Source organism: Ylistrum balloti, unplaced genomic scaffold (genome assembly GCF_031769215.1).
Source record: "Ylistrum balloti isolate Yb309-2 unplaced genomic scaffold, AGI_CSIRO_Ybal_v1 Utg369816, whole genome shotgun sequence".
Classification (NCBI taxonomy): Eukaryota; Metazoa; Mollusca; class Bivalvia; order Pectinida; family Pectinidae; genus Ylistrum; species Ylistrum balloti.
Genome location: NW_026781986.1, coordinates 372859 through 480652, shown reverse-complemented (window position 1 = coordinate 480652; position 107794 = coordinate 372859). Strand labels below are relative to the sequence as shown.

Below are 107794 nucleotides of genomic sequence, written 5' to 3'. Positions count from 1 at the left end.
ATCACCACCCTGGGCCATATCGTTATTGAGAAAAAGCCATATGACGGTTTATTCTGGGCGGCGCATATTTCCGCGGTTGCTTCCAAAATAAACCAAAGTTTGGGATTAATCGGACACGTTCGACACTTTTTACCAATACCGCTTGAAATTTTACAATGCTTGTTTTTTTCCACATTTCATGTTCTGTTATACAGACTGGTCTGGAAGTACAGAAGCTTCTCTAAACATGTCATATGCTCAAAAGTGTGCTGCCAGATTGATTTTAGAGAAATCATATGATGCTCCTTCAGCAGAAATGTTTAAAATTTTGAAATGGATGCCAATTCAAAAACATTTTAAGTTCAAAAATTCAATTATGACATATGAATATATATAAATGGTATGGTACTACAATATCTTTCGAATGATATTAATTGGACTGGAAACAAGACACGTATCTAGTAAAAATGCATTGGTTCCAAAACGCAGGACAACTTATTTTTTTAAACGTTTTTATATATCAGGTTAACAAGAATGGAACAAACTTCTAAATGAAATCAAAACTAAAACATCTTCTTCTTTGTTCAAACAAAACTAGTTTATAATTATTTGAACTTTGAACAAACTACTTGTTAGATTCCCCCCCTACACACACACAGAGAAATACTAAATATTTTATAAATTTTATGTAATATTTTAGTGTTGAACTACGAAATATCATTAATATCATCATCAATATTGTTCTTTTATCTACTTTCATCGTATTTGTTCTGTTACATTTAGTACCGGTGTAGTATGGTAAAGTGAACCGCGGTTTATTAATGAACCCCCTACCCCTACAGGGTGGGGAATTTAGGGTGGGGTGGGGGCAAAGGGGTGGATTCACTTCACCATATCCATTGCTATTTTCTTACTAATTAGCTTTTTTCACCAATTGTTTTACGTCCTGATTCAATCATATAAACACATAAATAACAAAAGATAGGTCTGGGCAGGGGAAATTTAGTGGGGGCGGGGTTCACTTCACAATGGCCTTGGTAAAGTGAAGCATTACACTATTTTCTTACTAATTAGCTAAATTTTATTTTGACCCCGATTCATTTCCCCATGCTTCACAATACCATGCTACACCGGGGACCTATAATACTGTATACAGCCCTGATTAGTTTAATTCAATATTGTTCTTTTAGTGTCTGGCCTATTCGGCCCGTACAACGTTGTTTATTTCACAACATAGGCTATATCAAATTTTCATTTTTGGATGACACGAACACATGCCGTGTTATTTCACCATTTATGTTCCTGTCACTATCGAATTATTAGTATTAGTTCTTTCCGTATCAATATGCAACAATCTATTTCGTAAAATAACTTTTGCGGAATATTCGAGAGTTAAATATAGATTGACCTAGGTCATGACCATATTTTAACCAATCAAATTATGTGTACAAACGGATGATTGTAATATCCTCTCCATGAAGTCGTCACTGGGACAAACCCTCTTGATTCAAAATGTCGAATTATAAAATTGGTGTGAACTTGAGGGTGACAGAAAATAGCAACCAAGGAGGACGAAAATATATGGAAGATAACCATGCCATAAGATTTGTGAAAAACGACGAAGGAGGGTTTGAATTCGCTTATTTTGGAATTTTTGACGGTCATGGCGGATCTGAAGCGTCAATGTTTGCTCGCGATAATCTCCTTGATGAAATTACAAAGTATGAAAGTTTTTGGAGCGATAAGGACGCTGATATACTGGAGGCAATTAAAACAGGATTTATTGATGTTCATCATGGGATGTGGAGAGTTGTCGGTAAGTTGTTTGAAGGCTTTATCTGTTCAAACAGTAACCTGCGTAACACAAAATCAACCATGTCAATGTTTCTTAGTGTGTAATTTTTTCTGGGAAAGTCTCTCATTTTGTGCTAAAAGTGCAAGTTTTAATGTAGTTACCACGATTTTCAGATGCTAAAGAATACCGTGTTGGTAAATAAGCCATAACTACCGCAGATTTAAACAAGTAAACGGTAGAAAATGGCATGGACTTTCGAATCTAATCGCGCGCGTTTTTCAAGCTTTACGAAGATCGAGGCACCAGTGGGGTCTTCAGTTTACGTTTGTTGTTCATTTCTTGTATAAATCAGAATAGTTAACGCAATACGTTTACTTGCATACATCTAGCTATTAAGCTGGTGTAAATATATAACTGTTTTCGGCGTAGATATTGCTAATCAATGAAAATAACTGAAGCAGGAAGATTGCAGTGTACGTATGTACAAACGGGACAAACATGTTCAAAGGGACGTAATTAAGTTTTCACCAAATGAATTTGTTTTTACAGAAAGGTCATGAATGTTAAGGTTACTTTCAGTTTCATATTGTAAAGGCATATTTTAATACCGTGTACTCGTGAAATCTCAGTATTTGACATAAGGTAAATTTTAAAACAGACGATAATTTGCATTTAATTTTATAATGTTTTTTTTTTCTAAAATAGATAGTATTTTTCTTTGTTTAATAGGAAGGTGTAATTATTTTTATGAAGACAAGAAAAAGAAACAAAAATCCTTAAAACATACAATGAAATTTGAAAAAAAGATATGGTAAAGAAAGAAGAAATATCTTGTGAAAATTTAAGAAAGGTTATAAATTAAGTTTGGTTAATTGAGGTGCATGTAAAAGTAAAACATAAACAACAGAGTACATACATTTGTAGCTTCATGCCTATCAGATGAATTAGTTAAAAAAAAAAAAAAGAAATTTAGCTATCAAATTAGGTCAGTTAGAATGTCAGTTTTACCCCAACACAGTCATAGTCCAATCCCTGACTCCTGTCAGTACAATTTGTCTAACTTTTAAGTATTATATTGTCAATGACAATGCAATGGATATTTCAATGATATGTAAAGGTTTTGTTAGTAAATGGAATCAATATAAGTTGCATAATTGGTAATTATAACCTATTGATTATCAATTACATATACCCAGTATGTATAAGGCATTTCTCCTACTGTTTTGAAAGTTTTTTATACAAACTCTATCCGGTCCAGTACAATCTGCTAATTAACATATATATAGAAGATCTAGCATAGATGTATAACAGTTTATAATATCAACTTATGGAAAGTAACTGTATTTCACTATATATATTTTTTTTGATATTTTAGATTTATGAAATTGAAACGATGCATCGTCAGGTGAAAATGAAGTATCTGTGGGAATTTAAACCCTGGAAATCTTACCGTCCGATGTTTGATTTTTAAAAGAATAGTTTACTTGATATCTTCACTTACTTATTAAGTGACATACATAATTATTAAAGCATTCTTCATTAATGTGATTTTATATACTTCTTCATTAAATTTAAACATTTCTATTGACCTAGCTGAGTATATCCTTATCACCAAGTGGTTGATACAGCTTTTATAGGTCTTTATAGATGTATCGGTCCATCAGCAGGTTGTGCTGGACCAACTGTGTGTCAATCATGTGTGATCACCTAATACAAATAACCATGCCAAGCATATTATAATACAGATACCATATATACAGTGTTGAAAACCTATATCTATGCTAAAATATAATATTCTAAACAGATAGTTCGCACCACATGTACACTACCACATACAACTGTAGTAATTCTAGCATAAGCAAAAAGTTATTTTGGTAGATTATGAAAATGTTATAAATACACAGAAGAAATTGTACAAATTAGATTTTCTTTCCTGTTTGATCCCTAATACAAGTCCAGACATGTCCAGTGAGGCATGTGATAGACAACAATATCACTAGTGTCTATAAATAGCCTGCTCAGCCAATCAGAAAATACCCCTGTATTATACACAAGTGACTGTGATATATTGAATATTTCACCAACACAGTGAAATCAATTTATTGATGAATTTGATTTGAATGATTGCTGAAAAATTAAATACTACTTTTACTGACAATCATTCTGTGAGTAGTATTGTAGATCTCAATATTTAGGCTAGTGATTAAAACAAAATTATGAACTGCCAGCTAGTTGTCCATAATGTCAATGACTCATTAAAAGTATACAAGCTGATCAAATTTGATATCATCAGAATGTTATAATTTTGAATAATACTTTCAGTGTCTCAGTATCACCATGATCAGTCAATATATGTACAGTGATAACAGTGCACATAATTGCATCAGGCCTATGTATAGTTCTGATCTGCCCAGTCATGGTTGGTGACAGAAGATCTTAGAAATGTCATTTTAGACCCAGAATTGTAAATTGTATTATGTGGTACATGACACATCATATGTACAATGTATACAACTTCTTTTCACTCTGACACTGTGACTATCCATGATTTTCCATTAGGTTAAAAAGTCCAGATATTTAACAAGTCTCACAAACTTTATCAGGGCCAGTAATATATATTGTGAATCTAACTCTTAAAAGATCTGTAATATTTATTTATGATTAACTGCCAAAATTTGTCAGTTGCTTTAAAAAAAAATCATTATAAGTGGCCAGCACTTATATTCCACCCACAAATATGATGGAAAGATTCACAGAAGATGAGAGTTGCTGTGTAAGAATGAAATATAATTCCTAGAAGTGGGAAGTTTTACTTTGTGAATTTAAACAATATCTTTATAAATTAAAAATGGATTTTATAAACTGAAACAAGATCTTAATAAAAAAAGAAGTCTTCATAAATTTTCAAAAATCTTAATAAATTAAAACAAGATTATAATTGATTCAAAAGGCCACTAAAATTTGACTTTGATTGCAGATGAATTAGCAAGTGTATGCCTTTATCAATAAAGGTATGTAAGTTGAAAAAGCTTGTATGGCAGACTCTTGATTAAAAAGAAAAATAGTCTTTTCGTTTTATTCAATCAGTGCAGAATGGTTATTCTTTTCAAAATATATGTATTGATGTGGCATTATAACATTGGAAAATTTTGTTTTGAAAAAAAAACCTCTTTTATGTTAATTATAAATGTTATTCCAAGTTTTAAAAAGTAGATAATTAAATTAGGTGACATCAGTGCTGAAAACAGATCCCAAGATCGTTATTTTTTTCAGTTTCATTGATTTTAATTTTTGATCTGATGTAATCAAGCACTTAAGTTTACACTATTGCATTTCATATGCTTTTCTTCATGTTTATGGTTCCCAAAATGAATGATATCCTGAACATTTCAATATTTCATATATTCACAAAGTACCAGGTACTTTAGTGACTGATCATGACCTGTATAGGCCAGGGGATCAACCTGTTTGAAGTTCGCAGTGGTACGCTGTGATTATACTTTTGCAAATTGAGTTTACTGCAGACACATAGCGGAGGCAATATACAGATATTTATGACAGTGTATATATGATAACACTATACTGCTGCAAATTTCAAGTTTGTATAAACACAACAATTTAGAGACGTTTTGTGCATGATTTTAGAAATCTGAGTGTCTTATAGAGTTTATATGTCAAGTATATGTAATGTTCAAAATCTGGCGACCTTTCAATGTGATACTATAGTATCTGTCACTGTCAGGTCAATTGTAGTCATCATTGATGTCATTTCGACAATAGCAATTGTCATCGGGGCTAAATATACAAGTGAGAAATTCATGAATACTAATGTATCATGGTTAAACTGTCGAAAAAATATTTTCATTTGCCAATCAAATTAAATTGTGTTATGTCTTGAATGAATTAGAATTTTTAATGATTTTAAATTTGTTTTGTCAACAGATAAATGGCCTAAAACAATGAGTGGCCTTCCCAGCACTGCCGGTACAACATGTACAATAGGCATCATAAAGAACTCCAAGTTGTATGTTGGCCATGTTGGCGACTCCGGCATTGCGCTCGGCTTCGATGACAGCAAGTGTGAGAAGTTCATCAGACCAAGGGGAACTATGCTGACCATTGTAGGATATTATTGAAATTACATGTAGATTAAGTCTAGATTTCTATCCTACATATCCCCCCGATTTTACCCGTCAAAAAGCTAATGTGTAGTAATTATAAAGCCCACCCATTTCTATTGCAGCTGGATAAGATCTTGAAACAAATTCAGTTTTGTTGTCCTGCAGTAAGCTTGACTCCTATGTAAGGAGTCCAAATTTATATCTTGGCCCCTTAGCTTATTACTGGATAAATATGATAATTGTTGGTCATATAACTTGATATTTAAACAGGGCTTGCCATGTCTCTTGAGACTTAGCCTTTTTTTTTTTGAAAGATCTGGATATTACCATAGAAAACTGATCATCACAGCCTGTACACAACATTTCTATTTTGAAAAAAAAAGTGCTTAGAAAATAATCAAAGTAGAAGATTAAGATGATTTAAAATTCAATTCAGCAACTTACAAATTTAAGTAAATTATTTTTCAACAGTGAATAGAATCAAAAGTAATGGTTTAGATTTCATTACATTTAATTACACTTTCTTTGTATTTTAACTGTAGGGATTTTTTAAATCTGAAAATAACACTATTGAAATTACGACAAGTCATGTACAGATGTTTATATATAATGTAATTTGATACAGTTCTTAGACAAGGAATGATATCTTCTTATACAGGACCACAAGCCAGACAGTCCAATAGAAAAGAAAAGAATAGAGGAATGCGGAGGTCAGGTGGTGGCCAAGTCAGGAGTCCAGCGAGTCGTCTGGAATAGGCCAAAGGTCAACCACAAGGGACCCATCAGGCGCAGCACACCAATTGACAGGATTCCTTTTCTGGCCGTCGCTCGAAGTCTAGGTATGAATACAAAAGGATCCAAAGGCTTTGGTTTCTGAGAGCTTTTCTAATAACTGTGCTATTCTATCTAATTATAAAAAAGAGGGTGCTTTAGGCTTTTAGAATTTTCTTTGGTATGTATATATATCCATCCATTTCAAAATCTCCGATTCCTTTGTGATGACAATTCTAGTACTATCAATGTTCAAACTATTGTGAATGACGATGAGTAGAAGAACTTGTACCAATACTGATGTTAAAACTCTACAGTTTCGAATTAGGAATGAGCAAATACATATTTTGTTTACTCGTGTGTTCTGGTAAAGTTGCATGTTGCTTTTTGTTTCATAATAAAAACATTTACTTTTTGACTTGTACAATTCATGCATAAAACATGTTTTGAAAGAAATGAGAAGATTTTTATGAACCCATCATATTATGGATGGACAGATAGTGCTTCCCATGTCTGTCTGTCCTTCCGTTATGTATCGTTTTGAATCAATGTCATATCTTGAAAAGTCTACCAAGGTTACAGGGACAAAAGTCACAATAAATTTGACAGCTTTATAAGCATTGATACATATACATGTGAGCTTTACTATCATACTTTACAGATATTTTCTAAAAAAAAATGTCTTTAGATTAGAGATCTGAAATTCTGCTTGATGTTACAGGGGATTTATGGAGCTATAATTACCTGAATGAGGAGTTTGTTGTGTCACCAGAGCCAGACGTGTCAGTTCATCCCCTTGACCCGACACGCGACAAGTGCCTTGTGATTGGCTCTGATGGGTTGTGGAACATGATCTCTGCTGAGGAAGCAGTCTCCGTGGTTGTGGATCTTGAGTACCAGTTCGAGTACAAAGTTATTCATGATCCAGTAAGTCATGCCAATCTATGTCTGATTCTTGTTTGTTTATTTCTAAATCATTATCTCCGTAACTGTGTTACTGCACGGTTTCTTTGTGCAATACTCTATTTATTTGATAATAAAGCTATACCTGGCAATAAGCCCCCACCCTGAGTACGGATCCTAGTTGTGTATACAACCCACACATGATTATGATACTAGTAATATCCTTATAAAATGAGGACTGTTTTGGCAAGGAAACAAAAAAGATCGTGTAACACCTTCTAAATACAGCCATTGAATAACCTGGATTTTATGTACAGAGATAACAACACAGAAATTAACTCTTGGCTTGGAGGTTTTTGTAATAGACGTAAATAAAGTATGAAATGTTTGATAGCTCTTTCTTGTTGGTTGAAACCGAGTTCTTGAGGTTTGCCATAACCTCCATATTGCATTTTGATTCAATGGTTTGGCTCAGAATAAATATGTGTACTTCATGTTCTTGTGAAATTATCAGGTATATGAAAATTACAAAAGTTAATTGAATAATGGGGCTTGTGCACTTCCCTATCTAGATTTGACATTTCTTTCAATCATTTTGATTCATGTTAAATGATACTATTCACTTGTGTCTTTTGTATGATCTTGCATGATATTGACAGAAAATGATTTTAGGAAAATATTCTTAATGACTCTATAATTTAAGGTTTAGAATAACTGTATACAGGATGATTGTTCTCTGATTTCACTCCCAATTACACTTACATCTACATAGGTGAACAATTTATATAGTTAAATAGAACATTTCTGGTTTGGTAGAATTTCTTATTGCTTTTTTCCTGATTTGAGAATCTCTTCATCTTTACAGCAAGCATCTGTTTCCTACTGGATCAATCCAGCAGAAAAACTGGTAAATCGGGCTCTCAGTAAGTGGCGAGCACGTTCAATGAAGGCTGATAACACAAGCTGTGTAGTTGTACTCATCGATCCCCTAGGTCCTCGCAAGCTGTCTATTCTCAAAAAGAAACGTGAAGAACACTTCAAGAAAGTTCGAGAAATGAACGCTAGGAACACTGAACTAGGGAAAAAATTGACGGAAGACAGCAAGACTGGTATGCGAACATCGCCCAGAAAATCTGGGGAGAAAGAGGAGGCTGCAAGTACCATTCCACTTCCTGCAAGTCAAAAAGTTCTTGCAAAGGGAGATAAAAGTCAGGAGGATTCTGGGGAAAAATCATGGAAGGACATGGCCGAGGGTGTTGGTGTAGCAGTCAAGTCAATGTTATCAGGTGATCGGGCTCGGCAAAGTTTATCAGGAAGTGCTTCCCCCAGTCTTGATGACAGTGTTCAGGCTGGTAGTGCCCACCACAGGGCAGCTTTTGATCCTAGTCCTGCAGGACCCATCGACCAAGAAATTGAAGACAGAATGAACATGTCAACCATCTCGCACAACATGCCAACAGTGGATGTTTCACCTACAAAGGCTGCTGTGGTGAACACCTCGAACACAAAAAGTTTTGAAAACCAATCGCTTGTCCTGAAAAAGACACTGCCCGCGAAATTTTTACCTTGCACACGGACACGACAAAGACATTCTTCGTCCGGCAATTCAGGCACATCCCATGCCAGAATGCCTGATACGACAAATGTAATTCAGTCAGTTCAAAAAATGCAGAATACATGTGATGTCATGGCTAGAGACAAAAAATCTGCTAGTACTGTTCTGACAAAAGAAAAGCGAGCAATGTCGATGCCAGTGTTAATTGACAGTCAGCTTCAGTCAAGTAACAGAATAGTGTCTGCACGTGAATGTATTAAGGAAGGACTTCGTGGTGCAATGAAGGGTATCTTTAATGCTGGCTCTTCAAATTTGAAGGTAAAAACAAGTTCAGATCTTAATAAGGCACATGTTCGTCGTCATTCTCATCACCAAGTGCAATCCACCAAAGGCCAGACGCTTCGATCGAGTGGCAAATCTGACACAAACAATTCCTCTCATGCCCGTCCCCTACCTCACTCTACAAACAGCACCATGCTGCGGATGGCTACAAGGCTTCGCAGTGGTCTGAGATTGAAGTCGGGAGGTGTTAGTAAAATTCTGCGAAGTACGGGACAAGTAGAAAACAAAAAGTTTGTGAAACGGACTCGACTAGCCGGTACAAAGCGTAAGGCTGATTCTCCTGTTGACATAGCAACAGTGAAGAGGTTGTGTCGACACTGACAGTGCTATAGAACTTCCTGTATATAGGCTTACACTTAATTTATTGATCAAGTGCAGCTCATAATTAATTGGTCAGCGTTTTTTCTAGCTCAAAAACTCTGCCTGACAGAAAATGTTGCCCCTTCCATTCCAAAATCTTGAGGCAGGAGGCTGTATCAAAGAAGCAAAAAACAATTGTAGATTGATTGTCTTTGTTCAAAATGTTATATATATGAATAGAGTACTGTGGGGGAAAAAACACCATTTTATTCTTTTTCATGACCTGAATGTTCCTAGTCTGTGATTTTTGGTTTTCATATTTTTTACTAATCATTAAAGCACTTTTTAAAAATGATTTTTTTGCAATGGATTTAAAAGTTTTAACATCTGTGAAACCATTCAATGAGTTTTTATCAGTTCTGGAGTATCAATATTATTTGAATCTTTTAACATGACATCAAATTTTATCTAATATTTGTGGTCCTGAATGAAAGTTAAAAGTTGCCTTCTTTCCTATGCAATAATATCGTAATGATATTCTAAACAAACACAATTATGAACTGTATATGCAGTGAGAATCTTTGAATACTTATATTTCACTATATTTGTTCTTCAGCAAATTAATCATGAATGATTGTTTCATATGTATATCTGTTTGATAAAAACCAATTAACTTGATCATGGTCATTCATTCTCATACCAGACTGTAAATTGAATGTGATTTGTGGCCCGTATACACTAGTGTCAGAGAGTTTTACTAGAGTCATCACTGATTCTTTGTGCTGTTTTAGAGTAAAGTTTTGATTAAAGGTGTCTTTTTATTTTATCTGCTATCTTGGTGGACTGTTTTACTCAGTGTGATTCCTTCTATAGTGATCTAGAAAGTCATGTATACTCGTTTTGTTGTTGACAATCCACAGGGGACATCACTATTGCATAGTGATGGTAGTTGTTGTCATGATAGTCTAAAAGCTTTGAAGTTGAAAGTGAAAGTGCCTATCACAGAATTATTTGCCAGTGTTCTCCAAAAAGTTCAAACTGAAGCTCGGTTATAATTATATGTATGTATATATAAATTCTTTTTATCATTTGTTCTTCAATATTTTTTGTTCTATTCAGATTATTATTAAAGAGCAAGTTCAATGTAGTGAATGCCTTTTTCAAAATTTACTGTGAAATCAGATATTTTCATTTGGTTCAAATTGAGTCAGCACTGAATTTCTTGAATAAAGAGTACTCATCAATCCACATGTACTGGTATGTAAAATAATTTTTTGATGATTGTTTGTCAATTCATGTTCAGAGGAATCTATGGATTAAGATCAGTAAAAAAAAAACTTCCTGGATTTTTCAGTATATCAATCTCTTGTTCCTCTCCAGATCACTTGAAAACAATGCATAACTATCTCTGTGATAAATAGAGTTTTATTAAGGTTGTTTTTATTGACACGGTTATTTTCAGAGTTTCTGTCCATATATTGAGAGTTTAATCTTTACTTTTCCTCATGTGATGATTGTTACAAATTTCCTATGATGTTTGCGGTTTAAAAAATCACAGAATGGCTGTAGGGTAATTATAAGCAATTATGTTTCCTGGTTAGAATTTTGTATTTGTAGTAAATCTGTGGTAAATGATGTTTCTTATAAAAAACCAATTTGTTGGCAACCATGGATTTTCAATTTCTGGAATTCATACAGGTTTCCAAATTACAGAACATTTGGATGGCAAAAGTTGCAAAAAATTTGATAAATGTAAATAAAACATAACAGCCACAAGATCTTTTGGAATGCAGAGAAATCTATATACATTTATACATAGATAAGTTATTCCAGATATTGACCAAAAATTTGTAAAAAAAATTAATCACTACCCTCCCTCTTTGTTACTACATTAAAATTCAAGACCCTACAGTCCATAAATAAGAGCCACTTTCCTCTTATCACTTATCATATATAACCATTATATATGTTGAATGACACGGAAATTGAACCATATCCTATATAGGATGAGAAAGGGGAGTCAACTGATGAAGACAGATGACATTTGATAAAAAAGTTTTTCTTAGTTTTTTTCAACAAAACGTAAACTGTAATGTTGCTGTTAAAAATAAATAAGTTCAGATGAATCAAAATCGTTATTTAAAGAATGCTTTGTATTAAATATCACAAAGAATCCAAAGAGAAATATTCTTTGATTATACTGCTAGTGTTGCTAAAACAATGCAAAGTATTAAAGTAAACCTCTCATCTTGATGTTTCATCAATTGGCATAGAAATTCTCTCTCATATATAAAGTTTGATATCAAGAAAGTGCTGCTTCATGAGCTGTAAAAACCTGTTACACCGAGTATAATTACTATTACCTTTGAATGTTAGTTTGTATTGTGTATAAATATATTGTATAATCAATCTATAGGTGTTTTAATGGGAATTCTGTGGTGAAAATTAATTGTAAATATTGATGAGTGTAGAGGGAACTATGATTCTCAGGGATATTCTTAAAACATTTCTGTCAAGTAAACATTGTTCTCAGTGAGGTTTGTGATTTGTTGAATATTTTCATTTGTACACGTATATGTTTTAATATTAAACCTAAAATTTCTATCTGTGAATCTATATGTAAATATTTGTAAGATGGGAAATGTATTTGAAGTTTTGTCACCTAATTTTGAATTTATTTTAATGTGTTTTGAAATATATTTTAGAGGGTCAGAAAAAAAGCAAACTCTGTATTATTTTTTGTTTATCCCAAATGCTTGAATTGCAGTTATGATTAGAATTTATTTTATACTAAATATTGTATTATCAACATAAATATGATACAGTTATCAAATTTCTATTCCATAAAATAGATTTCATTATCATATTGATCCTGAAATCAGCCAATGGAGCTTACAGACTTACTAAAGATGGAAAAGTGGACTTGCCACGAGATCAGTAAATAGCAAGTTACTGACTTTACTGTAGAAGTTAAAGAGGTGTATACATGTTTGAAAACAAAACATTAACCTATTGCTGAATAAGTATACAGTCAGCAATAATCTGTGCCTGTGTAAGACTTGTAGAAATTGTAGCGCTGAGTCTCTGTCTGATGTGAGAATTCCTTGAATTGTCCAAATTTGAGAACAGTCTAAACACTGTCTGACATTACTGCATTTACTCCAACATGGCCAACATTTTATATAAAATAATGTACAAAAACAATTCCCTCACACACCCTCCCATCCCTCAGCTCCTTTTAAACACATATTAGTTATCTCAACTTTTAAATAGATATTTTTAAATCTCCAAAGTCTCACCTATGGTTACTAGATATCTTTTCCACTTAAATTAAAATTCCATAATCTCCCACCACATCTGTCATTTATAAATGTTTAATATCTTGAGTTACATTTACATTCATCCTTCTGGAGACACAAGGTTTCTTCAACCAGATTTCATTTTGACATTGTTGAAATGTTTCTCAAAAAAGATTTCACTGAGAAATTTTTGGAGATTCATTGAAAAAAATCGATATATTTTCGTGCTCATGAGCATTTTACCAGATCAGTGTGTTGTAATCCATCGATGATCTACTTGCACCGTTGACATATACTGTTTAAGGCTCTGTATAAGAGACCTGTGCCTTGGTTGATGTTGCACACTTTGTGTAGCCATACTTGTGCATCATGCTCTGTGTAGCATGTTTTGTATTCTCCTTACTTGTTCTGTGATCTCTCTGTTTTCTGTGAATAAAAATCTTACTGTCTTTCATTTATCTCCCATGTTAAATGGTAAACCGTCTTCTATGTGTTGACAAATCTGTCCAGTAGTTAAGTAACCTGAAGTGAGGGACATGCTTGAAACAACCACACAATTTTAACATTTCGTTATAGAATATACTGTAATAAAAGTGACATCATCACACATGGGTTTTCAATATTTCTAGCAAGATATTTCAGGAGTGAACTCTTCACAGATTTTCATCACATTTATTGTCATTTTGTTTGATACCAGTTAAGTGTTGTGAATATTTTGGTCCAATACATTTTACGCCATCAATGTTATCATGTTAAAAATTTTGTGATGAAGCATTGAACACTTTTGTATGTTAAGAATCACTGACAAGTCTACAGAGGATTTAATTTGTTGGAAGTTTTAATAGTTGGAGTTTTCTTAATGTTTGAATTTCTATTTAAAGTTGAAGTTGCATAGTTTTGAATATTTTTATTGTTGCTTTTATGTGGATTTATTAGCAACATTTCCAATGGGCAGATTAATTCTCCAGTTTTGACAGGAACAACAGAGTTGAAGTACTTGGGGTTACTCCATTTTTCCCCTCGCTGATCTATCAATGGAGATTGTTGAAGTGGTAACCAGATTTTTTAGAATTTACTCTTAAGTGTACAGTACCAGTGCCCTAGTTTGTTACATATAAGAATTTTGTATAGTTGTATATACATACAAGGTAACATTCACAGAGAGGTACAATATATTTTTGTGATATTGTTGAAAAATTTGTTAGAAAAAAACCATTATGCATGTGTATATAAAAAAAAAATTGAGGTTTTACCACACATTTGAACATTTTAATGTATATATACAAATGTAAATACAATAAATTCAATAGTTTTATATCTAAATGTAGTTTGTTTGTATATCAATGCACAAAGAAATTAACAAAATGAGAGGAAAATGGTTTCTCTTATTTTGGGACACGAGTATCCATGCATTACCCTGTCATAACAATTATTGATATCATAGCAATAATTGGGTGACATAACCATTCCCGGCATTATCAATTATATTTATCTTAATTCAGATTAAATTAAAATACAATGTAGTATTATTGTAAGTTAGTTACAACAAAGAGTCTTCTTCCATCATATATACCAGCAGTTGCTTACTGTGATGTTGTGTGAGATGAATTGAGAAAAGGAATCGGGTATTCTCAGTAAAACTTATTCTTTTTGTAGACTCAGGCAGTTCCTAGCTATTTTCAGTATTTCACTGCTGGAAATTTCATTATTTCACTGCTGGAAATACATCTACAGTTAGTAGCATTTGTTTAATTAATACTGTAGATGTAAATATTTTAGCCTTATTATTACACGATTAGTCTTATTCAAGCACGCTAAGTAATGTGCTAAAAATTTAATTTAACTAATTATCGCTACTAGATATTGTTTATATCTAGCTATTTCCTACTGATGGACAGATTCATTATTGCTCTAATTTACGAAGTGAAAATGCACAAAGATTGCACTAAGTTAAGTATATTTATAATACTGTGACATTTGGTGAGTTTATTTCCCTGTGAACAGCCAGGGTCATTTTGAGGGTCTGGGGTCTCCTTATCCAAAAACTACCTCATAGCAACCTACAGGAGGCATGTTACATCCATAGCAATAACAGTAAAGTGTGTTGCCCGAGAGCACAACAATGCCAGCACAGACAGGTTTGTTTCTTGGCTTTCCTAGAAACACAAAACGCCAGGAGTTGGAATGGCCTAACCACATATATAGAGAATACATGGCCAGTGTCTTAAAATATAAGTTGTGTTTTGGCGATGGTGAAGATAGACAAAATTAGTGAGCCACTTTTGTCTTTTAGTCCCGAGCCAAAATACAACTGATGTTTTTAAGACACTGACCATGTATTCTATTTATCTTGCAACATTGATTGAAAAAAATACTACTGAAACTTAAACAGTTTTGTTGTTCAATCTGTGTTTACCTGACATTGATGTTATGTTGACTTTTGCCTGATGACTGACGCCAAAATAAAAAAAAAATAGTTCCAAACTTCATCAGATATAACAGTGATTTAATGAATTTTCATAAATCAGCTTGTTCATTACAACATGTTAAATTGCTTGTTTCAACAACAATTCTGCCAAATTACCTTGGGTGCTAAAATACAGCTGTTTTCCATTACTGCAGAAAAAAGCAAAAATACATTTTGACAGGTATCGCAGAATGGGGAGGATATTTTCATCAAGCTTTTTTAAACTGGTTGTTAGTTTTCAGGTTATTCTGTAAACTGCTTAAGTTTAAACATGAAATAAGATTATCTGTTGCAATGAGAATCATGAATGAATCCAATAGTAACACGGAAGTACCTCTTGAAATTCTCTTTTCATCCCCCAGGAAACATGTTTGCGAGGGATATTAATTTGGGCTTTGTGCGTCCGCCCAAGGGCTTTTCCAGGCTATAACTTTTCCATTCATCTCAACTTCAAAAACTTGCTGTATATATCATATTAGTGTCGTAGTTGTGCCTTTTGCTATTGACATTTCATTATTGATATTGTTTTACCATGGAAACAGCCAAAAACACAAAAAATTAGTGTTTACTTTCCTTTCCAGGCTATAACTTCAAAAGTGTTCAACTCAACTTAACAAAACTTGCTGTATATATAAGGTTAGTGTCCGATTTGTGCCTTTTACTATTATTTTATTTTTGTCCGTTACCATGGAAACCAAGGGCTGTCAGGGATGGTTTATGCTCCCCAAATGTGACAATATTTAAGTATGAAAAATAATAAAGGGTAATAAAAGACTTTTAATTCTTGTGCACTACCCTCCTTCTTGTTGAGATCTATCTGACAATGAAGTTTCAAGATGATGCCTCATAGTTTTAGTGTAATGCTCCATACAAAATTTTCACCTAAGAAAAATAACAAAGGGCAATAACTCCTAAATTATTCAAAATTCAAAGTTTCATGTTGATACCTCATAGTTTTAGTGTAATGCCTGGACAAAATTTGAAAATGAAAAAAAAACACAATAACTCCTAAATTATGCAAAAAGGGTGATGATTCTGGTGCACTGCACTTCTTGTTGGGATCTAAGTTTTATATTGATATCTCCTAGTTTTTCACGTTTTATGCTCCAGAAAAAATTATCGTGGAAGGACAAATGTACAGACAAAGGGATAACTATGCTCTCCCTTTAGTGAACATAAAAACACAAAACTAGTGAATCTTTCCTTTCCAGGCTACAACTTCGGAACCATTCCACTCAATTCCACATAACTTTCTGTATATGTTAGGTTAGTGCCCTAGTTGTCCCTTCTCTTATTGAGGACATTTTATTATCTTTTTTCTATTAAAATCAAATACTCCAATAGCCTACCAAGTGTTGTATAATTTTCTTCATGGACAATACCAAGCTCAATTCAAATATCAAGTCAAACACACAGAATCTAAGATATACACTCTTTCCATAAGGTTGATATATAATATATATATCTAAAACATTGACATTTAGGAGATGCAAGGAAATTTAATTGATAATCGACAAAATAAAACATTACATTTTGCACTAGCACTTTCGCTTGACTTTATTGGATCTTTAGGTGATATTAGTGGTAAATAATTGAGTGACATCACAAATTGTTAAACCGATATATAGATATATATATCACATTTGGATTTTACACCAACAGTTGGGCGAGTGTGATAATACTTCATTTTGCAGCTCCTTGTTGTTTTAAAACATGATAATGTTGATCACAACATCATTTCGATAAAGATCATGTGCCAAAAAACTTTGAAAATTGGTTCTTCTATTCAAATGTAACAGAATAACTTTTTCACACACATATGACAACACATTACAATAACAGGTACCTGGGTTCATTCATATAGCCAACCATGGTGACATCTACATATGACAACACATTACAGTAACAGTTACCTGGGTTCATTCATATAGCCAACCATGGTGGCCTTTGGTCATTATGTCAAATTTACCTTGTTACCTGGATACTAAATATGTAATCCTTATTCAGTACTCCAATCTTATATCAGTATATCTAACATGTTGGCGTGGTGCATGTAATTTCTTATATGATGTAACATTGATTTTCCTTGTCCATCTCTATAAAAGCTGGTAAGAAATTGTATTAAACAGTCGATCTCTAGGACGTACATCCCTACGTCCACACACCAATAAACTTCTTAAACAGACAGTCCTGGGCTCAGTCATATTTACAACCGACACACAAAGAAAGAGGACTAAAACATCATACCCATACCAAGAAATATAATAATAACTAGGCATATTGATCACTTATTACAACTTTACAAGATTTTATGTATATAATTGTATAAACTAAAAAAAAGGAATGGAAAAATATGAAAATTGAGATTAATCTCTGTTAGCCAAAAGACTTCAAAAAAGTCAATTCTATGGAGTTCTTGTACTAGAGTACAATTATTTTTTTGCAATATGTGTATTTACATCAACAATCCTAAAAAATTTATTCAATCTCTTGCAAACACAATAGAACTTGTTAAGTTCATTTGTTAGTTTTATCGCCCTGGGAAAAATCAGGGTCAATTTGAGGCAGGGTTTCTTTGTAGTAAGTAGCTGGTGGCTACCTCACTGAACAACATACAGGAGGCCCATTACATGCCATCTTGAGTAATTAAGATAAAGAGTTTTGCCCTTGCACAAAACCAAATCAGCGCAAACCATTCTGTTCCTTAGCTTCCTGCAATACACAAACTGTCAGAGATATGAATCAAGCCACACACCACAAATCTTCACACAAGATTACACAGACCATAGTACTGATCGACTGAGCTATTGCTGGCTCACAGCCATTCTTCTAGTAAACTTTTGGCCTTAAAAAAATGTCGAAAAACTGACTATTACATCTTTAATACAATTAATAATGTTTTTTAAATGTATTAAAAAGTTCTAACTTATTTCGTGTTTGATCCAGGAATGATGACAATGATGACACTGATCAATTCCTTCTAATACTACACTGTAAACTCATTATATCTGATGAGTGATTAATGTTCATTTATTTCATGGGTTGGTTGACTTAATTCCCAAATTCATATGTCCACAAATTCTTGAAATAAGTAAAAAAAAATTTTTCAGCTATGTTTATCCATGAAACCAAGAGACTCTAAGCATTTTTTTTGAAAAACCACGAAAATTGAGCCTCACAAAACATAAGATTTTACAGTATATATTAACCATCAATTTGCTTATAAATTGGTATCGATTAGGGTGTATAACACAATAATTGCACACCAAGATAATTAGAAAATCATTCATATATAAAAGATAAGATAATTATTATCTTACAAAAAAATTACATTTATTACAATCTTTGTGTATACATTGTTGTTCTCATCTCACTTTTATACATGTCCATCAGTTAACTAGATCATGTACTATTTCGAGGTGTAAACGTAATCTGTCAAAGTCAGCTATAACCATAACTATCTACTGATGTGGCTGTGGTCAATCTATGCTGGTGATGACCTCAACATGCTCTCTTGTAGCTGTGGTCAATCAATCTATGCTGGTGATGACCTTAACATGCACTGTTGTGGCTGTGGTCAATCAATGCTGGTGATGACCTTGACATGCACTGTTGTGGCTGTGGTCAATCAATGCTGGTGACGACCTTAACATGCACTGTTGTGGCTGTGGTCAATCAATGCTGATGATCACCTTAACATGCTCTCTTGTGGCTGTGGTCAATCTATGCTAGTTATGACCTCGACATGCTCTCTTGTGGCTGTGGTCAATCTATGCTGGTGATGTCCTTGACATGCACTGTTGTGGCTGTGGTCAATCAATGCTGGTGATGTCCTTGACATGCACTGTTGTGGCTGTGGTCAATCTATGCTGGTGATGTCCTTGACATGCACTGTTGTGGCTGTGGTCAATCAATGCTGGTGATGACCTTTACATGCACTGTTGTGGCTGAAGTCAATCAATGCTGGTGATGACCTTGACATGCTCTCTTGTGGCTGTGGTCAATCAATGCTGGTGATGACCTTGACATGCTCTCTTGTGGCTGTGGTCAATCTATGCTGGTGATGACCTTGACATGCTCTCTTGTGCCTGTGGTCAATCAATGTTGCTAATGAACTTGACCATTTCCTGTGTTGTATGTGGTCAATCAATGTTAGTGATGACCTTGACCAATTCCTGATTAGAGACTTGTAACTCCTTACACAGATCCATAGCAATTGCCAATCTGATGGCTAAAGTGTGTTTACACTGCAACATATAAACAAAATTGAAATCAAGTTTCATGTTTAGTCTTAGCGACTGACTGAAATACAGCAATGAAAATGAGCACCTGGATCTGTTATCCAAAAGTCATTCACAGTTTTATTGACAGAGTGTGATATCTGATTTCTAAGAATAAAAAATGTGTTAGTATCTTTTTCATCCAAGAAGTTTTCAGTGTGAAATGCATTACCTTCAACTGAAAGTCAGCTGAGGGCCTGGGAAGCTTAATTACTAAAGAATGAAATATGCTAGAAACTTGTTCCCATAAAATAGTACCTCAAGAGAGTATCCATGGTGAATTACACAATGCAGTATTTTAACTTAAACTAAGACAACATAAAATAAGGATACATACTCAGTAAGGACTTGTCTTAACAGTTTGAAAGGGCTATCAGTATTATGTTGACAGGAATTGATACATACCATTTACCAAAAAATAAGAACACTAACTCAGTAAAGACTTGTCTTAACAGTTTGACAGGGGTATCAGTACTATGTTAACAGGAATTGATACATACCATGATGTGAAAAATAAGGACACTAACTCAGTAAAGACTTGTCTTAACAGTTTGACAGGGGTATCAGTATAATGTTAACAGGAATTGATACATACCATGATGTGATCCTGCTTCAGCAGTACTGAAAATAGATGTGATACAAGATCATTCACAAACATATAAACTTTCTTTAAATGTATATGGTATTAATATACTGACAAACAGAAGCAATTTGACAGCAATTATTTCTTATATTTCAGTTGGCAGATAAACACGGTGTAGTAAATCTTTGATTTGATCCATTAATACAAAGTGTCAAATCACCCTTTACTCCTAATGTAGAGAATCAATACTAATGTCATATGGACGGATCTTTGGAAAGTCAGGAATCAAAAATAACAACAATGTCTCAGGGATCAAATCTTTGACAAAGAATGGATTAACTTTGTATTTCTAAACAAATCTGACATCAAAGTTGTCGTCGATATGATGTGACGGCAGAGTGTCATCCTTCCTTATCAAGATAAGACAATCTTTGACTCTGAAAACTATCTTTGCAATTAAGTCGTTCCTACATGTAATTATAGTCAATATAACTACAGGTGACATACTGGTGAATCTTTTATAACTTTTCCAGATGGCAGACATACAAATGTATGGATTATAATTTTATTTAGAAAAGACATTTTATTATTTACTTGTATATCAGCGACAAATTTCTGGACAATGTTAATTAGCTGTCTGGTTATACTTTGCAAAATCATCATCTCAAACAATGGAGTTAATTCAGTGATGGGCAAAGTCATATTGTAGAATGACCAGCAGGAGCATTTGGACATCATTAATACACTGGGACCAGTTGTATTTATAACGTCATAATAACAATGGCTCTCGTGTACTGTTGTAATGGTATGTTGGCAGGAAAATATAAATATACATTAGCTGTTGGGCAATTGAAAAACACAAACAAATCGGCACCTGAGTATCTGTAAGCTGGACACGAACAGTAGGTACTGGTGGTCAGACATGTGTACGGTGTCCCTGAACTTCCTACCACCTGTAAACATCAACAATTCAAACTGATTATTAAGTAAAGGAACAGTAGATACTGGTTGTCAGACATGTGTATGATGCCCTCAAGCTTCCTACCACCTGTAAACATCAACAATTCAAACTGATTATTACATACAGGAACAGTAGATACTGGTGGTCAGACATGTGTATGGTGTCCCTGAGCTTGCTACCACCTGTAAACATCAACAATTCAAACTGATTATTACATACAGGAACAGTAGATACTGGTGGTCAGACATGTGTATGGTGTCCCTGAGCTTGCTACCACCTGTAAACATCAACAATTCAAACTGATTATTACATACAGGAACAGTAGGTACTGGTGGTCAGACATGAGTATGGTGTCCCTGAGCTTGAAACCACCTGTAAACATCAACAATTCAAACTGATTATTACATACAGGAACAGTAGACACTGGTGGTCAGACATGTCTACGATGTCCTCAAGCTTCACTACCACCTGTAAACATCAACAATTCAAACTGATTATTATATACAGGAACAGTAGATACTGGTGGTCAGACATGTGTACGGTGTCCCTGAGCTTCCTACCACCTGTAAACATCAACAATTCAAACTGATTATTATATACAGGAACAGTAGATACTGGTGGTCAGACATGTGTACGGTGTCTCCAAGCTTCCTACCACCTGTAAACATCAACAATACAAACTGATTATTATATACAGGAACAGTAGATACTGGTGGTCGGACATGTGTATGATGTCCTCAAGCTTCACTACCACCTGTAAACATCAACAATTCAAACTGATTATTATATACAGGAACAGTAGATACTGGTCTCAAAACATATGTACAGTGCTCTGAGCTTCCAAACCCTTATAATGCATCAACACAGACATAGTTGATAGAAGCAATCAATCATTGAGGATATGTATCTCAGATTGAGATACTGACCTAAGACTTAGTCTGTGATCACCAAATCTCATGGAGATAATACAAGTTTTTTTTCAAGGTTTCTTAGGGTCCATTGAAATTCTTAAATGTTTAAACCCAATCCACAAAATTGCAATTTTCTCCTGAAAATTTCCTCCCAAATTCACCAATTTTCTTCCCAAAATGAGGCAAAATTACCCCCTCCAAAACCAGTGAAAAACATACCTGTTATATCCAGGAGATGTTACCTTGGACTTAGATGTCTACATTCAAGTCAGAGACATTACTAACAAAGCATTAAATATATTGTACCTGATAAACGATACGTCCACTAGGAGATGAGATCCGAGTCACATTGCGTTGATCAACCAAATCCAGGGCTGGAAGTAGGGTGGTTTGGAACACAAACTGTAATCTAGCCACACAACAGTGAGTATTACTATAGATAGTCAAAAGTGTAACTGGTTATACAGAATCACACTTAACACTTGATATTTTTATACTAATCTATAGCAGCTACTATGGTAATGCCATTTAGTTTAGTTATGTTATTTTACCTCCTTCAAAAATGTAATTAGATTTTCCAGCATATTTTGAAAAAAAATCACTTTAAGTTGAAATTCTATTTGCTCATTACAAATAAAGTGAAAAAGCTCTTCTTAGCAGCCGCACATCAAAAAAATTGATAATTTTCTTCAAGAAGGAAGGACAAATCCTAAATCTAAACCAATTCTGCTTTCAGCAAAACAAAATCGAATTGCTTCTCAAATTTTACTAAGAATGAATGTGAGAAAAATATATTTCAAAAATGCTTTCCAAAACTCACAGGAAACTGCAATGCTGATTACTAATGCTAAATATAACCATACTCACGCAGAGAGAATTTCATCCGTTACTGTAAAAACAATTGAAGACATCATTAAATCATCTAAGTAATATACTCCTATATCCGTGTCTTCATCATATATTCTTTGTAAAATGTCTCATTCAAGAGCAAGCTCATTTTATTTGGCATAACTAAATCTAATACTGTCAAATAATAGAGTCTTATTTTATCTGTATCATTACAGGACATATAACTCAATGCTGTTTATAAAAAAATAAAAGTAGAAAGGATGAGGCACAACACACATGGATCTGCCGCATAGTGTTGTTACTCAATGTTGTTTATGTTTATACAGACTAACACTTATTCTTTCAAACTTTTATAGTAATTAAGATCTTTCTTTTGGGGCCCCAATGGAAATAAGCTGTTCTTTAGCTTTGATGGGATATCCCTGGTAAACTCTACTGTATACAATATAGTGTATTAGGAGTAAGGTGGAATAAAACACCTTGTCCCTACCAAAGTTGGAAGTAGTGACCCTTTGGTCTCTAGCGGACATTCTACCACTTGACAAAAGGGAAATTATCACTATAGCTGAATCTAGTAAGGCAACCTATGCTCTCAGCTTCTACAGTATTTCATTTCGAGATTTTACGAATACAATGATAATTACTGCAATATGTACCGGTGTAGTATAGTGAAGTGAACCCCCTTGCCCCACCTAAATTTCTCCATCCCAGACCTATTTTTTGTTATTTATATGACTGAATCAGGGTAAATAGCCAAAATATTTGTGAAAAAAAACATTATTTTTCAGTTTTATTATGTTTGGAGGAACTTAATTAATGAAAGTGATAAGAAATTAAGTGCAGAAACATTTACTGAAAACAAAATATAAAGTGGCTTCACTTTACCATGGGGGATAGGGGGAGGTTCATTTCACCATAATGGTATTTTAACACCGCTTCATTAACAGTACTCAAACTTTGATATTTGTATATGTACCACACCTTAACCCAAATAAATATTATTATCATTATGTTCATCAACCTGTGAAAATATGTAATATGACCGATTTATGTATGTTATCTTCAAACTTACATTTGCCTGCTGACTTGTACGAATGTTCAACTTCTTTCAGCAGCTGTTCAGTCACCGAGTTCAAAACTGACCCTAAAACAACCATTCAGATCTAAAGATGGCAATTTCAAAACGAAAAAACATCCCGCTTTTTTATTATTATTTTGATATGACAGAAAAAGAGTGAGTATGAAGTGGAACAAACACTTGAAAAAAAGCATTTGTCAGGTTTGACCACCTCATCAAGTGTTAATGGGATTGATTGCAAAGAGTTGCACTGAAAATATGTCAAGACCACAGAAAGCTAACGATGCTTTGGACATGCCCAAAGCAAACTACGCTAGCAAGTTGATAGTAAATCTATTAATCAATCTAAATTTCTTATAACCAGCGGTGAGACCTATTCGTTAGTCCTAAATAACATCGGAGCAACAGTAGATTATGTGCTTAAGATAAGCTTAAATCATCAGTTCAGATTTTGCTGAATGGATTTACAGTCACTTCGGCCCATGTGAATGTCGGCCTAAGTTATCTCGAACGATATGGTCGAACCAGAGATGTATATTATACTTATTTTACCTGCACTAGAATCGCCCATTCCCTAGTTGATGATAAAACAGGTGTCAGCTTGAACTGCAGCAAAATGTCAGCGTGTTACACTTAAAATTCGTAAACTGCAAAAAGTTTACCAGAATGAATCTAAGCGGGGAAATGGACAAGTCGAATATGATTTTAGGAGATTAATTCTGATAAAGCCCCACTTGTCTTGCGAAGCGTAGTTGGGTAAATTTTTGAAAGACGAAAATAGAAAGTACACCTTATATCCATTCTATAATCAAAAGAAATAACGAAAAATATAAACAAATGTATTAGGTAAATATATATATGTCATCCTGACTACCCCCTTACTTAAACTGTTCCGTTGTATTCAGAGGTCGAGGACGCCACTTGGTGCTACTTAGCAGATAAGGATGGCTGCAGCAGAGCTGGAAAGTGTAGAGAAAGTTTTGGAGAAATACATACCTGCCGCTGAATTAGCGGAGGTAAGGCGCGTCTTTTATGGAAAGGAATTGAGGTAAACACTCAGCATGCGACTGACTTTAATGTCAGACCTGTCAGTAAAAATGAATGAAGTAGGCCTAGTACAGCATCTCTGTAGTGACCCACTTCTGGTGTTCTGAAATGCACCGGCACGTTTCATTGATAGCTATCAAGTTACAATTCTGTAACAAACAACACACTCAGAGACTGATTTTTAGGTTCTGACTTTGGAATGGGATTTTGCAGCTAATTTGATCTTAAATGGATTTTCTTATCGAATTGGTTTTATTTCAATTTTATTAGATCACGTGATATATGTTTACAAACAAACTCACGTGGCGTGGTACATGATTGTAAAAGAAGAAAGTTAAAAATGAGATTAAAGCAAAATTACAACCAGTCGTAGGCCTATTTTAAGACAGTTATTTATGATGTGGAACGAATAAGGAATTCTGAAGAAGATGTGAACCAGTTTTGAAGGACACAACACGAGTATGGTTACTCCACATTTGCATGATTGATACTGCTTTGAGTAATAAATTTTCAAGATTATTTGAAATAGGAAAGCATAGTGTTCTTTAAAACACATGCAACCAAAAAAAGAGTGTCATTTTTTAACATGGTTCAATATTCAATAGGTGTACATCTGTTGTTAAACTCAGTACTAAAATGACAATTTCAGAAATAACACTTAATTTGTTTCCCATTTACTTAAGTGAAAATCTGTAGGGAGTTTTTAGTGCAAATGTCATAAGTCAGCATGAATTTGCATGCATTCTATATTTAGCCACACTGCATTTGTATTTGCAATATTCAAAGCAGTAAATGTTATGCAAATGCAGAACTATTATCAATATGCAGGGTTGGGCCAAACCTGGTCAACCTTGTCCACAAGCCAACCAATACTTAAAAAAAAAAAAATGTGGAGGAAGGAAATGGTATGAAACAGGATCATTTTTTTTCTAGAAAACTCAGTCTACCAGAAGATGTGTACTCTACAGCTGATGAGAAAGATTTTGAGGTTCAAGGTTACAGCTTCTGTGAGCTTGCCAAAGAGGAAAGTTTTCGTCCACCAAGAGTGGTGAGAATTGGAGCCATACAAAACAAGATTGTCCTTCCTACAACAGCTCCTATATCCAAACAGGTATCGGAACCATTCTGTATATGTAAAACATATATTGCATGCATTTCTTGTACATACCTTTTCACTTCCTTAAGTCCTGTGTCATAATTTCAGTTTTGCACTAAGAAAATAATGTATTTCACAATATCTGCTAAAGTTTCTTGTTTACATATTAAAAAGTTATAAAAAAAGTACCTTGCAGCAGTAATTTTTGTAGGAGTTTTCCTTGTAAACCCAGAGCATTATTTAACATAATTTGATGTTTCTCAATACCAAGATATACCAGTATTATGGGTGCTCAAAATTTGAGTTGAGTCCCACTAGAAAAGCATGAGTCCTGGACTCAAATATCCGAATCCCAAAAATTTAGTGTAAGTAACCATGGTACATTAATATCATACTTAATGTATGTAATACATATTTAGTCATATAAGGCTATAAGCTGGCTTGAAGTTAACTCCAATGAAAACTTGCTGAAATCTCATGTAAACTTGTGTAAGATTTCATGTATTTGTGTATTGAAGCAGAGATTGATCCAAAATTATTGTCATAAAATCTATGAATTTTGATTTAAGTAAATGACTTTCTTCACTGACCCAATGTAGATTGAAGCACTGCATAACCGGATCTCTTATATCATTGAAGTGGCTGCCCGAAGTGGTGTAAATGTGATCTGTATGCAGGAGGCTTGGAGTAAGTAGAAAATACAATTATATCTTCCTCATTATCAATCTAAATAGAGTTACTTCCCTTGTCACCAATAATTGCAAGATATTTACACGAGCTATATGGAATTATATCCTTTTGTCTCCACAACATTAACTGGCAAGTAAACTCGTTTTGTTTTCACTTTTTGGAAGTAAGCACACTTGATTTTAGCACAACAATTGTTGTCGATAAGGCAGTACAGACTTTGTATGCCTTACTTATATGTACAAAGGTGTAGAGATAGGTAAAAAGAGCAATGTAATTAAAACATGGAAATTGTGAAAATAGTGTTTAAACACACCTTCATATTATATAGTACTTGTAGTTTTTCTGTTTCATTAGATCCAAAAACTGAGATGTAATTGAAAGTTACTGCATCAACTTTGTTGGATTGATGGTGTTAAAGCACTACAGACAAAATTAAAATCATTGGTTTGTTGGTTGGTTAGAGGTCTTTTGTCTCCTTGACTTGTCCTTTTCATGTCAGATTTGAGTATCTTCAGCTTGTGATGTATAGAGTTGCCTCACCTTGTCTTATAGATGTTTACAATATTTTATATGCAAAAATGACAAATTATCTAAAATTATTCTGATACAACTGTATGTGCTGACATGTTACACAGTTATTGAACTTAATGTTCAAGTATATATGACTGGGTATAAAAATGTTATAGCTTGACTTCTAGACTTATGGTTTTGTATTATGCCAATGTGTTACGGTTTATTGCAGCAATGCCCTTTGCTTTCTGCACCCGAGAGAAACATCCTTGGTGTGACTTTGCAGAGCCTGCAGAAAATGGTGCTACTACAAAACTCTTACAGGAGGTAACTCACTTGATTATGAGATTTAAATAAAAATCATAGTATATTTTAGTTTAAATTAAGTTATCATGTATATCCCTGTCAACTTTTGGCTAAAAGGTTTCAATGATAGAAATTTCACACAGAATTCAAATAGTTTTCAACAAAAATCACCAAATTTCTGTCTAATCATACTTTTTAGGTAAATCACTACCACACTAATTTCAGTAGGTATGTACAACATCAAATAATGTTGTCTCCAACATTTAAATAAACTGTGTTTTTACATAAGTTTAAATTGTTAGCCTAATATTAATGTGAAAGTCTACAGTGAGTTTTTTTTATGTGCATTTTGCATACACTTCTGTCTGCATCAGATGGAAAAATATTACTTGAAAAAATGTTAACAATATTTCCTTAAAAACTGGAAAAATATTTCTGGCAATTTTTTAAATTTGTTTTTGGGGAAAATAGCATGCTTTTTAGCACAGAGAGACAGCTCATGAGGAAAAAATTCTACTGAAAACCATTGGTCATTCAAAAAAATGTAACAGCATGAAAAATCATTTACCTGTGCGTTTTACACCTTATCAATACCAAGTCATGAAACTAGCAGACTTTTGTGTGAATTCTTTGATGAATCTTGTTGTAGAATTATTGTAATTGTTTTATTTATAGCTAGCGAAAAAGTACAACATGGTAATTGTTTCCCCAATCTTGGAGCGAGATGAAACTCATGGAGACATTCTGGCAAATACGGCAGGTAAATATGAATTTATACTGGTAATGAAAAATGTGTAATGATTTACACTCAAGTTAATTCATTTTCTTTGAACAAATATATAAAAGTATACGAATATACTCTCTGGCCTGTTTGTCAATATTTTTGGAGTACATAAATCTCTTATACTTGCTGATACTATCTTAAATAATATAACTCAGTTTATTTATTTTTTATTCTTAAGGAAGGTTGATCTGTTCAATTTGTGGATTTTTTTCAGTGGTGATATCCAACACAGGTGAAGTGCTTGGTAAATCTAGGAAGAACCACATCCCTAGAGTCGGTGACTTCAACGAGGTATTTAACATCCATTAATATAACACTAGTGTTTGTGATAAAAGCGATGAAGTCATTTCTCTACATGGAATTTTGGGATAGGGGTTGTTACAGCCCCTATAATGGCAAACTGATTTCTCACAATGAAAAAGTATACTAGAGATAGTTGTCTCACCTGTGTGATTTCTCACTGTAAAATTCTTGATAAGAGATTTTTACCCCTCTCGTATGATTTCACAAAATAAAATGCTGAACAAGAACTTATTATCTCCTCTGTAACGATAAAAATAGCGATAGTTACCTCCCCTGTATGATTTCTCGAATCTTATAATGATAGCTGAAAACTGGATTTTAGAAAAACAAAGATGTAGTTGCGTATTTCATATTATCTAATAGTGGTAGATTGAAAAGAATGTAACAAATTTCCTTCCATGCTAATCCATGATGTATATGTTAATGTGATGTACATGATAGAAGGTTGCTGAGGAAGACCTCAAAAATAGTATAATTTGCAATATATTCAAAGTTCAAAACGTTTTTAGAATCCCTTAGCAGTCCCACAATTGTAGTATCATTTGAAATTAGTAATTTACATTTTGCCATTTCTTAACTGTTAAATTGTTTGTTGGGTCTAATTTTAAGTCTGTTAGTTCACTACAAATTCATTGAAATAACTCAGCTTTTGTTTGATGATTTATCATCCAAACTTAATAAAAATGTTCATCAGTAGACCACAGACAAAATGCACCAAGATGTTTTTTGAGCGACATTATCAACCCAAAGGCCTGTGTGACAGAATTGTGCAAGTCTATGTTTTACGTTTATTGTGCATATTTCTGTATTTTTTTATTTCACAATTAACTGTATCAATGTATGGTGGTGATGTTCACTTTCTATCTGACATAATACTCAAATTAATAAAGCAAATTGGTTACCTCCCCTGAATGATTTCTCACATTGAAAAACTTGGCTATAGATAGTTATCTCTTCAGTATGATAGTTATCATCATGAAATACTGGGCTAGAGATAGTTGCCTCCCTTGTATCAGTGCTCACCATGAAATACTTTACCAGAGATAGTTACCTCCCCTGTATGATTTCTCACCATGAATTACTGGGCTAGAGATAGTTATCTCCCCTGCATGATTTCTCACCATGAAATACTGTCATACAAAGGTCATGTTAGAATTTTTCTAGTTTAGAAAGATGATGCTTTAGATTTTTCTCATTGATAATTGAAGTGTAACATTACTTTAAACACCAATGTTTTATTTCAATAATTTCTGTACTGGCAGTCTACATACTACATGGAGGGTGACACAGGCCACAAAGTGTTCCAAACACAGTTTGGTAAGTTTTGTGGATTTTAAGAATTATATTTGCATCCTACAAAGAGAAATATGTTTAACATGCAAATCATTCCTGGCATTAATAGTGGACGATGACTTATTCCAGATAATTTACAATTAATAATGTTAGAAGTATTAGATTTAGGAACAAATGGTCGTTGTTTTTCCTTATTCTAGTAAATTCAAATTCTTATATGCTTTTTGTGCCACAGATTTGTACTGATTGGAAAAATAAACTTGATAAACAATTTAATTTTCTGATTAAAAGATTTCTTTTCTTTTACTTTATGTATCACATGTACCAATAACTGATCAATACAAAATTTTCTATTATGTAGGAAAGATTGCTATCAACATATGCTATGGCCGCCATCACCCTCCCAACTGGTTGATGTATGGAGTGAATGGGGCTGAAATTGTCTTCAATCCTTCTGCAACTGTGGGAGCACTAAGGTATAATCACTATCAAAACTTTCACCCTGTCAGATCTTTATCATGGGAAGAGAATGTTATTTGTGATGAAGGCTTCTTAAAATATCTTGGTTTGAAAATATTAAACTGCATATTGATATTTAAAACTTATTTTTGTGTTTTATGGTCTCTTTTCATGGACTAAAGAGTTTGGACCATAAAACTCAAGTTTTTAAGAATAAAATACCAAATTATTTTGCTGGCCTAATGGAGTACTTTATAGTTATTTAACTTTGCAAGGGTCATATTTCAAAGTTGGTTATAATTTGGAGGGAGGAAATTTCAAACAAACACATCCTGTGATATTTCACAGTTCCTTGTGTGCCCTTACTTCGTCGGTATGGAAAGTAAGCATTTAAGTTTCTCTAAATGACATGCTGATGAGTTAATTTTATTTTTAAAATTAAGTGCCAGACATTACATACAAGTATTCAACTTTTTTTATTATGTATTTGGCTCTAAAAAAGAGGAACACATAGATGCAGATCTATGAGTTTATATATTCACAGGATAATGTTGATACATGTATTTCACAGCTTGAATATTCATAAGGAGATACATTTCACACTTTCTTGAATGACTGTGAATATAGTGCAATTAAGTCCTCTGCGAATATTTCCAATGATAGAGTAAGTAATGACAAGTTGGAATGATATTTTCATTGAAATTGAAGTGGTTGACAAATGTCCACCTTCATCCGAGTGAAAATGGTCTATTTGACAATTAATTATATATTTTTTACAATATTTAGATAATTTTTAAGTACTGACATTTTTGCTCTTTTTTGGGGGGAGGGGGTTTGTGAGTAATAGAGGAATTAGATATGGTTGTATTTTTGTGAATATTCAGAATTAACAGATTGTATTGTTTTACAGTGAGCCAATGTGGCCGATAGAAGCTCGATGTGCGGCCATCGCCAACAGTTACTTCACATGTGGCATCAACCGAGTCGGCACTGTAAGTAGACTTTGGGGACAATAGAAACTATGGCAGGACATTGACTGTGTGTTAAGGTGATAAATGGACAGGATGTATCACACGTCTTATTACCATGGAAAGTAGACAATGTTGTCACATGACATTGACTGTGGGCATGATGTAAAACAGAGTGTGGATAAGTACTGTAAACATACCTATTTTGGCACAATTAAACTTTAGTGCAATATTAGTTTTGAACAAATCAGTACAATGATGGATTGACGCATTGGCGATAATTGAAATATTAATGACAGACAGGAAATATAATTAGTGCAAGCATAATTTTGCACTGTATCTTTAGTGCAAAAAGCTCCAAGATAAGATGACCACTAAAAAGATGTATGTTTATAGTGTTCAGAACTAGGAAATGGCATCCACTGTGGGCATGGCGAAAAATTGTAGATGTAGATAAAGTAGATATGGTCTAGGTGAATTTTTATTGTAGTTAATAATAGCGGTATATGCTCTAACATTCTGCTGGTTTGAACAGCTACAGAGGAAGTTCAGTGGTGGGATGGCACAGTTCAGAATTTAGATACTGTAGGTGGACATTGAGTCCCTGAAGTTTATAGTAATCTTCATGCAATGTTTTAATTCATTCAAACAGTGGTACAGTTCAGAATAAAGACATACACCCTTTTTTTATAATTTACAGATATGTGATTTTGAAATTTATTGCTGAATGAGGCTAATACAGCTCCCATCTTGATTTTGATGTTTCTTTCGTTCAATTTTGATTTTCCTCTGTGGCCTCTGAAGTTTCAGAATTTAGGCCGGTAATGATATTGACAAGTCTTTGAACGACAAACTGTATGATGCAGTTTGATACATTATTTTGCTCTTCTATATCTTATTCTGAATTAGATGCTATTCACTTCTTGAATCTTTTGTACAATCTTTCACCAGGATAAAATCCAAGGCACACTTCATTCGGGTCGACACAAATGATTGATATCAGCAAATATAAATAAAAATAAATAAAAAAAAAAATAAAAGAGCTAATAGTTAAATGGGTAAGAATATTAATGAGTGGAGAAAACGATGAATTTGTTAAGGAATATGGTATATAACAGGGAGACTTTGTAATTTAACACTCGTATATAGAGAGTAATATTCGACTTATTATTGTTTCAGGAAGAGTTTGCAAGGGAGTTCACTTCTGGTAACGGTAAACCAGGTAAGTAAGTGGAAATGTAGTATAAAGGTATTTTATAGAGAGATATTTCTCAAAGGCCGTTTTCACATGACCACGTTGAAACTATTCAGGTTGCACATAAGTATTCCATGAAAACCAAATGTAGAAATTGAAAATGTTGAATATGAACTTCAAAATGCACAGTTTTGAAATATCAAGTCAAGCATAAAACAATGTGTATGCACTCACCCTGTTTACTGCAGAAATTCTGAAAAACTAATGATACTCTGCCAGTTAGCATCAGAAAGGTATAGCTAGCCCCTAAAACTGCACATGTGTAATATTCTACAGTCCAGCCCCATTCCTGATTTGTGCTTGGAGGTTTCTTTGAAGGTTCAGTCTTTCCAGCTGTTTCAACAACTTATGCAAAAGTTGCTGGAGTATTATTTGTCAGGAAAATAGAAGAGAAATTGTGAGATATAGATTTTTTGTGAAAGTGCTTATTTTTAGTTTAAGGTTTATTTAGATGTCAAGTGTTCTTTTCCACCTCTAGTTTGTTTAAAATCAAAAGATTTGGCATTTTTCAGTTTTAGCTCCAAATCAATCCAAGGTTGAAAAAAATCCACTCTAAAGCTTAAATATACTATTGTTTTGATATATTTTTGTGTACACATGTATTTATCATCAAAATTCTGGGGAAATCACGATATCAACATGATGTTCATTTCATGTCAATGTCTAATGCTAAATAAATTTCAGAAAAACAAGGTATCATGTTTCAGTGTGCTTGAAATAGAACAAATGTGTGACATTGTAACAACAACAGAAAATGTCAATATGTTGACAGAATCTTGATTCACAAAAAAAATTCATGAAAATTTCAAGTCAAAATATGAAAAGAAAGATTTATGCTCGCACGGAGACATCTGAAAAAGTACAAGAATAAGACCAGGTGTTTTGGAAGAGTAAGCATCTTCTGCTTCATTTCTGTCACCTGCTATGTAAATCGTAGTCTATCCAAGTAAATAATATTACATCCTCAAATGAGATCAAAACAAACAACAATGAGACCATTAGGCAACCTTAGAAGCACATCCAACTGCTGCCTGCACAACGATACAGAATATTTCTTGATGTGTAATTTTCCATATCTGATGTATTTGTAATGGCAATTCTTAATTTTTTTCAGCTCACAAAGACTTTGGACATTTCTATGGTAAGTTATCAAGTTTTATACAAAAAGATTACTTTAAACAAGATTATTTTTGTGTGCTGAAATCTGCATTAAAACAATGAATAAATTGCATTGATATACTGTAAAACCATATTTTTTATGGGGACAAATTTTTGTGGTTTTTCAAAAAATCACTTTTTTGTGGCCACTTGGTATCATGGATAAAGTTAGCTCAATAAAGCTTCTTGCACTAATTTCAACAGTTGGTTGACATAGAAACCTTGGATTAACAACACCAACAAAATCAACAAAGACAAAACCCCAACAGTATTGATTGTTTTATAGAACATTATTTTGGTTCTGATCTTACAGTTGACTTCAAGGTTATTTGAGTCCAACCAGACTTACCCTCATTTTGAGAACGCCTTCTGCAACTCTTTGTAACAATATTTTCTGTAGGTGGCTCTTGCAGATTAGACAGGTCACACTTTTCTGTCAGCGGCTGAAGATTATGATTTCTATTTCAGGTTCCAGCTATGTGGCAGCTCCTGATGGCACACGTACTCCAGTAAGTTTTTCTTCCTAACTTTTATGAAGTCCACGAGGGATTCAAATTTTTCATGTTATCTTCAGCTTGGGGAAATTTAAGTACAGTTTCACTTTTGTCCTCACCTTCTTGTGTTTTTTTTTACTGCGGGATTCGGGGGTAGAATATGGACTTCATCTCCAATGCCAAAACCCATATATTCTTTCCCCAATTAATGCATTATAATCCCACAATTAATGGTAATTTCAGAATTTTTCACAAAATCAGGATGATACTATCCTACATGTATGTACAAATATTACAGCTGCGAGTTAAGATGGTATTGACACCATCCTACATGTATGTACAAATATTACAGCTCCGAGTTAAGATGGTATTGACACCATCCTACATGTATGTACAAATATTACAGCTGCGAGTTAAGATGGTATTGACACCATCCTACATGTATGTACAAATATTACAGCTGCGAGTTAAGATGGTATTGACACCATCCTACATGTATGTACAAATATTAGATGGTATTGACACCATCCTACATGTATGTACAAATATTACAGCTGCGAGTTAAGATGGTATTGACACCATCCTACATGTATGTACAAATATTACAGCTGCGAGTTAAGATGGTATTGACACCATCCTACATGTATGTACAAATATTACAGCTTCGAGTTAAGATGGTATTGACACCATCCTACATGTATGTACAAATATTACAGCTTCGAGTTAAGATGGTGTTGACACCGTCCTACATGTATGTACAAATATTACATCTTCGAGTTAAGATGGTATTGACACCATCCTACATGTATGTACAAATATTACATCTTCGAGTTAAGATGGTGTTGACACCGTCCTACATGTATGTACAAATATTACAGCTTCGAGTTAAGATGATATTGACACCATCCTACATGTATGTACAAATATTACATCTTCGAGTTAAGATGATATTGACACCATCCTACATGTATGTACAAATATTACATCTTCGAGTTAAGATGATATTGACACCATCCTACATGTATGTACAAATATTACAACACTGAGTTTAGATGGTTAAGCTTTTTCTTTTACAAAGAATATCATCTACAATCGACAGAACTTACTTCTGATTAGATTCAAATACTTAAGTATCTTTATGTTTCATTTTATTTTTTTTCCCAATTTCAAAACCAAGGGCCCCATTCCCAAAGTGGTGAATAAATTCCTGCCTTGGTATCAATAAACTGAGAACAAAAAGACAACTGTTATCCACAGTTATCGCTGATGTAATGGTTTTTGTCACACGAGACTTTTTGTGATCTGTCATTATCATCATGTGTCATCCAGTGGCCATTGCACTTTTCTGCCTTCTTGAAATTCAATGCAGTGATTTCAATCAGTTTTTTCACAAAGGTCCATTGCCAATGAAAAATTAAAAGTGTAAACCCCAGGGGCCTAAAAGATTAGGTCAAAAGGGAAATATTTTGCTTATGTTTAAAAAAGTCTTCTGCAGATTGAGATACTATCAAAAAAAAGTTCTCCGTGGATGAAGAGGTCCCAAGGTGCTTTCTAAAAATGTAAATTTCATTCATAACCTCTTGATTTCTCTCAAAAAAGCAGGTAAATTTTACTGTAGTTAATGTAAGAAAATTACAGTTTTGGAGAAACCGTATTTCAATTCAGTTTTAGCGAGAAATAGTTTGATCTAGGTTAGATTCATTACCAATACATAGCAGTTTTATAATATGAAAAAATGCAAACTCCACCCCTGGCGCCTTAAACACAAATGGCACAAAGGGGGAAATTCGCTTACATTGCAGAACTCTGTCACAGATCCTTATGGGAAAGCCTATAAGAATGATGTATTTCATAAACCAGGGTCCCTCTTCCCTCTAGGAAGGGTTTAAATTTATAATACTGGAAAATATTACTGTTCAAGTATATTTTGATTATTTTCAATAAGAAATCATCTAAACTTCATTTGTATTGTCGTCAGATAGGTGTTTGATGATATGAAGATGCAAACAAGAGTGTTTTATTGTGTACACTATGTAATTCCACTTTTCTTCTCCAGCCCCTGCAGATTTTAGGTCACCTGAGACAAAGTCCCCTATTGTTATCTCCTTTTGTCAAGTGTTATCTGTGTGTAAACCTTTTTGCATTTTTAACTTCTTCTGAAAGCCCTTAGATTGACTTTAAATGAAATTGTGCAGAGCCTTCCATGGCCATGAGTGAAGCAAAATTGAAAATGAGATTGCCCCCACCTCCTAGGGGCCTGAGGGCCAGGACCAAAAGGAAGTCAAATTATTGAAATTTCTTAATCTTCTAGCAAATACCCAAATATGGTAAGATCAAATACTCTTTTTGCGTTGATGGAACTTAATATGCTTTACCATAATTGTAAATTTCCTGAACCCAGGGTCTCTCATTTCACCATGAGGAGGGATAGAGGTTTCATAAGAAAAAGGGAAATTACATTACCAAGATAATTACATTTTTGAGCATAATTTGTTTATTTTTTATTGGAAAGCGATTAAAATTGGTTAGCATTGTTACTGTAGGATAACAGTGTGATGATATGCACAGACACTGACCCTGACTGGCCCTCAGGGGCTGATAATTGGGGCCAAAAGGAGTCAAATGGACCAAAATCTTAAAAAGCGGACACTGTCTGTCAACTGCCCATCATCAGTCCTGAAACAAATCTTGATATTGCAATTTCTTCAGGAGTTCTGTTTGTATGAAGAATCCACATTTTTCTTCGTTCTGCCCTTTTGATTTTGAGATCAATCAGGAAAACAAAAACTAACTGGCCAAGAGAGCTGATATTTGGCCTGTAGCATACTGAGAAAAAAGGCTAGCAAGTTCTTCGAACAACTTGACTCACTTTCAAAGTCACCAATGTAAAATATTTTCAAATCTCAAACTTTTTCTCAATGACCAAAAGGCCAAGGCTATTGAAATTGCTTCAGTAACATGCTGATGCAAACAACTACAAAATTTGTTCAAATAGAAAACCTTGTCTGACTTTCAAGTTCAGAAGGGATAAATTTGTCAAAATCTTTCAGCTATTTCCTCTCAATAACCAATAAGCCCAGAGTGGTTATATTGAGCCTGTAGCATTCTGAGATGAAAGAACATCAAGTTTGGTAAAATGAATGACCTTGACCCGCTTTCCGTGCCACAAGGCAATCTCTACCAGAGTACTATTGTAATTGTTGGCTAACTCATGGTTAAGTCTACAGACAGGGCACCATTGTCATTGTTGCCTATCTCATGGTTAAGTCTACAGACAGGGAACCATTGTCTTTTGCTATCTCATGGTTAAGTCTACAGACAGGGTTCAATTGTCATTGTTGGCTAACTCATGGTTAAGTCTACACACAGGGTACCATTGTCATTGTTGCCTATCTCATGGTTAAGTCAATAGACAGGGAACCATTGTCTTTTGCTATCTCATGGTTAAGTCAACACACAGGGTACCATTGTCATTGTTGGCTATCTCATGGTTAAGTCTACACACAGGGTACCATTGTCATTGTTGGCAAACTCATGGTTAAGTCAACACACAGGGTACCATTGTAATTGTTGACTATCTCATGGTTAAGTCTACAGACAGGGTACCATTGACATTGTTGGCTATCTCATGGTTATGTCTACAGACAGGGTACCATTGTCATTAATGGCATACTCATGGTTATGTCTACAGACAGGGTACCATTGTCATTTGCTATCTCATGGTTAAGTCTACAGACAGGGTACCATTGTCATTTGCTAACTCATGGTTAAGTCAACACACAGGGTACCATTGTCATTTGCTATCTCATGGTTATGTCTACAGACAGGGTACCATTGTCATTTGCTAACTCATGGTTAAGTCAACACACAGGGTACCATTGTAATTGTTGACTATCTCATGGTTAAGTCTACAGACAGGGTACCATTGTCATCGTTGGCAAACTCATGGTTAAATCTACAGACAGGGTACCATTGTCATTTGCTATCTCATGGTTATGTCTACAGACAGGGTACCATTATCATTTGCTAACTCATGGTTAAGTCTACAGACAGGGTACCATTGACATTGTTGGCTATCTCATGGTTATGTCTACAGACAGGGTACCATTGTCATTTGCTATCTCATGGTTATGTCTACAGACAGGGTACCATTATCATTTGCTATCTCATGGTTAAGTCTACAGACAGGGTACCATTATCATTTGCTAACTCATGGTTAAGTCTACAGACAGGGTACCTTTGTAATTGTTGCTATCTCATGGTTAAGTCTACAGTGGTCATTACTCAATGTTAATGGGTCAAAGGTCACATTTGATAACTTCTGAAGACCCATCAAACTGTGTTAATGATATATGCCAGGGTCATTCATATCACACAGATAATTTCCGGTTGAGATAAAAGATCAACCATACTTGATAATACATTTATTGTTGTATGATAAAATGAGGACCTGCATGGACTGTGCTCAAAGTTTTGCTATACAGTATAGAAAATGTATATGGTTCAGATTTTAAAGTTGATTTGGATGATCTGTAATGTTGTCAGATATCAAACATTTTTTTTACCTAGTTATGAAGATTTTGGCATATTTAGTCTGTGTCATTTTTTTCTATTAACCGATGATTGATTTGTAATTAATAATTCCATATAAAGTATTTATTTAATTTTTTTCATATTATTACATGTCATTGTTGTTAAATTTCAATACTGGTATTATTTTGGAGTGAAATCAACAATCTTTATGTATATATAGATAAAAGTTAAATAACAGACATACAGGGCCATTCCACCAGTTACACAACCCGTAAATGAAAGCATAAGATTTAATTGTGTTTTTGTATAGTCCTTATCAGATGAAAGTCACCCAGCCAAAGGCAATGAACTCTATCTACTGCCTAAAGTGTCCGAAAATAAGGTCTCTGACGGCACAGCTGTCCTGAAATGAGTTCTTCATTTATGTTAGGCTCTCTGACTCACAGCAAGGTAGCTTTTGACTGGTACAGATCGAGGACAGCTGTCCCAAAACCAGGTCTGTTCTAGAGATTCATATGATGCTTATTCTTATGCTGTGTATTTGTGCACTGCTGTGTACCTGTGGAGCTAGAAAGGCTGTCTGCTGGTATTTTAAACTAGTTGTCCTGGAATGAGTTCATCATTTTCTAAGTACACAGTATCATCTATAATTAAAGTGATAGACTGAAGTGTAAAAACAAGTGAAAATGAAGGCAGACAAATTTTATGCTTTAAATATGAATTTTGTCATAGTGAATCTTCCCTGGAATATCTGTAGCAACTAAATATAGAATTGATTTAATGTGCACAAAGCACATTAAAGTTTAAGATGCTTATAAAATGGAATCTTCCACCTGCATTTATATCTGTAACAAATGGAATAATCCAATAACATTTATTGACTGAGCTAGTCGGAAATAGACTGGGCATTTAGCTGTCATGTGAAAAGCATGACTTCATAGTTATGTACCAAGTTACCAAGGATACAGATTATATCTCAATTACACATGTCTATCTCTTGGTACAAATATAAAGAATTTATTTCACTTTCATAAATATCTGTCAAGAATTTAATAACTTGAGACAATGTTGATCAAGAACTTTATTCTTAATTGGTTTTTTATTGACACTGTATTTTTAGGCTATATTAATACAAATAAGTGAATAATTAAAATAATACCTGAAAAATCCCAAGAATGCACTAATATGAATATCAGGTCACGTTAACAGTCTGAGGCGCTGTAGTGGGTTTGTCTTGATTTTTTTTTTTTTTATTACATTTAACAAGCTGTAGTCAATAGCATATATAATTGATCCCATTAACTCCTATAACTTTAAGACCGTTTAATTAAAACATTTGGTCAGTCCCTGCCTTAATTTACACAAAGCATTCAACTCACTTAAATACTTTATCATCTTGATGTTTTCCCATGGACCCACAGAGATAATGAGATTTGTCTGTATATATATATATATATATATACCTTTTAAGATACATGTAAGTTAGCCGATGACTCTTGAACTTTTTCTTTATATTTAGTCCAGTTGATGATCAGCATATAAATAAAACAGGTCTAGGGCTTCATATCTAGAGATGTAGGTTAAATACTTAGGTAAGGTCATAAATACTAGCCTCCTCTGTAATCTGTCGATGTATAATGAGTGTATCAACAGGTGAGGTGCTTATAGTGTTGATGTTTACAGTCTTGTCATGGTTTGTCGGTTTGCAAAACAGGATCTCAGATTCATGACAAAAATTGTTAAAGGTCATTGGTGCATTAGCTTCCAGCGATTCATACAAAGGAGGTGTGATCAGCTCCTAATCTGTACAAAGAGGTCAAGAGTTCATTTAGTGGGTTCAGTGTGGCTTTTATTTCTTAAATCATATCTTGAAAATTTATCCTAGGTGATAATTAACATTAGTAGTAGATGCTGTAGGTACAAGATTGTCAGTGTGGTAGATTTTTGTTTATCTGATAAATGCTGGATTACTCCTTAAAATATAATGGACTGTTCCAAAACGCCCATGCGGACATATTATACAATGTATACACACACAGAAATTACTTTTTCTGTAGTTACATACCTATGCTGTCAGCATTTGGCTATCAAATGTTTATTTGCCTCTAGTATTCAGGTGTCTGAAGGAGGTATGAAAATTAGAATTTCTGTATTTTGTGAAATATTTTTACAAGGATCTGTAAAGGTTGTATTAAAAGTATTAACATTAAGCAAAAATTCAAATTTGAAGTCCAGGCTAAAGTAAAAGTGTAATTAAAATTAGAATTCAAAGAAAAAAGCTTCTAAAGCAAACACCATTGCTTTGTGTTTGATGTTCTTAGTAAATCTCTTAGGTAATCATCATTGTGTGCTGGATTCACAAATAATAATTAGTAATTTACCCCAATATTGGGTTTGTATCGATGAGTATCAATGTTATAAATTGCCACAGCTCACCTTTTTCAGTTCATCAATGAATTGTACTTTACAAATTTTAATCTGTACAAAATAAAATCCGAGATATAACCAATTCCAGATCTTAAAAGAAAATTTATTTCAATCTTTCACTAGCCGAGGGAGTACGCCTGTACTCTACTTCTGTCTAGACCAAATTCTCATTACATGATAGCGGATATTGCCCTCTTCTGTGGAAGAGTCCATAGTATACCAATTTTGGGCTGTACCATGTTGTAGCTCTGTATACAGACTGTCTCATTAGAGATGTGGGTAACAGAGATTAAATGGTTTGGCTCAGTCCATTATTTGATATCCATTTTAACTATGGAAAGAGAGGGAGTCATAGGACATCTGTACTTAACCACAAGTCCACTTAAGTGCACACCAACTCAAATTAGTGCAGAACTGACAGTCTTCACACACATGCACCAAGGAAAACATAAAACATTTTACAAGCACACGCACTAAGAACAACTTCTTAACCCACAGTTCATATATATATATGTATTTGTCATTGTAATACGTGTATATATCGACCGTGGGCTGGGAATTTCCTGTGATACTCAAACTAGATCTCTGTCATATGAATGAGATGTACTGGGGTCTGACATAGGTACTGAGGTCTGACATAGGTACTGAGGTGGACTAGGGTCTGACATAGGTACTGGAGGTCGGACATACCTGGTAGGTACTGAGGTCTGACATAGGTACTGAGGTGGACTGGAGGTCGGACATAGAAACTAGGGTTGAATAGAGGTCTGACATATGTACTGCGGTGACAGAGACCCTGACATATGTACTGAGGTGGACTGGGGTCTGACATAGGTACTGGAGGTCGGACATACCCGGTAGGTACTAAAGTCTGACATAGGTACTGAGGTGGACTGGAGGTCGGACATAGAAACTGGGGTGGACTAGAGGTCTTACATATGTACTGCGGTGAACAGAGGCCCTGACATATGTACTGAGGTGGACTGGGGGCCTGACATATGTACTGAGGTGGACTAGGGGCCTGACATATGTACTGAGGTGGACTAGGCCCTTGACATATGTAATGCGGTGAACAGGGACCCTGACATATGTACTGAGGTGGACTGGGGGCCTGACATATGTACTGAGGTGGACTGGGGGCCTGACATATGTACTGAGGTGGACTGGGCCCTGATATATGTACTGAGGTGGACTGAGGGCCTGACATATGTACTGAGGTGGACAGGGACCCTGACATATGTACTGAGGGTGATTGGGCCCTGACATATGTACTGAAGTGGACTGAGGGCCTGACATATGTACTGAAGTGGACTGGGACCTTGACATATGTACTGAGGGTGACAGGGACCCTGACATATGTACTGAGGTAGACTGGGGGCCTGACATATGTACTGTTGTGGACTGGGCCCTGATATATGTACTGAGGTGGACTGAGGGCCTGACATATGTACTGAGGTGGACAGGGACCCTGACATATGTACTGAAGGGACTGGGGGCCTGACATATGTACTGAGGGTGATTGGTCCCTGACATATGTACTGAAGTGGACTGAGGGCCTGACATATGTACTGAAGTGGACAGGGACCCTGACATATATACTGAGGTGGACAGGGACCCTGACATATGTACTGAGGGTGATTGGGCCCTGACATATGTACTGAAGTGGACTGAGGGCCTGACATATGTACTGAAGTGGACTGGGACCTTGACATATGTACTGAGGGTGACAGGGACCCTGACATATGTACTGAGGTAGACTGGGGGCCTGACATATGTACTGTTGTGGACTGGGCCCTGATATATGTACTGAGGTGGACTGAGGGCCTGACATATGTACTGAGGTGGACAGGGACCCTGACATATGTACTGAAGTGGACTGGGGGCCTGACATATGTACTGAGGGTGATTGGTCCCTGACATATGTACTGAAGTGGACTGAGGGCCTGACATATGTACTGAAGTGGACAGGGACCCTGACATATGTACTGAGGTGGACAGGGACCCTGACATATGTACTGAGGAGGTTTTCCCTATTCCTTGAAATGCCTTAGATGAATCTTCCTCAAATTTTTTCCAAGAAGGCTACCTTGGTATCTAGTTGTACCTAATGAGTTCAGGAGTGTGACTAAGAAAGGAAATGGCCTACAGACTGTCATATTGGATTTTGATAGTTGAACTTTGTCCATCCATCCATCTGTTTGTCATAGTTTTGTCTGTAGCATAACACAAAACCTATAAGAGGTTTCAACATAAAACTTTAAAGGTAGAGAGATCTCAACAAGGAGAAGCGCAGTGCACAAGAAACATTACTATTTTTTGCAGAATTTAGGAGTAATTGCCATTTGTTAGTTTTTGTTAAATTTTTTCTGGAGTATTACACTAAAGCTATAAGGGGTATCAACATGAAACTTCATACTAGGTGTTAATGATGAAATTTGTTACTCAAGTGAAGAACATAATTTGTGATAAATCTTAAAGTGACTGGCTAGCTTATCGGACAGATAGTTTAATTGTGGTCACCTTGGTGTCAGAATCATGCTGTGAAACATTGGCTGGAAATGCTCTCCACCAGTGAGACATTAATGGTCACGGTTTAATTGTAGATCAGAAGAAGACACTTTCCCTATCAGAATTAGATTATAATTACTTTAGGATAAACTGTAAGATCACAGCAAATAGAGTCTGTCCAGGTGTGGCCGTGGAAGGAGTAACTTGTTTAGCTCGATACTCAGGCCATACATGTTATCATTGTTGTAACTTGTGTTAATACTCAACATTTGTACTTGAGAACGGTTGTTGCTGGTCTTTTGTATAACATTAGGATAGTACAACATAGAGGGGTAACATATTCTGGTGGCAGCGGTAAAGGATCATTCTAAGGAGAAGGACTCCGTTATCAAAGATATAACGCTCATTAGAACTGTTCAATATGTCGACGCCTGAAGAAACGGAAACTGCGAAGATGACAGCAGCACAAACAAAGTTGGAAATAAGAAGACTCGAAATTCAAGCAGAGAAAGAGGAAAAAGAACGCCAAATGAACTTAGAAAAAGAAAAACTTCAAGCAGAGAAAGAGGAAAAAGAACGCCAAATGAACTTAGAAAAAGAAAAACTTCAAGCAGAGAAAGAGGAAAAAGAACGCCAAATGAATTTCGAAAGAGAAAGGATGACGATGGAAGTGGAAAGAGAAAAGATGAGAATGAACGCCGAAGAAAAAGAAAGAGAACATCAAAGGAAAGTGAAAGAATTGGAATTAGAGATTGAAAAAGCAAAACTTCAAAAGGAACGAAGTGACACAAATTCTAACCCTGTGCCGTTTAGACTGAAACTTCAACCTTACAATCATGCTGAAAGTGAGGATATAGTGACATTTTATCAGAGTTTACTGCTTTATCAACACAGGCTGGATGGACAGAAGAAGTAAAAATGCTACAGCTGAGAGCCTTGTTAACAGGTAAGGCCAGAGAGGTAGCTATTCAAGCACATGGGTCATTTGTAAAGCCCTAATGGACAGGTACGGGAAAAGGCTCTACCAATATTTCAAGCTATTACAGACAGCCCTAAGGGAACCTAAGGAAACATACAGAGGTCTTATGGCAAGAATTGAACAATATCTTACTAGATTTGTGGACTCTGAAGAGGATGTCATGGAAAAATTCAAAGAGGAATATTTTCTTAGTGCATTGCCAGTGTCACAAGCACAATGGATACGCCGTAATAAGGGGTCGAGCAGTGTGGTTGAAGCCGCAGAGGATTATATTCTACCTGAACGGAATGTAAATAAATCAACACAAGGTAAAAGTTTAAATGGAAAACCTTTTACCTCTGATCAGGACCAGAGAGAGGAGAAATCGACAGAGCAAATGAAAAGTGTGCAGTGTTACAATTGTAACAAGTACATGCACTTCGCGAGGAAATGTCCACAAAACAGAGAGGGTAAAAATCTTGCAGGATTTTTAGTGCGACAGTACACGGGAGGACTTATCCATGTCCCTGGAGAGGTCAATGGCCGTGATATTAGTTTCGTGAAAGACACTGGGTCAGCGATGACCTTGATTAGGGAAGATCTGGTGGACCCCAATTGTGTATTGGAGGGTCAGTGGGAGACGCTGTGTACAGCAACTGGACAGCCGTTTTCAGCCAAACTGGCTATCGTTGATATGGACACGCCATATTATAAGGGACATGCTCAGGTCGGATTAGTGCCTGACCTTGTCGCTGAAGCTCTGTTGGGGGTAGACATAATAGAGAGGCAATCAAAGGCTGTGAATGTTGTTACACGTGCACAACACTGTAATAACATTGCTGAAGAAAGGCTAGCTGAGGACAAGGCAAAGGAATGCCATGTAAAAGTTGGAATGGACCCCGATACGGACGTCGAGGAGGACCAAGTGGATGTCAGTAAGGGAAGTGATGTTGGACAGGCGAACAATGTGGACCTGGACCATGGCAATGGCGTTGGTGAGGACATTGACAACATCAGTGAGACTGTATCTCACAGCAATGGGGATGATACAGTTAACATCACAACAGAGGAACCACTTGAACTTTCTGCTGTAAATGCTGAAGTGCTTAGTAAGCTTCAGCAGGAAGATCCAACGTTAGCCAACATTCGGAGAAAAGCTGCAAGTTCAGAGGAATCTGTGCAGGAAGATAGGAATGCCCTGTACTGGGAAAATGGGATTCTCCGTAGGAAATGGGAGTCTAGTGGTGGAGCCCAACATGGAGTCCAGGTAGTACTACCAGAGGCACTTCGTCTCAATATCATTAAATTGGGACATGATAGACCACTTGCGGGACATTTAGGGATAGAAAAGACCAAAGAGCGTGTCGTTAATGCGTTCTATTGGCCAGGGATTTTTAAGGACATATGAGAGTATTGTAGTACTTGTAACGTATGTCAAAAGACCGCCAGAAGACGTGGTGACGAGAAAGCTCCATTAGGACAACCACCGATCATCAGTGAGCCATTTTACAAAATATCTATGGATATTGTTGGGCCACTGTCTCGAACAAAGAAGAAGAAGGAAAAAAAAAAAAAAAAGGAACACTGACTCTGGATGTATCATCAGATGTGAACACGGACATGTGTTTTAAGGTTTTGTGATGTGTATACCTTAAGAACAAACAGTGACAGTCTAACAGAAGTACCTTATCCAAGGAAGTTAACAGTATATTGTAGAATTTAGAATTAACTGTTGTTCAAGTAAACTTACCAGTGTTTGTGTACATACTAAATATTATCTCAGCCTGAGTATCATGAGCAGATTGCTATCTCTTGAACTTTTAGACCGTAAAAGTTTTCTTAGGCAGGGGGATGTTAATGATGAAATTTGTTACTCAAGTGAAGAACATAATTTGTGATAAATCTTAAAGTGACTGGCTAGCTTATCGGACAGATAGTTTAATTGTGGTCACCTTGGTGTCAGAATCATGCCGTGAAACATTGGCTGGAAATGCTCTCCACCAGTGAGACATTAATGGTCACGGTTTAATTGTAGATCAGAAGAAGACACTTTCCCTATCAGAATTAGATTATAATTACTTTAGGATAAACTGTAAGATCACAGCAAATAGAGTCTGTCCTGGTGTGGCCGTGGAAGGAGTAACTTGTTTAGCTCGATACTCAGGCCATACATGTTATCATTGTTGTAACTTGTGTTAATACTCGACATTTGTACTTGAGAACGGTTGTTGCTGGTCTTTTGTATAACATAAGGATAGTACAACATAGAGGGGTAACACTAGGTAGGTAGAACTCAACAAGAAGGAAGGCAGTGCATAAGAATTTTAAATCTATTATTGCCCTTTGTTATTTTTCATACTAAAATTTTGTCCCATTTGGGGAGCTTAACCCATCTCTGATGTCCCTTGTTTAGATCAATACTACATATGAGTTTGATATGAAAGTTTTTAGCTCACCTGGCCAGAAGGGCCATGTGAGCTTATGCTGTAGCACAACATCTGTCATCCGTCTGGCGTCCAACGTCAACGTTTTTCTTTCAACATTTTCTCAATAACCAATGAACCAAACGTTTCGATATTTAGCAGGTATGTTCCTAGAATAAAGCCCAACAATGTTTGCAAAAAGAAAGTACCTTGACTAATATTCAAGGTCACAAGGGTCAAATTTAAATGACTTCTTCTCTTGAACTAAAAGGCCTAGAGGCATAATGTTTGGCTGGTGTATATACTCAACAAAAAAAGAAAGGTTAACATGTTTCCTTGGCGAATACCTGTAAATGAGTGAAAACAAAATGACGTTTGTGCAATATTAGAAAATGGTAATGTTTTACATTACAAAATCCAAGGGGGTTACCAAAATTATTCAAGCGTGAAAGTCTGTATCAGCGAAAGAGCTGCACAAGGTTTTCTGCGACTAACTTGTATCTTCGCTTGAATTTCATAAACATTCAAAATGACAACTGTTCCTTAGATCCTTAGGACTTAGAAATCACCGAATCTTGCTATCTATCAACTTTATCATTATGCCTCGGCTGTCACAAGTACAGAGAGAAAGGGCTGTAGGCATGATCCAGGCTGGGGAGTCTCGCCGTCGAGTTGCACGGCATTTTAGTTGCAGTGTTAAGACAATTTGCCAGTTGCCCGAAGTGGCCGACCCCGTAAAACCACTGCCAGGGATGACCGTTGTATACGATTGATACACTTGCGCAATTGATTCGTAACCGCAGTAGAGACTACAAGGACATTGTTTGGGCGTCGTGTCTCCCCAAACAGTCCGCAACAGGTTGAGGGCCTACCAATTGAAAGCATGACGTCCCTACACTGGACCCAATTTTTGCAATGTCACCATAATAATCGGCCTAACTGGACCCGTGTTCACCGTCGTTGGGCCTTACGACAATGGAACAATGTTCTGTTTTCAGATGAGTCCAGGTTTTGTCTGCAACACGGTAACGAAAGGCACAGAGTGTGGAGGCGACCAGGGGAGCGTTTTGCGAAATTGCTGCGTCGCAGTATGGGACCGCTTTTGCGGCGGAAGTGTAATGGTTTGGGGTGGTATTTGTGGGGGGACTTGTACCAGGCTTGTTGTGTTAAATGGCAATTTAACCGGCATTCGATATCGGGACGAAATTTTAAGACCAGTGGTTCTGCCATTCTAAAGACACCATGGCGTTGGCGCCATTTTTCAACAGGATAAAGCACCAGCACACACCAGTCGCGTCAGCAGAACTTTCTTGCAGCAGAATAACGTACAGGTGTTAGATTGGCCATCTAAATTACCTGATTTGTCACTGATTGAGCATGTCTGGGACGTTCTTGGGCGACGCGTGAGAGAACGTCAAAATCAGCCGTCAAACTTGCAGGAGCTGGCCCAAGCCTTGATCGCTGAATGGAACAACATCTCTCCTCGAATTATCTGCCGGTTTATGAGTTCCATGCGATGACGCTGCAATGCTGTTTACTTCACAAACGGTGGCCATATCCGTTACTAATGGTGTTACCTTTGAAATTGACCCCAACGTCCTTTACAGTCAAATAAAATCAACTGAAAGCAAATTTTTATAATGAACCATGACTACAGTTTTATCAGAATTGATCAATTACTTTATTTGTACATGATTGGTAAGGATTTATGAAGGGGTGAGTTAATTAATCACAGAATAAAGTAGTGTTACCTTTCTTTTTTTGTTTATTATATACCAGGTGAGCACTGCAGGCCCAGTGGGCCTCTTGATCGGTCCTTCACTGCAAACTTTCTTTGGTTAAGTAAAGATGCTTTTTGCTTTTATCTGTTTGCGAGATTGACTCTACTTTTAAGTTTTGTTGTCCAAATTTTTGTCATTGCTTTTAATTTTATATGGCTATATACCTGTATTTCTATGCATTTGACAAAGTTTGCTTTTGTAATCATAATTCTTAAGCTATTTAGAAGGATTGTCTTACACAAACATCTCTATTTGAACTTTTGATACCAGAAACATGCTAATTTTTACCTGTGCGACTTTTATCACAATTATGCAAAACTATTGATCCCACAGGTAGATTAAATATGTCCTACACCTGTCCACCCTCTGAGTAGCTGCTGTCTGGGGATTAGCATAGCTGTTGGTCAGTCCATTAATGGTTGTGGAGGGAATTCAGGTTATGCCAAACATAATGTACTGTTAGAGTAGAGGGTATATGTACTTTGTGGCTAGATGTGGCTTGTACTTTATGGGGCTAGATGTCCCCATGTAGAGTAAAGTGCCTCTCACCTCGGACATGTACTTTTATTGCCCAAGCAGGCCTTGAGCACCTTTTCTTGCTTTTATTCACCAGTCAAACGTCATGGTCAGCACTCCTATGAGCCTTCAGAAATCCTATTTATAACCCTCAGGATTTCTGTGAACGTTATATGACGTAATACAAACACGTTGATCTCTGATAAACATTTATAATCAATTGGATGTCAGCTGTAAACAGCAAAAACCACAGGTACCAGCCACTATTAATTTTTCGATCGATTATTTGCTTTAAGCAGAAAACCCATAGGAAAATAGAACACAGCTGATATCTGTGGCCAAAACATGTTGTTGTGTTATCCGTATCGATAAACAGGTTACTGTGTTTGTTTAAAGCCAAACATTAAACACTTAGTGAACTGGTGGTGAATACGAAAACCAAATAAATATTTTGTTTGCTTTTAAAAGTTTTAGTTTTACAATTTATTTTACTCAAAATGTGTAAATACATGTTTTACAAAAAACATGAAAATTGTCTTGATGTTTTTTGTTAAAACTTCAAATACACATTGTTCAATCTGTCAGTTATTCATAGGCTAAACTGATAACTTAAAACAGTCAGTCTCCAGGTGTGTTCTTTTGTAATTATTTATTTTTAAAATTATCAATGATGAAGAATTCGTACTGTTAATCTTTGTCAAACAATATTTTTAATTCAGACTAAAAGATGAGAGTATTCCCTCAAAATATAGATAATTCACAAGTCTTTATAACACAATATAATACATAAACTTTAATAATTTACATTTATGTTTAAAAAGTTTAATAAACATGACTTATAAGTCCTGCAGAATGTCAAAAAATGAGTTCCTTAAACCTACTACTGCTGCAGACTGATTAAAATCCTAATTTTTGATAATCTTCATTCTTAATTTATCTGAAACACCAACTCTCCTTGATGAGAAACAAACAAATGAAACCAATCAAACGATTGAACAAAATACCCTATACATGTATGACAGTAAAAGTAGTAGTGATGCTACACAGTAAAACTGTATCAAAATAATTTTCGTTGGGCTGAAGTGATAATATGTTGTCCAAACAGGCTGACTGTGACATGTTCACCTTTCGCTTTCATGCTGCTAAATCCAAGCAGATCAATATTCATATTCATATACATAACGTAGGAAACATTAGGATTGTATTCCTGACAAGCACCAGGTGGTCATACCTAAGTTTGTAATTACCCATCGTTAATATTCCAGGTAAAGTTCAAAACAAGGTCATTACGGTTAGGTTACAGTTGATATGTATTTGTTTAGCAGAAACTATAAATAGTATCAAATATATATTCCTAGGGTTTTAGTTTATCGGTTATTTGTTCGGCATAACATACACTGTGTTGTGAGGCTGTTGATTCATCCATGATTTCTGATCTAATGTAATACAGTGAAAACCACTTAATGTCATGCTGGTTATTGTCACTTTCTGGTTAATATCACATTTTCTTGAAAAACCAATTTTTTCCCATATATTTAATGTAATCCAACATCTGTACATTTGAACATTGAACTGCGATTAGAAATGGTTCTAGCTATTTCCATGAAGTAAGAGATAGCTGTGCCCCACTCATGTTTTTTTTGTAAATTTTTAATAAAAACATTCAAAATTTTATCTGTCTGTTCAATTTTTCTAAAAGTGTGAATTTGTAATTTTGCAGTCTTTCCATGATTGTAATTTAAAAAGTGTTAAGAGCTTAAGGTTGTAAGAATTAAAAGATGTTGTCAAGTATCAAGTATTCAACCTTACACAGAAATACACTTTTATCACTTGCTGCGTTAGATAAAGAATTTTTGTGAGTGTAACTTGACAATGTCTTCCTGTCTTTGTGTAGTGGATTGTGTCTGATCACCTGACTTACCTGGTAGTAAATAAACATTCTGAAATATCTGATAAAACATGAAAGGAAAACATATTAAATGCCACTCTTCTTCCGTCTTTTATGTAGCGACGGGTCGTTAAGACTGTAAAAATAAATAAATTCTGCCTAGAAGTCCGTAGAAAACTTTCATATATAATGCAGCAGACCCAGGTAACAAGGCTACCTACTAAATGCTTGCTTTTGTTGTTGTTTTTCTTTTCTTTCTTTTTTTGGAAATATTTATTTTTTAAAATTCTAAATGTAGATATTATATGCAAAAAAAAGTAGTCCTCCTCCTCATCTACTGTAAGTTATTCCTGGTTTGCATCATCATCATCATCATCATCATCATCATCATCATCATCATCATCATCATCATCATCATCTGTATGTAAATAAAGATATTATTTCTGGTTTACAGGGACTTTCAAGGACTCGTGATGGACTTATGGTGGCAGAAGTTGACCTTAATCTTTGTAGACAGGTCAAAGACGGCTGGTGTTTCAGGGTAGGTATATGTTATATATAGTTATCAAAATAGACTCTTAAGCCCTTATCATACACACGTACCTATATATAGACCTAGATATACCAGGTAAAAAGTATCTTAAAATGGTTCACACCAGGAGGTACACTGGTACAGCTAGACAGATAAAATTTGATTTTTAAAAAAAAATCAATATTTTATTTATTTGTTTTGTTGTATTTTTTTCTGGAAAATCAGTGATTGAGAAAGCTTAAATACTACATTAAATCAGATACATTTGTCAATTTGTGCAATTTAGTTAGCAGCGAGTTTTTAAAATATATCAAATTTTCTAGGAAGTTAGAAAATTTACAGGGTTTCAATCTTTATGCAGATGTTGACCTGTTTGTATCCTTGCCATTGTCCTGTTTATCTGTTGTAGATGACCCAGAGACTGGACATGTATGCTAAGTCACTGACTGAGGCAGTCAAACCAGACTACCAGCCAGACGTGGTCAAGGAGAAGTAGAGGTCACTGTTTTGTTGAAGGTAGACACTGACCAACTGACAATACCATTCCTAAATCAGTGGTTGCTATGGTGATCTCTCTTTGTTAATATAGGTGACACTTACTGTATACAGTCTTCTTTTCTGAAAATCATGGCAAGTGTTACTCTGGAAGTTTCTCTATCCAGCTGACATTAATCTGGTTGTGCTACTATCATGCCACCAATAATCTAGTTGTGTCACTATCTAGCCACCACTTATCTGGTTGTGCCACTATCTAACCACCACTAATCTGGTTGTGTTACTATCTGGCCACCACTAATCTGGTTGTGTTACCATCTGGCCACCACTTATCTGGTTTTGTTACTATTTGGTCACCACTAATCTGGTTGTGTTACTGTCAGGCCACCACTAATCTGGTTTTGATTTTATTTGGTCACCACTAATCTGGTTGTGTTACTATCTGGCCACCACTAATCTGGTTGTGTTATTATCTGACCACCACAAATCTGGTTGTGTTACTATTTGGCCACCACTAATCTGGTTGTGTTACCATCTGGCCATCACTAATCTGGTTGTGTTATTATCTGACCACCACAAATCTGGTTGTGTTACTATTTGGTCACCACTAATCTGGTTGTGTTACTATCTGGCCACCACTAATCTGGTTGTGTTACTATCTGGCCACCACTAATCTGGTTGTGTTACCATCTGGCCACCACTAATCTGGTTGTGTTACCATCTGGCCACCACTAATCTGGTTGTGTTACTATCTGGCCACCACAAATCTGGTTGTGTTACTATTTGGCCACCACTAATCTGGTTGTGTTACTATTTGGCCACCACTAATCTGGTTGTGTAACTATCTGGCCATCACTAATCTGGTTGTGTTACTATCTGGCCACCACTAATCTGGTTGTGTTACCATCTGGGCACCACTAATCTGGTTGTGTTACTATCTGGGCACCATTAATCTGGTTGTGTTACCATCTGGTCACCACTAATCTGGTTGTGTTACTATCTGGCCACCACTAATCTGGTTGTGTTACCATCTGGCCACCACTAATCTGGTTGTGTTACCATCTGGCCACCACTAATCTGGTTGTGTTACTATCTGGTTGTGTTACCATCTGGCCACCACTAATCTGGTTGTGTAACTATCTGGCCACCAATAATCTGGTTGTGTTACCATCTGGGTACCACTAATCTGGTTGAGTTACCATTTGCCCACCACTAATCTGGTTGTGTAACTATCTGGCCACCAATAATCTGGTTTTGTTACTATTTGGCCACCACTAATCTGGTTGTGTTACTATCTGGCCACCAATAATCTGGTTGTGTTACTATCTGGCCACCACTAATCTGGTTGTGTAACTATCTGGCCACCACTAATCTGGTTGTGTAACTATCTGGCCACCAATAATCTGGTTGTGTTACTATCTGGCCACCACTAATCTGGTTGTGTTACTATCTGGCCACCACTAATCTGGTTGTGTAACTATCTGGCCACCAATAATCTGGTTGTGTAACTATCTGGCCACCAATAATCTGGTTGTGTTACTATCTGGCCACCACTAATCTGGTTTTGTTACTATTTGGCCACCACTAATCTGGTTGTGTTACTATCTGGCCACCAATAATCTGGTTGTGTTACTATCTGGCCACCACTAATCTGGTTGTGTAACTATCTGGCCACCAATAATCTGGTTGTGTTACTATCTGGCCACCACTAATCTGGTTGTGTTACTATCTGGCCACCATTAATCTGGTTGTGTTACTATCTGGCCACCACTAATCTGGTTGTGTTACAATCTGGCCACCACTTATCTGGTTGTGCCACTATCTAACCACCACTAATCTGGTTGTGTTACTATCTGGCCACCACTAATCAGGTTGTTCCACCATCCAGTCACCACTAATCAGGTTGTTCCACCATCCAGTCACCACTAATCAGGTTGTCCCACTATTCAGCCACCACTAATCAGGTTGTCCCACCATCCAGTCACCACTAATCAGGTTGTCCCACCATTCAATCACCACTAATCAGGTTGTCCCACCATCCAGTCACCACTAATCAGGTTGTTCCACCATCCAGTCACCACTAATCAGGTTGTCCCACCATCCAGTCACCACTAATAAAGATGTCCCACTATTCAGCCACCACTAATCAGGTTGTCCCACTATCCAGTCACCAATAATCAGGTTGTCCCACCATTCATTCACCACTAATCAGGTTGTCCTACTATCCAGTCACCATTAATCCAGTCCAGTCACCACTAATCCAGTTGTCTCACTATCCAGTCACCGTTAATTCAGTTGTCTCACTATCTAGCTAACACTGATCTGGTTGTCCCTCTATCAAGCCCCCATAGAGCCCCCATAAATACAACTATCCCACTCTCCAGATAACTCCAATTGGAGCCCTACAGCAGAGATAGGAGTGCTACTCATATTGTCTATGTGTCTGATTTCCTCAGAATCAGGAAAGTCATAATATCTGATATTCTTAACGGTTTTTGACTTTGTTATGTAAATATCAATTCATCAAATATTCAATATGGATGCCAGTCACCAGCTGGAAAAATGCAAATGTTAATGTTAAATTTGTCATCTCTGAAATATTACAGGTTTTCTAATGAAAAGGAAATAAAATATTGAAATAAAACAAGAAGCCAGCTGACCTATTGTCAAGGTCATCATGTCAAAGGTTAAGATATTTTACCAAAAATATTAATGTTATCGCATCTAAGGTTAAATTGAAAAAATTCTGTGTTGCATTACTAAACTAGTAAAATTCTGTTATTTGGTAACATCATACAAAAGGTGAACCAACTAAATGGTAAGGACTTCTGAAGTTCAGATTTTTTTTTTCTGATTGACAAATGTTATTTTAACTTTTTTTTCTAAATTTTAGGTAAATAGCTCAAGGGAGATAACCACTTTCATCTCTCCAGAACTACCAGGGACATCTTCGGATATACAAATGCAAGGCCGTCTAAAGCTGATGTCTTATGGAAAGAAAACTTGTGTATTCTTCTCAATTAATTAGAAATCCAAGAACTTCTCTAAATATGATATACTTATCCTAGTATTGGCTAGAATTTTTACCTTGTTTGATCCATCATGCATTGATATTGATTTGTTATCGAAATTATTTTCACTGTTAACCGATGATCACCTTAACTTGTAAAACCAAACATTTTGATCTATTGGGTCTTTTACAATTGTTAATACAACTTGTAAAACTCATTTTCAGAATAATTTTATACAATATATATATTACCCTATACTGGTTGTAAAGTTTGATCCCATTAATTGTTTTTAAATGAATGACCCTGTTTTTTTTTGACATGTTTTTCTCATACATTTTTTTATGTAATTAAGATGGGAATCTTATGGCCTATCCAGTGATGTCACATTCAGTTGACATTTTGGTGCTTAATTGCAAAGGGAGATAATCTAATAGCATCACAGATTTGTGAAATGAAACAAGTTGAGAAGGTTTTTTCAAATTTCGACAAAATGATGTACTAGAGATAGAATCTACTCATATGAAGTTGAGATTAATTTATTTCAGTCTCTGGCTGACATTCTATAACATCTCATTCTCCACTTTGTCTCAAATGATTCTGTTAAAGAATGTCAGCCCACGATTGAGATTAATTATACCCCCCGCAACAAAGTTAGGGTGGGGGGGTGTATACTGGAATCAGGTTGTCTGTCTGTCCGTCCGCCTGTCCGTCCATCTGTCTTTCTGTCTGTAGACACATTTTGTCCGGCTAACTCCTCATAAACCTGTGAACCGATTTTGATGAAACTTTACAGGAATGTTAAGGATCATGTGTAGATATGCATGCCCCTTTCTTTTTTGAAAATTTTGGTTGCCATGGTAACTGGTCACTATAAACAAGTTTTCTAATAAATGTCCATAACTCCTCAGTTATTTGACCGATTGTATTCAAACTTAGTAAAAAGATGTCATTCAGTAACGCCAATAATTGGACATATTAGATGTTTCCCAAACTGTTACCGCGGAAACACAATCCTGGCCTCTGATTATCAACCGATTGCCAGATGAGTTTGAGATTGATGTAGTACCCACTTATTATAGTGACCATTATTTTGTCTCTGTGGCCCTTCAGTGGAAAATATTACTTCAATAAACATGTAAGTAATGCAAGACTCTCTTGATCATGAACAACATGTATTCCACCCCTTCTGATTTCCAGAAATGCAGGCACATGCAGAATATGTCAATTACTCTCAGAATAACACTTTAACTTATCCATTGACTTGTTGCAGTGTGCGGGGGGTATTGGTCAGCCATCTAGGCGACAGTTCTAGTTGATCTTGTACACATAAAGGCAACATATTCTATAAATCTATAATATAAAGCGGAGCTCAACATTAAAAAAAAAAAAGAAAAAATGAAAATAAAAAAACCGTAATTGATACATCAACTGTTTTCCTGGCAGTACATTTACTCTTTTTATCCTGGTGATATAGTGGACCATGTTTTGAACTTGAGACCAGCAGTCTCTCGATCAGCATTCCCTCATCTGAATGTCTTCGTCTTAGGTGAATGATAGTGTCTACATCCACTCACATCAGCCTGATGAAAACTACAATATCTTGTCGTAGGAATATTATGTAAACACATACATCCAACTCACTAAGAAAAAATCCCGCTGGATAGAGTAGAGAACATGGAAAGACATTACGAAAAGTTTAGATTTAACCAAGAAAAGAAAGATTTATCTCATTTTGTTGGCTGTCAATTATTTTAAAAATCAAGATTGATTTATTTTAGAAACATATAAATTTTATGGACTTTTATCAATAAAAATGAGATTGAGATGAAAATGATAACAAATCAGAATTTAAATGTCATTGATAAAAGATATTGGCAGTTGTTTGTGCCTTGTTCATCTCTTTTTTCATACTTTTGTAATTGAAGAATGTTAATCAATAAAATAATTTCACATCTGATATTGAAAATTACAAGTAATTTGATGCTGTGAAAGTTTAAATGTGCATTTCAATGTTTTTTTGACATCTGAAACAAGCACATTACGGACATAGATATTTGTATGAATTTTGAATTGCTACATTGTCACAGATTTTGTTAAAACGTTTTACTTTTATATTGGATATACAATTTGTATATACATTGTTGTTCTGGTGCTGTATTTAATTCACAAATAATTGTTAAAACTGCTGAATATTTATGAATGTTCATATCAGTAATAGCTTCTCAGATTTAAATATTAAATCATGTATATAATATTTTTTGGTATACGTTCTGATTGAATATGTACACACACTGCCTTGAGTTCAGTTGGGGGGAAGGGTGTGTGTAAAAGCAGACAGACTGGTGCAGCTTTCACACAATACAGTCATTGTAAGGAACTAAGGTGGCCATATTGTAGATGCATTTACTATGAATGAAAACATGCAAACCGTCCATATTAATATATTGCAGCTTTTACAAGATATGTAAAATCTAAAGTGCGATGTACAGCGGTTTGAAGAAAGATTAGTTCAAAAATTCAATTTTTTTTTTCATTCAGAAAATCAAAACTATTTTGAAATGAATGGAAGGGATAGGTTTATTAATATGAATTAAACTTTCCTAAATTTGATTTTTTAAACTTTAAAAATTGAATTTCTGTCTATAGTCTTGAATTAATTTAGAGCTTATAACATGTCTTCTAGTCACGGCAGATTTTATATGCCATTTGTATTAGTCAATAGTTTGTATTCCCAGACGTACGATTGAGGGGAGATAACTCTGCATGATGTACATTTTAGAGTCTAGGGGAGACAATCCATGTGTTCTATTCTTACCGATAGTACAGCGTAGAATTCCCATTATGTAAATGAAATATCAAGTTATTTCAAATAATCAAACTCTAAATAAAAATCATGTAATCTTATTTGGATGTTTTCATTCTTACATGTATTTCTACTCTTCATGAAACTGAAATATCAGCCGAGGTGCAAACATCACTCAAATGTTTGGAATTACATTGTTTTGTACTATTTTCCACTTCTTGGTCGTCTGTAAATTGACACAAGACGCTTCTTGATCGTCTGTAAATTGACACAAGACGCTTCTTGATCGTTTGTAAATTGACACAAGACGCTTCTTGATCGTCTGTAAATTGACACAAGACGCTTTCTGATCGTCTGCAAATTGACACAAGACGCTTCTTGATCGTCTGTAAATTGACACAGGACGCTTCTTGATCGTCTGTAAATTGACACAAGACGCTTTCTGATCGTCTGTAAATTGACACATGACGCTTTCTGATCGTCTGTAAATTGACACATGACGCTTTCTTATCGTCTGTAAATTGACACAGGGCGCTTCTTGGTCGCCTGTAAATTGACACATGACGCTTCTTGATCGCCTGTAAATTGACACAAGACGCTTCATGATCGCCTGTAAATTGACACAGGACGCTTTCTGATCGCTTGTAAATTGACACATGACGCTTTCTGATCGTCTGTAAATTGACACAAGACGCTTCTTGATCGCCTGTAAATTGACACAGGACGCTTTCTGATCGCTTGTAAATTGACACAAGACGCTTCTTGATCGCCTGTAAATTGACACAGGACGCTTCTTGATCGCCTGTAAATTGACACATGACGCTTTCTGATCGCCTGTAAATTGACACAAGACGCTTCTTGATCGCCTGTAAATTGACACAGGACGCTTTCTGATCGTCTGTAAATAGACACAAGACGCTTCTTGGTCGCCTGTAAATTGACACATGACGCTTCTTCATCGCCTGTAAATTGACACAGGACGCTTTCTGATCGCCTGTAAACTGACACATGGCGCTTTCTGATCGCCTGTAAATTGACACATGACGCTTTCTGATCGTCTGTAAATAGACACAAGACGCTTCTTGGTCGCCTGTAAATTGACACATGACGCTTTCTGATCGCCGGTAAACTGACACATGACGTTTTCTGATCGCCTGTAAATTGACACATGACGCTTTCTTATCGTCTGTAAATTGACACAGGACGCTTCTTGGTCGTCTGTAAATTGACACAGGACGCTTCTTGATCGTCTGTAAATTGACATAGGACGTGAAGGGGTTCGCCATGTTTTATGTCCTGTCTATTTCCAGGGACATATTTTGATCAATGTAAGGACAGACACTTTACCAAAACTACCTACCAACCCAATATCTCTATAATTTTGCAACTTGCAGCTTATTCAGAGCTTTCCACTATATTGTCAGTAACGACGACTATTCATATAGTTTACTTCTAATCAAGACGGAGGTTTCCGAATGGTTCCGATTAACGCTAGTCCTTAGACGAAACAGTCAGCTGTAGAAAATGTACTTTTTGTCAACAAAATGTCTTTTAGAACATTCGGTGAAATTATGAACTAAAGACTGTATATTTGACGACTTTCCATAAATAGTCACGATGACCTTGAAATTTACCTTAACCTTTGAATTCACAACAAACTCTCTCACGATACGGATGACTAAATTACTCAAGTGTATACAAATAGTAACTGTGATCTTGGCCTTGAAATTAATGGAGGTTGATAAAATTACATGCTTTCAAATTTCTAGTTGACAATAATTTTGTAGAATTTGGTGTCAAGATCTTCCAAAAGACAACCGCCATACCGAATTATAGGGAATATGGGAAACAAATAGTGGCCTTCCCTTTTTTTATGCCATCGCCCTTTCATAGTCTGGGACAGATCGTGTTATCCGTGTCCTTCATGCCGTCATGATTTCCCTTCCACTCACGTAATCTTTACCCGGTACAGATTACAGATATAAAACTGTTATTTGATACATAGTTATATAATGGTGTTATGTAGGTCACATTCTGGTGTGGTAATGGTCAATTATTTTTAAGAGAGTTATGGAATTTCAATATAAAGACTTAAGCCTCCCACCGTGTGGATACCTTTTCACAGATAACATTAAAAGTTTCAAACTCACTCCGACACGTCTAATTTTATTTTCAAATTAGGCTGAAATTATCGAGCCAATCAAAACATGTCATTTAGTCAAATTCACTTTCATATATAGCAAAGATGTCAAGTCATTAATAGCATGATTTATATTGATTGTGTTTATCGTATATACCCATCAGAATTGGAAGTAAAGGGGCATGGCAAACTCTTCTACATCAGCCACTTATCTCGATTATTTTTCTACAATAAATCCAACATGTATAGCTTTCCACTAAGCTTTACGATAAACGACGTGATTTCAATTTTCCTATTGTGAATTTTCCATTGCGGGATAACAGCATCCCTGCACCCCCAGACTATAGTGTTTACATTTGACAGTTGATAAGATATTCAAGGACTTGATATCAGCAGCTGACAAACACACGACATGTGGATGAAAATTATGGGGAAGTTTTACGGCCGTTATATGATATCACTGGGAAATTTTATTTCCTTGTTTGATATGAAGTTGGATTTATTTTATGCTTGTTATTATACCTTCTGATCATGTTGACTTTTTACGTTATTCTCATTCGGAAAGTGACATTACTTATTTAAATTAGCCAGAATTTACATGATGAGTATCTTTGTTGAAGCAGGGGACGCTTATCCTTCCGGAATATCTGGTCTTATTCCTGTAATTTTTTAATCAATCTTTCATATGTTGCTCTAGTTTCATCGAATCTAAAACTGTTTCGACATGTGGGTATTTTCTTTGCGGTTCCAAATTTACGATGGTATGCAGCACAGTTGAAATGTCCCTTGGGACGAAATTGAATTACGATAACCCTTCATTCCTCAAACGTGGTCATCATTCTGACCTACAGGTCTCAGATTTCAAAATGTAATGGTATGTATCGTTTTGTGTATGGTGACAATACCATACCAAAATGCAGGGACGTGTAAAAAAGCACCATGTCACGTTTCGAAATGGTGTCATGGTGACCTCTTTTTGACCTTAAACCTTATTTGACCCCACTACTGAAATGTGGGCTGTTAAGACCAAATATATTTTAAAAAAACATTAAAGAGGTGCTCTCGACACTTTTCTGAAAGGGAAACAGTGTAACTTTTTCGTTTGGTCTCTCCCTATCAAAATTATATTTTATGTGGCAGTCCCTTTCTCATCCCCAGTTCTCGTTTTAGACAAACTCAGCTGAGCTCAGTCAGATCAGTCTCTGCTGATATAAATAAAACTAAGACACAATGTACATAATTAATTTATTTATTCAGTCATTTCTAATATATTAGATTCTATTATATTTATAGATATATATATATAAACATATAATCCAATATTAACGTCGATAAAATTTTAACTTAACTTATAAACTATACAAAGCGGAAAATCCCTTAACCAGGATTCGCACAATTCGAAATCTCGCACCCAGGCGAGAACTTTAGGGATTTCAGTTTCCACTCTTGCACCAAAGAAATTCATAATTTTAATTCTCAGCATAGTGTCAGCGTTGAGAACTTATCAAGTGTATTGTTTTCTATTTTATCGTGATTGTTTCAATTTATTTTATTTTTCATTTATCTATTTATTTTGGCTGACAGTAAAATACGAAATTATCAGCAGAAGCTTGGAATCTTTTATTAGCACACTCTTTCCTATTATAATAAAAAGAAACTAGGAAATAACTTCCTTTCTTGGGAATTTGACAATGAGGAAACCGTTTGACAAGTTGACAATACTGACCGCAACAAGTCACGCTAGAGGCACGTACGACACGCCTGTCACGCTTTTTCAATTCGCTCAGTCTTTCATTTTAGTGTCCATTGATTGAAAATCCTCCAAACAACTGGATGGAAAATTAAGGTAAGCGGTTATGCTTTTACCATTTGAAATCTCATAGGGGTTGTTGGAGAAGCGGGGAGGGGCGTTGTACTACTCTGCTTTTCTCTTCTTATACTTCTTGCCGGATTGTCTTCACATTTCGGGAAAATGACAAGTCCAGATATCAAGAGGTTCCGCTGTATATATCGATCAACTTTTGCCTGGTTGATATATTTGTATAGATATATTTCCAAACTCTTCAAATCGATAAATAACTGGATAAAGTTATGTTTTATTTGCTTTGAAACGAAACGAGTATCTTAGAAGTTGGAAAGAGTTGTCCCCCATTAATCAACTTTCGAAATACCCAATATATCGCAAAAACACTGATATACACGTGCTTGTGTGATACTGCGCAATGGAATGACTGATCCTGACTAGTGTTAGTTGGATTATTTGGTCTATAATTAAAATTCCATTGCCTAATGTTCATTATTTTTAAATTTAACCACCATTTGTCAATTTGTTTTGCCACGTGGCTATTCGATATTTAATGGGATTTATGTCATTGACATAACGCACAAACGTGCAGACTTATGATCTCGCTTACCCTTTCCATTCAAATGGCTTAGTGGATAGCACCTTTTACCAAGATGGCTAAGGTTTGATTCCTCGGTCGAGCCCTGTGACAACACTGGCCTGATCAAGAGCGTTTTCTCTGGAACTCGCCGCGCTTTATTCTAATGTATAAGAGTGGACTGAACCACGCTGGCAATATGATATAATGTGACTTCGACCGACATCGGGAAATATGACGGACTTGATATCGCCAATCACCTGTCGGGAGATTAAATCACGTGACAAAATAGATAAGTAACACTCGTATATAAGAATGTAATGAAGTATCACTTTGTTATAAGTATCATTTCGTTATACACAAAGCTGTTTTTAAAATAAATATTTAATCTTAATTTGTCAGAGAAAGTAACACAAAACGTATGCCAATACACAATTGTTTCTTTTTTTTCTGTGTGAGTGATATTCCTACACTTTCAAGTGGCAAAAACACACTTTTCGGTATTTGTAAGATCTTGTAGGTACGAAGAGCCGCTTATGCCTGAAAACTGATAACACAATATCTCACTATATAAGTTCATCACCCTTCCTTCCATGTCGTATAGTGTCAAAGCTTTCCTGTCGCACTAATAGTTTTATTTTTATCACATTTTGAAGAGAGAAAAAAAGATGACAAAACAAATTTGATTTAGGCCGCGAAAGTGCGAAGGAATTATTGTAATTGATTTGTCGGAAAACGGCTTTCATTCACTTTTCATTTTTATTGGTTTTGCATTCATGGACAAACGGCCGTCAAAAACAACTCGTGTCAATAAAGGCAGCTTCTCCCAAATTACTTCAGCTGTACATCACTGTCGAAGAAACAACTCGGTAAAAACTACTGACGTTTTCAATGAAGCTTGCATAATGAATTTTTCTCAAATTAAATTGTTCACGAAAGCATTTGACGACGCTGTAAAACAGCACGTGTTTATGATTTAAACATACGTTTTGGTGTGCCAGAGTGACTTTTATGTAGAAAGTCTTAAATATTGCAAACAGGGAATGAAATTCGTATCCAACAGTCATTCTGTGCCGTAAATAAAGAGAATAAATGTTTACAATCATTTACTTATGTGTTGATTACATTTGTTCTAACAGTAACGTGCAGCTTTCACGTCTTTCCACGTGACTAAAGGGCTAGATTTTGTTAGGTTCGTTATCCTAGGAATACTGTACGGTTATAAGAGTACTTGTGAATCTGACTAACATATTATCTATATCTCTTTACATACAAGGTAAGTAACACGAGTAGTTCCTCAAAATTACAAAATTCGAGAATGGACATAATAAAATGTGACCCACCATCTTTGTTCATGGCGATAACAGAATGAGTTTTCTGATGTCAAATGTCTTGGTTGGTGAAGACTTTTCCTTTTAAACTTATTAAGTATTATTTCATTCTGGTCGGAGTTATCTGTAGTGGTACTTGTTCGTTCTGCTATGTAGCGCTTCACGATCTCGCGATCCCTGGCGGCGGGTATGGAAACTACATAAGACAACGTAGTTTAAACTTAATTCGACCCACTATAGAGTCTTTCCTGACATAATGTACACGATTGAAAGTGAAATTGATGAATGAATATCCATATGATAATGAAATCAGTGACATTGCATATTCATAATGCTGTACCATAATGCAAATGTTGGCGTGAACACGCGACACAATGAAACCATTTCCACATCACTCAAGGATGTAGAATACTATGACATGAACACTTTACATTAGGTATTTGTTTCATATGAAAAAGTTCTCAAAAGTTCACATGATTGTGTAGTAATGATTTCAAGATGTCTCCTAAACTATCTTCAGTACAACTCTGATCCTACGCCGGGGGCATTGCTGTGCCGAGAACAGATTTCTAACCAGTCTACAGGTATTGCTGGACCACATCACAATGATTTACACTCTAAAATAATTTAGAAAGAACAAAAATCTAAAATGAAAGAACCCTGTCTTTAAAATATATTATTAGAATAACAGCGAAGCTTGGAACAGGATACCAATCTAAAGCGTCCGATTGACTTTGAATACAGTGACGTAATATTAACATATTTTTGTTCTTATGACGCTGACATGAATTTCAAACCAATATCGCGTCATGATATCATTAACAACAATTCAGTGCATACATGATACAATGGTAAACAATACATGGTAGCTGATCTGTTTAATCTTAAAAGTCTGAACATTTATGATTTCAAATAAATTCACGTTGGAAACACTTCGACAATGGTTCTTAATAAGCGGTAATATTCGGATTGTCTTTTTGTCCGGAAGACAGAGGTCCAGATTAACAGGTGTCCACGTGATTCCCATCCGTTGACTTATGACACAGGATCGTTATGCCAAATGCGTACCTCCAACTGTCTTCGTTGCACTGGATCCAAAATAATTGGTTTCTGCAGTGCAAGCTGTAGTAACGAGAAAGAACCTTGTGGTATCTTTACTGCAGGTTCCTGGTAGTGAAAAATAAAAACCCAACCAATCACGTGTTGACCCCTTCGCGGGCCCCTTGCATCATTGTTGGTAACGATGGCGAAACAATTTACTCGTGTTTAGTATGGAATGTTTATAAATAATTCATTACGCGAGCGGAATGCACATTATTGCCAGAAACAATTTTGCATATCAAAGTAAATATCGCCATATACATGTCTACAATACTCTATCAATCCACAAATCTCGCTTCTATACTGCACGTGACTAATTCACACGTGACGTCATGCGTACAGAACATGCATATGCAACGTTCCGTTCACTTAGTGAACACAACTTGTCAAGACAAATATATCTGATTCAATTTTAATCACGGCGGCCAGTTAGATATAAGATGATATGATCCCGAACGATGAAAAAAAAAAAAAAAAAACAAATTCTGGCTACGTTCACGTCAAAATGGTTGATGAAGTTTTCTTTTCCCTCTGATCAGCATTATTTGGAAGTGAAATATATTCTTCAATATAATTGCCATGCTGGCTGATGTTCATCAAATGGGAGATCATGTGACGTCACTTCCGCAAATTACGATTAACTCCATTCGAATGACTTTAAATAACACTTCAATAAATGACATTTTAAAGTCTTTTCATATGAGGTCACGTGCTTTCATATCTGTAAAATGAGAAAGTACTGGACAGAAGATGGCCAAACTCGTCCCCACAATCGCCAGCATGAAACTCCAACCTATATGACAATCGCCTGAATGGTACATCCGGGTACCGGCTCCGCAGTGGAACTTCATGAACTTTGAACCCAATCCCAACGGGTAGATCAGTAGACCAGACATCATCACCAAAACTGAAATGACACAAATATATAACATTTGTTACTGTATATGACGAAAATCCCAACATTTAATGTAACTTAAATATTTTTGCAAACAATTGTGAAAATAATTGTCTATTAGACTGCAACAAAATCCAAACGGCGAGATTTTCACACTGTTTCTCTTTATTTGGTGTTGTTACAATGGCAAATGAGGTTGGACGTCGCGATGAAAACCTTCAACCAATGAAAATACCGCTAGGTCATATTACAAATGTGTCATCATAAATTTGTGTTATCAGTGTTAATATATTTATGACATGTCAGTCATGCGTGTTAAGGCATTGGATAAAATACCCTTCCTCACTGACTTTATATAAACTTAATTTCATTAAGAAATGTACATATGAATTACACAATTTAAGAATAGTTTGAATAGGACAGGAACTTATATAACTTCGTCTTCTTTTCTAAGACACATTAATTTATCAGACACGACATCAATGACATCAAACATGGAGGTGAATGATTCGACTTGTGTATGTGAGAAACGTACGGCAGGAAAAGGAGAGGAAGTGAAAGAGTGATAGTAAAAGGATTCCAGAGGAGAATTGTACGATGTAGGGGGATTGTAGCATGTCATGACAGCAACAATTCGCTTCTCTTGGAGCTGATCATAAAGAATGGAAAACATAAAAAAACCACTTTCATGGTGTTTAAGCTTGTTCTTTAAATTACTTCTATTTTCATCCCTCGCTTTCACCGAAACGGGGGATATTAATTTGGGTTTGTTCGTCCGTCCGTCCGTCTGTCACACTTTCGTTTCCGTGTTCTAACTTCCCCAAATATCATCCAATCTGGGCGAAACTTGGTCAGCAGATGCATCTTGGGGTCATTGAGGCTGAGTTTGACTATCAGTGTCATCTGTTAATAATAATGCATACTGATGAGGTATCCTTTGATTTCATTGGTTGGTTCTTTTCCGTGCTCGAAGTTCTCTAAATGTAATCCGATTTAGATGAAACTTGGTCAGCAGATCATTATGACATGTTTACTCCTAACCTCTAAAATATTTACTTACAATATGTTTGGAAAGCGGGGGATATAAATTCCATGGATTTGCTTGTTATTCTTACGCCGACAGAGTCACTGTTAAATGTACAGTATACACTCTCTTGTACTGCAATTTGATACAGTAATGACAAAAAGGCAGTGGAAACACAGATTGTATAAATTTACCCCAAGGTCTGCAAATATTTCAATAAACATTTGTAATTATTGATTTGTTTGGAGATGCATTTTGTTGCACTCTTTAGATACCGCCGAAGTACGGTTCAGCTATAGACAAATAAATATACAGATATTATAAGATCAACGAAACTGTAAAATCTCTCCCAGAAAGAAATTTTGAGAAAAAAAGAGGAACTGACAAAAACGTTAAGTGCAACAGACGGACGACCGATGAACTGACGGATAGGATGAACGCATTATATCATCAAGCGTTTCATGGCTGGTACATGGAAATTAGTGTCAGTCCTTGTTTCAGATGTATAATGGCTGGGAAAGAACGCTTAAAAACATACTAAGTAAATAAACAAATAAACGGAGGCCAGGAAAGGGTTCCAACATTGTACACTCGCTTAAAACAAGACATCTTTAATCGTAAACAAAAAGTAATACGTTTTGATTACAATAATACATTTTAATGATGAACAGCTTACATTAGAGTACTTGTATTCTCCGTTACAAAATTCCTCTTTGGTCACTCATTCTTTGTCAACTGTGATCTGTGCCTATCTAATATACAGGCAGTACTTACTTAATATATTTCATTTTTATATCAATATTTTAAAGTTTTTATATTCTGATAATGATGGAAAAGTTATACGAGATCTTCCTCTCGAAGAGTTAGAAAGTCCCTCCCACCAATAACGAAATAGCGTATTAACATTAAAAAAAAGTCAAAGGTCAAAGGTCAATGGGTGTTCGTTGTCCAAGCTTTGATTATGCATTAAAACTGCGTTTTACACTAATGAAGCTGCGCGATTTGTAAGTGATTAGTGCAGTCACTAAATTAAAGGCAAGAAATTAGCACAGACACGTCACCAATTACGACCAGGTACGTCACAAGACTGGATGACGCCAACTACAGGTACACCAACTTAGTCATTGTCACAGCTGAAAAAACGTGTTTGAACCTTAACCTCTTTTTCCTGCCAAAGTTTGGTGTTATAACGGGTTCTTGCAAAATATTTACAGAAACGTTTAGGGAAACGTATGAGGGAATAATGAATTAGAGTTTTTCAATTAAAAGTAGATAATTGATATGTACATCTACGGTATTTGTATTTCAGATTTCATATTCTGTTTAACATCCAGATACACTAAATGCGTGCAACAAAATATTATAATACAATTGAGAAATTCAATTCGTGATCAACCCAGAATTATCATATAGAACTTAGTAGCAAAACTGATGGGCCTATCACAGCTAGGGCTATTCTGAAGTATGACCTCCTTCTAGTTGATGACTACTTCACTGAACGTCATGTGGAAGGGCCACTACATGATTTCAAATGAAATTGGGGTAAAGTGTCATTCCGGAGGACAATACTATGACAGAACAGTGTGTTACGAAGAAGATTGGTATTGCAATGTTTCATTTCTCACCCGCTCAAAAAAGAAAAAAAAATGCGAATTTGTCAGCTTCATTTATGAATAGAAATTAAGATCCCATTTGAGAAAAATGAATGAATCTTCATAATGAAAAAAAAATATAGGGAAGGGATAAAAATCAAAATCATTCACAAAACCATTTAGATTTAAGTTTAATCTTTGTTTTTGAAATTTATGCAAGTGTTATTACAAAAGAAACCAATTACACGTTGCTCCTATTCCCCGAAGGACTGCACGTGAGATCGAAGGATAAAACACGGCACACCGTTGCCGCCATTTTATATCCAAATACAGCAGCACAATTTAAAATTTCAATTTGATATTAACATCGCTTGATCAAACATGGCGCCAGTAAACCACAGTAATAGTAAAACGATGTATGTTTTGCTTAGTAAGAGCTGGTAGAAGAATGTTTTGTTTCTAAAGTCTGTGTGACCTCATAACGTCAATACGGAACTAGAGGCCAAATAGGCCTTAAAGGTCAACCGAGTCCTATTATAAAAAATGTTGTTTTTGTTGACGTGACCCCACACGGTGATGACAGTGGTAACACGGCCATTTAATGCTAATATATAGATTAACTGTTGACAAATTGAATTTTTAAAGGAGAAATCTAAAACTTAAGCAAATTCCCCCCATTGAGCTCAGCCCGTAATGCCCCCAGATGGGGTTCACATCATTATTTTCATACTATCAAACTGCAATCTAACAGTTTTAACTCTAACCTGGATTGAATTATATAAAAATAAAAAATCATTTTCCCAAAAAGTAATTTCCCTATATGCAAACTCCCCCTCCCCTCTCCTTTAGATTGAAACAGGGACCTTGACGGATATGAAAGCTACAATCTTTCAGGCCTGAATTGAAAACAGCTATTCATTTTTATCACCTCGTGTCTCGTTCCACATACATTGCCTCCGACAATGATAACAAGATACAGCATGTCAGTGATTTTAAATTGTATTTATCAAACAAATGAGCAAATAAAGCACAATTGAATATCGACTTAATTTGCAAGAATGTAGTTTATTTGAATAATCCTTACGCGATACGCCCTTTTTGGAATGAACTGTTTATATTCCATTAAGGATTCATGGTCCCTGATTAACAGAGGACATGATTTTCTCCCTTACATTCCCTATGATGTAAGATTACTTTTGAATAATATGCAGAAATGCATCCATTCTCGGACAACATGAAATATTACACTTCTATAAACAAGTTCGATAATCATACACAAAAGACGTTTTATGTAGATTTTACTTTACTCTGGAACTCTTTTTGAAAGAAGGTAGTAATGAACAGGGTAATATATATCCTTAAATGTCGTAAAATCTGCAAACGAGACATTATTTGCAATGCTTTTCGGTACCACAATAAATAAATTTACAATGAGATTGAACCAGAGAATTATCCGGATTCTCTGCACCGTAATTGGTTCCTGTATTATTTTCTTTTGAATTACCGTTTCTTTCTGATTTATCCGAATCTGTGAATTCTATTGAATGTTTTATCATGGTATGGTTAATGCCCAGAGGGAAATCATTAAGGTTATTCAAGTAACATACGATGCTAACTACCTTTGTGACGAAACAGTAGGATCTGTAAACTAAAACTTAACGATAGATTTATGTATGGCTTCGGATGGATTTGATCAATACAAGACTCCAGTTAGAGCCGAACGAAACGACAATAGCAGACTAGATTGTCTCCAGATATGTGCTGATGACTGCAAAGGAAACAAACAAAAAACAAAAGAAATACAAACAGAATTATACTTTCAATCACAAGAACAAAGATGAAAGATAGGGGTAACACAAACAAAACAAAAACAAAATCTTGCTTTATAATGATTTCCATTTTCAAAGGATACATATAAATCGATGACTAGACAGATTAACGAAATTAAGAGTTGCTTTTAAACCAAAGTTGATCAAAATTTATACCATTGTTATATAAAAAGATAGTTGATAGTACTATCCATGTACTAGCATTCCAGATTTGGAAACATTTTTATTTCGGGGTCGCCAATCGGATTTCAAAGAAGATATGTAGGGCGTCGTTATTACTATCAGTATAATTCAATGACCATCAGCTACAACCAATCGCAAAATCTGTTACACCCACAATGACCAATCCCAGACGCTGTTATAACTACGGCAACCAATTACAGAATTTGTTATATCTACCAATAAGAATTTATATCGCAATAAACTTTGATTACGGTTTCAACTAATCATTTTAGGCGTTACACTGTAATCAATCACATCCTCCGATCTGTAGCTAAAACTAGGCTCTCTTACACTTATGCACTACAGCAGTTATAGTGTGCAATCGTTATTGTGTGTAATTTATCGATTTAACTGTATTTTATCACTGTTAGATGTAATGCCAAATTGTCAATTTTGAGCTTGTGTTATAACAAACTTTTTTCTTCTTGTTTCATTAAAATGCATCTACCTTTTTGTTCCGGTTCAGGGAAAGACGTCTGCACCGATGTCATACAAAACTCATTTACCTTGTTCTCATTTGAGAACGTGACATTACTGACTTTGATTGACCAATATTTACATAGCGGGTGTCGTCAATGAAGCAGAATACGCTTACTTTTCCGGAACATCTGGTATAATTCTTCTTGTAATTTTTCAGGAGTCTCCATGTAAATCTTTTTTGTCCATATCTTGCCCTAGTTTTATGGAATTTGAGTTTGAATTATGCTTATGTTGACATGTTGATATTTTCTTGATGTTTCTTTTATGTCACTAACATTTATGAATTTCAAATTTAAGTACACGTGTTAAAGACAAATTCTTTAAATATCAATATAAATGTAACTCTATTTCATGATATCCGATATGGAGCACTAATTGGAAATAATTTTTGTTTTAATATTTACTGTTTTTCGTTTGTTTTGTTTCTGTTTTTGTTTTTCATCCTCAAATCTAGGTCAAAGGTCACACCAAGGTCACACTAAGGTCACGGCCATGGTCACATGGTAAAAACCTTTGGTACCATCAGAAAGGTCTTGTCTCAAGGAACATCCATGCTTAATATGAAAGCCATTCCTTTCATGATGCAATGGTCATGGCCAATGTTTTTTACTCAAATGTAGGTCAAATGCCACGGTCAAGGTCGCATGGTCAAATGTCAAAAGAAACACACATAACAAATATGAAAGCCCTACCTCTTACGGTGTAATAGATGTGGGCAAGGTTAAAGTTAAAAACAGACAAGCAAACAGACAGCACAAAAAACAATATTCCCTCGATCTTTCGATCCAGAGGGAGAAAGATGTCCACACATTTTGAGATGTTTATTTTTAACGCAAGCAACAATCGAAAGTGTAGTTTGCGAGTTTTCGAAAATATCCGTTTCCTTTATCAAGCAAAGAGTGCAAATGACCGAGGTCGTTGATGACAGTTTACGATTTGGCGAATGGACGAAATTGTTAAGTCAGCTGTCAAATTGTCAGGACGCATTTCCCCCTAACATCTCTCTTATACTGCATGCAGCCTGAAGGACGGTTGATGGATGTTAAAATACCAAACCGATAAATTTCATTCCACGAAAATAATTTGTCCGCAAATATATGAGTACATCGGCAGTACGGTGCCGACTACATACGGTTCAGATTCAGGAGTACTAAAAGTGTTTTGTTTGTTTTATAAGCTTCTGAACAAATCTAACAATATCACAATTAATTTCATATAAGTAAACCTCACTGCCGCTTCATAAGATAGTTTCTATATTAAATCTACGTCTAAATCATACAAAGCATCAATCAACAGAGTTTACAATTAGAAAATAATGAACAGGTAAAAGAATTGTGACCTTCGTCTTCAAAACCATCACCACACGGGTTTTGATCTCGTCGCGTTCTCATCAAAGTCGCACCAATATCTTGGGATCTGATAGTAAACGGAAGACATAGCAATGCAAGCCTTTTCTTTCTGTTTAAAAAAAAAACCTCGTGTCAGCATTTTAGGAATCATTATTCTCCTGACCGACTTACCAAATGGTTATTGATCTATTCGATAATAACCTGAACAATAAGACAACGGTATCAGTAAAACATTAACTTATAATTACGTACACGTTACGATACTGCATCAGTTCGTTAACACAGCAAAACATGGTCTACTTCGGTCCATGGCGCGCCAGCATACAATTGGAGTTGAGTAGTTTTAAACACATCGTTAAATTGCTTTATTGAGGTCATTTGAGCACTTTAACGGTAAAAGTATTTTGTGACGTCACGCAACTGGGGATTGGTAATGACCGTCTTATTGCGAAGTAGTTTGTCGTTTTGAATTACGACATTGGTTTCAATTTAACGTCTTGCTTTAAGATTGCACTGTTCTCTATATTTGTGCCGTAATTAGGATAATAACAACATGCGGGTATCAAGCGAGGAAAACGTTGATTTAGAAGGGACGTATGTGACGTCACATCATTGTAGCGTCTTCTCATAAGTGAGGCTATCGTTAAGTTCTGTTAGAAAGGGTAAGTACAGTGACGTGAAATCAGGGCCGGGTTTCTTGTCATTATTGGGGCTTTTAGTAAGGGATGAGAAAGGATATAGGGAATGGAAATGCAGTAGGGATGGTCATGTGTGTGGTGTGTGTTTGTGAGAGGGGGTACAGTGACGTCACATCAGTATCAGGTTATCTTCCCAACGTCAGCGAAACCATTGTAAGGTTACGGGTGGGGAACCAAATGACGCCCCATCAGTGCCGTGGTTATGGTTTTCTTAACTTCCTGTCATTAGTGAGGCTACTGATTTCATATTTTTATTTCCGTGTTGTATTTCCGTATCCATGGTAACGGCTCATCTCGCCCCTACTCTCTGGTCATAGCTCATATATAATTATACAATGTATACCAAATTACAATATAAAGAATCATCCGGAACACCTCTGCAAATTCACCCTAACAAAACCGATAAGAATATTGAGTGTGTTCCTAATTGTTATTTCATTCGATCGTATATACATATATATGATATCGACCGAGGGATTCTGAATAGATCACCAGATATTTATTTACATGCAAAATATCGCGGCACACAATTCTTAATCAATACTTGTGTATGAGCATTCTAGAATTTTACGCGTGGCGTTATATAAGGTGATAGATGATAAATGGTTCAATACTAAGTAAACCTACATGATGAATCCCTGAAGATAACAACACACTGCGTTCATGGAAAGTATGAGTAATCATACTGCCAAATTTTTACAAAAGATCTATCAATATTTCGCAATCCGAGAAATTACGTATGCACCATGTAGCATGAAATTACGATGTTGAATGTGACCCTAGTCCCTAGTTCAACAAATGTTTCTAAATAGTCTCGGATTTTCTTGCTGAATTTTGCATGTTTGGCGAGGAGCCAAGTCAACACTTCATTTCGAAAGCGGCTAGACATGGGCATACGGTCTTCTTGTCTTCCGGTATTCAATCCCCAAGTTGTTCATATACCGCCATGAGTTCAAAGTATTCAGCCGCACTCATTGTATTCTCGATAAGTGCCGTTATTCCAATTTTTCTGACTCAATTCCGAAAGATTATTGTTATATATGCTCCTTCCGGGCATGCCCTATGGTTACGGGATTCTATCCCGCAACTTGCACTGCCATTGTCGGATTACACCTGCCACATATAAAATGCTTTATTCAGCAGTGACGGAAAACAGCTGTATTTTAGCACTTGCGGTAATTACTGTCTGAGTTTACTTAAATATTACGTTTAGAAATATAAAAAGTTGTTGCAATGAGCGATTTTACATGTTGTAATGAAAATGTCGGGTCATGAAAATTCATAAAATCGCTGTTATATCTGAAGTTTGGAACTATATTTCCGCGCGGAGCAATTATTTTCAACGTTGCAGGATAAATAGAATACATGGTCAGGCGAGTCACTTTTGTCTTTCTGACCCGAGCCAAAATCCAGCTTATATTTTAAGACACTGACCATATATATTTCTTGTAGTGCTTAAGCCGGAACCAAGTATTTCATAAGCTTAATTCGGGCCTAGTTTTCAAGCAATCCTATATATATTTGTTTCAGGGCTATATGTTCATTGCATGCTGTGCTAGCGAACCTCTCGTGTAGAAAGATAATTATTGTCCTTTGCATTACCAAAATGTTTGGTACTAACGGACTTAATTCAATTGATGTTAATGATACTACTCTCTTGTGATACATTATTTTAGTAAAACATCTCCGAATTGTTGTTCTGGCAAAAAATAGGCCCATTGAATGTGACATGATATTAAATCAGAAATGTAATACTATGATGTGTTTATTGCCACATGAACATATAGCCGAGCCTATACAGTTGTTAAACACGGACCTTACATACATTTGTATAGTATGTCTTGTGCACGTGCAAGCTGCATTTACGGTTTAAAGATCAATACTCTCGCCAAGTCTCGACGGTAAGTAATCTATGTCAGCCAATTAGACGCACATTCTTTGAACGAACATTTCAAAATACGCAGCACGTGTTTAGTAATATAGATGTATTTGAGGTGTATCGACAAACGCCCTTAACGCAATTCTGCTTATAATCGATCGTATGAGAGAAGATTTACATCATTCTAAGGATTTTACAACGCATAAACCTCAAGGGAGTGTATTTGTCTTGTCTTCTGTGTTAGATGCATGGACCTGTTACTAAAGCAAAGCATCGGTAAGATTTCCCACCTACCCCACCCCTATCCCTACCCCCACCCCTATCCCTACCTCCACCCCTATCCCTACCCCCACTTCCACCCCTATCCCTACCCCACCCCACCCCTATCCCTACCCCTACTCCCACTCCTATCCCACTCCCTCCATCCTCCCGCCCCGATACATTCACACCAACCCCAACCTCACCCCTGCCCGGTTTTTTCACCAAACAAATGAAATACAAACGGTGAAATAAGGAATGGAATTCATAGCTTTATGAACGTTCTTAAATCAATATCATTTTGACAATGCTACTTCCGCCTCGAATAATAGAGAACATCGTAAGAATATATATAATGTCGTGATATTATAATGTTCTAGAATAATCCAGAGCTGTACCAAAAGAAAACAAATTACTCTCGACCGGCAAATCAGCGTGTCTCTCGCTTTATTGATTGCGTCGTGTTTTCGAGTTGTATATACACAACAGGCTAATGATGCAAACTTATTGAATGATAAATCAATTAAAAGTGCATGTAACTTATTTCTCTGGTAGTAGTAAATCAATCCAAGACGGAACTATGAAATCTAAAACGTAATTAAATTGCTCATGAAGTTACTGACTTATTTCCACATTGTCAGTATTGTCAGCTCTGCGGGCAGTTAAAAAAATCATTTCTGTGAAATTTCAATAATTTTTTTTTCAAATATTCTTGATAATTTGCCTATGCTTACCCAGTTTTCACCATTTGTGATCCATTTTTGTCTCGAAGCATTGCTAGCATGTTATTGGTTGAAGTAGCTTTGTATCTTTGTGTTTATATATTTATCTCCCTTTCTCATTTAGAAATGGGTTTTACATTCAATATAAATTTTATCTTTTTGATACTCATCTTATCAAAGAAATGTCAAATAAAATCGTGAAATAAATAAATCAAATAGAATAAAAACCTAAATAAGGTCGACATTGACTATTTTTCCAGAAAATCTATTTCACGACTATGCAGGTTGACAATACTTTCTACGTCATGTTCATATTGGAAAAAGAAGTAAGCTAATGACACTTGTCAATCAAAATCACGTGACCATTACTTGAATTCGAGATTTCAATAACAGACGAGATCGTCCGCTTCCCGTTGTGCTACACTTCCATACCGGACGAGTGTGATTAGCGTCAATATTTATTCAATTTATAACGAAAGCGAGGCTTTTTTATTGTGTTATGAGGTATTCAATAGAGACCTAATGAAAACGCTGTTGTTGAAGTGGTCACATTGCTAATATGTAGTCCTTTTATAGTCCGAGATGTTATTGAATACACGGCCTTCACAACCTGAGGGTTATGATCTAATTTTATAAATGCTTCACTGGGAACTATTGCATGCTATGAAAATCCATTCGATGAAAAGATTTTTGAATTGTAAGGTCAAGTATTCGTCCTGTGTGGATGAACTTTTAGACAAAATGGACTGTAATGTAAAAAATTGATTGGTTTCTTACAAGGACGTAATTCACATTCATTGAAGTTGTATTCAAACTTCTTACTACAATAGTATTAAGAAGATCATTGGCTGGTGGACAAACAATTGCAGGTGTGTGTAATAGCGCTATGGGTGATTTTGTAAACAAACATTATTTCCTTATTTTTCGTTTTATCGTCATTTCTTCACGGCTAAAACGCCGAAAGACTGTAATGGTGGACATAAAACCCGTTAAATCAATAAAAAGAAACTTTTTTTATATATCTTTTTAAAGAACTCATCGTCACGTTGAATTGTTTTAAAACTATTCGATTGATTTATTTCCTGGTAATCCCGCATAAATTACAGATGGCAATGACTTCAAGTACAGATAATACAAATTAGGGTGTTTCACAGTGCCACACACTGAATGTCATAACCTTGATACGGTAGCATGGCTACCCGATCACATCATACTGAATACAATGACACTTTTAAAGCGTCAACGCACTGAAATGTCATCAGTGAAACACGAAAGAATGATTCCCACCTCGTTACATTATAGTGACAACAGGGACACTTTTATAGTGTAATCACACTGAAATGTCATCACCTAAATACCAGAACATGAATTCCCATTCCGTCACAATATATTAACGACAAGGACGTTATTATAGCGTCATCACACTGTAATGTCATAACCTTGATACGGTAACATGGCTTCCAACCCGATCACATCATACTGACTACAGTGACACTTCTATAGTGTCATCACACTGTAATATCTAACCTGGACAGGTATCATGACGCCCTACACGATCACATTATACTGACAATGGGTTAGTCAATTGTTGATGGTCACTAAAGCTGATCGTCAAAAAAAGGAAGTTCAGTTCTTTAAAAAACACTTCTTTTTTTCAAATGTTTCGCAATTATCCACCACCAAAATATTAACATAGATGGTAAGCTGATAACAAAAGTGAGGGTTTGTTTAGGGAGGCATTAGGAGAAGTCAAATGTAGCTAAGAATCAGCAAATGATTCGCACACAGGTTGTCTCATTCTCGCACATTTCGCCCAAAGCAATATCAAATGGTCCTATGTGATCCGAATATCATTGAATATCGCTTTACAGGCCCATTTACATTGCAGTATTTCAATAACAGCGTTCTCTTATTCTAGCAGAATTACGCAAAAACATTTCTGACTTTTAATCGATGTTCTAGTAAACTGATAGTAAATTTATTATATTAAATATAAAGTTATTTAATTTTGTAACCAAATAATAAGTATCTTCTATAAAGTAAGCGATTTTCTGGGAACTCAACGTCGTTTTTTTAAGACGGGTCTTTTCATCAGTCAGCCTTCTGTGAAATTAAAATTAGCTTCTTGGTGAGATTTGCTTCATTCGAAAAGTCAACATTCCATCTGAGTATCGTGGCCTTAATGAAACATTGCCCTGCAGTTAGGACTTAGGAATCTAACATTATGTCTCTATTGCATGATCATAAGAGGCGACTGAACTGGGTAACTGCCTGCTGCCCAAAGACCCTTTCCTTTCTCAAGTCTCTCTTGAAACTGTTTCAAGCTTGGCCTTGGTGATAAGCTTTCGACTAAATGAGGAAAGGTAAAGGTTATCTGCCCCAATGCCGTGACTTACCAAATTCATTAGCACGATACTCCAGGTTATCTGCTTGTCGCTCGATCAGCATAAGATAAGATGTTGAAGGACTGGTAAGTCAGTGTGATAACACTATATTTTAGTGTGATAACTTGAAATCTAAAAAACGTCCGAGCGTGATCCCATCATCTTCGGAAGCAATCCGGATTTAATTTTTTTTCCATGAACGTGTCCTCTGCCTCTCTATGAAGTGATTGTTTGGGCAAGAGGACCGGACTTTGGTGTAAAATTCAGGAGTTCGTGTAGTATTCCATTCTGCCATTGGCAATGCAATCTTTCACACACAAACACACACACACGCGCGCGCGCGCACACACACACACCAAAGTCTCTAGTTTGTACCTAATGGTGAACCTTACGTTTTCATTATCAAATTATCATATAATTAGGATCTGTTTTGAAAACAAATCGCTGAGACACGTAACCAAGGGCTGTATTCCTATACCGATGACTCTTCGGATGATGAGCCCAAAATCACTCTTTGGTTTAAGGAGGTAAAATTGTACTTACCGGTTAATTTTCATAGAATATTATTTGATGAATTTATATATCTGTCTAATGATTAAATCCAATCGAACGTCTGACATCGTCTCATAGATGGCGCTCTCTACCACTACTACAGCCATCCTCGTCCTTTCATACATCACCAAGGTTACACAAATTATGAGGGCCCTGTATTTTATCATTGAAAAAAAGCAAGTGTTATTGACGGTTGGCGAGGATGTTTTGTTCGTACTGAGAATGAATTTTCTGCCAAGAAACAAATTGTCTGCTGCAGATAAACGGCAACAGACGTCCCTAAAAGACACAATAAATACTCATATTTGTTTATTGACCTTGGCAACTGTAGACAGCGACAACCTTAAATGTGTGATCCGGTCAGAAATTGGCAGCAAAATTCCCGTCAGATACGGGAACGTTTGGGTACCATAGTAACACAGCGATCGTTAAAACCACGTGTAAACTAATATGAAGACTAAATGACTGTTGAAATATCGTAACGGCTGAGAGATAAAGGAAGGGATGGGGTTTAGAACGACCTTTCAAATATAAGGTAATCAACCTGTCATATAATTACATGTGTCGCATGGGGAAAAGTGTCATCAGAAGAACGTGAACGGGTTGTTGAAGTTAGAGGACGTCAGAAAATAAGCTGGGGTTTAAATGTTCTTAGTTGTAATGGAAGCCAAAGAAACCACTGCCAACGCTCTCAAAAACAGGATACAGATTCGAAACTGTTAATATGGATGTAAAATTATGTGAATGTGACCAGCGGACCAGGGAACAAATCTACAAAGCGCCAAAAAACTTCGACATAATGTCAATGTATCTGTGATAAAACCTCGATACACTGCCACTAACGCACAAGCTAAGCGACATTAATTCATGAACAATACAACCCGGATATACTGCTACTCATTTTACTTAACGTAAGGAACCTTGTTATAACTCACTTAACGATTTACAGTAACATCTCGTTCTAATGCCTTTCATTTTTATTGTAATGCCGCTTATTTCGTCTGACATTTCGTTTATCGTCGACACATTTGAAGTCTCTCTTTTATTTCTCTTGTACCATTGCAGGTTTCCCACAATATCAGATAAATATCCAAATCCAAAAACGTACCGAGAAATCTAATTGGATATATTTTGTCCTCTCTCCCAACAGTTCCGTATCTATCGATTCTCTGTTTTTTCTAACTCTCCATGTCTCAATGTTCCATTTCGGTCTGAGGTCGCCAGTTTGTAACTTTGGTGATTTATTACACTTAGTGAAACTGCAGCAAAGAGTACATCAGAAGTGTCCGGAAAAGTCATGCGACCGGGCCCTCTCTGGGTCTAAGTTGGCTAATTTAGTTATATTATGTGCCGGTGTCTGTAAATACCACAGCATGACACGAAAGTACACATATCGCGAAATCTCGTGGTTTTCGTGACATACGGGTCTTGACTGGTAACCTGTTATTGTATTCCAGGAAACTGTCTACCGTTTTTTATCCAGCAAATGAACGACAACACAGCGTGAGATCTCACTAACGACGTGTCGCTCCCACGGAATTCTGGGATACGTTGTACCTGTATAAACTACATAATTATGTAAATAATGACGTCGGTTGGAGACATACCTTGTTAAAACGACACTGAAAACCTGAATAAAGTCTCTTGAAAGGAACACGCTGAATCGCAATAACCCTGTAGTACCGACTTACTGCACTAGGAAAATATTCCGTCGAAATTGAAAATATTAATAATTTTTTTTTCTGAATAGAAAAACATCAAGTTTACATGCCAGCTGTACACCTATAACACCATTAACGGGAACAATAACCACACAAAAAATCAGATGTATATTATCGGCTAGTAATGTGAACAAATTGTCTCCCTTTTATACCTGATGAAAATTTTAAAATGATACATATATATATTGAACTGTTAAGTTGACATTTCTTGACATCATGAATAACAATCTGGTAAGCTTAAAGTCAATATGCAGCGCTAAAGAGTGTTTACTGATCTACACGACATCCACATTGCCCATGAATGCCAAATGAAGCTGCTTAAATGAAACTGTATATTGATATGGTCCAATTTGGTGTCCGAAAAGATAAGATATTGAATAAAAACATTGAATAGAGTCAAACTGCCTAAATACCGAATTAGTAACAAACCCTCAATGATACTTAATTCAGAGATCCCATAGAGATCCTGACGCCCGCATTTGTATGATCTTAATCAGTACTTGATAAATTAGATCTGTTTTTCATTCCAATCTCTCCCAAAATCAGACTTGCGCAACTAGTGACCACAGAGAACATACTTTTCAGGATGACGAACGTTAAAATACAAGATGGCCATATAACGACCATTTTGTTATTCAGATAAGGTTAAAAATACACAATCCAAAACCGACGACCCATGGGATCATACATATGAAATTGGAGATTGATTCGTTCAGGATAGCCACCTTTCCCTTTTTCCGATCAGCACCAAACAGACCAATGCACAAATGGGGATCAAGGACAACATTCAGTCATATATCGGAATGTTGCTAGTACTTCGTTTGGTAACAAATTATAACTATTAAATCACAAAAAAAGGTGGCTGCCTTTCGGTCATGTCTCCTTTTCTGATCAGTTTCAAAATGCGGCGCGCAACATTTGGAACAGGTATCAAAGAAAATCTATGTATGAAATTTTTGAAAAGTCCATCCAGTACTTCTCAAAAGATATCTCATGCAAAATGCCACTTTCAAAATCACTGATGGCCGATTATTTTGGCCTGTCGTTTTTTCTGATCAGTCTCAAAATGGAGCGGGCACTGCTTGGGATCAAGGAAAATAAGTACGAGAGCTATTTCATCAATATTATTTCTGAAGAAATAGCAAGAATTATTCAAGGAAGGGCGGAAGACAACGGGCGATTTGAACGAAGGGGAAATATGAATTAAAGCACAAAGGTAGATGAGTATGCGTGTAAACATTGGATAGAATTAAAATTCCGTGCTCCATCTATGAATTCCGCCATGAACCGGTCTGAATTAAATCGATGATTGATTATTTACAATAATTTTCCCTTTCTTTCGTTCATAACATCCCCTCGTTTCAACAATTTTACGTTTAAATTTTCTTATTGCTTCCCTTCCTTATCTAGACCAGGTCTTGCTATGTTCCTATACATAGAATATCGCATTAAATCAAGATAGAAAAACAGAGTCATGTGAGGGCATTTGAAGGACGCTTTTAAAGTGTCATCACACTGAAATATGACCACCTCAATACGAGAAAATTACATCCTATCTCCTCACATTATAGTGACTACAGGAACACTTTTAAAGCATCAACACACTGAAATGTCAACAATGAAACACGGAAGCGTGATTTCCACCCCGTTACATTATAATGACAACAGGGACGCTTTTATAGTGTCATCCCACTGAAATGTTGTCACCTAAACACGGCAACGCGATAAACCAACGTCCACCTAATATTGATAAAGAATCCAAGAGCAGTTCTCGTGTATCCCGTTCAATGTTGCTTGACAAATAGAATGCACGAAGTACATTTTGAGGAGGTTGATCGGCTTAGGTCAGACTCTGGCAAACACTCCATACCAAGGCCAGAAATGAGGTGGTGTCTAGAGAGAAAACATATCCCAAGTGACGTCGATACAAAATACAAAATAATCTTTTCCGACATCGAGAGTAGAGCTTCTTAAAGGTATTTAGAGGTAAATTTTGTTTGCTGTTCTTGATATTTAGAAAAAATGAACAAAAAGTCTTACATGGCTATTATTGTATTAATATTATCTGAAAATAAGTATTCTACAGAAATGCATTCAGATGTTTCTCGCGGGGAACCCCAAAATTCAGACATCTCTTGCTTAATAATGATTACACATATATAAAATAAGATATTTTCATTGGGCTCAATTCTCGTCGTTTATATATATATATACCATTGACATTTGATTTAGGGGATAAATATGATGAATCTACTTAAAAAGTATTTTACAGGTCAAGGACGTATGATTTTACCGATAAAGCGTACGTACGAAATGAAAGGAAAAAATCCAACGAAAATTAATTATTTCACGGAACTGTAAAACTCTAATCCCCAGGACAGTCAAAAAGCCATTTGAATAGAGTAATTTGAGTTTAAAAAATAATGTTATAGCACACAGCCAGCTTCTGAAATCTCGAACACTAATCAAGCTTGGCTATTTTTGTTTGAGGAATTGTTGTAAGCTCATACCTTTTTTTAATCACAGACGGATGTGAAATATCCTTTAAGGGGATTACTCGGAATCAACACGTGGATACGGAAGTTTCCGGAAAGAAACATTTTCCAAAATATGACGTTGAATTACACATTAATTGCAGAACTGTAAATTAATTTTCATAGAGCGAAATATCATGACCCAGATTAGCGTTGAGCCAAGCTCTAACTCTAGGAGAGCTATGTAAGAGAAACGAAATTACAAGGCACATGATATTTCTTCTGTTGAAGTAATATAAAACTCGTTTACAGAGCTGTAGAGCCGTGACCTTTCGTGACCTCTGTGATGGCAACCTTTAAGGAGAACGAGAGTAGGGGGAGTGCTGTGTGGAATGCCAAGTTGGATCCAACAACAAACAATTATGGTGCCTTAATTCACTCTCGCGAACAAATTTGGTTTTTATTTCGGGTCTAGATGTCAATGAAACATTGATTTCTGATTACGTGATTCTGTTTAGAATCAAACTATCGTGCTTTTCATCATGGCGTCCCTGCTATCCAACAATGAGGCTTAAATTTGATTTTCCAACGATTACCGGAAATGCTCTGTTCTATAAGAAATTGTTAAATTATGGGTTTGTGCAGAATAGAAGCAAAGCCGGAATGAAATGGAAAATGACATTTTCCTTTGCTTGATGAGAGCAGATTACACATGCAATGTGAAGGAGTATAGTTATTTCTGAAATCTCCTTACAAGCATATATTTTCGCCCCCAGGTCTCTGTAGCTCCAAAACCGTCTTCTAATGGAGGAGGTAAAGGATTGACAAAGTAAAGCTTCTGTTGTTTTTACTATTTCTTAGAGCTGATTATCTAGACATTCTTCAGTGTCCAAAATTTTCTGAATCTGTTAAAAGTAGTTTTCTGGAGTCGAAAAGATGCTGTTCTTTCATACCATGAAGTGAATGAGGTGATGTTAGCAAAAAAAAAAAAGAATTATGAAATAGAAAATGGCTATCGGGGTAAGGGAGGGGGCCGGGAGGGAAATATTCATAGACAAAAGTGAAGTTGGTCATGAAATCAGGAATCACGTTTAAGAATGTTGGAGATCACGGATAAATGTCCATATATCACGTGACAGGGGTATTGGGTCACGTGAATGTGTTTAGAGGGCACCAGAGAGGATCTAGGATCATATCTGGTAGATCAGAGATCATTTGAGAGGGGTCAAGGATCACATGACGGTTTTGATGTTTCCCGAAAGGAAGGCTATATGAATACAAAATAAGTCTAAATCAATCATCTTTCTATATTTGGAAGTAAAGAATAAAAACAGAACCGGAATTACGTTTTCTTTAGTAGTGCTTTACGCACTGGTATGTACAGAAATTGATCCGTGTAATCCGCTCCAAAATCCCATGTGTGTGGCTTTTTTTCCCCAGCATATATGGTTTTCAATATTTTCTTTGAAACTAAAGTCGATCCTTAAGCCTATCAAGCAAAAGCAAGAAAGCTTATTCAATGGACGGTTTTCACTTAAACTCGCTATTAGTGCTAGACGTTAAACATGCAAAAAAATAGACACAGCCTAATGTTGCCTGTTCGGAGAGATCAACACAAAGCTGACTTGTTATACCATAAATTGGACATTCAGACCACATCTTGCGCATTCTCCCTAGAGTCTGTTTACTGTCTTAACTGGCCTGTAAGAGGCGTTGTTAAATACGAAAGTACGGACAGCTCCCGTCTATGTTATCGAAGACACGATTGAGACTGTAAATGATCAAATTGGACCAACCACAGGAAAGTATAACGAGAAAATCAATCCCGGACGAAGGTTTCCGGACAGTCGATGTAATGGCTGGAGGAAATACCAGCAAAATCTATTAGATTATTGAAGTCGAATTCTCCGGAGGATTATAACAGCGGAAGCCGTTAAACTGGTTTGTCCACGATTTGGTAGGGACAAATGATGTTCATGAACGTATCTGATGGTTTGGGTTGCATAATCCATTACATCAAAATAGGGACTTTTTTTTTCTCTCTTTGTATTTTGGAGCGAAGGATATCAAGAACTTTAGTCTCTACACATTATAATGTCTCGCTAATAATTTCCCTTCTCCTGATTTGATCATATGAAAAGATTATAAAGACAATTTTGCTTTTATGATAGCTAGCTGTTTACGGCGTTTTAACCTGCTCATCCCTACTAACATAAGAAACTATTTAACAATGCATGAATGAAGTCAGACAGTAACTGTATATGTTATAAACTCAACGATCAATTATACAATACAGAAATTTTGATTGGCAAACCTGGTACCGATATATTACTTCCTGATTTGTTTGTTTGTTTGTTTGTTTAAATGTATCACATGCTACCCTTTTGTTTTAACCTGAAAACGATTTTATGAAACGACTCCTTGACAAGAACTTTTAACATAGAATAATAGTTCTTAAAACACAACCAGTAGAAGATTAGAGAGTAACGTTTCGATGACTACACGGTCACCTTCATCAGACAAATGACCAGTGTGGAACGTACTAGCACTGACACACATAATGTATGATATTGTAAGGAGTAAGAACATTTTTCGGTTGTATAATCCTATGTACGCTAAGATGAAGAAAAGTGTGACGAGATGGTAAAATATTACAGGAAAAAGGTACAAACGATGTAACAATGTACTTTAGTCAATTCTGGATGCCGGCGTACTTTGAAACTTCATATTGATCTGTCAATCAAAACACTCTTTGCGAAGTCATTTTTATCTTTACAGTGTTGTCTCACTGAAATACTATCGGCGAGTGGCAGATACATGCCAAATATAGGACCATTCGTATAATTCAAATACAGATAAAAAGAAGCATTGTTATCAACGTATAGATCTTGTAATCTTAAAGTCTAAATCTGAAGCTCATAGTTTGAAATTTCAATCTTATTGATATATTTTTATTAAAATAATGTTGAAACATTCCCTCGAAAGGCGTTTGTTTTCCATTTGAAAAATAAAACTCACGTAACAAACCTTTGCATCTAAAATATATTAAGCATTAGAATTACACTGAAGATTTAGGGAAACCTGGCCAATCCGACCACGGACTATCTCGTATCCAATACCCGGTATTCCTTATAATAAAAGTTATTGCTGTAATATACGATAAACACAACAACTAAAATATTTGTATTTAGACAGCCTATCATGTCTACTCTGATCGATAATTTGTGATCAGACTGAGTGTCAGATAAAACAGGTTTCACAGTAAGCGCATGGGGTTGGGGTTGGGGTTGGGGTTCTGTTAATTTCAGCTCACGTGCTCGTTTGGCTAGTATTATGCTGAGATAAGTCGCTAAACTTTACCTACTTTCAAAGTCACACATGTCATATGCGTTTCATTTAACACTACTTCTTTTTAATCACCAAAAACCCCAGGCTCATGATATTGGGGTAACTGCATGCTTAGATGAAGGGCTGCCATGTTTGTTCAAATTAATGTCCTTACTTTGAAGGTCACCGGGATCAAATATATTAAGATATTCAAAAGACCTTTTTTCAATAACCAAGACGTCCCGGGTCATGCTATTCAACCAGTATCGTGCTGGGGTGAAGGAATTCCAAGTTTGTCCAAATGAATGACCCTGACCACCTGCAATGTCACAGGGATCAAATGAGCTAATTTGGTTGTAAACGACCTTTTTTCGATAACCATTAGGTCTCGGGTCATGGTATGTGTGTAGTACCATGCTTTGGGAATAGACATTCAAATCTACAGAAATAAAGTTACCTACAATATTTTCGTTTTGAGCTGTAGAAAATGTTAGCGATTAAGATCTATTATGCCCCTTGTTACATCTGACTTTATGAAGGTATAGTATTCATACTTAATCATCTTCACCATGTTTGTAAGCAAACATGTAATATCACAGAAAGTTGCAATGTGTTGGAAAAACTCGGGGATTTCAGCTTAAAACGTTTGCGGAAATCGATACATAAATAGGTCTAGTGCTCAGTGATGTATTTTTTCTATATTACAAGGCAAAATAAAAACAATATCAAAACTTACGTACATACATTTTGCAGCATTCTCTGTAAAGAGATCCCCTACCGACGTAAAACAATACCCCCGCGATCTCCCACCCCACCCCACCTCCACTCCACCCCCACCCCCATCGACTAGCGATGTTTTCAACATGATACCGTTTACACCCGGTAAATATACGATCATAAAAGACAAAGCCAGAAAAATACCCTTAAATCTTTGTATTTCTACAGCGTCTGGGTCATAAAATCTGTACGTTATAGAAAATCGATAATTTTTGTAAAAAACTAGAATGTAAATTTCATTGTAAGAATTCCGTATAAACGCACCGGTTTGATGGCAATTTCATTACTTCCGCATCAGTATAGCTTGTCCTATTTCATATTTTATTACGCTGTGAGTAATGAATATTGTCTCATAAAATGACACGTGTGGCTTCTAAGGCTTCATCCGTACGTCAGAAATAATTTAACTTTATTTCTGTTATTTTGAAACATCAACTTTTGAAACTGTGCATTTAATTCCGACTGTGATTTCATTCATGATATTTTGTAGTAAATTAATGGCTTATTTCGGGAGATAACTCCTATAACTTACAGTGATAGAAATTCATGACATTCATACAGCTATGAAAACGGTTATAAACGTATATCATTTTTCTCTGGAAGCTATTAAAAGAATCAATCCAGAAAATTTCTGACATTATTGCTTACAATTAGGAGATGTTTTCGATATGAATGGACACAGATTGTATCTGTGATGTTGTGGCGGACGGAAAATACAATAACTGCAATTAAAAAGAGGGTGTTTTAGCAAACTTTGTTACGAATATCTCTTCAGTGATTTGAAGAGTTCATTCGAGAGAAGTTATCTATTTTTAATAACGTCATGCATGAAGAACGTTCTCAATAAATCCCCCGACTTCAATTATTCTAAATTAAATGTATTTCTATTACCGTTGTCTGTTTAGTTAAATCATATTTTCTAAAAGTTTCATTGAAATTGTAAACAATTCAATCAGCCTGATTATATATTGTCTATAAAAAGCCAGCGAACAAACCGATATCCGTCGTGTTTCTCAAACTGTACCGTTCCTTGTAAGCGTTGACAGGTCATGCTATTTTCTTATCTAGGTAGTTGTCAAAGTCAATCGCACACACAGAACACAGAAATTTCACCCGGTTCAGAATAGTGTAATGTTTAGACTACAACAGAATTGGGAAAAAAAATATTTAGACGCGATGTAAATTGCAATATTTAAAATTAACTATACACTGAAAATTAATTCAACATTTAAAAATTGATTTCGTAACTGGTAGCTATGGTTTTTGAAGTTCAAAGAGCAGAAATACCGCCCCCCCCCCCCCAACCCCCAACCCCCCCCCCCCCCCACTTCTTCTTTTTTCGTATTTATAGACGGACTCAGCAGATGGTATCAAGAACAAAATAGCCGCTTACTAAGATTTAAAACTATCGAGCTGGCTGATGACAGTAGAAAGCAGTACTGTCTTCTGTTAAAAAAATGATGACCAATAGTTATCAGTTTTATATGTTCTCGTTTCATTTATACAGAAAAACAGACAAGTAATAATTGTGATCCACATTAAAAAAGAAAGTATACCGTTACTATGTTAAAAAATAAGATGTGTCGCCAGTGAAAATATAATATTTGAAACAGATCTCCTGTCTCTCACAGTCTATAAAATGTGACCATGTCCCTTTAAAACCAACCTACAAGACGTTTTAAACATCATGATTTCGCCAACCTATCATATACCCATTATCCTTTTTAATCCTACTGTTTGACCAGTGATGACCAATAGTCGACACTAGAACTTTACCATTATGATTTATTGCCCATGGTTTACAAACTGTTGTTTTCTCTATGCCGTTTAACGTGTCTTTTGTTGTCTAATTGGTTTGGAATCGATAGATGGTATTTGAGATAATGGCTGTTTTCAGCTGCAATTGTTCTATAAATAACCTTAATACACACTGTCACTAAGTGTTAAACTAGCTGTTGTTCTGCAGTAAAGTCACGTACCATTATCATACACAATGCAGTAAAGATATGTGAAACCAATAGAGTCATTTAATTCCTAATATTGTTTAGTGTTATGGGAAAATGTTGACCTTAGATTCCAATTCCGGATAAAGAGGTCCCGATTTACAAATGTCCGTTAAACTTCCATTTAAACAATTTGATTGTTATTGATAATCATTTACCGCATTCCTGCTGTCGAATTAAATTTTCTAATCAAACGAAGGTCAAGGGCTCTTCTACTTAATTTTCAAATATTGCATTTGCCAATACATTTATTTATTTATTGTTGATCACGTGACACGTGTTAATTATTTTAGTTATGGTCAGTTTTCTTCAGTTTAATTGTTAGAAGTTCTTGGTCAGTGGTCATTGGTTTTGAACGCCCATTGTATACACGTGGTAATTTCTTTTCCGTCTCCACTTTTCTCACAGCAAGTTCATTCAAAAAGATTTCAGATATTATATACGAGATAACGCACACATGTATATGGCGAAAAGACTCTAAAAGTATCTCGACAAAGGAAATAGGCTTATCCTGTAGATTAGAATCGTTTTGGAGGTGCTTAATTTCGCGTCCTTGTTATTTATTACTTGTTTTCCAATGCAAATGAATCGTTGTTGACGCAATGAATGTCTTTTGGAATATCTGAACGCGAAAATAGTATTCCAAACAACATTGAAATTAGAAGGATCAAAAGAGTGTTTCTTTTTTGGATAAATTTTCCAGGGTGCACAACGGATAGCAAAATTTGTGTCCTCAAAAATGAAGTACTTTGCAGCAACAATATTAGACCCATGGGAACATGAAAGGGTTAACGTAATATTATGTAAAGTAATTCCGTTTGATCATGAAATGTTGTATGTGTTATATATATACATGGTTATCCAATTTCAATCTAGACTCATAAAGCGAAATGATATTGACTGTATGAGTAGTCAACTACGATCATATGGAACTCTTTTGAAATAAAGATCAAAAAGCAAATGTCATATTTTGTCCGTGAAAAATGCCAAACACAACATGATATCGTTTTCCAAACGACCATCGTCCAATCACTTTGGACCTCTAGGGACCATGGCCTTATATGGAGATGCAATGTCCAGACTACTTGGCGTCACTTGGGCTTGGACATGTATACCGGACACCAAACTACGTCATTCGATATCTCGAGCAATGTTCTACTAGTCATTTTTTACAATCATGTATATCAATATAGATTTTTCCGAAAATGAAACATTTGCTGGCAGAATATGCCCGTCAATCTCTTATCATACTGCTAAAAAAATCCTCTCATCTTAATACCAATGTACTTTTTGTTCCTCACGTGGTCCAATCCATGAGCTTAGATAAAGATTTGATCTTCCTTCTATTTTAGCCTTTAGCTAATTTTCGCCTTTTCAGGAAGGCTTTGGATTCTGTTCCCTGGCTCAGTCCTATCAGATCTTAGAAAATGTCCGTAACAGTGGTAGTGAAAGAACTGAATGACAGGGAGGTGATGTACTGCTGGCATCTATGCGGCGAAACGCACAACGGAAAGAAATTTCCGCATCTGTTTTGTGTGCAAGATTCTTTTTTAACATTTATAAAAAAAATCTTTTGAACCACACCAGTTTCCGCTAAATAAATTACCTAAATCAGGCCCCGGATTACTGATCACCGTTGCCGTCTTCCTTATTTAGGAAAACTTCTTTAATAGTCCCGCAGTAATTGGAATTACGGTCAGCAATAGGTGGTCGACTGGGTTATATTCACTAATACACCGCTGGACCCATTAAACAGTGTGTGTCCAATAAAATGCCGATCTAATTGGGCCAGAATCAATTGATAGCGTGATAATGAAGTAGGCTATCTTTGTCAATAGCGTCACAGTTCCCCAATGACGAGAAGTCTAACACACGGATTTGTTTCGTTTATTAGGCAATTACGCATGGATGGAAACGGCTATCGCTAATGGTTCACTGTATGGTCTCCCGACATTTAGCAAATCGAGCCAGCGGGACCGGCAGAACCGCAGATGGTTCTAATGTGTATGTATGCGGTCATTAATTTTACCTCTCGGAATCCATCGACACGGTATTACCGGAAAACATTTCCTGTTTTTTCTATTACGAATACATTTGTGCTTTTATGAATTCAAATGTCGGAGGAATGAGAATAAACGCTCAAACACATGCAAATGGTTTTAATGCCGCATATTTAGTGTCTCTCGTCCCTATCGTTTTTAAGGGAATATGTTTTATCAACTATCACTAACAACTTATCTGTTTTGAAATTAATTTCTTCAGTAGTTCTGTCAACGGAGTGACTAAATATACAGCGAGACAAAGTAAAAATAAAATTGAGTTTAGTGATGTTTAAAGTTTAAAAATGAATTTTCATTGTTCTTATATTTCCGATGACATGAAATAAGATCTAAATGTACTAAAGTAACAGAGTTTCAATTGCTCTTTGGAAAACTTTACAAAATGAAATTTAATTCATATTGCTATGACGGCATTGTCATATCGATTCTTCTCGCCCCGTTTCGTGTAACATGAGACTCTAGCCAGACTCAAGTATTTGATTGACGTAATATTTTTCAATATATAAGGTTGGCACGCGCAATGACGCAAATTTTAGTTATGATATCTACTTATTTAACGTAAACATACCTATTAAACGGATTTTGAACAGTTACGATTGCAGAAACGAAAATATGTTTCAGGTTTTCAATTAGTTCAAAGCCGATATGTATGTGTGTATCCGATTGGTGTTCATATCATTTGATTTTTTAAATTGTTCAATCCCTATATAGGCACTGATCATATTAAATACAAATTCGACAGATGGGAACTTTGTTTTATAAAACGATTAAAATTGTTGGTAAATTTCATCCAGACCGAAATCGAGGAAAATTTGGTCAACTTTGTCGTGGTCCCCGATCAGATGAATGTGAATTTGACCACACGTCAGAACAATGCCGTGTTGAGTGTGAAATTTCGTGAGTTTGCCGAGATGTTACGTTCTTCGCCACTTCATGTAAGTGACGTCGTGGGATGAAAATATTGCACGGAAAATAAATAGACAGGATAATTGATGGCCTAGTGTGTAATGAAGTAACTGGTATATAGGAATGAGAGGGAGCATAGGAATATAAAAGATAGACTCTGGATAGTGTTATGACATATAGCGCCAACGGGAGTAGTATGGTGATGAAATGTCCACAATTCACAGGGTTCTGCATTACACTTATTCCATATGGCATTCATTGGTGGTGTGAATGCCAACAACCGGAGAAGTACAAATTCGATGAATCGAGTTATGTAGAGCGTAAGCCTCAAATTGTTTACATTACTTATAATATAAGCTATTGGCAGTTCGTGAGCTGGTAATACACAAGTGATACATGGATTCACTGCATCAGTTTCCTACGATGGTAAATCCATTCCTGAATTATATTACTTAGCATGCAAGACATTAACCGTGACCTTTTATGTCTGCATCTCATATATGCACGTGATTGTCATATTTATGAGACATCAAACATTTCTCTCAGATTATGACCTGAAGCTTGTCTGAGTCATCAGCCCGCATACATCAATTTCTTGACCGCTCCTGGGATATTTCAGACACTTGTTTCGCCTCCATTGCTCATCGGACTGACCACGAGGGAGGTACGAGATGAATTTACGTTGATCTGGTCAAACCGACCAACGGTCAGCGTCCAAGAAATTCTTTCATTGTCCGTACCATCCAAAAGCGTCCGTCATAATTTGTCATCAAAATTACCCAGGAGTAAAAGTAATTTTGCGTCTGACTGGTCAGTGTTACTGGTCACATTGACTGACCACTGGTCAAGACTACTGACCGTTGGAAGTAATCAGCTGATCTTATGCTACACGAATTCGATAATTACAACAATATATCAACGTCACCTTCATATAGACATATAAACATATTCCTATCTAACTACTCACCAGTCAAGTGATACAAATATTTCATGTCAAATTCGTTTATCCGTTTATTCCTCTAATCCGTTATTCCTCTAATCCGTTTATTCCTCTAATCCGTTTTTCCACTGATCCAGTTGTTCAAGTACCTTTAGTATGGTATGACGTAATGGCCAGTATAGATGTTACAAATGGCTCCGATGGTCCGGAGAGGTTGATTCCGTCTAAATGTTTTGAGACATAACAATTTACCTACATTTTATGAAATCAAGTAGGACTAAATTGTTTTTGTTCATTTTATTCTTAATATCAAATTATTAACATAGGAGTAATAAATTATACTGATTATAATGAACTTTCGCTCGGACGGGATAAAATATGCCTTTCTCCCACATTAAGGCCCCTTTCGACCTTTTATCTCGGCCAACAGGAATGGTTGATATGTTGTGAAGAAATGGATATTAAGTATAACCAGGACCTACCTCCAATAAATTGTACGTAGCCGGCCATGACGGTCACCGTCTTCACTACGTCACTCGGAATACAGGAAGTTGTCACGGCTAGGAAAGCGCCACAACACAAGAGTATACATCCCGCTCCATACAACACACATGCCGCCTGCCACGCTCCCGACGGCAAGTTTCCGAGGTTAAAATATCCACCATAGAACTCACAAATCTCGTAGTCAGGCGTGTGCGAGACTTCAATCCGGGTCATACACAAGCTTATCATGCCAAAGCTGTTGGACTGACCGGAAGTGACGAACCACGCAGGCTGGACGAAAGAGTAGGTGCTGAGAGCGGAAACGAGAACGGAAAGTAGCGCCCATAGCAACAAGACAGGCGAGATCATGACGTCACGTCAACCATGATGACAGCAAAGCTCGACTACATCTGTGAAAATAAATGAATTTTTAATATTACTAGAACGAGTATGGTTTCTCGTATAAATCTTAGAGAACGCTATAGAATATATGAAAATAATCATTATTCTTCGAAATAATTTCAAATTACGCAGTAAATTCGTTGATCGAAATGTCATTTTTACTTCTTATGCTGAATGTCGTTTTCATGCCCCATGTCTGTTATGAATAACTGAAATGTACACGTGTACATACTGTTTACTCTCAATTTCAAATGAATTTGTATAAAAAATATATAGAAATTCTCGTCAACAACATTTACTGAAGGCGTTGTTTAAAAACAAAATATTACTTGGCAATTTTCTGCAATGTGTCTAAATGTCACTCCCAAACATTTCACAGATAATACTACAAGCAAAAAATCTGAGCTGACATACAATACTTGTCTCTCGAAACAGATAACAAAACATTACTTTCTCGTGTTTCTAAACTAATAAAAGTGTCACCATATCGCCAACACTGTCAAACATTTAGCTGAATGTGGGCTGTCTGACAGCTTAAATTGAACGTCACGGGAAAGAATCATCAATATTTCTAGTACACAATTATCTCATTTTCCATCTGAATTTTCGTGTTTTGAACATACTTTTTCTTGTTGTTTATGTAGATGAAAAGTGCGTGTAAACTTTTTATTTATTTTATCTAAGGGTTTCGTTTATCTCTTTGACAATCTAGGAAATAGTGGATTTTATCATCAAGAAATGAGTGTATTCAACGTTTTAGATAAAGGTATCGTGCGGAATAAAGTGGCAGATTGGGGCAAAACAAAATACAGTATATATTTATATCTAAAGGAAAAAATCATAGCTCAGACATATTCCCGTGGCTAAGCCCAACCTGTTAAGCAACAAGTAAGCCATTTGCAGTCTGATGGCAGGCAAATAACTACAATCTTTCTAGACTGTCGGCTTCCATCAGTATACTACTGATCCCGGAAGGAACATCCGACCTTTGAAATGTACACACGGGCACGGAAGCTTTACGGGACCGTCTGCATGCAGTAGACGTTAATGAAGAGGGCGCTACAACTTGACAGGGTGGCATGGCAGGAGATGTTCTCAATGGGGGTCACATTTACAACAACACGGACTAAAGAATAACTATTATTGATACTTTAGTTCATCAAAATAGTCATGATGTAATAAATACATACATGTCTGTATTACAGGTAAGATCGGTATGTACGATGCAGGTGAAAGAGGGTGCTAGTGGACTCCTGCAATCCAAGTTTGAATCCATTCGAAACATACATACATATACATATTTGATAATGAAAATCAACAAATCTATTGAATTAAAGAGTTACTGCCCCCGGCCCGGTCTGGTTTGTAACATCTCGACTAGTCTGGATTTTTGTATCTTAAACCAAACCAGGCTTAGTTTGTTATGACGTCAATTAATGTACCTTATTCCCTTAACTGTCTATTTATTCTCATTCATTATATTTATTTGCCAAAGAATTATATCCTGTCTTGTATAAAAAAAACCCCAGAAAATATTAATTCAAATTTTTATAGAATAGATAGCGAAAGATTTCAAAACATTTTTATTGCGTTTTTTTAAGTGGCATTGACAGTGATATCGTCAAAAATTTTATAATCGCCACTGGTAGGTGCATGGTGGTTGAATTAGTGAACATCATGCTGGAGGGTCGAAACATGCTTTTCGGGGTAATTGTGTGACCATGGCTCACATAAGGATACACTAAAACACAAACCGCCTCCGGGTATGGATATACTACCGACTGAGCCATTGTGACTCCAATGACAAAGTGATTCATAGATAGTGTGATCGAATTATTTCACTGCGCGGTTGACTTTTTAACAAAGTGGAGTTGACGATATTTTTGAAACTTTGCTGTGAGATTTCAAAAATTTTGTTATCGCCGTGATATGCGAGGTGTATTTTGGGCATGTTGTCGATTATTCACTTTATTTTGACGTATTTTCAGAGCAGAAAATAAACCAGTGCACTTTTCCACAGTGCAGTCAACACAAATTGAATTTGTTGGAAATTAGAAGTTTCTTAATTGCCAGTAAATTAGTTGTAACTCAATAAGAGGCGCCATGCTGCGGTTTGCAAACATTACTGAGGCGACCAGGTGACTTCTCAAGTGGCGGACCTGTCGTCTGCAGTGTTTTATGAGTGCGGGATAGAAGTAAATGATCTATGTAGGAAATGAGATGCGAGAGACAGAGCGACACACTTGCTTTCCATCTAGTCGACCAGGGTTCGATTCCTAGATCGGGTTTGGAAAAGTTAAGCCATCTGTTTGATTTTTTTTACGACGGTAGGAAGCCTCGTGATTTTTCAGTTTTCATCGCGATCAAATAAATAAATAAATTAGATAAATGGACAAATAGAAGACCCATAGTGTGTTTACGTCTGTTGAAACAACAATCATTTTATCTATGTGGCATGAATAAAAATGTGACTGAATTAAAGCTAGAAATGAAATTCGAAGATATAGAAACGAAAAAATATAATTAATTCCTTTCTCTATCAAAAGGCTTAGGTAAAATCACACGTACTTAAAAACTGCCGAAAAAAGAAACGAAGTAATTGTATTGGCAAATGGATGCATTGCCGAAACCCGAGGTGATGGAACACAGACATGGTTCAGTGTATCAGATGAGTTGAATGTTATTGAAAATACAAAAAAATGGTGTTTTGAGAATCTGCAACTTTTTCCAAATGAAAACGTACAAAAGACATATCGACCTGACATCACAGAAAATAATTTGTTGTCAACGACACGAGCTCGTGCAATATCGCTGTTATTCAATTTACATTTGTTGAAATGTAATAACTTTCTGTTGTGTAGCGCCATTTTGTGGCTTACGTAACAGAAGTCGGGAGCCCTTGTCGCGTCCATCTGTCTTCATCAGTCTTTGTCTAACACCGCTCTTGTCGGATTTCTTTGCTGTCTTTGTTTTTTTCGTTTTTTTTTTTTTGTTCTTTATTGATTAAATGTGAAAATTAAAACGATGGAAAACATTAATCGCGACAAAACAAGAGATTGGGAAGTTCTGGTGCTACGTGGCCCGTGAGGTTCTGTTTTTTTAATGGCGTGAGGAGTTTAGAGTTGAGATGGGGGTAAGGTGAGGGCAACATGTAATTTTGTTCCGTCGGAAAAAATGAAAAAAAAATATCATCCCATGACTTGGCTATTCATTAAATGTCTGTCTTTTTCGTCTTCGTCTCATCTCTATCGTATTTGTTTTAGTTTTTCTTAAATGTGGAACAGTGTGGGTGCGTTCGACATGTATAACATAGAAAAATGGGGTCATTTGATAAACATTTATACATTTTAAAATGTGCTATAGAATGATAATGGAGTGTTTTAGTGATATTTAGTTAACTCTAATTTATCAAATACAAGCGGATAGTTTCCATGAAATTCTTGTTCAATTAATAGTGACGTCACCAGCTTTATCAATATTTCTCTGAATATGTAGACAAAAATAATTTTAAGAAATTAAAAAAAATGATGTATTTATTCACAGAAATGAAATTCTGTTGTAAATATTTTTTGAAAGAAAACGCTTGAAATAGAAAAAATAGTCACCTAAATCACTTAAATCAATATTAGAAATTACTTGTTAAATCTCTGCACAAAATTATCAGACGAAAAACGGCAACGAAATTATTGATTTACAACATTTATACAAACAGTGCTTTCGATTTTTTCCTTAAACAAACAGCAGTATTGTCCTTCCACCGCTCGCGATTTTCACGGACAAGGAACTTAATGAGGCAGGGTTTTGAGTTATGGCTGCAGTGAACACGGTGATAATACGACTGATCACCTAGTAATCGGCTGTCTTTGTTAGTAACAACGGTTTAATTTCTGAAATGTTCAATCTGTAGTCAATGACTTTTGGCTCAAAGAGGATGGATAAGGCTTCACAAACAGCATTTAGTTTTTGACAAGTTTTTTATTACCGTTATCGCAACCTTCTCCCCTCACTTATCGCCCATTTTCATCAAAAGGAACACAACTTGTTAATAGAACAAACACAAACAGCCCGACCAGTTTAGATATCAACGACTCTTTTTGATAAAACGTTATCGGTATCAGCTTAATTAAGTTTTTGAAAGTGTTGAAAGAAATTCTGAAACATGCGAACTGGACATGTGTTGACGGCGCAATGGAATATTTGTTCTTTTTTCAGTGGATGGAGGAGACGGAGAAGAGGGGGCAGGGGATGTAAAATCATTGGAAATTATTAGGCGGTGTTGCTTTTCGATTATTCGTCTTGATCTGAGCCCAAAAGTCTTTAAAAGTGTCCGCATAAAAACCCAGCGAGGCTGTGATTCGCTTTAAGTGCCCTTTTATTTGTAACGTAGCAATTTCATGACACCATATTCATTTTGACATACATAATATAGAGGTATGGAATTAAACGTGGTCTTCCATGATTTCATTTCATAAACATCTATAAAATCTTCGGTACCTGATAAATATAATTCTTTCACGAGTTTCATTTTCACATCGTAACGAATGTTTAATTTTTTTCATTTTTTTTATTCTATTTTAAACTCAGAAGTGGTTCCTTAAATGAAAAAAAAAAAAAAAATCGAAGATCCATGCCATAAGTTTCACAAAATATCGAAACCTCCTTTTTACATTATATCGTATAATGTCGGTTTTTTCATTTGATTAAAGAGCAAACAAATATCATAATTATTGTAGAGCTGTGCCCATTATTTAATGCCATCGCTTACGAAACTCCGGCTCATAAACAGAGACTGGATTTCCTTTCGTTTGTAAGAAACTTGACTACAATCATGTGTATAATGACGATTTTTAAAAACTGTATTTCTTTTGAAATGATTGAGAATTTTTAAGGGGTTATTGGATATTTAATGTTCTTAAAACGTATCAAATATTTCCATTATTAGTAATGAGCATGCAAAATATTTCGACTTTCGTTTCGTTCAATTAGGAGATGGAAAACATTTGATCTTTTTTTGTTACAGATTCAGTCCAGATTGGATAAGTTTATCAGTGCAAACGATATCGTAAATCTCATGACTCAGATGGTAGAGTAGCGAACTAGGTAGCACCCCAGTGGAAATTCAGAGGTGTGTGGTTCGATCCCCTTCCGGGATAGTATGTATATCTCAGGATTCCGTGACCTTGAATCGTTTTCAACTGCAATGGTCGTGTCGTGTGAGAAAAAAATCACCAAAATGAATAAAGAATCAGCGCTAACTTTATTTTTGAACTTTACATTCATCCAATTTGAGAGGAACATGCGAGCTGTGTTTCAAAAAATATGTTTTCACGAGAAATTTAAGGACTAACTGCCTTTACTTCAACTTGAAATTTGATATTTTAAGAAATGTTTAGACATTAAAAATAAATATGCGATTCATCTTCAACCAATTTTGTAGAAAAAGCTTTTAAACGTTCATTTGAAATAAATATCAACTGACAAACGCGCCCCAATGTGCTCATCATCGGCAAAAACCTATTTCCATAAATTCAAAAGAGAACAATCACATGTTGTAAATCAAATCAAGAATAATTTACCTTTATTCAATTATCTCAGCTAATCTTATTAAGAAATTCAATTGTCAACTGAAATCAGCTGGCTTCCTTTTTTTTTTTTTTTTTTGCTGGAAACTATATTTTTTTTATGCGGAGCACTTTGCGCTCCGCACCCGGATCCTGGCAACGTCGCCTCGTTTTCATTAGATTTATGGTTCGAAATTCAAGGACACAGTTTCGTAATTTGATATCAGAGATCTTAACATAGGCATTGCCGATAAACAACATAGATAACATGTTCAGCAATTGTCATTTTTTTTTTACAGAAATATCACTTTTATGAATAATAAAATTATTCCTTTTTTATTAATTGCTGTTTTAAATAAAGTATTGATAGGAAAATTAACAGTACAAAACAATGGAAAATAAAAGCAAATTAAAGGCTTTTTGTTTAAATCGGCCATGGGGATTTAAACAAACTCGGATACGTATGTATGCACTCGGCCTTGCTAGGGACTCTTTTTTATCAATCCCGTTTTTTATGTTTGTTTGGTTTTTTTTGTTTTGTTTCTTTTTTCTTAATTTTGTTTTGCTTGGTTTTTTTTCTTTTTATATATCATTATAATTTTATCGCGAAATTTGATAATCGTTTAGAACAAAATCCAAGTAGATACGTTTCATCTGGTAATACTGTTTTTCTCGTTTTCTTGATGTTGCTTATGACCTTTATTTTGTCGTTTTTAATTTTACATTTGACACTGCATACTGTTTTCACAGATATTAATCTCGATAAGTTTTGTCGGAAAAAAACTATCGTAAAATATTTTTTGTTGCATGAATGAAGAATCTCAACGTCATCTTTCCTGTTTTCGATAAAACACATACAATACAAGGGAATATTAAATTAACCGAATTTAAGATTTTTTTCTATTCATCTTCTCGTTCAGTGCCAGAAAATCACATTAAACCGAATACAACACTGAAAATACAAAACTCCTACTTCTAACTATTCAGATGTGCTCTCTATCGTTTCGCTTAAAGAAGAAGGAATCTCATTTTCTGGCAACTCGCCACTTACACTACTTCCGTGCTGTAGCTAGCATTGATCTTTTCCACTTTTCGAACTCCACTGAAAATACGATTTTACGCTTACGTGTACAGGTATTGACCTTGGTATAAAACAAATAATAGTGTTGTTCGTTTCTGGGTTCAATGATAACACAACAGATCCTGAATAGTCCGGATACTGACCATTTCCACTTCCGGAAAAACGTGTTAGTGTCTCGGAAATTAGGTTTGTCTGTTTTGTTTAAACTTGATTGTCCGAACACAATATTTGTTTGCTTTTTGCTAGAACTTCGTTAGTGCAAACGTCCATAGTCTAAATGCATCTCGCAGAGAATTGCAATCGTTTTATACAGTGGAAGTTCTTTCGCTCAGAAACTGTTTCTGATGTGCAGAGGGACCTTGTCAGTCCTGGAACACTTTTATGTATACTGAATTTCGCATAACGCGTTTAGGTCCCTGAGATTTCGTTTCGTTGGTCCAAATAGTTCGATCTGGTAGATCTTCATTTTAGTGTTTGCAGTATCGAATGAGTTCGTTTAGATGTTTGTTCCCTATGTCATAAAGTAAGTCCGAACATTTAGGTTTTTGAGTCCATTATAGCCGTGTTAGTTTGAATACTGTTTTATATACTGTAAGGAACACTGCTAATCTGCACAGTTTCGTGGGTGTGTAGCATGAGATCTCATTAATCCGTACATGATGATTAAATAATTAGATACATACTTTCACGGATTAACAAAAAACTTAAGCTATGAAGTGATTGTCAGTGTACGGATTAGCGATATATGTACACTCGTTAGTTCAGTTGATAAAAACAACACGAAAACTGTGTACATATGTTGTTACGTGTTGTAGGTAAAAACTAAAATAAGCAAAAAACCTGGAAGATACAAGATTCTGAAAAGAGTGAACACTGACTTTACTGAGTGTTGTTTTTTGGACAGCGTAGTGTCTTCATCAATCATCGCTTACATTCTGTAAGGCATGATGATTAGGCCAGGGCAGAAATTATCTGTTTCTCGTATTTTTCTCAAAAATAAAATAAAGAACGTAGTTGACTACTGTAAACATTTGTATCGTCTAGAGTCCAGTAAATCTTCGACATATTGTCATTATCTATAGACATATTTGACGTCTCGTTAAAGGAAAACTAAGGATAAATTAATATCCAAGTTTTATTTTAGAAAAAAAAAAACGCGGGCAGTGCATCGCGGTATTAATGGATCGAAGTCTCGATGTACTCGGAGGACATTATATCTAGGTTTCCATGTCCTCAGTGGACATTATATCGAGGTTTCCGAGTACTCAGAGGACATTATATCGAGACTTCCATATACTCAGGGGACATTATATCAAGACTTCCATATACTCAGAGGACATTATATCGAGACTTCCATATACTCAGAGGACATTATATCGAGGCTTCCGAGTACTCAAAGGACATTATATCGAGACTTCCATATACTCAGAGGACATCATATCAAGACTTCCATATACTCAGAGGACATTATATCGAGGTTTCCGAGTGCTCAGAGGACATTATATCGAGACTTCCATATACTCAGAGGACATTATATCGAGACTTCCATATACTCAGAGGACATTATATCGAGACTTCCATATACTCAGAGGACATTATATCGAGACTTCCATATACTCAGAGGACATTATATCTAGACTTCCATATACTCAGAGGACATTATATCGAGACTTCCATATACTCAGAGGACATTATATCGAGATTTCCATATACTCAGAGGACATTATATCGAGGTTTCCATATACTCAGAGGACATTATATCGAGACTTCCATATACTCAAGAGGACATTATATCGAGACTTCCATATACTCAGGGGACATTATTTCGAGACTTCCATATACTCAGAGGACATTATATCGAGACTTCTATATACTCCGAGGACATTATATCGAGACTTCCATATACTCAAGGGACATTATATCGAGACTTCCATATACTCAGAGGACATTATATCGAGACTTCTATATACTCAGAGGACATTATATCGAGACTTCTATATACTCCGAGGACATTATATCGAGACTTCTATATACTCCGAGGACATTATTTCGAGACTTCCATATACTCAAGGGACATTATATCGAGACTTCCATATACTCAAGGGACATTATATCGAGACTTCCATATACTCAAGGGACATTATATCGAGACTTCCATATACTCAGAGGACATTATATCGAGACTTCCATATACTCAAGGGACATTATTTCGAGACTTCTATATACTCCGAGGACATTATTTCGAGACTTCCATATACTCAAGGGACATTATATCGAGACTTCCATATACTCAGAGGACATTATATAAAGGTTTCTGTGTACTCAGAAGACAGTATGATATACACGAGTTACATATATAGAGTTTAGTTTTTCCAATAGACTGAGACACTTCTGCGAGGAAATAACGAGAGATTGATGTCTCTAAAATAGCTGCAATCATACGATGACAGCCTTCACTGCTAATTTGGCTTTTAAATTGTCATCACCCTAAAAAATGGACAGGGCAAAGACAGATTTCACGCGGTCACATCATCCTGAAGGCTAACCAGATGTGTCTAAGGAGACGGCGAATAATGGCTAATGTCATAAAAGGACTTAACGACCGTAATGGCCGAAAGTTGAAACAGCAGATCAATGTTGGAGATCATACTCTGACCTCTGACTGACCAGGACTCTTCTTTTTGTACACCACAAGTTCCAGAAGATGGAGAATATATAAAGTATATTAAACTTTCATTAATTTCTTTCCTTAATATTTATATCGGGAAGGAGGTCTTTTTCTTTCCTCTTTTTTTTGTGTGTGTTTTTTCCCACGTTGTTTCAATGATGACGTCACCAAAATTATATCGTTAATACTAAAGTAGTGATTGTTTTACAAAAAAGCAAAAATATCTGAGAATCAGGGCCAGCACGTCAATATAAGAATTCTGTTTTTAAAGTACAGTGTTTGCCCTCGCTCCCTCTTCCACTTTTTTAACTGGTTACACAGTTTCAGAGAGCTCCAGGCGTAATTTACAAAATTTAGCAGGGAACAAAGAAACCGAGATCTGTTTTATTTGGCAGGTTTTTGTGCATTCTCTCTCCAGCAGGTATTCTGTTATCGAAATCACACATTGTGTACCGGATTATTTTAACCCCAGAATATCTTAACCCGGGGATATTTTACCCCGGGGATATTTTCGCCCTTGTACAATTATTCACGAATTCATCTCATGTCAATTCTGCCCACTGAAAATTTCATTAAAGGGTAATTTCAAATCTCAAATTCGCCCGTCGGGTGGAAAATGAAACATTCCACGTAAACAGTATTTAGACAGAATCAGTATGATTGATGTTTTGAGTTGTTCCGTTGTCAATGTTTTCCTCATATGACCATAATTGTGTGTTTGGAATAAAATACATGTTTCTTTTCCAAAGGATATGATAATAAGGGTAGGGGGATAGGGGCAGGGGGCAGGGGGTAGGGGGACAGGGGGTGGGGTGGTGTTTAGATGGTTAAGATGTTTTAAAAGAATACGTTTTGTAATTGATCGCCACATAAAAAACAAAAATATATAGAACACGCAACTTGTTCTCTTGAATGTTTGATATGAAAGAACATGTTAAAGAGCAGTTTGCACCGAGATGAAAGCTGTACAAAAACCCTAATCTTTTTCTTGACCACATCTTTTCATAAGATTAATCAACATTCTCGTGGTATTTGAAAGCGAAGATTTTATAAAGCATGAAGTGCTGAAAATTCCAATTTTATTGAGAGAAATACAGTGAATCCAGTCTTTTGTTTATGATTGCTCAAGCTAACATAGCTTTGCTAGATATTTGTTAGCTTAACCTCATAAAAAATGTAATGCAAGAAGAATTCTTACTTATTTCTTTAAAACAGGAACCTCGTTAATTAAACGTCATTATATCACACGATTGTTTCTGATTAACAATTTAGTAAAATCAATTTGCGGTGAGAATCAAAACAGGGGTATTGATCGGGTTCGTGGATCCATCAGAATTAAATGTTCCAAGATAAGGAAAAGATGTATATGAACTGTTGAGGTTTCTGTGTACGTCAGTCATACATCAATGAACGAATGATACTTACTACAGATCTAACAGCCTTTCTCCAGTATATCTACGTTAAGAACCTTGTAAGTAAATCGAAGTTACTCGCGTGTTCTGGAGTTCCATTCAGACACGAACATACACTATGTATATACTTTCTCAGCCGTTCTACATAGTCAATAAACGTCACACTTCCACCATTAAACGACTTTGTAAAGGTCGAGTGTAATTAATTCCATACTTACAGAATGCTACACTGCTTTAGCTCAGTAGCGCGAAAAGTTTTGGACTACATTTTTTTCGAAATAAATTCTACCCCATATTTTCTGAACATTATGTTTTTATCTGAAAGGGAACAATCGATTCATATTACGAATATTTGAAATTGTACAATAACCACGTGACGAACACCGGGAACCCTCGTTGGTCAAACTAATGATACTTCAATTGAAACGGTTGTTTGCGTTAACTGTACATAATCGAATGTCGTTATATCAAGGTTTGTTGTAAAAAAAAAGATATTAAATGGAGGGTTTACTGTATATACAAAATCTTCTTTATAAAGACGCAGAATGTGAAAAAATATTTTTGTCATTTTTCTAGGTTTTACTGTATATAAATTTTGGGCATTATACAGAGGTTTTACTGTTTACAAACAAATGGCGTTATATCAAGGTTTGGTTGTATGTAAACAAGGGACATTCTATCAAGGTTTGGTTGTATGTAAACAAGGGACATTATATAGAGTTTTACTGTATATAAACGAAGGACATAATATCGAGGTTTTACAGTATATAAACTAGGGACATTATATCGAGGTTTTACTGTTTATAAACGAGGACATTATATCGAGTTTTACTGTATTTAAACGAAGGACATAATATCGAGGTTTTACAGTATATAAACGAGGGATATCTTATCAAGGTTTTACTATATATAAACGAGGCACATTATATCGTGGTTATATACAAACGACAATGCATTTTTTATTGGATGTAGGAACGTTATATCGAAACATCTTAGTATATCATAAATATCTATTATAACGCGGTTAATCTACTTATGTTTACTATACATATCTATGTTAAAATTAATTTGATAAAGAATATGCCCAGTGCTAGAATTTACGAAACACCGTATTGTCTTAAAAGGAAGTGACAGAAGAAGAATACGTGTGAAAAAATCGCTATGAAAATTAAGGTTTTAAATACGAAATAACATGTTATTTCTTAACAAATATTTGAATTATTGCTACTTCCATGTTTTTGATAATTGAAAGTTAAGATTCTCTTGAAACAGAAAATATTAGGCCTCAAAAATATGTCGCCTTACCTCATTTTCATCTGCAGCACATCTAAAGTAAAGCTCCGAAACAATGGTTACAGACAGGAAAACAATAGGTTACAGGTAACAAAACAATGGGTTGCAGGTAGCTATCTTACAACTGTGGTGTTCTACACACCAACAGCCACGTGGTGAGGCTCGTGCTGTTAACAGTCAGTCAGTATTCCAAGTATGTAGAGTTACGCCAGCTCTTTGTAACACTGGTCCACGTAGGATTACAAAAGCACATTGGTTAGATCTCAAAACATAGCACATTTGGTATATAAAGCACACATTTCTGAATGTTACAACAACAATATACGTCCATGTAGATCTCTTGTGATCAATACAATTTTTATTAAACCACTTTCTCACCTGTTCAGGTAAACAGGTACTATTGATTACATAGGCAATTAATCAAAATTCTCGATAGACATAAACTGATTGTTTCCAAACAACGATTCTTTTAACGTTTTTCTGACAGCACTTTAGAATACGTTTGTCTTAATTTATTTCAAATCTGGCACCAAAAATATTTACTTATCCTGTTAGAAACACGTCACGGGAAAATCGTTATTCACCACTCAGTTACATAGAGTTAGACAGTTTTTAAAACGAATAGACACTGTGTAAAATGTCGACTTTTATCATGCGGACATCTCTACCAAGTTTTGTAAAAGTTTGCCCATACAAAAATGATCGGTACCATTCCAGAGAGCCGCGCGCTGGGGAAGCCCATACGTAGCGCCAACAAGTAGTTTAGCGGCAAAGCATGTCTACCGCCTTGTTATAGAGGGTATTGATCCAGGGCAAATAACACAGGATCTCTCTCGTCCAACAGGAACCAGTCAGCGATAATTGGCGCGCGGTCAACATCCGACCAAGATTCAAGTTTCTGATCCGTGAGTTGTACGGTCCGATGTCCGGACACAAAAGTTTTACATGTCTTTAATAAGGAATAATACGTATTTTATTCGACCATTTTGATTAAGTGTGACTTAACAGGCATAGTTGGCTTTGAGATTTATAGTGCCTGACAGTCGTTAAATATCGGAAAGTTGACTCCTGCAGTGTGAAGTTGCGTAATGACGTCATAGCCCATAACCCTTGTATATTATATACTAATATTTATCATAATCACATTGATTTGTAACTGAATTTCAGATCATATCTGCTTTTTATCTTTTATTGTCCTAATCCTTCAAATAACAGTACCTCACTTTTATCTGTAGTGTTAAATGTCTGCTCAAGCGAAGGAGACTGAAAGTTCTCGATTAAACTTCAGGCTGACTGACAATGTCGATAACAGTAAACACTGGTAAGATCGTGTCTAGGTTATGGCATTTCAGTGTGACAACACTAAAGATGTTTCCATGTAGTCAGTACAATGTGACAAAGTGGGATGTTGTAGAAC

At 35.7% G+C, this 107794-nt stretch overlaps 4 protein-coding genes across 5 annotated transcripts; 2 read left to right on the top strand and 2 right to left on the bottom strand.

The window, feature by feature from the left end:
• Positions 1–1487: 1487 nt before the first annotated feature.
• Positions 1488–10127, top strand: LOC132544945 (protein phosphatase 1D-like). The gene is made up of 5 exons (XM_060208610.1): positions 1488–1795; positions 5717–5895; positions 6554–6734; positions 7388–7593; positions 8435–10127. Exons 1-5 carry the CDS (start codon positions 1492–1494, stop codon positions 9785–9787), a joined length of 2223 nt encoding a protein of 740 aa, XP_060064593.1. The 5' UTR covers positions 1488–1491; the 3' UTR covers positions 9788–10127.
• Positions 10128–17317: 7190 nt separating this feature from the next.
• LOC132544943 (zinc finger SWIM domain-containing protein 7-like) lies at positions 17318–24850 on the bottom strand. The gene is made up of 7 exons (XM_060208607.1): positions 24747–24850; positions 24189–24260; positions 23135–23156; positions 22574–22676; positions 21270–21348; positions 20408–20433; positions 17318–19779 (listed from the first exon to the last, which is right to left on the bottom strand). Exons 1-7 carry the CDS (start codon positions 24763–24765, stop codon positions 19675–19677), a joined length of 426 nt encoding a protein of 141 aa, XP_060064590.1. The 5' UTR covers positions 24766–24850; the 3' UTR covers positions 17318–19674.
• A 277-nt stretch (positions 24851–25127) lies between these two features.
• LOC132544930 (beta-ureidopropionase-like) lies at positions 25128–58533 on the top strand. The gene is made up of 15 exons (XM_060208592.1): positions 25128–25242; positions 26175–26352; positions 26937–27024; positions 27770–27864; positions 28519–28603; positions 28842–28918; positions 30193–30247; positions 30585–30699; positions 31593–31674; positions 32830–32872; positions 34020–34046; positions 34532–34572; positions 52046–52132; positions 52533–52639; positions 55512–58533. The coding sequence occupies exons 1-14, from the start codon at positions 25139–25141 to the stop codon at positions 52617–52619; spliced, it is 1164 nt and encodes a 387-aa protein (XP_060064575.1). The 5' UTR covers positions 25128–25138; the 3' UTR covers positions 52620–52639; positions 55512–58533.
• A 3297-nt stretch (positions 58534–61830) lies between these two features.
• Positions 61831–106837, bottom strand: LOC132544939 (LHFPL tetraspan subfamily member 2a protein-like). Of its 2 annotated transcripts, none has more exons than XM_060208602.1 (3): positions 106390–106837; positions 93960–94370; positions 61831–66292 (listed from the first exon to the last, which is right to left on the bottom strand). In XM_060208602.1, the coding sequence occupies exons 2-3, from the start codon at positions 94327–94329 to the stop codon at positions 66081–66083; spliced, it is 582 nt and encodes a 193-aa protein (XP_060064585.1). In that variant the 5' UTR covers positions 94330–94370; positions 106390–106837; the 3' UTR covers positions 61831–66080. The 2 variants fall into 2 exon arrangements, with proteins under 2 accessions (XP_060064585.1, XP_060064586.1); XM_060208603.1 differs by lacking the exon at positions 106390–106837 and adding an exon at positions 105098–105124.
• Positions 106838–107794: the final 957 nt, after the last annotated feature.

Excerpts from the sequence above, each read along its gene's own strand:
- LOC132544945 (XM_060208610.1), top strand. The coding sequence starts at position 1,492 with ATGTCGAATTATAAAATTGGTGTGAACTTGAGGGTGACAGAAAATAGC. Across the intron at positions 1,796-5,716 it reads TGGGATGTGGAGAGTTGTCG|ATAAATGGCCTAAAACAATG; the intron begins GTAAGTTGTTTG and ends TTTTGTCAACAG. Across the intron at positions 6,735-7,387 it reads GGCCGTCGCTCGAAGTCTAG|GGGATTTATGGAGCTATAAT; the intron begins GTATGAATACAA and ends TTGATGTTACAG.
- LOC132544943 (XM_060208607.1), bottom strand. Across the intron at positions 21,349-22,573 it reads GTGGACGTATCGTTTATCAG|GTGGTAGGAAGTTCAGGGAC; the intron begins GTACAATATATT and ends TGATGTTTACAG. Across the intron at positions 19,780-20,407 it reads TGAAGCAGGATCACATCATG|TGTAAACACACTTTAGCCAT; the intron begins GTATGTATCAAT and ends TATATGTTGCAG.
- LOC132544930 (XM_060208592.1), top strand. The coding sequence starts at position 25,139 with ATGGCTGCAGCAGAGCTGGAAAGTGTAGAGAAAGTTTTGGAGAAATAC. Across the intron at positions 28,919-30,192 it reads GAGTCGGTGACTTCAACGAG|TCTACATACTACATGGAGGG; the intron begins GTATTTAACATC and ends CTGTACTGGCAG. Across the intron at positions 32,873-34,019 it reads TTCTGGTAACGGTAAACCAG|CTCACAAAGACTTTGGACAT; the intron begins GTAAGTAAGTGG and ends AATTTTTTTCAG.
- LOC132544939 (XM_060208602.1), bottom strand. The coding sequence starts at position 94,329 with ATGATCTCGCCTGTCTTGTTGCTATGGGCGCTACTTTCCGTTCTCGTT. Across the intron at positions 66,293-93,959 it reads CTACGTACAATTTATTGGAG|TTTTGGTGATGATGTCTGGT; the intron begins GTAGGTCCTGGT and ends GTGTCATTTCAG.